The sequence below is a fragment of the Delphinus delphis genome, chromosome 4 (assembly GCF_949987515.2).
Source record: "Delphinus delphis chromosome 4, mDelDel1.2, whole genome shotgun sequence".
NCBI lineage: Eukaryota > Metazoa > Chordata > Mammalia > Artiodactyla > Delphinidae > Delphinus > Delphinus delphis.
In genome coordinates this window covers 122,304,288-122,442,308 of record NC_082686.1, presented here as the reverse complement: position 1 = coordinate 122,442,308, position 138,021 = coordinate 122,304,288, and the positions used below count along the sequence as shown (strand labels likewise).

The window sequence follows — 138,021 nt, the reverse complement described above, 5'->3', positions numbered from 1 at the left end:
TGATGAGTGGATTATGAGTGATGTTATTTTATTTCTACGTTATTTTCCCATTTAGCTCACCGAGCTTTCTCATTCAGATTCCTCATACCCAGCTCTGCACCCAAAGAACCCTTGATTCTTCTCAAGCCCAATCCAGCCAAGTTCCAAGCTGTCCAAGTCTACCTCTCACTCACTGGGCTCTGAAGCCACTCCTGTTCATTCTTCATCCCTGGGTCCAAGCTCACAGGGTTAGACATTCTTTACCTTAAGCTCCAAAGAATAGCTTCCTTGCCTGGAACTCAAGCAGTTTTAAAACATTGTCACAAAATTCTTTGACACTAGTCCTATTGAGTGGTGGGGTCTATGTCCTCTCCCCTTAAATACAGGCAGTCTTGTGATAGACTGTTTCAACCAATCCAGAGTGGTGAGAGTGACACTATGTGACTTATGAATCTGTGTCATAAAAGGCATTGCAGTTTCTAACTTGTTTTCTGGAATACTCATATTGAGTCCCTGTGTCAAGTCTGACTACCTTGAGGCTGCCATGTTGTGAGTTAACCTCCGATCCGTGGAAACACCATGTGTAGGTGCTGAGACCAACCATGAGGGTGAATGAGCTCTCAGCTGATCCCAGCTCTGTAGGGTTTCTCCCCACCTTCAAATATTTCCAGCTGAGGTCCAGACATGGTGAAGCAAAGTCAAGCTGTTTATATTGTGCCCTGTCTGAATTCTTTACAGGAGAATCTTTGAGCTTAATAAAATGGCTGTTTTAAAATGCACTGCCAAATTTGGGGGTAATTTGTTACACAGCAATAGCAGTCAAAACAGGAAACTTGAACCCAATTTGAGTCAGACTTCTGACAAAGAGCTGGTCAGCCTTTTTTTTCTTTTTTAACGGCCCAGGAACCAAATGCAGCCATTCTCCTCAGGTTGATATAATGCTTTTCCCAAGTGTTTCATCAGTCTAAGGAACCTGAAAGAGAAACTCTGCTTCTTATTACAGAGATGCCCAAGGAGGCCCTAGGAATTGTTAGAGACTCCTCTTAATATGTTATATCCTTTCCTTAATAAGGAAATATCCTTAATAAGTTGTTTCCTTCCTCTGTGAAACTTTTGGACCCTTGGAATTTAAGGGCTCATTTTCTTTGCCTCCCAGGTTCTAGAAATCTTATCATTTCCTAAAAAGCATGCATTATCCTGCCTCCTGGCCCTCCAATTTGGATTTAGCTGAAGATTTTAATTTCTGAGAATTTTCTTCAGGCTTGACCTAAGGTCACATATACCACAAATGTCAGAGATCTGAAGAGGAGATGAGGTAAAGGTAAAGAAAAAGAATAGAAATGGAAAGTACAGGAGAAAATTAGGAACTAAAAGAAATGTGAAAAGAATTATTCTTGGTTATTTACAGGGTGCCAGTATGTTACATGTATTATATTATTTCAATATAACATCAGTCCTAGTGATGAAGGTATTTTTATTATCCCCATAATAAATGGATGTACAGATTTTTCCCAGGGTGGCAGAGCTGATAGTCATATCCAGGAGTCTGACGTGAGATCCTGCCCTCTTAACCACTAGACCATACAGTCTAGAAATAGTCAAAACTATTTTCATAATAATATTAAAGTTTGACTTTTTTCACCCTTATTTTCTAATGAGTGTGCAGTGAATTTTCCATTGTGTATTGGGAACAGCTGCATAACTCAAAGACCCAATGTTTCTCAAATTTCCAATGCACAATGTTATAACATCACATGTGGGTCAAAGATCATTTCAAAGTGTAAAATAGACCAACGGATTTTAATGTAACAGGGTGCCAAACGTTCACTGACATGCTTTGAGGTTTCACTTTGCACCTAATCTTTCAGAAACTGCTACTTTTCAAATGTTCATGTGACGTCAAGGAAGAATGTGAAAAGTCAGTTACAATAATCCTGTCTTTTTAGACTACATATTTGTGTGAGACTAGATATTCTCCATATACTTCAACCAAAAAGCAAAAACATTACAACAGATTGAATGTAGAAGAAACTATGAGACTCTAGCTGTTTTCTATTAAGCCACATATTAAAGAAATTTACCGCTCTTCCTACTAAACTTTTTGTTATGGAAAATATAGTTTTTTTCATAAAAATATGTTACTATGTATAGTAGCTTTTTCACTTGTACTTTAAAATGAATAAATATTATTAAAAAGTTTGTTTTAATTTTGAATTGTTAAATATCAATGACGATAACCTACATAACCAAAAGGTCTTTGGGAGCTGTCTTAGGCAATTTGGGCTGCTATAACAAAATATCTTGGACTGGGTGGCTTAAATAGCAAGTATTTATTTCTCTTAATTTTGAAGGCTGAGAAATCCAAGATCAAAGTGTCAAGAGAATCCATGTTTGGTAAGCACCCTCTTCCTGGTTTTGCAGATTGATATCTTTTTGTTGTATCCTCACATGGCAGAGGTTAAGATAGGTCTTTTTAAAAAGTCACTAATACAATCATGGAGGTTCCATTCATGTGACTTCATCTAAACCTAATTACCTACCAAAGGCTCCACCTCCAAATGCTATCACATTAGGGATTAAGCCTTGGGGCATATGGACAAATAAATTCTGGGGAGACAAACAAACATTCAGTCCTTCAAGACCTTTAATAATTTTTAAGGGTGTAAGGTGTTCCTAAAATCAAAAAGTTTGAGAGTCTCTGGTCCTGAAATTGGGTGGATGGTTATGTGGAGCCAAAAAAGTGGGTCTTTTGATTTTATTATAATGGAATCTGTAGTGTCTACAAGCGCTTTAGCAAAGTGCAAAGAAAGATGTTGCAGGTATAGGAGAGAAGACCATTGATAAGGTCCAGTATGTGAGTGAGTTGAAGTGATTCATCCCAGAGCACAGGTGGAGGGACCCACCTGGGAGGGTCAGTGATGGCAATGAATGAACTTACATCTTTCATCGGAGCAATGGGAATAGGGAGAGAAGGTAGTTCAAAAACCTTCACACTGTTGGCTTCCACTTTTTCTATTAAGTAGAAGACAAAGGATTCTTTTGAGATTGCAACTGTGAGTTGAATCTTGAGGAAAGAAGTAAAGAACTCTACAAACTATTATGGAAATGGTAGAGAAAACTCCCTGGGAGCGTGTAGTCTTATGTCGGCAAATGATTAAAAATGAATTTTTGAATTCCTGAAACTTCCTATGGAAAAACAAATGTTTTGTTGTTGTTGAATTTGGTTCTTTCATATGTGCTTAGCTCATGTGAAGAATGAAAAATGAGGAAAAGGTTGTTATGAAAAAGATATGACAACATCTTGGAGTTAAACATCTTAGGTAAATCTTATTAAACTGCACAGCAAATCAATGGGTTTTTTTTCCTTTAGAAAAGTCACTACCCATCTTCTTTTTGCATGTCCTACTGTAGAGTAAAAGCAATGTGATTATTTCAAATTTAGTTTGTAGTTTAAAAGGGTAGGGCAAGAGTTACACTATTTGTAAGGTTGAAAATTCACACTTGATCAAAAATCTTTTCCTGGAACTAGCACGCAAAGTTCCCTAAAACAGAATTGCACTGACATAACTTTAAAAATACGTGGTGGGCTCTACCTTGTTTTTGTTACAACCCAAGATGACATGTCTATTTCTCAAGCAATTCTATGAAAGTATATTTAAAATGCTATATCAACTTAATTCATATTTCAGAATGCTGAAAAATGTTTTCGTGGGGGAAGTTGGTTCGGAGTTAGAGCCTGCAAGGCAGGTGGAAGGCCTTGGTATAACTCTGGGCCTGTCACGCGAAGCGGGCTGGGAGGTGAGAGAAGGCAATTTCCAGTGAGAACTCAGTGGAGAAGCAGAAGACCTTGAGGCACAAAAGGTGACCTTATTCATTATTATATCAATAGAATCATCCTACTTTTTACAGTCAGCTACATCCCTCTAGGAGAGGCTACATGTTTTATTGCTGAACTGCACAAGAGATTAGTGACACCAACGATGATGTCAAATTGTATCAGCAGAGCCTTGTGATGATTCAGGGAAATGTAAAACCTATGTCTCATGTCAATGACAACCTCTTCATGCTGTCATGGGACCAAAAACCCTTCTTCTCAAATGATGCATCAAAAAGCCGCATAGGGCTTCCCTCGTGGCGCAGTGGTTGAGAGTCCGCCTGTCAATGCAGGGGACACGGGTTCGTGCCCTGGTCCGGGAAGATCCCACATGCCGCGGAGCGGCTGGGCCCGTGAGCCATGGCCGCTGAGCCTGCGCGGCCGGAGCCTGTGCTCCGCAGCGGGAGAGGTCACAGCAGTGAGAGGCCCACTGCTGCAAAAAAAAAAAAAAAAAAAAAAAGCCACATAGATATCTTTCATAGATGGACATATGAAAGTCTCAGTAACAATTGACGAGAAAAGCACAATATCAACTTGGATTTTCTTGATGGTGACCAAGGGCCAAAGCCCAAATCTTCACCGTAGCCTTTAATACTCTGTTGTCTCCTCTGCCAGTATGAACCCTCCGCCCCGCCCACCGCCACTCCATTCTCCTTCTCTAGTCCATTTCTCCTCCCACACCCCTTGCTCATTACTAGTCAGCAATTTACATTTGCTCTCTTGCCTGTGATCCTCAGATTCCTAGAACACCCTCTCCCCAGCTCCTCCTTCAGCTCACCCTTCAGGTCCTTGTTTAAACATTTCCTCATCAGAATCTTCCCTGGCTACGTTAGCCTCCCACACTCACCCAATTCTAAGCACTTTGTGCTTCCCCCTTTCGAGACACTTATCACGCTTGTAATTCCTCTTTCCACCTTTGTCCTCTCTGATAGCTTGGAGGTTCCAGGAGGATTGCGAATACTTCTGTTGAGTTCAACACACTCTAGCCCCATCACTCAGGATGTCCACAATGCTCAAAACTTCACAAATGAATTAATATATTTGGCATTTAATAAAGCATCAAAATGGTTTTCATAAAAGATGTTTTCATCCAGACCTTTTGAACTACCTCTGTTGATTTAAAATACTGTTAGCACATTTTATTTCTTCAAGGGAAAGCAATAATAAAGCAGGGCAGTTTAGTTGGAAGCACAAATATGTTTCTATTGACAGATAAAACAAGCACAGACTATCTATAAAAACCTCTTTAAAACATTTCTCTCCAGATCACCTCATTCCTTTAGATCAAGTTTAAGTTGTATTGCAGTATAATTACATAGATATATCAAATGCACAAATCTTAACATGGTATCAAATATATAACCTATGTAAACAGTACACTAGTTAAGATATAGAGCATTTCCATCGCCATAGAATATTCTCTCATCTTGCTTTCCAGTCAATCCCCCTCCTACCCCAGCAACAACTACTGTTCTGATTTCTATTCCCAGCAACACAAAAGAAGGAGCAATCGATTCAGGCAGCCATATGAATGAATCTCGAAAATATTACGTTGACTGAAAGAAGCCAGACACAAAGAACCCACACTATGATTCCATTTCTGTGAATAACCAGATTTTAAAATGCTTTCTTCAACATAACTCTGGCTGCCGTCACGTACTGATAAGGATCTGCTCTGCACTAAGACGCATAGCAAGTCTTGGTCCTCAGGCTTCGGAGGCAGGCACATGGGAAACATTTTAAAAATACAAGAAAGATTGCTAATTCAAAAAGTCTTTCTTCAAATACTTCTATGCTTTCAAATTTCATCCAATACACCGTATTCATTTTTTGAAATTTCTAGCCCCATGATTGCAATGAATTATATTATTATATGTGTAATGATTGCTAGGGGCACACCAAGACCTACTTATCTATACAATAAGAAGACAAGCATATGTTTAAATAAATTCCCATGGCCCCAAATTAAACCTTACATATTTAGCCCCTCAAAATACATGCAACTTTTGTCCTTCAAAAATTCCATAATTCTATACACTGGAGAAACAACAAATATTTTATAGTAAACAGTTGATATGAAAATGAATGTCTTCTGAGGAAATCATCATGACATCGTGTTATTAATAAAGCCCAGTCAAGATTAGTAGACTTTATAAAGTACTGGCCTATATATTATTAAAATCAGAAAAAGTTTTTATCAACCAGGTATAGTTTTGTAAACTTGCCTATAAGCTGCCTCTTGTTTTTCCATTGACTTGGATTCCAATGAGAGAGGTACTCCTATAGAAAACATTTTTGGTTCTTATTGACATATTATTTCAAACCTGATAAATTATCACACTTGTTTTTAAATATTTTTTAAATGCCAGTTTTGAGATAAATTCTGATAAGTTTCACAATAAGTTAAAATGTAAGACTGCAAACTAACACTGTTTTTCATTTATAATAAAAGTTTAGAATATGGCAGAAAAAAAAAAAGTATGGTTCAACCAAACACCCCTCACAGGACTGAAAAAGTACATGTATCGCTCTTCCCAAAATGATACATGTTGACAGGCTTAATACCAGCTTCCTAGCATCTGACCAAAAAGATGTGGAGAAGTGGAGATTCATATATAATGATGCAAAAGAAAAGAGCAATTAAAGACAGGGAAGTGCAATTATGATAGTCTTTGGATCTGGGGTGGTTAAAATTATGTATGAAAAGTCAATGTCCTAAAACAAAAAAAAAGAAAAGTCAATGTCCTGTTTTACTATTCCGAGTATAGTAAGTAAAATAAAAATATATCAATTAGTGAAACCTGGGTTAGAAAAGGGGGCCAATGAATTAGATTTTTGCATGCGACAGAAAGGGAGAAAATAACAAATGTAGTCATTCATTCATCAGATATTTATGGCACGCCAGCAGTTTTCAAGGCTTTATGCCAGGACTGTGAGAAATACAAACATGAATCAGGCCCGGCTCTGCCCCAAAGGAGAATACAACCCATGTGTGAGGAAGTATGTGAACTTTGAGATAACAAGGGTGATGAAGGGATGCAGATGAAATACCAGGCAGGGCAGAGAGGGAGGGAGGACTTGCAGCTGCTGGGATCAGGGAAACCCTTTAGTGATAAGATGATTAACTGCTTCCCTTTTTCAATGGAATGTCCAGGCACCACTAAATTCATTCTTTAGTGACTGCATTCATCTTGATGATACAGTTTTCTAAGAACATACCTTTAATAATATGTTGATCACTTGGACTTTATGTACCCTTTAGTGATGATATTTTCTATCGGGCAAGATTAGGGTAGTCCCTCAGTTTTTGATAAATGAAAGTTTCAGAATTAGAAATATTAGAAATATTTATAGATCCATTTTCAAGTCTCATCTGCCTCCCTCTCACAAATTATTTTATTAAAATCAATAATTTTCCTTTAGGAAATGATTACAGAAATATAGTTATTTATAACCAACACAAAGAGATAATTATTTGCTGGGTGAGGCAGAGGGAAATATATTTTCCTATGCATTATTCACTGTATGTAAATGTATGTATATTTCTTATATAACCTTAATAATAATAAATATTAAGTTGCTGCTTTCTATGTGTTAGGAAATATACTAAAATTTTTCATGCTTTGCCCCTTTAATCCATCGACCACACCATGAGGTAGGTACTATTAATATTCTCATTTTACTGATGGGGAAGTTGAGACTTACTATAGCTAAGAAACAGAAACCTGGTTAAACATAGAAGATTAAACACATGCCTTTATGTCTACTTTCTCCAGAAATCCCACTAAAATGTAAGTAAAGGAATAAAATCCAAATGGGTAAACCCAAAAGGTGATATGAGTAGAATGGGAGTGGATGATGTCAGTAAATTATGGGCAGATGTAAAGCAGATAAATCCTTGTTAACTCTCTTAGCAGGGAGGAGGAAGCTGAAACCTGATTGCCTGCAGAACAGGGATTTCAACAAGAAACAAAACAGTTTTTTCTAGTGAAAGGCTCATAATTGGGAACTATCAAACTCCTTGGAATGTAAGTTTAAGTGGTAGAGCTACAAGCAAAAGGATTGGTTTAAGGTATGTATAGGAAGGTCTATGTAGATCCCCTATCCTAACAGGCATGGCCAGAAACCCATCCCTCCAGTGGATTCCCCCTTCCCTACCCTCCAGGAGCATGGAGATTTATTCTCTGCAGAATATGGAACAGAGAGGCATGGACACAGGGACCCAGATCCGCTGAAAATGATATAAAATACCACACTGAAAACAAGATAGTTAAATTTTTAAAAAATGGAATTATTAATTCCAGGAAAAGCAGAGAGAGTATAAAAAAGGAAACAAAACCAAAGTAAATTATCTAGCTTAACAGTGAATATTATTTACACGGCCATAATCATGCAAACCTTAGATATTAATCTAACTAAAATCATGACATACTTTGGAAGGTTTGGAGAAGAAGTGTGTGTGTGTGTGTGTGTGTGTGTGTGTGTGTGTGTGGTGAGTACTGAATCCCCAACTTCCTTGGTAGCCAGTCAACTAATAAATAATGAGATATGTTGACTGTCAACATTTACACATTCTTCCTAATGGAAGCTAACTTTGTTTAAGTTTCCAAAACAAACTCTCTTCGTGTGACTCACAGAAAGCCAACCCTATCCACAGCTCTAGGGAAAGATCCCCACTAGCTAAACAACCTTTTTCCCCCACCGTGATTGGTTTAAAGATGACCATGTGACCTAATTCTCACCAATGACATCAGGGGAAGTATTTTGATATGTATTTTGGCGGCGGGGGGGCAGCTTCTGGACATGAAAAAAGCAGCTTCTTTCCTTTTTCTGGCTATCTTCCTGTAAATGTAATGCCCAGAACCCCTGCATGCATGTTACTACCAGTCCAAGAACCAGAGTAGGGCATGTCAGGAATATCAGAAAAAATTAGGGCCAGAGGCTTAACACACTGTGCCTGGGGACCTCCCTACTTCTGGACACCTTTGGATATGCAATAGTAAATTTTCTTTAATTTCAGCCAGTTCAAGAGATTAAGAAACCCAGTCACAGGTACTAAGTGGTAGAACTAGGATTGGAATTCATGTTGTCCTGAGTCAAAGATTTGAGATAAACATAATGCCATATCAGCATTGCTGAATTATCTTTAGGGTATACCTTAAAAATTAAAATCAGGGCTTCCCTGGTGGCGCAGTGGTTGAGTCCGCCTGCCAATGCAGGGGACGCGGGTTCGTGCCCCGGTCCGGGAAGATCCCACATGCCACGGAGTGGCTGGGCCCATGAGCCATTGCCGCTGAGCCTGCGTGTCCAGAGCCTGTGCTCCGCAACGGGAGAGGCCACAACAGTGAGAGGCCCGTGCACCGCAAAAAAAAAAAAAAAAAAGTAAAATCAATTTTGTGACAGAGAAAGAAATGAAGGCATATGAAATTTAAGTTACATGCCCTATTAATCAAAAGTAAAGACTACATTAAAACCCTAATAACTTTCATTGCTTTATTTTTTGCAATAAAAAGGGCATTTTTTTTTGGTAACTGAAGTATCCAAATTAATTATTTCCTTGGTCTACATTATATCAATACTTCCCAAAAAGACTGATACTGAGAATTGACATGGCCAAAAAAAAAAAAAAGACCTGAAAGTACATAATATTTCATACTTCTATTATTCAACTATATACCAAAATCAATATACCTTATCCTTACAAACAACAAATGACAAATATATATTATCTTTAGAGGGTAATTCAAATTATTGTTTTATCTGGGACATTAAGATATACAAAATATGTAATATCCAAAAAAAAAGATGGTTAATATTTTTTCTTTAATAAATTTTAATTTATGTATATTATAGACTACAGAAATGCATAATATGATTTAGTTTACTATTTAGCACAATGATTTACACATGCATGAATAGCTGAACAACTGTGAACCTACTTTAAGGAAATCACGGGTGGAATAAGGAAGAAAAGGGATTTTTGCCTTTGTGATGGATTTGGGGCAATTTTTCTGTGTGGATGCTAGTTGTAACATTAATTTGTTTAAACATTAATTTGTTCATACAATAAATTATAATTACTGAAAAACTGTAGAATTCAAAAGCAAATATTAGAGTAATTGAATGCTAATATTTCTCATTTTGAGAGTTTTTTAAATTTTTAAGGAAAAAAACCCAATTCTTGTTTAAAAACTTGTTCTTTTTATTTTTTTGCGGTACGTGGGCCCCGCACTGTTGTGGCCTCTTCCGTTGCGGAGCACAGGCTCCGGACGCGCAGGCTCAGCGGCCATGGCCCACGAGCCTAGCTGCTCCGCGGCATGGGGGATCTTCCCGGACCGGGACATGAACCCGTATCCTCTGCATCGGCAGGTGGACTCTCAACCACTGCACCACCAGGGAAGCCCAAAACTTCTTCTTTAAATGATTATTTGCCTTTTATAGTCTATACCTAAAACAAAAAAATACCCATAATCCTGTGCACCTAAATAGTGTTTTCACTTTGGGCTAAAATTGGCCAAATAGTTATCTTTAAATTGTGATTTTTAAGAATCATATTAACCGTTGGGGAAAAAAGTAACACTAGAGCAGCAATTAAGAAAAACACTGTGATTGAAGTAAAATATAAATTAGAAGGCAGTCACCAAATGGCTACCTGCAGGGAGTTCACTGAACATTTCACATACAATATGAAGACGCTCAAAAGCCGTCAGCAAATGGGCTACATGATCATTATGGCTAGCTTCAAAAAGTATGAAGGGGCTCTGTGAATTATGATCTGTGTCTATAGTACAGAAAATTACATCTGAAGCAAACCATCCCTTTTGGAAACCTGTAATGGAAAATGCTCTAAAGAAGACAATAGTTATAATCCTGGGTGTTGCATTCAGACTGGGCACGGCATGCTCTTCCCTATTGCTACACCCTTTACAGTAAATTCTCCTTCAGTTCCATTGCCAAGATATTTCCTTAGTGTAGGTCACAAAATTCATTTTCCAGATTTTAGGAATGATGGATTAAAAATAATACTAGCACTTTTATGACACATTTCTAAATAATATTCATTTAGAATAACCTTTATGATTTTCTATTATTTTATCCTCTCTGTTCTTTTTATGATATCTAATACTAGAGTTACTTACATCTGTTTTATTGGGTGATGGATCTGTGTATTTTCTTAGTTAGGCTCTGCTTCATTTCAAATAAGCATTCTTGGAGATCTCACCAAGTGACATTATAATTCAGTTATTTAACACATAGTATTCTGTTAAATCAGACACTTGTAATCAACCTATGTTAAGTTCAATTCTATCAAAATCAGCTCTGCCAGGACAGAGATGACCAGAACAAGCAGACCAGCCAGTAATGGGGCAGGGGACATAAGGAAGCATCCAACAGCAGGTGGTAAGGTAGTACCAGCAGGAGGCCTGGAGGGGGTTCAGACGTGGGAGGCAGTTACAGAACTCTGTTCTCCGGAGATTTACGAGATGACAAGGAAAGATGTCTGTCTGAGATGAAGTAGGCTATCAGACAGTGACCCAAGATAAGGACTAAGATGCTTGAGCTAAGGTGCATAAGGGGGACTTCCCTGGTGGCACAGTGGTTAAGAATCTGCTTGCCAATGCAGGGGACACTGGTTCGAGCCCTGGTTCGGGAAGATCCCCCATCCTGTGGAAGAACTGAGCCTGTGCGCCACAACTACTGAAACCCGTGTGTCTAGAGCTCGTGCTCTGCAACAAGAGAAGCCACTGCAATGAGAAGCCCGAGCACCGCAACGAAGACCAAACGCAGCCAAAAATAAATAAATTAAAAAAAAAATAACAGGTGTGTAAGGAAGAGCTCAGTCACAGAGGAATAAGGTAACAATTTCATTATAGGAAACTGGGCAGAGTGTAGGATCCTAGTTGACTAAGGAAGACCCATCTCGGTGCTGAGCCCAGAAATAGTTGATTGTAGACTCCTTATATTCACAATACTTATGGAAAGGATTGGGTCTAGATTCTAGGGATAGGACAAGGAGCGAATCAAAGTTTAATGAGGCCTAAGGTTTATATCATTTTAGGGATCGTTAAGAAAAAAAAAGACAATAGAGTTACAAATATAAAATAAGGTAAAGAAGTGAGTACTTATTCAGGATAAGAAAAGAAGATCTAACCACTTAAAAATTTATGGGATTCTTGGGCTCGAGTCTTTTTTTCCTAAGATCTCCTTGGATAGTTTCTGAGAAATGCTTTCTTAGTAATAGTTCCTGATAACAAACTGGCTTCCTTCCCAACCCAGGATACTGTACAATCCCCAGCCACTCCCAACACTCACAGAGGCCTTTGCAAGTGAGGGACACTGACACTTAAACTTTATTAGCTTCATGGCAAATCTGCCTCTGGACAGAGATGATTCCAGAGAAAGGAGTTCAATGGTCCTGGGAAGCAGGAGAATGAGGGACCATAAGAGCAGAGAGCCATAAAAAAACATGAGAAACTACAGCTGAACAAGAAATTTTTGACACGAGGCTATGTAATTATGTTAATCATAATTAATGTTATTCTGGAGTTACCTATGTCAATAAATATGTCATAGCTTAAAACTTTGGTAAAATATGTTCGGAAGACTGGATGCAGAAGCCACAAATGTCTGCTGGTAACTCATGGCCTAGATAGTTCTATCCCAATCAGTGTGACTAGTCAGAAAACATCTGCTAGGATCATCTTTGGAACACTTGTATACTCTGGCTCTCTTTACTATCCTGGCCTCCTCTTCTAACTCTGAATCTGGCTGCGTATAGTTTTACATCTGACATCATTCTGCTAGTTACAAGGGTTTCACAATTCATATCTGCAGAGGGAAGATTCTATATAATCATGTTCAGATGACTAAAACATATAATGGAGGTTAAAAAAAAATGGTGCTTTGTCTAGATGTGCTGAATGAGAACCAGGGTTCATAAATAAAGGGTTCTTGAAACCAGAGGGAGGAGTAAAAACCTTCAGAAGATAACCAAGGCACATTTCCCCTGTGATAAATAATTGTTTTTGTTGGCTGAAGAAATCTATTTTGCTTACCATCTGTTAAGCAGTTCACTTTCTTTTCTCACACTGGTTTTGTTTGGATTTCCAACTCTTGAAAAAGTCACTTTGGAAATTGTTCTCTTCAAGTTGCAACTTAAAGAATTTAAAAAGAAAACAGCTGGGGCCACAAGCCTTTCATATATAGAGGGTACCTTCAGACTGGTGGCAACTTTCTCACCCTACAATTAGAAAGGTGGCCCCCTGACATGGGCAGGAGAGGTCTGATTTAGTTGAAGAGTCACAGAATGAAAGCTCTGTCTCATGGGACCCTCCACTCCCTCATCTCCAGTTTGGACCTTACATTCACTGTCCTTTCTGCTCCCATCTAAAGTTTGATAGGAAACTCGTGTCCCCAGTGCTAAAAATCAGTGACCTTTTCTCAGGCTTCTTCTTCCCATTTCCCAAGTCTCTCTTCAGTAGATGTTTTCCTGTTTGTCTGACTTTATCAGTCTCCTTTGCTGACTTCTCTCCTCCTCCACCCCCTATTGGGTCTGGCTTCCCCGAGTTTCAGCTCTTGGCTGTCTGGTTGTTTTTCCTTCTCATCTACTGCATTTAACCCCTCCCTCCTTCTCCACCCCCAGGGCTTTTATATGTGTTTTCAAGGCTTTACCTTTCATTCATTCAACAAATATTCATTGAATAAATATCTTGACTCCTTTTTTTCCCTCTTAACACCCACAATCAAACCATTAAGTTTTGTTGGCCCTACAATCAAAAATCTATTTCGAAACTGACTTGCTTTTACTGTTACCAACCAAGCTGAAACCACCATCGTCTCCTGGACCACTGCCTTAGACTCCAAATTGGCCTCCAGACTTTGCGGTTCATTTTCCCACCCATCTCCCTTGGTTTAGTCTCACTCAGCATCTGTGATCCTTTTCAAAACCTACGTTGAATCACGTCACTGCTCAGCTTGCAACCATCCAAATGGTGCTCTCTCTCTTTTCCAATTGCAGTAAGAACACTAAACATGAAATCTACCCTCTTAACAGATTTTTTAAGTGTACAATAGAGTAGTGTTATCTACAGAGACAATGCTGTGCAGCAGATCTTTGGAACTTATTCATTTTGAGAAACTGAAATTTCACCCCTGTTGGTTAGTAGTTCCGCTTCCCCCCTCCCCCTAGCCCCTGGCAACCACCATTCTATTCTTTGCTTCTAAGAAGTTGATTACTTTAGATATAAGTGGAATCATGCAGTATTTGTCCTTCTGTGAGTGGCTTCTTTCACTTAGCATAATGTCCTCAGGTCAAAGTTGATATCAGGCTCCACACAATCACACTGTGATTATCTGTTTACCTTTCCCATCCCTTGCTTGTTACCACCCAGGCTTCATAGCCTACTAAGCTTACGGTCACTGAACTCCTTTCCAACACTTCAGACTTGTTCTGGCCCCAGGGTCTTCGCACTTCCTGTTTTTCTTCCTGGACATAATTCCCCCATAGAGAATGACTACCTCTCTCCCTCACCACTTTCAGGTCTTTGCTCAAGGATCATCTTCTCAGTGACGGCTTCTCAGGACAGCCCATTTCAAAATTTCAGTATACCCTCTCCTTCTTAGTTAGCTTTCCTAATTTATTTTCTCTCTACAACTTATCACCATTGTGTGTTTATTATCTTTCTTTACGCAAGAGTAAAAGCTACATAAGGGAGGGACTTTGTTTTTTTCACTGATATATCTGTCTTACCAGCATCTAGAACAGTGCCTAGACGTAGTAGGCACACAGTGGGTGCATTTTGAATGAACAACTGAATGAATGAATACACGCTATTATGTGCCAGTACTGAGTATAATGATGAAGAAAAATTGGATCCTGCCCTTGATAAACAAACTGTCTAGTAAAAGACTGTCAAAAATGAAAGAGTTTTGTTTAAACTTAAAAGTTAGAAAGCATGGAGCAGGGATACTTAATCTATCTGGAGATAGGATGAGGTACTCAAGTTGGGCTTCCTGTAGGAGGTGGCACCTGAGCCTGACAGAAGTTGGCCCAATGAAAGGAAGAGGAGAGATTTGGAGAAGAGTTTTTTTGTTTTTTTTCCTTGAGAACATTTACCTTTAATTCTTTTTGTTAATTAATTTTTATTGGAGTATAGTTGCTTTACAATGTTGTGTTAGTTTGTGCTGCACAGCAAAGTGAATCAGTTATACATATACAGATATCTACTCCTTTTTAGATTCTTTTCCCATATAGGTCATTACAGAGTATTGAGTAGAGTTTCCTGTGCTATACAGTAGGTCCTTATTAGATATCTATTTTAGAAGAGCTTTTAAAATAGAGAGATAACATGAACAAAGGCATGGTGGCTAAGAAGATGCTGTTACTGCTTTTCTCATTTCTCCTCAAATCTCCTTACCATTTCTGAGCATGCCAACCTCACTTCTCATGGCTAAGACGTGCATCATTCTTGGGGAGCTACTATGCCTGTGAGCATAGCAGGCTGGGAATGTCTGAGAATGAATGAGTGCCCCCAGCCCTTAATCCATGACTGATGAGTGTTGGCATATATATATATATATATATATATATATATATATTCCTATTCTCCTGCCCCTTGGCTAGGATATTTCTGTGGGGCGTACTTTACATCAATTCTGTGGGATTGTGGTTACCTACTGTGGTAGATTTAATACTGTACCCATTATTGGCCAATTCCCTTTTCTGTGTCACTTCACCCTCAGCTACCTCTTTTCCTTGAAACTCCCAACAAACTGCTGGTGCTTGAAACTTGGCTCTGGGTTGGCCTCTGTAAGAACAAAGGGGAAGATGGTGATTACTTTCCAAACTTTAGAGAATAAAAATTACAGTCTTTGGTCTGCTTTGGGAGGTAATAAAGCAAACCAGATCGGCTATAGGGAGAGGTGAAGTGAAGGAACTTGAATTCTAGGTTAAGAGATCTGGTTTGCTTCCAAATTTTTTCTGAAATCTTTGAGTTTGGGGATAAAGTAATTGAAAGGTTATTTGAGTATGATGAATCTAGCTGTGGTACGTGGGGTCAGGGAGGGTGTACACAGAGGGTGATCAGTTAGGACACAGTTCAAACAGCACATTAGTGAGGTGGCAGTGAGAATGGAAAGGAATAGAGGAGAGGCAATGTGAGGGGGAAAAAATGACAGGATTTGGAGTCTAGCTCTGTGTTGTGGGGAGGGAGGTAGTGGGAGGAGAGAAGTAGAAAATGCCTGAGGCTCTGTGAGCTAAAGAGCAGCAGTATCATTAACAGAGATGAGGAAGCCATGAGTGGGATCTGGATTTCATGAGTTAAAGACATTTGGAGTTTGTGCCAGTGGAATGTCCAAGTAGAAATGTCCAGCAGACAGCTGGAAATATAAGAAGGGAGGAAGGATTTGGTTTCAGAATTGGGGCTCTTTCAGGCAGCGATAAATATGGCTGGCTATTTTGAAAAGCCCAAAGAAACACTTAACTTTTTTTTTTAATAGATCTTTATTGGAGTATAATTACTTCACAATACCGTGTTAGTTTCTGTTGCACAACAAATCCAATCACTTAACTTTATACAAGTCTTATAGTCCTGAACTTGTGACTCTCAGTAGAGAAGGAGGAATGTCATAGTAACCTGCAATTATTGGTGGACTTTGCAGTTGAAACACACACACCCTTGTGATGTGGAGAGGCTGTTAAGTATGCATGTGGGCAAGTGGGGGATTGGAAGGGCAGAAAGCTAGGCTCTAACCATGCAAGTTCTTGAAGATACTGGACAACCAGGGAAGTGAGAAGTCAAGTTCAAGGACTTTGGCAGGATTCAGGCACAGCAGACAGATTTGGAATTCTGGAGACTGAGATTTGGCCAAAAAGACCAGCCAATCCCAGCAGAGACCTCAGATTTAGAAGACTGATGCTCTTTGTTTTCTGCCTAGTTTCATGGAGTGGCACTGGCCAGACACAGAAGGATGTTATTAAGGAATCCCTTCCTTAGCCTTTTCTTCTTCAGGCTAAACAATCCTTATTTCATTCTCACGTGTCATACTTTCCATTTCTTTATTTGTTGCTCTTCTCTGAACTTTCTCCAATATCCCTCTTAAAATACGGAGACCAAACCTTACACACACCATGACAACTGGCTTAGGGCTGGGCACAGGAAATTCTTCTTCTTCTGAAGTGTCACACACAGGCAACATTTCTTTACAGGTTTTCCACCTGTTTTTAACGTGACCATTTAGTACTCATCTAGACATCATGCTAATTTCAGACAAAATGTGATCATAATGGAACGTCTTTTCCAATAATTTTCTGTTTTAACTTCAAAGGCTCAGAGTTGGAAAGGGTATTGGCTCAAATCAGCTCCACTCCCCTCCCCCGCCCCTGCATTTTAGGAAGATAGAGGTAGAACATTATCGAATATTGCCATACTAACAATATGATTTTTTTTCTCCCATAGGATAGCTCGTGTCATGAAATATACGAGGCAGATTGTCAGGCTTTGGCCTTAATTTGTGCTTTTGCCCCTGCTCATCCCAACAGATTAAACACTGGGCTAGCTAAAATGTGCTGAGAAGTAATACATTAAAAGGAATTTTCTCAGACATGAGTCAAAACTGGAAGCAGGGGAGGACGCGCCAGGGAGCTGAGAGATCGCTCGCTCTGACAGCATCTCTGGGAGTAATTTTCCATGTAGACTGAAGGAAGATCTTGTAAGGCAAAGCACCGGGTTACACATGCTGGACTCCGATTCCGCAGGATTTACAAGCCATTACTGGAGAGAGTCTAAGGCTCTCCTGGCACAGGCAGAGGAGGAAGAAATGTTCAATGGACAATAAAAACTTTCTGTTTATAGAGTAAACTAAAAACAGGGTCTTCCTTTTACAGGGTTTAGAAATTTGCCCCTGAGTTAACGGGGGTGCGGGATGTGTCTACATTTCCATCGTTCATTGTCGGGCGAGGTCCCATTCAACCAGGATTGCTGTGAATTTGACGTCGCTTCTGCTCTGGGGTAGCATCTAAATGTAGAGAAGAGCAGATTCGCACCCTTAGAGGCTACCGGGAAGCTCAGGGCGCTGGGGAAGCCGAGAGGAGGGAGCGGGGAGCGCCGCCCGTCAGCCAGACTCCCAGCGTCTCCTCCCCCTGTCTCGGGCCCACTCCCAAACTTAACTGCACGCTTCCGGGTTCCAGCCAGAAGCCCTGCGTGAGCCTCCACACGTAGCGGCAGACGGCTCCTTAAATAGGTCGGAGTTGAGCAAACAATCCCAGACGTGGGGCTGGGACAGGCGCGCAGGCAGGCGAGCGCAGGCAACCGCACGGTGCACTCAGCAGCGCGGCGGGTCAGCCGGCGGCCAATAGCCGGGGCGCGGCCCGCCCCGTCACCTCCCCCTCGGGGAGCCTATAAGTCGCCCGCGGCGCCGCAGGCGCCCGCCGCTCTGCGCCTTCCAGACCACCTGACTCCCGCCCCTCTCCACGCCGCTTGACCTGCCGGCTGCGGTTACCCTGCGCCCACTCTGCCCGGCCGCCTCCGCCCGCCTTCGTCGGCCCGGGGCGGATCAGGGGTCCCCACTCTCGCGAGAAGTGGGCCGCTGCAGGGTGTCAGGGGCGCCGGAGCCCGCGCGGGCCCTCGACGGGCCGAAGATGGGGCGGTGCGCGGTGCAGCCGCGGCTGCTGCTGCTGCTGCTGCTGGCGCTCGTCCTCCAGCCCTGGGATCCCTGCCTGGGTGCAGACTCGGGGAAGTCCTCCAGCATCCCCACAGGTGAGCACTCCCGCGGGCCGCCCTGTCCCGCGAGGCTCGGCCGGATGGGCAGTTCATTCATCCACCGGTCCTTCGCGTGGGGTCGGCCGGGTGAGTTGGTGGAGGGAGGCGCCCGTCCCTCCGAGGTCCACAGAGGTGATTTGGTGGGAGCCTGTCCTTCCGCAGGACCACCGAGGTGAGTGGGGGTGGGCTGTCCATCCTCCTCAGAACCGCCCAGGTCTTCCCCAGAACTGCGCTCGGGCTGTGCTGATCCCCGGGGGAATGTGGGCGCATCCGCCCTCGTGGGCTCTCGGAGTTCTCCGTAACCCGAGAGCGCACGAAGTTTTCTTCAGCACGAGTTGGGGTTTCCTTTTGGTCTTGCAGGTCGGTGGGCACCAACACCTTTCCTGCAACTTTGCTTTCTCCTCCTTTGCTGGAGTTGGCATGATTTATCTGTTTTGGACGAAGCAGTACTCCCTCTGTGACCTAAACACTGGGCTAGTGTACTTTCTGATTGATGGTGACACATTCCTTCCAGCGCCCCAGGAAGTAGCTGGTAACACCTACCTCCTGCCAGAAACAACGCTCAAAACCGTGGTTGTTTTCAGTAAGGCTGCTTGGCTACCCAATACCTCCAGGAGGTAGCTTTCCTCTTTGGGGATTATGGAGGGGAAGCTGTCCACAGCTTTTCCGCTTAGCCACCCTGTTCGTAAGCCTGGTGCCCTTCCTTGTTTTCAGAAGCTGGAACTGCAGCAAATAGTCAAGTTCATGTAAAATAAAACTTTTTACATTTAGCAAGATTAAAGGGAGCCTCACCACATGTTTGTCGAAACATACTTTGCTGCCATTTGCTGCACATGCGATATCCTTCGAGTGTTCCACTTTTGTGCTCTAACTCTGCGTTCTCTGAGATTAGATCTTGCATTTAAATGTCCTTCTGCTGTACCACTTTTGTTTAAAAATTAAAATCATTCTGTCATTTTTTTGGGGGGGGGGGAGAAAATAGGGCACTTTTCTTTTTGAACTTTACTTAAGCACAAGGACAGAAACTTCTATTTTAAGTTTACATCCAGAAGTTGACATTTGCTGTAGAACCCAGTCAAATCCATGTAAGCAATACTTTTGTTTTCATCTGAAACAAACCTTTCCTAGGGTTTGTTTCCTAGGGTTTGTTTCAGAAAACTTCAGTGGACTAAGTTGCCCATCTTTCTACATTCCTGCCAAACAGTACTTGCTTTGTTAGTTTGAGAAACTTCAGCATTTGGATAGATTTTTGTCAGTTACAGTATACTTTTCTTTCTCTCAGATATATGTGATGGCTTCAAATTGAGTTTCTCAACCCTTTGTGGTTTCTTTAAATTTGAACTGAATTTTTTTCATTATTTTAAAATTATCTTTTACTGTAACATCTAGAAAATAGACAAGAAAATGCCTTCAGCAAACCTGGAAAAGGAGACATTAAAAAAAAATTCCCAGAAAAATGACTTTCTTTGTTGAAACACCCAAGGAAACTTACTGGGAAATAAAATAACCTCTAAGGACTTTGCCACTTTTAGAGGGACCTCTTCAGCCTTTGTATATTTTATTTCACTTCATTATCAACACCCCTTATAGAAGACATCTCTTTGTGGCTGCGTTTAGGTTTACATTCAAAATTATCTTTCTTTCCTAATCTGACTTTTAAGTTTCATGGAGCTGGACAGTAAAGTTTTAATGGATTGTAACATCAGAGAAGGGAATTTCAGATATAAATGCTTTTCTCAGAAAATGACACGTAAAACCCACTGCTGACAACTGAGGACTGATTTTGGTGGTTGGGCATGGGGAATTCAGATATCATTTAAATGCAGAAAAATATTGATTTGTCATAGATGGAGCCAGCAGTAGTCAGTTTGATTATGAACTGTGTATAGGTAGATGTGATAAGCTATTAAATATAGATGGTACAGTGCTTGATAACATGGGGAGAATCATGGAATACGTTCCATTTTCTCTCTAAACTACTACAACTGAAAATTGCTAAATTGGAAACTTATCTATGTAAATATCAAGCAAACTTTAGAACTCTAAGTTGTTCCTTGCTTAATAGGAGGTCTTTAAGAAGAGTGCTTATCATCTCTAACCCGCTATTTTTGTCACCATGTCCCAGCTAAACATGAAGAAATAGATTAGACCAGGGTTTTGTGGCTGTGTTTACATTTTGAGCTAGATAATTATTTATTGTGGGAGACTATCCAGTGCATTTTACGATGTTTAGCAGCATCCTTGGCCTCTACCCACTAGAAGCCAGGAGGACCCTCCTCCAGGAGTGAAAATGAAATATGTCTCAAAATTAAAAATGGCCATATGTCTCCTGAGGGACAAAATTACCCAGGGTTGGAAATCACTGGATCAGACAAATCTATGTGTATTTGAGGCAATGTGGCGTTATAGTGTACTGGAATGATAATGGCTACTCTTTTTTCGAAACAAATATTTATAGTGATTTTTCCAGTTTTCCACTGTAGTAGGGAATGTGTTGTTTGAATCACATTACATTAATCAATTTTTGAAATATAGTTTTTCCTAGCTTTGATGCTGTGCGTTAACCAGAGTTGAGAACACTGCTTTTTGTTTTCTTTGCTGAGAGTTCTACTGTGTGCTGCATTCATTCCTTTTCGGTTGCCACTTTATTCTCAGCATGGAAAGACTCTAAATAAGAATTTGGTTAAAAACAATCATTTTCTCCTAGAATCATTTATAGGAATTTTGCCTTAAACTTTTATCTCCATGGGAGCTTTCGAGGCAAAACCCTCCTAACAAGCATCAACAAATCAAGTTCATACCCTGATTTATGTTTCCTACACTTTTTCCCTTCTCAATGAGAGAAGGTGTATTCCTGCCAAGAATTTGTAACTAAGTCTCCAGACCTAGATCAACATTTGGTGTGTTTTCTAAGGTACCTTGCCTATTCCATGATCTAAATTGGGCAGAAACCAAGTTTTGCACAAAAATGGAGGAAATGGTTTCAGATGTTTCTGTCAAGACCAGTATTTTTCAACCATGTTCATTTATAAACTCTTTAATTTACCCTGGCACATTCAAGGAGGAAAGGAAAGGTCTGTCCCTATCTGCTGATGCAAACTGACAATTTACGGGATGGAGAGGAAAAAACCAAGGTCCTGGAAAAACCTCGAGAAGAAGAGAGGGAGGCTTGTGCTTTGTGTACTTTGTGTGTCCTGGGCTGCAGCCACACAGAATGACCAGTCTCTGCCTTTTGTTCGTGTAAAAATAGACATACAAAACAATTCTAGAGAATGTGAGGACCAGAAATGAAAATTAAATTGAGATACCCTTCTCTACCCATCACATTGACTAAAGCATTAAAAAAATAAACTCTGATCATACCAACTGTTGTGAGGGTGAGAAGTCTCAGGAAGCACACCACCTTTGGAGAACAGTTTAGTAATGTCTAGTGGAATGGAGAATCCGCATACCCTGCCATCCTAGATACACATGTACAGGTCTCTCAAATTTCTACTTCTGTCTGTTCTCCTTGAAATTATATTCTTTGTTTATATCTAGCTCCTAAGAAATTCTTCTCCATCCTGCCTTTTGTTTGGCTCTCTTTCTAACTGCTTAATGCAGTTGGTTTATACGATCATGTCTGCTTTGTATGATAGATGTTCATGTTGAATAAATTATAAATTTTTTGGAGTAAAGGACTGAGTCTTATTCATTTTTGTGCCCCTCACAGTACCTTCCCTGTTCTTTTAACACAAAGAAGATTCTCAGTTTATGTTTGTTGAGTTTCTGGCCGCCTCGGAGAATTATGAAAAGTGGCATGCAGTCAATGAGATTTCTAGCTGCTCCTTTTCCTAATGTTTTAACTAAGTTCACTGAGTTTCCTTTCTCTACCAGGGTACCCATGCACTACCATGATCAAGGAACTTACCCATGAAACATCAGGCAAGGCTTTGTTTCTGAACAAGTTGTTGGCAACTCTTTTTTTTTCCCTTGGCTATGTTGGCTCTTCGTTTCTGCGTGAGGACTTTCTCTTATCGTGGTGAGCGGGGGTTACTGTTCGCTGCGGTGCGCAGGCTTCTCATTGCAGTGGCTTCTCTTGTTGCAGAGCACAGGCTCCAGGTGCGTGGGCTTTAGTAGTTGCAGCGTGTGGGCTCAGTAGTTGTGGCTCGCGGGCTCTAGAGCGCAGGCTCAGTAGTTGTGGTGCACGGCCTTAGTTGCTCCACGGCATGTGGGATCTTCCTGGTCTAGGGATCGAACCTGCGTCCCCTGCATTGGCAGGCATATTCTCAACCACTGTGCCACGAGGGAAGTCCAGTTGTTGGCAGTTCTTCTCCAGAAGTTACATTTTCTGCTCTACCTAGCTTTCTCAATATAAAATCATACCTTCAGAAATACTTTCACGTGGTTGGATACCATGATCCTTTTTTTATAGATGGTGAAATGGACATTTAGATGGTTTGTTACTTGAAGATCAGATAGCTGAAAGCAACACAAGAGGGACTTGTGCCCTTTCTTCAGGCCATGCTCTGTGTCTTCCCTGACCCCTTTATGCTTTTGGACTTTCAGTACCGATGGGAAAGAAATAGAGACTGGGCATCAGAGATCTAAAGAAGCAAAAGGGCTGCTTTGCTAAAGAGCACTAATTTTGTAGGTTTATATAAATGGAGGGGAAAGGGATAGGCAGGGGCTGAAGGAAAGCTTGGCCCCTGGTCAGGGATGACAAGCTACAGCCCACGGGCCAAATCCGGCAGACTATAAACAGCTACCTGTTTTTGTACAGCCAGTGAGCTAATGATGAGTTTTACATTTTTAAATGACTGAAAACTATAAATATATATATATATATATGTCTCGTGACATATGAAAGTTATATGAAATCCAGTATTCAGGGTCCGTAAAGTTTTATTGGCTCACAACCACATTCGTTCGTTAACATATCATCTGTGGCTGCTTTGGTGCTACAAGGCAGAGTTGATTAGTTGTCACAGAGGCTATATGTCCTGCAAAGTCTAAATTATTTGCTCTCTGGCCCTGTACAGAAACCCTTTGCCGACTTTGGCCTTAGGAGATGGTATTCCCTCTTAAGCCATGTCTCCTGCAGATCTGCTGCTCTCTTGGAAGGAGACACATTCTGGACAGTAGCAGCTGGCTCTGGGCACTTGAGAGAGCTGTTTTTCATTTTAGCCTTTGCCAGTGATTCCTGTGGCATTTTGAATTCAAACATAGAGCTTCTCTGTTACATCTTTTTAAACCTGGTGCTTGATGCTAACTAGACATGTACTTTGGTGTAAATAGTGTGCTTAGGATAAAAAATGGATTTATATATACTACCAAATGTAAAGTAGATCGCTAGTGGGAAGCAGCCGCATAGCACAGGGAGATCAGCTCGGTGCTTTGTGACCACCTAGAGGGGTGGGATAGGGAGGGTGGGAGGGAGGGAGATGCAAGAGGGAAGAGATATGGGGACATATGTATATGTATAACTGATTCACTTTGTTATAAAGCAGAAACTAACACACCATTGTAAAGCAATTATACTCCAATAAAGATGTTAAAAAACAAAAAGAATAAAACACCCTGGTGGCCGATTGTAAACGAGATGCATATTTCTTTTTCAGAGCTTGTGTGTGTTCTAGAAATTTGGTCTAGAAACTCCACTGTGAATCTGTGGCTTGATTCCTGGGAGGAAATGATTAGCACATTTATCAATGACTATTTTTATTCTTCTTCAACCTTTGCTGTAAAACTTAAGCTGAACTGAGAAATTGGTGCTTTTAAAATGACAGATCTTTTTCTTTTACATTTTACCCCTTTGCATTTGCTGCGATATGTTTGCCTCACTAAACTTAAATAACAACTCATTTTCAGAACTATTGAGATTTTAATTAGCCAAGAAATAGTTATCCAGAGTAGTAGAATTATAAACAGTGCATTATGATTTGTTGTCCTTATGCTACCTACTATCTTTTTAAAATTGAAATACACTTGATTTGCTACTTACTGCCTTACGGCGTATTATGTTGCAACTTTGTTTGGTAATGGTGCTACTGAATTTATCACTACGCTATTAACTGTGTCACAAGAAAGCTCCGTCAAAACATGCTGTTTATAATTAAAAAATACAGAAACTTTAAATACGTTTTAATGTTTCCCATTCAGGATAACTTTATTTAAAACAAAATTTAAAGAGTGAAGATATGTTATTTTTATACCCAGAGGAACGATTTCCATTACATATTTTCTTTTGTGTGTTAAAGGAGGCACATCAACTTCTGTTAATGATTTTGATTTAGTTTTTAAATATAAATCTCTTTATTAAAAAAATAAACTAATTCAGGTTAGTGCATTTACGTACTTAGTTACTAGATTGATTCATAAGTATTTTTCAGGCCTTGATTGTATTAGTAGCATACTGTAGCAGTTATGGGAAAATAACAATCATTTTTTATTCCAATTGAAATGTGGGTATATCTCCCCCCTTAAATTTATTTCTTAAAAAAAGATGTGATTATATGAGAAAATGCTTGATTTGCTAGTGTGGACATATACTTCGTTAACTGTTTATATTCTGCTGTAAAAATTTTGGTTTAAAGTTTAGTTTGTATAGGGTTGGAATTGCATTTTATGTAGTTAGGGAGAAAACTTTGAATAGTGAGTAGACTATCTTTGCTTTATAATGAAAATCTTCATTAGAAATGGAAAAAAACACTTTAATTTCATACAATTGGAGGAACATGCTTGTTGCTATTAATATATTCTGTGAAATTTTTAATACAAAAAGAGTTTTTGAGGACATACAGCTAAAATGAGGGGGCTAAATGGTCAGGGAAAGTGCTTCTAAAAAACATGGTTGAGTTTCCAAAATGGGCTAGGGTTATAATTAAATCTCATTTGTTATATTGATTTTAACATTGCTTTTATTACTTTGGATGTATAAGACATCCTGGTGTTATTACATTAACTGATCATCTGCTCATTTACTTTAGGGTTACATACTAAAATTTTTAAAAGGAATTCTATTTATTTTTCTAGTTACTGCTAATCTGTTTCAACATTTCTTCCAAAGAGAAAGAGAGAGGGGATTTTCCTCTGATTAAAATGCTGTGGTTCTGTTCTTCTAACGCTGTGGACATCACATGGTAAAGATTCTTATGGTAGGAAGGAACTTGCAAGCACATGTAATTTTTATCGCTCTCATCACCAGCCCTAGTCAGACCCAGACATTCAGAGGTACTGAGGAGACACTGAATATGCATCATGCCACCCAGCTTCACTGTCTGCAGGCACAGCAGCAAGTGGAAGAAGGACGTGAGGTCCAGGCAGTCTGGAGTTCCTGATTCTTGGACACTGTCCAGGAAAAGCCCCAGAAACTCTGCATCTCAGTTCCAGTGACCACAGAGCCCCAACACAGAGCCAGTGTCCCATCAGCAAGGCTCTTTCATTGACTAGTCTGTTTCACTGGTTTGAAGCTACAACTTTTATTGGGCCTTAGGGTGCTAATTACTTTTAGGTGCTACACACCTGGCTAGGAAGGGAGCCAGTTACTTTTGGATTTTTAAAATTCATTCTCAAAACTGGTTCTTTAAATATTTGATCCTTTTCTTCCTGGGTCTAGCAGTATACTAACACGAGCAGCTTTTTGCATGCCAAACAACAACAACAACAACAACAACAAAGCAAATGTAGAATTAAAATTTTTTTTTTTTGGAGGAAACTGGCTAACAGTTTGTAGGCAGATTAAAATGACCTCCCTAATTCAATTGCCTAGGGAAGTGTTACAGAGCCATCATGCAGAGGGCAAACTGGCTCTCTGATGGGATTTTCCAGTCATGCCCATGCCCGAGGCCCCTTGTCTTCCGAGGGCTCCTTGCTCTCCTGCGCTAACCTTGCAGACCTCTCTCCTGGCCTCCAGCTGGCATCACAACTGTGACCAGAGTGCCTTGGTCATCCAGAGCCTCTGAAATTCCTGTCGGCCACGTCTAGAGAGGGACAATTCTCCTTTTCTTCTTAGTTGAGTTTAAACAGGGGTGGAATTTTTTTAAACAGTGACTTTACTGGGTAACCAAGGGCAAAACAAAACAAAACCCCAAACTGGAAAAGCACCAAAGCAAAGCAATGAACAGACTTACAAATCAGAGACTCAGAGTTCTTACTCTACTGTGACTTTACTTAAAGACCTGCCTACCTGCACATCCTCGGGGATTCATAGGTTCTGCGTCTGTGCGCAGCTTTTCTTTCTCCTCTCTTCCGTCCTGCTTCTCTTCACCAGCTTCTTTTACACAGACAGCTCTTTCTTCTCCAGCATTGGAGTCCATGAAGTTCATAGATAGATAAGTGTTACTAGGTTGTGAAATAATAAAAAATATGTTTATTTTGATCTCAACAGCCGCCCCCCTCGCCCCATTCCTGCTAATATTTGGCCTTTGAGCCTTGCTCCTGACACAGAGCTCCTAAAACCCTTGTAATTTCCTGAGTGATAGGAGTGTCAGACACAGAGCTCCTCTATCCCTTGGAATTTCCTAGGTGATAGGAGCATCTTTTGTTCTAATGAGACAACTCTTGGTGGGCTCTTGGACGGAGTCTGGTCACTAGAAAGACCAAGCCGTGATTAGAAACTTGGAGCTTTCAGCCCTACCCCCGTATTCCACGGAGGGAGAGGGATTTGAAACTAAGTTAATAATCGACCACGCCTATGTGATGAAGCCTCTACAGAGATCCCTAAAGTTCAGGTTTTGGAGAGCTTCTGAGTCTTGGAATGCATCTACAAGCCAGGAAGGTAGTACACCCCAGCTCCAGAGGGGACAGAAACTCCTGCCCTGGGGACCCTTCTAGACCTTGACCTATGTATCTCTTCATCTTGCTGTTCATTTGTATCCTTTAAAATATTTTTGTAATAAATTGGCAATAGTAAGTCAGCTGTTTTCCTTGGTTCTGTCGGCCACTCTAGAAAATTATTGAACCTGAGAAGGGGGGGTCTTGGGAACTTCTGATTTGTAGCCAAGTCACACAGAAGTTGTGGGTAACCTGGGGACCTACTGCTTGCGATGGGCATCTGAAGTGGGGGCAGCCTTATGGGACTGAGCCCTTAACCTGTCGGGTCTGTGGTAATTCTGGTTAAATTGAACTGAATTGCAGAACACCCAGCTGATGTGGGAGAAAGGGTCTGTGTGGGGAAAAAACCCACACATGGGTGTCAGAAGTATTGTGTGTGTATATAGTAGAGGAGAACACCATAGTGTTTTCTCTAGGCATCGGTGGACGAGATATTTTTATAGTTTCGTAGGGACCTATCAGCCTAACCCTAGTCATTTATTTTCTTCCGTGGGTAAGTTTTGAATGCATTTTTGCTCACAGCTCTTCTGATAGTGCTTTGTTCTTGGTTTTGAGTAGTAATTTACATTGGCTTATATGAATCTAGACTCTTCAATAAATCTACACTTATTTAAATAACTTTAAAAATTCTCCCAGAATACACTTTTTCTAGAGGTAATTAGCAGTATTGTAACTTCTTAGATACAAATGCACGCTAAGAACAATTCCTACTGTGTAATATTCTGAAGTGTCACAATTAACATTTCAAAATTTAATTCTATGCGTGTTTATTGAATGGCTAGTCTGTGTTCCAAGTTGCCTTATGTGGAGGAAAAAGAGAAAAAACATGACAAACCAAAAATGTGTTAGGCTCAGTTCCTGTTCCACATTGAAATTCTAAGATTCTTACATAGAAAATAGTGCATATATAAAACTGAACAAATCGAAAGAGCACTTATGATGAAGCCTGCCTGGCCTGTGGGGAAGACGATAGACATCTGGGCGTCGGGAAACTTACATCTAAGTTTTAACCCTTCCACTCACTAACCTTGAGTCAATTACCTTGCCTCACCCGACTTCTTTGTAATTTATGATCTCTCTAGCTCTGTTATTTGATGTTCCTTGAATTCAGGATGTGTAGTGGAGACAAAGTGCTGCAGGAATCCGAAATGAGGTCTCAAGGAAATTTACTACTGATGATTTTGTTAGGCCAAAGAAAGCATAGATACAAAGTTGTTTTGTATTTTAATATTCTAGTTATTCTATCAGAAGCTGGACTTAGGCTTTGATTTTTTTTTCCTAATTAACTTTTGATTTAGAGGTAAGAAAATAGGGCCAAGAATAATTAAATTTACATTTAAAAATATTTCAAGTGTTTTAATATGAGAGGAGAAAACAATCTGGTGTTTATATGAAGCTATTTTCCATCTCCTGAGAGGAATCATATACTCTTCAGTACATTTAAATATTGTAAGTTTTTTTTTGTAAGCTGTTTTTAAAAATAACTGTATATTCCTGTTTCCACCTTGTTTAAGGCCTGTTGGTTAACAAAAATGATGCTGATAACTCTTTCGAAGTTAATTTTTTTAATGAAATGTGCTGTTTAAAAATTGGAAGCCCTCCTCCAGATTGTTCTGAAACACTTATCAAATCACCTAGATCTACTGTTTAGAGTCATTAAATATTTGTAAAATATGATTGCATTTAGTAAACTAGAAACATGGTAAAGAAAAAGAAAATCAGCTCATGGGAGAAAAGTTTTTGTGTGCATTGTGTGTGTGTATGCATAGTGTTTGCTACCCACAGAGATAACTGTTAAGCCTTGAGAGTGGAGTAGAAATTTGGGGTGCCTTTCGATCTGGACTTTTCTTGGATATATTTTTCGTTCATTGTCACAGTAACATTTATTCTGCATGTGTTTGCACCCCTGGAGTGAAACATATCTAGTAAATGGTATAGTCTTAGACCCAGGCCTTGGAAGAGGTGGTGGTGCTTTTCTCTTCGGACTATTTTTCCTACTGCTGCAGATGGATTTTATGTAAATTGAAGGAAGCAGTTCAAAGAAAACAATGGGATGGGAAAGAGGGTGGCTTAGTTTTGAAAACATACAGTTGTTAACTTTTTCCAGTATAAGATTACCAAGAAATCACAGAACCATTTAGTCTGGGTGTTGTTTTTGGAGATTAACTGTGATTTATTGAATAAGCAAGTAAACATTAGCAGATGTTTCTCCTGTAGCGTCGGTAAGGTTGAAGAAAAATCTGTTTCAATAAAATAATTACTTTTGTATTACTATAAAATAGTTGATACGTTTATGTCCCTCAAGTGTAAGCATGGGTTGTTTTCATAGGGTATATAATCCTAAATAGTCAAGCTCCTCTTCTCCATAGCAAGTCGCTGAATGGCTCTGTTACACGAGTGACAGCAGCATCACGGGTTGCAGTTACAGCGGGTTACAGTTTATGGCAGAGTGGGATTTTTTAAGGTTGAGGTAAGAGATAAACTAAGAAGCTTATTTTAAATCGTACACGTAAACTTAAGAAATGTCCACACTTGACAGTTCTATCTCCTTTTCTAAAACTGGATTTAAATTCTTCGTTGATGTAAGGTATGACTTTTTCTTAATAAGTGTCAGAATAGCCCACATTTGAATGAGTTTAAAGCATATCTGAATTGTAGAAGATTCTTTTGAAAAACGAGTCTTACTCAGTGTGAAGAGGTGATGGGAGGTAGAGGTGAAGTGGAGGAGAGGAGCTGAAATTGCTTGCAAGCCTGTTAGAAAATTATACAATATGTGATTCGAATGGGTTCAGGCAATTAATTCAGAAATACCTGAAAGCGCCACTGCCTCAAATGCTGGCAGAGGGCAAGTTTGCTTATGTAAAACTAGACACTCCCTAAGCAGAAATTTGGTTTGAATAGTTTCACATGAGGAATTTCTTTCCCTGGTTTGTGCTAACTGATAGTGTAGCATTTTGTTTTAACCATAATAAACTGTACGTCCCAGCCATTCTTGCCATGCAGTGACTCCCAGGCTGCAGGCCCGGGTGCATGGATACTGGTGGGACATGCACGCTGAGACAGTATGCAGTACTGGATTTGCTTTTCGTTTGGTTATGGGGAATTAGCCGGTTGCTGTGGTAATCAGCAGAGGTTCAGAAACCTAGACACTGTGACTCTATGATGCCAACCATGGATGTGTTCCATGGTGGAAGAGGTCACGTCACATTTCTTGGTGTTTCTGATAAATTAAGGTGCAAGTCCGTTGTGCTTTGAATTATCTGGAAAGCTGTATTGTTCCTGCTTTCATCCTGAATACATTATTAAGAATTTGAGCAAGATGCTACTTTGCTCTTGACACATTAGGGCAACTGCAAAGGCAGTACAGAAGGGGATGCTTGCTTTCTAGATATAGCCAGAGAGGGTTCACCATACAGGAAGGGGGCTAGACCCCTCTAAGTGCGAATTAAAGGTATGTATTGTATGAGCTTGCCTGTCTTACTGTGATACATGATTTATTTTAAGGCCAGATGTTCATAAACTGCTTGTGTGCTAATTATGAAAGATGCCCCGTGGAAGACAGTATAGGATAATGCTAAGGAGATGGGATTATGGAATCAGACAGCCTGCATTTAAATCCCATCTCTGCCACTTATTTGCTGATTGTCCTGGGAACAAGTTAGTTAACCTCTTTGAATCATAGTTTCTTTATAACAGTAATTGCCTCCTGGGTTTGACTTGAGGGTTAAATATGATAATGCCAGTAAAAGGCTTAGCACAGAGTCTGCAAACGGAAATTGCTCAATAAGTGCTACTAACTAAATTTGTCATTTAGTTAGAGTATAATTTTAAAGAGTAGAATTCCAGTTAGCATTATTCTAAAGTGGAGCATATAAGGTATGGAGTTAATTCTTGTGTTCTGATTGATAATGGAGAGGAAAGTGTGGGCTGTCAATGAATTCTAGAAAATAAGTTTTCACAAGTTAAGATATAAAGACAACTTTTTCCAGGGGAACCCAAAGGAAATAATAAGTTTAGTAGTGCAGGCTCTTCGGTGATGCTCTTTGATTGCTTATTCGAATTCAAAATTTTGAAGTCACTTTTCCTCATTCCTCTTATTTACTCTTAATATTCAGATATGTTGAGTTTTACCCATTATTTTTTCTCTCTCTCCGTTTTTTGTTTCATCTATAGTGGAAAGCATATATATATATATATATATGATTACATACCACAAACAGATAAGGCCTGTCTTTTTTTAAACATAGTCTTAAGACTGTTATCACACTCAATAGTAATTCCTTCATATCATCTAATACTTATTCAAGTTCACTTTTGCCCCCTGTTCTCAAAACTGACTTTTAACAGTTAGTTTATTTGATCAAGATCCATCAGTTTCTCCTAAACACCCCTTCAAGCTGTCATCACCGTAGTCTACGCTACTGATCTCTGGCAGCTTGAGGGTCAAATTCAGCCTGCTTATTGTTTTTCAGAAAACTTGAACTAAGTCCTGTGTTGTTTTTTTTTTTTTTTTTTGCAGTACGCGGGCCTCTCACCGCTGTGGCCTCTCCCGTTGTGGAGCACAGGCTCCGGACACGCAGGCTCAGCGGCCATGGCTCACAGGCCCGCCGCTCCGCGGCGTGTGTGATCTTCCCGGACCAGGGCACGAACCCGTGTCCCCTGCATCGGCAGGCGGGCTCTCAACCACTGCGCCACCAGGGAAAGCCCCTGTGTTTTTAACATTAGGAAAATTTACTGAAGAGTCTGGAATTTATTTCTCTTGGGGTGGGGTGGGGTGGGGAGGAGGCCTGGAGACCCTGGATTTGCCCTCCCACGTGGCAGCCACAGCTGGCTGTTGCTGAGTGGTGTTCCCCCTGTAGGTGGTACTTGTGTACTCCTGTTCGCCATACTCTCCCCGCACCGCCCCACCTCTTCACTGTTTATTGTGTGTTACAACTCCTGGTCTGGGCACACATCACAGAATAAGACAGTTATACTTGCTTCTTAAATTGTTAAATTATCTTGCCTCATCTTTCCATACTAATGTTTCTCGAGTCTAGTGGCTTTTAACTGGGAGTGGTTTTTTGCCCTCCATGGCATGTTTGGTAACATCTGGAGACCTTTTTGATTGTCGTGAGTGGTGGGTGCTCCTGGCATTCTATGGGTAGAGACCAGGGATGCTGCTAAAACATCTGACAATGCACAGCACAAGAATTATTTGGTCCCAAACGTCAGTAGAGCTAAGATTGAGAAACTCTGCTCTTGTCTGATGGCACATTTCCAATTTCACTGCCCTGTTTAGAAACTTTCTGTGCCTTCCCTATTTTCAAATGTATTTATCACTGTTTCCCAATTTTCACTTGATAATGCATACTGGACTCCTTATCCAGCCAAGATACCACAATTTTATCTTTTTTTTAGTAGTATCTGTTTTTCCAGTTTCTTCTCACTGTCAAAATCCTACTTAACATTTTTTTTAAAAAAAATTTAATTTTTTGGTCTCGCCGCGTGGCATGCAGGATCTTAGTTCCCCAACCAGGGATCGAGCCCATGCTCCCTACAGTGGAAGCATGAAGTCTTAACCACTGGACCACCGGGGAGGTCCCCCCTACTTAACATTTTTAAGTCCTCTGTTTTGCCCGTTCATGAAACTGTTTTTTTTATGACACTTTTCCACATTATTCTCTAAAAATCATCTTATTAGAACTGGAAACTTTCTTAAAGATGATCTTTAAACTTTCTTAAAGATGATCTTTCCCTCAATACTGTTTCTGCTTCTCCAAACCAAGAAACTGCATCTGGAGGTATTACATGGTATATGCAAGGTATCTCCTAGTTCTTTGTTTTTCCCCTCCATGCTGGACTCCTGCAACATTATTTGCTAGCTTATAATCTGTTACTTAATTAGGGATTTAGTATGTTATTTTCAGACTTTTCATGTGAATTAACTTCATATTCTCTGCTGGATTTTAAACCGCAATAGGACAGAGACAGTATCTCTTACTGTTGGTACCAAGTCTGTGATTTGCCGTGCCTCAGACCTTTCTTTGCCTGTAGGCCCTACAGAGGGGTAGTCAGATAACCCATGTCACCCCAGTCACAACTAACAAGGTGAGTGGGCACCCGTGTTTCTCCATTCCATTCAGGAAAGAGAGACCATTCTAGATATCTTGAGCAGAAGGGGATTATTTAACAAAAGTAATTATGGGTTTATGAAATTGTTGGAAAGGCTGGAAGAGGAGGCTTTAGGCTGAGCCTCCAGCATTGATTCCTAGAACAGCGGAGAGAGCTAACCAGGCTCGGAGGTTACGACCTCAGTCCCAACTGGGGGGAATCAGGAGGCCTCCATTAGAACTACAGCCACACGAGTATATGATGCTGTAAATGTAATTCCGGGATCAGGAAGCTTTCTCCATTGACTTCTTCTGCACCGGAAGCTGGTGACTGGACTCTAGAAAGCAGAATTCAACCACTGCCTCTGCTGCATATCTGTCTGTGTGTCTCCCTCCTGCCCTCCATCCCTCCCTCCACAAAGTGGAAGACTGGAACACTGAGGTGCCTTCCTGACCGTATTTACCAATGGAATCGGCCAGCAGTGTGGGAAGACCACCTGTCTTCCAAATTTCATAGGAATGCATCTGAAAAGGAGGGGCATGATTTTCATCGAGAAGCTTAGCTCCAAAGGAGTTGGGGAAATGTAGCTTTAATATTTATTTTTCCCATGACTTTCTTCAGTAATTGTTCTCCTTGCAGCTTGATAAATCATTCAATAATTTTGGACATTTATAAGTCTTTTTGACAGTAGGAATGCAAGTATGGGCTCAGCATTACGTGAAACACGTGCTCTGAATGTTAACATGGACTCTGTTATAAAGTTTAAAGATTATTGAATACTTGCCCAAATTTCAACAATTACTGAAGACAGTCATGGAAAAATGAAATAAAACCATAAAATAGAGGAATTTACCTCGCCTTGCCCTCCAGTATGTAGTGCAGCTTATCTCTAATTACCATTTTGTAGTGTTTGTTTGACTTTCAGCTATTTTTTTTCTTTTTTTTTTCAGCTATTTTAAAATTTTATTTTCTAGTCCTTTCATCTTATACAACACCCTATTAATTTCAGTAAGTACTTAGCTGGCTAAAGCGACTTTTCTGAGATGAAATGACTGGGGCTTACCCAAGGCTTCTGGAATTTGAGAAGGTCAAGAGATAATGGAAAAATTCTGGCTCATTTAGGAAGGAAGGATTTTATTTGACTCCACTTCTTAAGTATTCATGGAAGCAAAAGTACAAAACAAAACAAAACTCAAAACCTTTGTGGATCACCATAACTACACTTCATAATTATACATTTATTTTTAGTGATTTTTATTTGAAAGCTTGGTTTTCAGGTAACACTTCTTTTACCTTTGTAGTTTCTCTGCTCATAGCAGAAACTATAAATAAGCTTGTGGCTGAAACTTCTGCTGAGCAAATCTACAGAAGATTGTCTTGCATTAGACTTTGAATGTTGGTTTTCCTTAAAATTTCTTCGAGTTGGGACATGCAAATGTGTTTCATTTTATTTGACTTTTCTAGGTTCTTCCCAACTACACATTTATTTATTTTTAAATTACATTTGTTTTGCTTATTGTTTGTGATAATTCCAGGTGATAAATACATGCACCTCAATGTTAAAATGAATAAGCAGACAGAACTAGTTTGGAAATGGATGGATTTGGTTAATAATTACCTATATAGGTTTAATATGCTGCCATGGGAATTTTAGCTTTTGGTTTTGTGTGTGTGTGTGTTTAAATGAAACACCTCCAAAATTTTCACTTTTGTTTTGATGAAGATAAAAATAAACCTTTGGCGAATCTGGATTTATTTTGATGACATGTGCCCAATACTGTAACATGTGCCCAGTATGCAGTCAGTTTAACCTTCTCTCATAATGTTTTTATCTATAAATCATTCTGAAAGCTTTAGTAAGAAATGACAGATCTTTTGTAAGAAATGGTGAAACACCAGTAGGAATCCCTAAGAACTAGGATATAACAAACTTCATGAAAATGGTATAACTTCACTTAAAAATTTGCATTTTTGGTTACAATGAAAATAAGTGCTTATAACTGAAAATAAAGACACTTAAGGAGATTAAATTTGTTCTTGATCTCACTATCATTAGTAAACAATGTAAAATATTGTGATAGTATTTTTTTCCTGTTCATATGTCCTCATATATTTTCTTTATAAAATCAGGATACATACACATATTGACAAACATAAAGAGCTAATTTTTTATTCTATGTTATTCACAAAACACTATATTCTAAGTATTTTCCCATGGCTTTGAATAATCTTCAAGTCATGAATTTTAAGTAACATTTTGGTAACTGTCATGAGATTATACCATAGTTTTTAGAGCCACTATCCTGTTATTAGGTACATAACAATATTCAATATGTAACAGTATTGGATATATAGTTTGCAATTTTGTGCTAACAGAAGTAATATTGTAGGGATGTTCTCAAAAATGAGTTTTGGTTTCTGTTTTTACAGGATAGGTCCAAGAAACAAGACACTGAAATCAAAGGATATGAACTCTTATATCTCTTGTTCCACATCCTTGAGTCACTTTCCAGAAAGTTGTACGGATTGGCATCTCCCCTAACAGGGTACCAGATGGTCTGCAGTATGAAATTCTCAGCGGCATTAGTTTTTAAAGAATCTCTTCTAATTTTTACGGAAAAATAAGTTTTGCTTCTCTTTATTCTCCTTTTTAAATTTCTTAAATTTATGGTGACTTATTTCTTTCCTTGCCAAACTAGAAACTTTCATTCATTATTTTAGTCACTGCTATTTCTTCTATGAGCCGCGTATTCATACCAACGGAGTGTACATCTTAGTGGAACGAGAAGGGACAATAAATAGATGTATCTAGTGGATTCAAGTACTAAGAAGAAAAGTAAAATGAGATTAGAGGCAAGAATGCTGAGGTCAGAAATGCCATTTTAGGTACTGCTTTCAGGGAAGACTTTTCATACTGGTTACATTTGAGCACGGACCTGATGGGAGGGGATTTTGCTAGGAGAAGAGCGAGACTTACAGGCAGCAGGGATCACAAGGGCAAATGCCTTGAGTGTAGAATGTGCTTGATGTGTTCCTGGAACAGCACATTTTCCCACGTGCCTGCAGTGCGACAGGAAGGGGCTGGTGCTCCAAGAGGAGATCAGAATGATAGGACCAGATTGCTTAGGGACTTGGGGACTATGGTGCGGAGTTTGGATTTTATGGAGAACAAGAAGGAAACTGTTGAACTATTTTGAGTCAAAAAGACACAAGATCTGTGTGAATTAGAATAAGTTACCACCTGTGAATGGAGTGGGGCTGGATTTCAGCCCCATCTCCACTTTGACTTCTCTGTTGGGTGGCTGGGTGCAGTGCAACTGCACAGCTGTACACTGCGGCCCTCAAGGGACAGAATTGTAGATGTGTTGTCTTGGTTGGTGGCCATGTAGAGAAGATTGAAGTGGGCATGGGTGAATGAGGGGAGATCCCTTAGGAGGCCATTTCATTGTCCAGGGAGGAGATGATGGTGCCCAGTCCCAGAGGCTGGTCACAGAAAAGATGGGTATGTGAGGCTGGATTCTCTCCCGCTGGTAGAACTTGCAGATTGATTGATTGGATGGGGAATGTGAGAGGAACAGAGGAGTTAACACTTTACATGTTAAAAGTTTAAATTTGGGAATTCCTTGGTAGTCCAGTGGTTAAGACTACTCACTTCCACTGCAGGGGGCATGGGTTCGATCCCTGGTCGGGGAGCTAAGATCCCTGCAAGCTGCGCGGCACGGCCAAAAAGAAAAAAAAAAAGTTTAAATTTGCTGAAGCCTGCATCAATTAGGAATAACTCTACCAGCCATGCTTTATAGTCTCCCTCTTGGATTAAAACTTCCTTGTGAAGGATTTTGGTGACTATTTTAGAGTTATCTTAATAATCACCGTTATTAAATTTATAGTCTTTTTTGTGCCTCTGCTGTTGGTACCGAGGTGTTTATTCAGTAGAGTGTGAGTGCTGAGAAACAGGCCACCACAACAGAGACTTTGCAAGGGAAGAGTCCGAATGTTAAGCTCTAGGAAGAAGGCCAAAACAGCTGCTGTGATTCACTGAGCTGTGAGTTTGGAAACCAGCACTCTGCAAAACGGTCAAGTGCTGAAAAATTACAGAGCAGCTTGAAGCAGAATTTTAAGTTTACAGGAATTGTCATGTAACCAAAGCAGGTAAGATGGGAACAAATAGTGTGGGGGGAATGTAGCTTCATGACTATAGGCTTAATACTGCTGCAGTGCACCCCCGAGTAAGCTGTGGTTTGTACCAAGGCATCGGTGCATTTGATTTGGCAGGAGAGCAGAATGTGTTGACCATGGCCTTCTCTTATACTTTGATGCAGTCTATTAACCAAAAAGCTTTATTGTGAATTTAGTGTTTGTTGTTATTTTTTTATGCTTAAATTATGTTTAAAGACAAGCACTGGGAGATATATGTGACTGGAAAGTCCTCCCCTCTCCCTCTGCTGTCCTTTTAGTTCGGTGGGAAAATTAATCTTGTGAGATGAGAGGTTTGGGTTTTGTTGGCTTTTCACTGATTATACTTTGCATAAAAATGCAGCTACCCTGTACTTGGAAAAATGGTCCCTAGAGATTCTGATATGTGCCACTCTTAGTTTTCAGAAGCAGATGGAGGAAGAAACACAGGAAAAAGAGACTGAAAATGAATAGGCAAAGGGAGGATACTTAGGTTGCTTCCACGTCCTGGCTATTGTACATAGAGCTGCAGTGAACATCGTGGTACATGACTCTTTTTGAATTATGGTTTTCTCAGGGTATATGCCCAGTACTGGGATTGCTGGGTCGTATGGTAGTTCTATTTGTAGTTTTTTAAGGAACCTCCATACTGTTCTCCATAGTGGCTGTATCAATTTGCATTCCCACCAACAGTGCAAGAGTGTTCCCTTTTCTCCATACCCTCTCCAGCATTTATTGTTTCTAGATTTTTTAATGATGGCCATTCTGACCGGTGTGAGATGATAACTCATTGTAGTTTTGATTTGCATTTCTCTAATGATTAGTGATGTTGAGCATTCTTTCATGTGTTTGTTGGCAATCTGTATATCTTTGGAGAAATGTCTCTTTAGGTCTTCTGCCCATTTTTGGATTGGGTTGTTTGTTTTTTTGTTATTGAGCTGCATGAGCTGCTTGTAAATTTTGGAGATTAGTCCTTTGTCAGTTGCTTCATTTGCAAATATTTTCTCCCATTCTGAGGGTTGTCTTTTGGTCTTGTTCATGGTTTCCTTTGCTATGCAAAAGCTTTTAAGTTTCATTAGGTCCCATTTGTTTATTTTTGTTTTTATTTACATTTCTCTAGGAGGTGGGTCAAATGAATGGGTAAAGAAGATGTGGTACGTATATACAATGGAGTATTACTCAGCCATGAAAAGAAACGAAACTGAGTTATTTATAGTGAGGTGGATGGACCTAGAGTCTGTCATACAGAGTGAAGTAAGTCAGAAAGAGAAAAACAAATACTGTATGCTAACACATATATATGGAATCTAAGAAAAAAAAAAAAGGTCATGAAGAACCTAGGGATAAGCTGGGAATAAAGACACAGACCTACTAGAGAATGGACTTGAGGACACGGGGAGGGGGAAGGGTAAGCTGTGACAAAGTGAGAGAGTGGCATGGACATATATACACTACTAAACGTAAAATACATAGCTAGTGGGAAGCAGCCGCATAGCACAGGGAGATCAGCTTGGTGGTTTGTGACCATCTAGAGGGGTGGGGTAGGGAGGGTGGGAGGGAGGCTCAAGAGGGAGAGGATGTGGCGATATATGTATACATAGAGCTGATTCACTTTGTTGTACAACAGAAACTAACACAGTATTGTGAAGCAATTGTACTCCATTAAAGATGTTAAAAAAAAATAAAAAAAGGAAACAAAAAAGGGAGGAAAAAAATAGTAGAGGGAAGCATCAGGAGGGTGGTTTGGTACAGCTGCACAGTGAATTTGGCACTAAACCTTTTGGCTAATTGAATCAAACACGGAAACTTGTTGGATTATATAATTGTCTACTTAGTGGAAAAAGAAAACACTGTACACATATTGGTTTAGGTGACAAAAATCTGTTTAGAAAAAAATGGTTTCTTTTAATGAAGAACGTTAAATAACAGTAGATGGTAGCTTCAGTTGTGGTTAATTTACAGTTACTTTCAAAGGAATAAATATTTTCTTCCTCTTTTTGAAAAGTAGGGAAGGAATGGTGTTACATCGTAACTCGGTAATTGCTTTTCTGACAGGAACATTTGGTCAGTGACACAGTAAGGGACATTGTTACCAATCCTGTAACTCTCTAGGGGCAGTAGTAAGAGAACCCAGAATAGATGACAAAGAGGGGGCCTCTGAAATGTCGATATTGCTGGATAATATTGAATTCCACCCTCATATTCAAATAGCACATTTCTTCACCTGGAGTCATCTTTCCTTCAGGTCTCAGCTTTAATCTAGTTCCTCAGAGTTCTTCCCTAACCTTCCAATTTAAAACAACTTCCTCTGTTAAAATCTCTCACCTCATTCCTGTTTGAATTCATTTTTAACATTTACCACAATTTCCACTTGTACTTATTTATGCAGTTATTTACTTACTATCTGCCACCCCAGCCCTACCCCCCACTATATTGTAAGATCCACGAAGACAGCGATTGATTCTTCCAAAGCTATTTATTGAGTGCCTGCTACGCGTCAACTAGGAGTTGGGGATACATCTGCTCCTGAAGTTTAGATTATCCTCAATTTTAGTGTATGCTTTTTTTTTACGATCGTATCTCTAACATTTAGTACAGTGAGTGGTTCACAGAGAATGGTTAGTAACTAGTTGTTGAAAGAATGAAGGTAGAAGTTGTTGAGGATTATTTGCAGAGCTCAGAGGTAGAGTGGAGTCAAGGCTTAGATCTGTAGTTCGGGAATATAAACTTCTTCTGAGGCTGGGGGCTCCTTTTTCCTACCACAGGCTGAAATTTCCAGCTCCCCCTGCCTCTGTGGTGCTCCTTGGATGTGCAAGAGTTTCTCTCTGACCACGGTGCTCTCCCTCTCTGAAAGGGGAAATAAGAAGAACCCAGAGATTATGAATGATGAATTGGTCTGAGATGAGTTCTGGGCTCTTTAGGTGACTGTATTACACATGCAGGGTCCAAAATTACATCTTCTAAAGCATGAAGAGTATGGAGTTTTTGTCTAGAGGGTTCTCTTCTCGTCAAATACTACTTGTTTTATTTTGGCAGATGAATTTGTAGGTAGGGCGGGTGCATGTTTGTGTGTGTATTTTCTTCCCCTGAAGGAGTTTTGAATTTTTTCCGTACCACTCGAATAAATAGCAAAGCAACACAAATTTTCAGCAAATACCATGGAAGCCTGAGATATTTTTCACTACTTCAGCTTGAGAATGTTTTAGGGCAGCCTGACTTTTCTTTCAATATAAAGTAGAAGCCCCTTAGTGTTAGAACTTATTCTGTAAACTGCATCTGGGGAGTATATATAGTTTAAGCAGGCTGCAAGATAAATCTTTGAAGACTTCGTGTGGTAGTGATCATTTTATTATTGGTGGACACTTATAAAATACAGCAATTTTAATTTTAATATAGTTTGTACTTTTCTTTTTCTGGCCATGATTAATCTAAACCTCCAGCTGTTTCTTTATATTACTTATAATTAAAGATGGGAAAGCCATCTTTAATTTATTTAATATACAGTATGAACAAATGAATTTTCTACCTCTGTGTACATAATATAGTATAAAAATTATAAGGGGGAGGTAACTGGAGAAACGTGCTGTGTTACTGGTGGAAGCAGGCATTCTGACACTCAGACATCAAAATGGAGACCAAGAAATTAAAGATCTGAAACAGCAGGTGAAAAATAATGTCTGAGCCCCCTTATTATGGGGATAAATGGCTGTGGAGAATGAGATGCATTTTGGGGAATTACTGTATCACTGGAAAGTGCAGTAAGAAATGAACATGAAGCATCAGGAAGAGGTTATATTTGTTTGGAATTCTTTGCTTAATTATAGTATTTTATACGATGATTTCTATTAAAAAGTATTTAGAGAAAGATTAGACTACTGGGCATATACCCTGAGAAAACCATAACTCAAAAAGAGTCATGTACCACAATGTTCATTGCAGCACTATTTACCATAGCCAGGACATGGAAGCAACCTAAGCGTCCATTGATAGATGAATGGATAAAAAAGATGTGGTATGTATATACAATGGAATATTACTCAGCCATAAAAAGAAACGAAATTGAGTTATTTGTAGTGAGGTGGATGGACCTACAGTCTGTCATACAGAGTGAAGTAAGTCAGAAAGAGAAAAACAAATACCGTATGCTAACACATATATATATGGAATAAAAAAAATTGATTCTGAAGAACCTAGGGTCAGGACACGAATAAAGACAGACTCAGACATAGAGAATGGACTTGAGGACACAGGGAGGGGGAAGGGTAAGCTGGGATGAAGTGAGAGAGTGGCATGGACATATATACACTACCAAATGTAAAATAGCTAGTGGGAAGCAGCTGCATAGCACAGGGAGATCAGCTCAGTGCTTTGTGACCACCTAGAGGGGTGGGATAGGGAGGGTGGGAGGGAGATGCAAGAGGGAGGGGATATGGGGATATATGTATACGTATAGCTGACTCACTTTGTTATACAGCAGAAACTAACACACCATTGTAATTATACTCTAATAAAGATGTTAAAAAAGAAAAAAAGATAGAGACTTCACAGCTTAAATAAGTGGAATTCTCAATGACTAAAAATGCTAACAGAGAGTAATTTGTGAATTTGAGAAGTCTTCTCTATTCTGGTTTTAAGCTATGTTGTTTATTTCTGAAAAAATACACAGTGTCATTTAATCAAGACTCTTTGAGGCATATGAATATTTAACAGTATACCAGTTAATGACATTATTGTGAGTCTTCTTCTACTTTGAGAAATTTTGGAATTAAGAGGGAGTGAGGAATGTTGGAGAGGTACCCCTATGCTAAGAAGTACTGAATGCTTATCCCTGTTCATCAGAGCAGCTCTCTGATGAGTCATGCTAGGACCCCTTCAGCAGTGGGAATGTCTTTGATTCTGGTGTTTAGAGGTTTCTTGAGAGCTTGGACTTTTGAGGAGTCTTTGCAGCAACTGGCCCCATGTGACACTGGCCAAGCTTTCCAACTAGGGGATCTTCGTCCCTGATACACAGGGTCCCTGATTGAGCTGCTGACTCATTCAGATACACCCTGACCCAGTATACAGGAGCATCTCCCCCCAGTTGGATTTATACTGCTGAGATTAGATTGCATTCAAAAGGCAGCTATTTTATAAACATCTGCTTTAAATATGTATGTTGTTTATGACTACTTCATGACTTGCTGTGTTTTTGTTCTTCTTTTTGAGGAACCAGTGGGTGAGGTATTAATTGACTATGATTGTTCAGGAGATGGGGAAAGAGAGAGGGAGGGATCAACGTTTTCACAGTGACCTTCCTCTAACAGTGCTCTTTGCCAGCAGCTATTTCTTTCCCCAGTTGCTTTTCTACGTACATGTTCTAATCCCCTACGTACATGTTCTAATCGAATCTGACACTTCTTACTAATGACTTAAAGTGATGGCATTTATACAGGAATGTGCAAGCACGCCTTGCTTATTCTACAAAAATAGATTTTAAAAAAAGAGAAAACCTCTGCATTTCTGCCTAAAACTAGTGAAAATCTAAATAACTATTATGAAGTACAGAAAAGCTTTACATTTTAGGGTGAGCTCAGCCATGATCCTATTTTATGTATTAAAATAAACTACTTATTTTATGTTTAGGTTTTCAATAGTTGGGGTCCATAACTGCTCCAGGAGCAAACAAGTAACAAAAGAGGAGTTATAAGGACTGTATCTCCTTCGGGACAGGGAGTGTGGCATTTAGCTTTTTTATCATCTTGAAGGTCACAGTAACCGCCTTTGATTTAAACATTTTCTTACCATTTTACCCATGCAGCAGACTAATCTTTTAAGGTTAGTCTTCTTAAATAAATCTGGAGTCCTTCACATCTTTCTTTCACATCCCACATTTAATGTCAGTCAGTCTTGTTTAATCTATCAAAACATATCCAGACGGATCACTTTTTACCTTCTTTCCTGCTACTCCTTGGTGCATGTCCCCGTGGCCTAGATTATTTATTTGGTTGCGCCGGGTCCCAGTTGTAGCAAGTGGGCTCCTTATTTGCGGCATGTGGGCTTCTTAGTTGTGGCATGCGGGCTTCTTAGTTGTGGCAGGTGAACTCTCAGTTGCGGCAGGCATGCGGGATCCAGCTCCACGAGCAGGGATGGAACCTGGCCCCCTTGCATTGGATGTGCCAAGTCTCAACCGCTGTGCCACCAGGGAAGTGCCATGGCCTAGACTATTGTTGTAAATTTCCTCCCAGTCAGGCTTCCTAATTTTACCCTTGACCTCTTTCAGGCATAGCAACCAGAATGAATAAACTTTATTCAGATTTTGTCAGATTTAAACTTTAGTCAGATTTTGGAATGCAGTACTGTATTGCAGTTATGGGCACAGACTTTGGAGCCAGGCTGTCTGGGTTCTTATCTAGGTCCTGACATTTATGGTGTGTTTAATCTTGGGCAACATATTTAAATATAAAATTGGAATAGCTGTAGTGTATGGATTAAAAGAGTTAATAGTAACTACATGGTAGACACTATTATTAGTATTAGCATCAGCAGCAGCAACAGTGGTAGTTGTAATAGTAATAGTATTAGTATTTGAACAACTAGTATGGCATCCTTTGACTCAAAATCCTCTAAGAGCTTCCCATTGCATTCGGAGAAGAAGCCAAAATCTTTGCAATGACCTCCTAGGCCCTGCACAATCTAGTCACTCTGATTTCTGGATGCATCTCATTTTCTCCCTTGCTTAGCCTCCTCTGTATTCTGGTGCCTGTAGTGTACTCCCCTCTCTCCCCCAAGCACGTATGAGTCCTGAAACTGGCTCATTCAGATTCTTTGTATTTGTTCTTTCCACTTACGGGAAAGCATCCCCTCAGATACCTGCAGAGCTAACTCACTTCCTTCACTTCACATCACCCTGTCCGTGAAACTTGATTATGCTGTCCCAAATGCCAAACAATTCAAGACTCCCTATGCCCCTTCCTCCTTTCTCTTTAGCCGTGTAAGTTAGATGAAGTTATTTTTTGTTTTGGTTTTTGTCCCCCTGCATTAGAATGTAAACTCCATGATTTTTTATCTCTTGTGTCCACTCTGGAATCCCCAAACTCTCGAACAGTGTCTGGCATATAGTAGGCCTACAATAAATATTTTTTGAAGGAGTGAATGAAATTATGGCACCTTAACAATGATAATTCTCTGCTCAAACCCTTCTGTGGCATTCCTGTCCCTTACAGAGCTCGGTGGCCTTGGCCTTGGCCTCCATGGTCTGCCACATCTCGGCTGCCAGCTGGTCTCTCTCACTCCTAAATTATGATTTGCGATTAACCATTTCCTGTCGTTCTGGATACTGAAAACACTATTATTTCCTCCTCATTTCTGACTAGCTAAGTCTTACCCCATCTTTGAGGCCCCCTAAATTTTTTTTCTTCTATGGCACTACCCTCCCCCCAACTACTTTTGATTTCTTTCTTCATTGTTTAACCTATTCATTGGGCTGTTATCTAGAATTAGAGATACCGAAGTGTGTATGTTCACTGGCCTACCTAGGATGTAGTTCTTAGAATGTGATCCTTGTTCAGCCTTATCAGCATCTCCTGGTGTTGATGCCTGGTGCACAGAAATTATTTCTGAACCTCTCCTAAGACACAACAAATCAAAAATTCTGGGGGTGTGGTCCAGAAATGCATGTTTTAATAAGGCTTTGTGTATTTCTGATGCAAGCTGATGTTTGAGAGCTGCTGGACAAGGACATCAGCATGATGGACCAGATTGGGAGTGTCTGAATTAAGGAACCAGTTGAATCTTCAAAGTTCAGCAATCCCCAGAGATGGGAGGAAACTAAAATGGGTGTAGGAGGGCCAGAGGTAGAATGTTCCAAGAATGAAGTAAACAAAAACTTTTCTCTGAAAAAGAAACTAGGAAACATGTCTACAGGATAAAGGACAATCAGGGGAATGGAACTCTGTTAGTGAATGCTTATGTCCATGATTCAGATTTTCTTCTTGTGGAGTAAGTTTTGGACAGTAGCAGGTTAGCAGAGATCTTGGAGGTTGTGAGCATTAGCACTGGGCAAATCTTGAGAATGGTGAGCCATGCAGAGTCTGAGGCAGCACGTATGGCCTTTCCTGGTAAGCGTTTGGGGTGCCGGCTCTGAGACCGGAATATTTTGACAGGAGCTAAAATTGAGGAAGAAGGTACAAAACCAGATTCTAGTCGTCTATTGAAATAATATGTCATGATAGGTATCTGATCACTGATGGGAAAAGTGAAGGACAGACAACCCAGTTATTAAGGAAAGGAACCTGTCTCTGCAGAAGAGCTTGGCATGGAAGCACCTGAGGACTGAGAAGAGGTTGGTATGAATGCTGGGATGGAGGTTAAATGGCCTCGGGGGGTGGGTGTTTAGAGGCCTGGGGTGGGGGTGGGGCGGTTATCACAGAAACCATTAAAGTCAACAAGTAAGTGCCAACTATATGTTACATATCAAATTAAATATTTTACTTGAACACAGGTAATGTCCCAGTATACATCTTTCTATCTCTTTATTGCCTGAATGATAATGGATTGAAATCAAACACTTAAAATGACTGGCTCTTTATAAGGACTTATTTTAATCATATAATTAATTGTGTTTGCTATATGATACCAATCTTTTTGAATTTTTTTCCCCCAATTTCAAACTTGAATTAAACTGTACTTCAGGCACCGGGAGAATATAAACACATGTTCAGAAGGATCTTCGGCTTCCTGTTAAAACTGACCTATCATACACATTATAATGGGCACTGAACTTAGAAAAGTGAACATGTTCAGGGCTTTATATTGTCTTGCATGAGATAGGGTGAAAGGTCAATTGGGTAGATTTCTTCTGCTGCTGTCCTTCAAGAGTTCTGAGCCCCATGTTGAGGTGCATGCTAACCCACACACCACACCATCCCCACCCTATGGAATCAACCTAGATCTGGAATTGTGGTGCAGGGGTTCTGATGAACCATGACTGATGTGACTGAGGCCATTCTGGGAGGTTGGTTATCTCAAGATCCTGAGGTTGGTCAGCCACAGACTTGTTCAACAATGACTTGTCAGTGAGAATCACCCATGTATTCTTTCAACATATGACCTGGTTCAGAATTCAAGAAAGTCACTATTCAAAACTGAAAGAAGAAATATAAGAAGGGAGGAATATCAGGCACTTAGACAACAGGGAGCTGATTGGGTCAGAGATAATTCCATCTTAGGGGAGTTTTTGTCAGTGTGGCAGATGGGAGCAGGTAGAGAACCTTTTATGTGGGACTTCATATCCAATCAAAATAGTGTTATAAAGCCAGTTTTACTTACAGAAAAACAAATTACGGGACAGTATTATGTTCCTGTTACTTTTAGTGTTCTCAGCATTTGTATATTTTGAGACATTTTTTTGTTTTTTTTTTCTGTCTTTAAAAAATCATAGGTCACCTTGCAATCATAGTTGAAATAATTACTATTTCTCTTTAAAACATTGCAGGGAGCACGGGTTTGATCCCTGGTCGGGGAACTAAGATCCCGCGTGCTGAGCGGACTGAAATGAAATGAAATAAAATAAAATAAAATGAGAGGGCTATCTAGAAAAGAAATCTATCTATCTATCTATCTATCTACCTACCTATCTATGTATCTATCTACAAAATTCAGAATGGAACCCAAGGACTTCCTTGTTTGGAATAATATGAGAGAAAGCCTCAACAGGTTCAGCATTTCATTTATTCCACTTCAGCCACATGATAAAAGAAATAAATATGAAAACAATATATAAAAAACTGGAAGAAAATATGGAAGAGTTATTTTATAATTATAACATGTGGAAAGACTTTCTAAAGTATGACACAAACCTAGGAATGTAAGAGTTAATGGCTGATAAAAACAATATTGTAGGAAAATAAATTTTGCCTGGCAGAAATCATATGTCAAAACAAAGTCAAGGGCTTCCCTGGTGGCACAGTGGTTGAGAGTCCGCCTGCCAGTGCAGGGGACATGGGTTCGTGCCCCGGTCTGGGAAGATCCCACATGCTACAAAGCGGCTAGGCCCGAGAGCCATGGCCGCTGAGCCTGCGTGTCCCAAGCCTGTGCTCCACAACAGGAGAGGCCACAACAGTGAGAGGCCCACGTACCGGAAAAAAAAAAAAAAAAGAAAAAGTCAAATGATAATGGTGATAATGAATGGGAGGAAATTTTTGACTCAGAAATTCTATTTTGAATTTATCCTACAGATACAATCTTACATGTAAAAAATTACTTATGTACATCATTATCAATTGCAGAATTTTTTTAGTACAGTATTAGATTGGAAATAATTTAATATCTGCCACTAGCATGGTGGTAATTAAATTATGGTTCATCCATGTAATGGAATACTGTGCTGCTGGATTCCATTTGAAAATATCTCAAAGATATGTAACTTTTTTTTAAAAGATGCAAAAAAATATTTAACTACAAAAATAGCCAGAAAATTAACAAAATGGCAATAAGCACATGGCTATCAATAATTAACTTTAAATGGATTAAATTCTCCAATCCAAAGACATAAAGTGCCTGAATGAATTAAAAAAAAGGCCAAGACTCATCTATGTGCTGCCTACAAGAGGCTCATTTAGATGTAAGGAAACACACAGACTGAAAGTGAAGGGATAGAAAAAGATATTCCATGTAAATGGAAACCAACAGAAAGCTGGAGTAGCTATACTTAAATCAGACAATGTAGACTTTAAAATAAAGACTCTAATAAGAGAAAAGGTTCCCTTGTGCAGTGTTGGTGGGAATGTAAATTTGGTTCAGCCACTATGGAAAACATTATAGAAGTTCTTCAAAAAGTTAAAAATAGAACTATCATATGATCCAGCAATTCCACTTCTGTTTATTTATATGAAGAAAATGAAAATACTCATTCGAAAAGCTATGTGCACAGTCATGTTCATCACAGCAGTATTTACCATAGCCAAGATATTGAAGCAGCCTAAGTTTCCATTGATAGATGAACAGATAAAGAAATTGTGGTACATATATACAATGAAATATTATTACTCAGCCATAGAAAAGAATGAAATCCTCCCATTTGTGACAACATGGATAGACTTTGAGGGCATTGTGCTAAATGAAATAAGTTAGAGAAGGACAAATACTGTTTGCTCTCACATGTGGAATCTTAAAACATATATATATTTATACACACACACTATATATATATATATATACACACATACATATATACATATATATACACACACATATGTATGTACACATATATATATATGTTCATGGACACAGAGAACAGATTCATGATTGCCAAAAGTTGGGGAGTTGAGGGGTTGAAGAAATTGGTGAACTGGTTTTTTTTTAAGTGTAAATAAATTGAAAAAAGGAAAAAGAAGCAAAATGGGGTATAGATTATAAAGTGTTTGACATTGTATGCATTGACATCTCTTGACGCATCCATAAGAACAATCATTGGTATCTCCTGAGGGAAAGTCAGCTATATGTCTGGGAGAAAGGGCTGGGAAAGAATATCACTTCCCACTTTATCACCCAGTCCAAAAATTAAATTACAAAAAGTGGCTGCAGAAGGAAAAAGCAGTCATGTGTATATACAAATATATTGTTTTAATCTCTAACTTGGCATAGTGAATACTAGAATATTTCTTTTATTTTCTGGGATATCCTCCAAAAAATAAGACATTCCTCATATAAAGATGATAGTTTATGACATTTTATGACACAAAGTGAATAATGAAGCTTTCTTTTGGAGTCTTGTAGTAATTCCATAGGAGAAGGTATTTATAGTTGTAGATGTCACATCGTCTACATTTAATTTTATGTCCCTGAAATGTCTAATGTGCTGATTTGGTTTTATAGTAATCTTTTATATGGCAACTTCAACTTGTTGGACATTGTGGGGAACTAGCAAGTTGTGGGGGAGGATTCTGAACTGCCAGCAAAGATGCCATAAAACTCTCAAGCAGGTGAGGATGGGCTGCTGCTCAGATTAATTGTACTCATTTTATGCTACCTGGGTACAATGGAAAATGCCTCTTAAAATATATATAAGTATAATGTGTTCATGGCAATGTGGAGTGGGAGAAGCAAATGTTTCCGTGTACTTGAAGATGATGAGTTACAGTTACGACTTTTCATTTGTTTCCTTTCAGCCCCTGCACACTTTGTCAGGTCTGCTTTTAATTTTGCATCCCACATGGATTTATTTTCATTCCTTTAGGTTAAGCAGACTTCTTTAAAAAGATTTTTTTGTTTCCCATTATCGAGAAATAAAGGTCATCTTGGCTCAGGCACCTCACCCTTGCAGCTTTGTCTCACATGGACCACAAGTGCATCTCAGGATGTTCTCTGCCCTAGGACAACTGTTTTTTTGTGGTTTTTTTTTTTTTTTCCTTTCTTTTTCCATTTGTAGGTGAATTAGCAAGAGTATATGATCTCAGCCCCTGCTGTTTTGTTCTGGTAATTAACTTTATTATTGATGCCCTTTGCTGATGAGTCTGGGAAATACTTTCAGTGCCTATGCAAAATATGGAATAAAGAGCAGTAGATCAGATTGTAAATCGAACACAATAATTTGTTTGAACAAACCGTACAACCTTGGGACCAAATTTCTGGCAGGCGGGTCATACTCTCTGCTAAAGCATTTGGCCAGCAGATGGGTTATATCATCCCACTCAAAGGAGGTTCTCATTACTGGTACATCTTTCTATTTTGGAGGTTGCTGCAACCTTTTTTTAAAAAAATTAATTGATTTATTTTTGGCGGCATTGGGTCTTCACTGCATAGGGGCTTTCTTTAGTTGCCGCGAGCGGGGGTTACTCTTCGTTGCGGTGCACAGGCTTCTCATTGTGGTGGCTTCTCTTGTTGTGGAGCATGGGCTCTAGGTGCGCGGGCTTCAGTAGTTGTGACACGCAGGCTCAGCAGCTGTGGCTCGTGGGTTCTAGAGCGCAGGCTCAGTAGTTGTGGCGCACAGGCTTAGTTGTTCCGCGGCATGTGGGATCTTCCCGGACCAGGGCTCGAACCTGTGTCCCGTCCATTGACAGGTGGATTCTTAACGACTGCACCACCAGGGAAGTCCTGCTGCAACCTTTGAACCCTTGAAATTCAACAGATTGGAGTCAGCTCTGGCTGTGAAGAGGGCAGGTCCTTTTTCCTTTGACATTAAAATTACATTCAAGGTATGTGTCTCATAACTTTTGAAGGGATCAGTTGTGCTCTCCAAGTCATAAATTCTGGAAAATGGTCCTGTGCTATTTATTTTAATACTTGTAAAGATAGGAAATGCTGCTTTTCCAAGACAGAACATTCATTCTGAGTGCTTTTAACTGTACTTTGTATTTGCTACGACCTGAATGTTTGTGGCCGCCCAAAATTCATATATTGAAATCCTAACCCACAAAGGTGATGATATTAGAAGGTGGGGTCTTTGGCATATCCTTAAGTCATGAGGGTAGAGTCATCATGAATTGGGTTAGTGCTCTTATAAAAGAGGTTCCGAAGATACCCCATCCCCTTTCACCATGATAAAATTATGAAGGTGCTTATACTATGAAATATTCGATCCCATTTGTGAGAAGGATATTCATTAGAAGGTCTACTTAAGCAAATATCCAGAGACCAAAGCTTATTCTTATTTGCCCACTATAACAGTTCCCATGGATGAAAGTGTTTCATAAAATAGCCATAGTTTTTAGTCAACAGATTGGTAACTATAATGGTCTGAATGTTTGTGTCTCCCTAAAATTCATATGTTGAAATCCTAACATCTGAAGACGATGAAGTGGAGCCTATAGGAGACACTTAGGTCATGAGGGCAGAACCTTCATGAATGGGATCAGTGTTCTTATAAAAGAGACCCCACAGAGTCCCGGGCCCCTTCCACCATGTGAGGACACAGGGAGAAGGTGCTGGCTATGAGCCAAGAAAAAAGCCTTCACCAGAATGTTTTCTTTCAGGTGCTGTGATCTTGGACATCCGGCCTCCAGAACTGGGAGGAATAAATTTCTGCTGTTTATAAGCTACCACGTCTGTGGTGTTTTGTTATAGCAGCCTGAACAGAGTAAGACAGTATTGATAGAAAATTTGCCTCCTCTCCATTAATTCTTCCCCTAGCTAATTATCTCTTTGAAAATAAAACAGAGGAAATCCTTTTTTTTTTTCTCTTCAAATATGGTGAGGTAGAGAGGTGGTGAATCTTTTTTATCAGGTAGAAAAATTCTCACTTCCTCAATTATTCAATATGTGAAATGATTGCCAAACCTCTAACCATGCTGGTCAAACTCCATGTTTGTCAAAATTCTCCTTAATGTAGCATGCCAAACGTCCGATAATTTTTTGTACGTGAACTGCACAGGTTACAGTGGGATCGTCACCTCTTTCGTTAAGATTGTGTTTTTTTTTATTTGTTTGTTTCGGTCAGCAGTTCACACATTGGCTCATTTTTGAGTTTGTATTTGAGTAATGTTATGTGAAAATGAAACGCTTCTCAATCAGCGGAGGAGCAGGGTATGATTGTCTTATCTACCAAATATTTCCTTTATGGAGTCTATTTGGAGTCTTTGCTGCATGTCCCTAGCCTGGCCTCTGAGCCCAGAATGTAAAACTCAGCCATGTATCAGACATAATCAATTAGGCCCATAGTGTCTCTTTCAGATGAAGAAATGCTGCCTGTAGCTAGAAGCATAATGGGTCAGCTATCCCCAAGACAATGTTCAGGTTCAGCAATTCAGTAGGAGGACTCAGATGATGCAGTGTATCGTCATGTTGATAGCTATGACTTTTTACATTGAAAGAATACCAAGCAAAGGCAGCAAAGGGAAAAGGCACATAGGCAAAGTCCAGGGGAACCAGACACAGCTTCCAAGAGTCTTTTTCCAGTGGAGTCACAGAGGATTAGCTTAATTCCTCCAGCAACTAGTTGTGACAACACATGTGAAACGTTATTTGTTGGGAAAGCTCATTAGAGACTCAGTGCCTAAGGTTTTTATTCGGGGCTAGTCATAGAGGCAACCCCTATACCAGAATTCCGAACTCCTAGAAGGAAAGCTGGTGTTCAGCATAAATACCTTGTTTGTACAATTCAGATACAATGAGCTGTTCTTATCTGGGAATGGTGGGAATCCTCTCCAAATCCAGCTTTCCAGATGCCAGCCGAGGATCAATCCTGCAAACTAAGATTGAAGTCTTAGGCTTGCTATGTTATCTCTTTTCTGTACATTTAAACAGATTTTAATTTTAATTTTAAACAGATTCTAGCCTCTTGACCTCTTACCACCAAGTGAGGCCACATGAAACATTGGAAAGAAATGGACTTTGAGGAATACCCAAAGTTCCACTTCCAGCTTTGCTAGTAACTTGTTGGGTGACTTTGGCTAAGTCACCCTATTTAACCTTATTTTTTTCATCTATGAGTTGGATGTAATAAGGCAATCTACATAAGGATTTTGTTGGGAACAAATTATTTTATACACCCACACAGATAAAATATAACATCCCTTGTTCCTGAATCCACTCATTCAACAAATATTTATTAAGAATCTACTATATGCTAAACACTTTGATAGGTCCTGAGCAAAAAACATCCTGCCTTTCTGGAATTTACAGTCTAGTCGGAGAAAGAGACTTGACTCTTGAATAGTAATCATGCAAATTAATATGTAATTACAATTTGTCATAAGTGCTCCAAAAGAGAGGTAGAGGATGCAGTGAAAATGTATAATGGGCACTGACATACTTGAGTAGGTCAGGGAAGTTTCCCCCAAGGAAATGGCATATGTGTAAGAATCTCAATGAATTGAACAGGCAGTGGTTGCATCAAAAGATGAGAGGTGACATTAGATAAAGGTTTTGCATAGGCTCTTCTCCTCAGGGTGGGAGGGAGAAGGCATTGTTGGAGAACTGAAAAAAAAAAAAAGAACAACTGCAGTTGGAGCAGAGAGAGCAAAGGGCAGAGAGATGGTGGGTGAGATTAGAGAGGAGAGAGGTAGTCAAGGACCACATTAAGGTAAAGTAGCTTGGCCGCAGTGCTAATAGCAATGGAAAGTCATTTAAGGATGTTTAGCAATGGGGTGACATGATTAGATATCTAATTTTTTGGAAAAGATTAAGTCTGCTTTGTAGAGATATGATTGGAATGGGTATAGTGGGATTTAGGAGGGTATTGTGGAAACCTGGGCTAGTAGGAGGGTATTGTGGAAACTTGGGCTAGTGATGATCGTAATTTGAGTTAGCTTGCTTGGAGATGGAGAGAAATGAAAAGATTTGAGACGGTGTATCTGTAGTTACATGCTAAATTATTTTAGTGCACAGTTTAAATTGAACTCTTTTTACATAGATTTTTTTCCCGCATTACAGTTGCCTCCACCCCTTATCTGCGGCAGATAAATTCCAAGACCCCCAGTGGATGCCTGAAACTGTGGATAGTACCGAATCCTATATATACTCTGTTTTTTCCTATACATGCATATCTATGATAAAGTTTAATTGATAGATCAGGCACAGTAAGAAATTAACAACAATAACTAATAATAAAATAGACAGTTATAACAATATACTGTAATGAAAGTTATGTGAATGTGGTCTCTCTCAAAATATCTTATTGTATCAAGTTAATGCCTTTTTATCTTAATTAAGCACTTACCATGCACTGTGGCCATGACTTTGACAGTTTGAGGCAAGACAGCAAATCTAGCATGAACTTCTTTTTCTTTCTTCACAGTTTCACAGATAGATTTGTTCCTAGCGTAGATCTTAGTAACCTCAGCATATGCTTTCCTTTTCCTTATTAAATCAAGAAACTTTTCATTTAAAGGAAGCGCTTTACAGCTTTCTTTGGCTTATTTGAATTACCAGCATCACTACTCTTGTGCTTTGGGGCCATTATTAAGTAAAATAAGGGTGACTCGGACACAAGCAGTGTGATACTGTGACAGTGGATCTGATTACTGAGATGGCTACTAAATGACTAATGGACAGGATACACTGGACAGAGGGATGATTCACATCCCAGGCAGTACAGAACGGGATGGTAATTGATTTTACCATGCTACTCAGAATGACGTGCCATTTAAACAACTTATAAGTTATTTATTTTTGGAATTTTCCATTTAATATTTTCAGACCATGATTGACCCTGTGGGTAACAGAAACCTTGGGTAAGGGGACAGTACTGTACTGGCATCATAAAATCTTGAGAGTTGGAAGAGATATTTGGTTCTTGAATGAATAACTCTGGTAGAGAAAAAGATTGAGTTGCATAACTTGCTGAGATTTGCACATCAACTCCCTTACACATTTATCTGTTGAGTGGAAATAATAAGATACTGTCATTAGACCTATGTATGGACTTAAGTGTATCATCCACTTTACATATATTAACTCATTAATTCTCACAGCAAGGCTATCAGGTGCTATTATTACACACATAGATGAGAAACAGATGAGACACAGAGTTCAAGTAACTGACCAATTTCAAACAAGTAATAAATGGTAGGTCTGAGATTGGAACCCAAGAAGTTTGTTGTCAGATCCCTATGGCCAACCACAGTGGCAAACTATGACCCTCAGGCCAAATCTGGCCCATGGCTGTTTTTGTACAGCCAGCCAGAAAACTAAGGATTATTATTTTTTTGTTGTTTTGAAAAAGTTTTAAAGAAGAAAGAAAAAAGGAGAATCGTGACAGAGATTGTATGTAGACCACAAAGCCTAAAATATTTACTATGTGGCCTTTTACAGGGAAAGTTTGCTGGCCCCTATACTAACCATTCCTAGGAAAATGCGTTCCTTGAATAGAAAGTTGAGCACCACTGATCCTTTCAGATGAAGGACATGTCTTTCATTAAATGAGTTATTGCAGAGTAAAGTATATACTCAGAGCTCCTTCTGTGGTAGAATTATTTTTCTTGATTTTTGCAAATTTAAAATTAAGACTGGGTGTAGGGAAAGTTTCTTGGGAAGTAGGGAGAATTATCCCTCTGAGTGAGATCAAAGGCAGCTGGGCTGGCGCTGAGTTACTGAATGTGATGCCTGTTATTAAGACAATGAATTTCAGCTGGATTTATGGGCCGATTTTTTTTTTTTTTTTTTTTTTTTTTTTTTTTAAGCAGTTTGGAGATAGGATATATTAGCCCCAAAACTTCCTGTTTTAAAGCCATGATTTGTTTTTGGAAAGAAAAATTATATCAGCTCTAAAAATTGATGAATTCTGGTATTGTATCAACAACTATTTGGAGAAAAAAAAGACTAACAATGCCATTTTTCCTCCCCAGAGCTGTAATTTCATTAGTAAGAAAGAAAATAACAGGGTGTTTTTTGCCTTTCTAAATAAAAAAGATTTAGATTATTGGAGAAATTCTGTTATTCATGTAAATTTTCGTAGGGGGCTAAATATTAAGCTACTTAACAAATATTTATTAAACCTTACTATGGTGCTAGGTATTTTGAGGGACTTTGTAAATATGATTACAGAAGGTTTTTTTTTTTTTTTGCTATGATGTGATTTTCATTTGATAAATGGTTGTTGTAATAGACCACACTCTATAGATGATTTACATGTTTCTTGCTCATGCAAACTGTATTAACTGTTTTCTAACAGAGTCAGGCAGTGGCTCTAGAGTTTATGTTTGGTCACAGTTGGGCTTCCATTTGTCTTTTCTTTGACACCGTCTTAGACTGGTTTTGGTAGTGGTTGATGGGTACCCATTATTCAAGCCCATTTCTTCAATCATCTCACTTGATCCTTTTGGTTGTTGTGGGTGGATTGGGTAAGGTACTAATTATAGTTGTTTAAATTATAATATTGTCTGGTTAGAAAATTTCTGCTGTCTATTCTGTTTTTCCTTTTACTTAGATGATTCAGATTGTTGAAAAGAGTTTTATATTGAATATTTTTCTGATTGGAAGATTAGGGATTGTGCTTAAAGTTGAACTCCCTTTTTTTAATTTAGGGATTTCCAAACATATATAAATGGAACCCACTTTTAATAGTCATCATACGTGGGCAGTCTTATTTACTCTTTATCTTCCTCCTCCATTGTCTCCCATCTACCCCTAATAATTTTAAAACAAATCACAAACACTACTTCCTTTCATTGAGTAAATACTTTATTATTTGTCTCTAAATTATAAGAACTCTTTAAAAAATACCAATGCCATTAGCATGCTAAAAAATTAACAATAATTCTGTAATATTGACAAATACAAGTTAGTGTTCAGATTTTCCTCATTTTCTCATAAATACCCTTTTATAGTTGACTTTTCAGATCAGGACCCAAATAAAGGCCGTGATGTATGTTTGGTTGAATTGTCTCTTAATTCTGGCGATATACTATAATAGTTTCCCTTTCCTTTTTTTCTCTTTTGCCATTGATTCTGTAGGTCAGTTGTCTTCTGTCCTTATATTTCTGATAAATTTGTGGTATAAATTTTAGTGGAATCTAAAGTATGTGTCAAATGTAGGTTAAATTTTTGACACGCACACTTCGTAGATGGTGAACAAGTTGGACTGTTGAACTGGTTGGCAAGAACTTGTGAGTGGTGCATGCCAGCACTTTCTTCTTTTACTTCCCCCAGTTGAGTAAGATTTATTTCTCATCATAGTCACGATAGTGAATAGCAGGTAAGAAGAAACAGAAGTTTCTACGTAATGTTATTGAACAGGCCTGCCTTTGACAGAACTACTTATTTATTACTTGGTTTTGCTTTTTTGTAATTAGCAACAGTACTGAAGCAACAGGAGTCCTTATTTGGCATAGGCTTGCCAGACACAGTCAGACTACATATTTTTAGTTTTGCCTTCTGAGTCATTAGATTCCATAACATTTCTGTCTGCCCAAGGGTCTGGCCAACATTACTTCTTTTTTTTTTTTTTAATATCTTTATTGGAGTATAATTGCTTTACAATGCTGTGTTAGTTTGTGCTGTATAACAAAGTGAATCAGCTATATGTATACATATATTCCCATTACTTTTCCTATTAAGGATGATGAAATCCTTGCTGTTAATTTTGTACTGGAAATTATAAGTATAAAAATCCACCCAGGTAAAATCTATAAACTTTTTTTGTGTAGAAAAAGTTAAGAAAGAAAGCTATCTTGTCGTTTTATTATGCAGAAAAGAGACTTAAAAAGCATTCCTTTTACTCTTATGAAATAAAATCTTGTATTGTCTATTTCAAAATTTATTGTAAATGATAAATAGGTCAAGTTTTCTTAATTGTTAAGCCCTGTTTGAAACTTCACAAATGAAATTTTGTTTTTTAAAGAATAGTTAATTGAAAAAGTACTGTTAAAATATATTTGCTTCAGCCCTGACAGCTTTAATGAAAATGACTTTTAGTTTTCCTTAAATATCTATTTCTCATAATGGTGAAAGTTATGTGAGAAATACATATTTCTAGAAAAATATCTAAGAATGTTGATATTTATTTTCATGAAAATGTTTTCCTTTTTTTGGTTGACTTGTTTGAATTTCTTTCTTTATGTGTCTTACACTTATGTATATTTTGTTTAAAGTATTTTCAAAATTTGATGATTACCTTGGGTCATATTGATTCCTAGAATACATTAATGCTATATATTTCATTTTCAATGATTGTCTACTGTTTAAGGGATATTTAACACTGTCTGACTTTTTTCTTATTGATAACAATCAAGTGAGAGTCAAATGATATAACTCAGTGCCTAGAAAGTTAAAAAGATGTTAATTTTGTTTTCTTAGTCCTTTGGTCCTTCTATAGCCTAAGGTTAAAAAAAAATGCCCTGGCTGCTAACCTTTGGCATTTTCTGACGCACTTGTTTCTTTTATGCATTTTTCCAACATGTCTTTTCCTGATAAGCATTTTCCTTAATAGCTTCTATAGGTATTTTGAAATGACTACTTAAATCTATCTACTTCTGCTAAGAAGAGGTGTTTTGTTAGATTGAAAATAATAATTCATTATAAAATGGTGACTCAAAGCTGTATTTGCCAGGGAAGTGCTGATTTTAGTTTCTTTTATTCTTTAAAGAAAAAACAAAGCACTGAAGGTGGTGTAAATGTGGATTTTTATAGACTTCCCATATACAAACATTCATTGATAGGAGGAAAAATTAAGATTATCTTTCTAAATATTTGTTCCCAATTCATCATAATTTATTTTAAAAAATTAGGATCAGTCTCACGATTGGATCTCTTTTTGTACATGTGCTTTGAGGAATATAATGTGCTTCTGGACTCACTGATGTGTGTAATAAATCAGTGATGGTTTACAGGTGACAGTGAACCTTGTTGGTTAGATAACATTTAGGAGAGTTTGTCTTTACAGATAACAACTTTGTGCGTTTTATGCAAGTGTTTCCCTTAGTGTTGAAATCCTCTGTTGAGGGCATGCTTTACCTTAAAAATAAATGCACTTTTTTACCATTAAAATAATTCATTATTTGGCAGTCTGTCGTTTGGCAGTAATATAACCAATTTTAATTGCCTAGTTTTTCAACAGCTCTTTGTTTAGCCTCATGTAGATGAACAAACCAGAACATTCCCATAGGTTTAATGAGGTCTCTAATCACTGCAGTGATCTGTAAAGTGTGAGGAGTTAGCCTCTTGGTAAACTGTCTTATGTTATTCCCTCTGTCTTTGCAGATAAATTATTAGTCATAACTGTAGCAACAAAAGAAAGTGATGGATTCCATCGATTTATGCAGTCAGCCAAATACTTCAATTATACTGTGAAGGTATGATATATCTTTTAATTCATGGAGATCTTAGAATATGTGCCTGAAGTACATTTTTCATAACAACAACAATAACAACCACAACATGATCTGCAATCCCCAGAAGGATGATGAAATTGGGTTACATAATGGTGTCAGTTTACCTGTACTTGATTGTTTTAAAGATACGTTTTGGCCTTATTAATACTCTGCCACTCAGACAATAATTTCTTAATATTTGCTAATGCTTTGTGTAAACATGTTCTATAAAACAACAGAAAAATATATTTATACTTATATTTCTTTTGGGGGGTCATGTACAAGTACAACATAACTAAGATTTGACGGTAATTTTTTTCACTTACTTTGAAGAATTGTAATGGGTTTGTCTACCCTGAGAATTGGAAACATTACTGTGAAGGAGATACCTTTTCTGTTCCAGTATTGAGAGGTGCTTTTCCTGTTTTTTTATTTGTTTGTTTCAGAGGAATTTAATAACATTATAAAAGTATAAAAGGGTTTTAGAAGACTTATCTCCAGGGAAATAGCTCACTGATAAATGATCAGAGGAAACCTGGCATATTTGGTAGGACTAGTAAACTGAGCTGTGAAAGGCCTACCTTTAAAAAAAAAACAAACCAAAAAAACTTATTTATTTTCTAATAGAAATTAGGCTATGTCATCCAGGTCTTTTCCACATGCAGAGGAGAATAGGGAAATATCCCAGGTAGGAAAACAAATAAACTTTGTTCATTTACAAAACAAAACAGCAGAGCTTCCCTGGTGGCGCAGTGGTTGAGAGTCCGCCTGCCGATGCACGGGACATGGGTTCGTGCCCCGGTCCGGGAAGATCCCACATGCCGCGGAGCGGCTGGGCCCGTGAACCATGGCCGCTGAGCCTGCGCGTCCAGAGCCTGTGCTCCGCAACGGGAGAGGCCACAACAGTGAGAGGCCCGTGTACAGCAAAAAAATAAAAAAAAAACAAAAACAGCAAAGCAAAAAAAAAAAGGGAGAGAAAAATTGCTTTTTTGCCTAGGGAAAAACTGAGCTATTTCAGAAAACTGAGCTATTTCAGAATGTAATGCACAAAAAAGGTAATATTTGCTACCTAGCCACTGGAAGACTAGGTACAGATGTTAATACAGAATAACTATTAAAGAGGCTAACTTTGCTAGAAAAGAGATGTAGACGTTTAATGTAGGATAAATGAGAAATATGTTAGAGAAGTTTGTTAGAAGGGAAATATTGTAATATGCATTGATAGGGGGCAATAGGAAAGAAAAATCAGGGTAGAATAATGCTGAAATCCAATGAGGGGCATCTCAAGGGGAGAGTGTGGAATATTTTTTACATGTGAGGCACTGTGTTAGGACCTTCATATATGGTATGCTGTTGATTCTTTGTATAAACCATGTAAGGTAGGTATTACTTTACTTATTAGTGAGGAAAACTTGCTCCAGGGTACGCACCTGTAAGGCGTCAAATGTTGGACCCCAGCCCCGTTTGACTGACTCTGGAGTTTTGGATCCTCCTGCTGTCTTTCCGTTGTGAAATGCAGTGGTTCTCAAAATGTGGACCCAGACCACCAGCATCAGCATCATCTGGGAAATAGGAATGAGGATTCTTAGGCGCAACCTCACTTACTGAATCGCATACTCTGGGAGAAGGGACCAGCAGTCTGTGTTTTAATGAACCCTCCACGTGATTCGGATGCATACCAAAGTTTGACACACGGATGCTGTGGAAAGAAAACAGAGACTAGAGCTTAATCAACACAGTGCTGCACAGAGTAGGCGCTCAGGTGCACTTAGGCCCGGTATGACTGCAATATTGGAGAAGTCCAGAAGGGTTGTAGAACAGAAGTGTAACAAATCTTAGGGCCAGAGGAGGTCACTTAGGGCAAAAACAAATAATTCTATTAGAGTAGCCCCTGTATGAATCCAGATGCCCGCCACAGTTTGAGTTAACATTTATCCCTTCGGCATAAGTAGTGATGAAGTGCTCACTAGAGATTTGAGGCTGGGAACGCCACGAACTCTTGTATTTGGCTCGATGTTAAGTAAATTTGGAACTAATAATATTTATTTTCTAAATTAATTTGATCTTTTTCTTTTGTATTTATTCTTAATTTCATTCCCCCTGAGTTTCACAAATCTTTTAGTAGATCCTTATTTTGGGAACTTCAGACTTTGTTTTGGTGAAACTAAGATACAAGGTGTGTGTGTGTGGTGGCAGGGGGCGTAGACCTGCTTCCTGCTCCCTCCCAACCAGGTGAGTCAGCAGGCATGTGAGTCAGCAGGCATATGATTCAGGAGGCAGCTGCTGAGGCTAAACAAACAGAGCCGAGGATGGCTGCAGGCTTAGCTCTGAGTAATTGTGCTTAGGCGATTTCTTGTATTGATAAATTATTAAACTTTTGAGGATAACCTAAACTTAAGATTTTTAAGGTAAAGAAGGTGACGTTTGACTTGATGCCCTCTGTGTTTCCCTGGACAACCCAACTGGTTTCAGCAGGAAAATCACTTAAGGCCCCAGCCAGGAATCACTGAGCTTCCAGGGCTCCCAACGTTCATCAGACAGATTTCCAGCCAGATTGAAAAGTGTTACGGAAAGTTTCTTCATTTTCTTTTTCATTTCAGTCTGAATAAAGAGAAATAGGATGTGAGAAATACTTTCTAGGGTTTCCCCCACCAACCCCCAGCTTCCTTGGATTAGATTCCACTTTTGAAATGGTAAAATTAGGAATGGCATTCCACAGGGTAAATAATATTGAAGAATTATGACCTAACCTAGGCATCAAACTTTTTTCTGTTTAGCATCATGATTTAGTGTAACATTAAAAGAGTGATACTGTGTTATACTGTACAAGTTGCTGGTGACTTCCAGTTTTTATAATACTATCATAATCTGAGTTTTGCCCGGGGATGAAATGTTGATTTCATTTATAGGTCCTTGGTCAAGGAAAGGAGTGGAGAGGTGGTGATGGAATTAATACTATTGGAGGGGGCCAGAAAGTGAGATTGATGAAAGAAGTCATGGAACATTATGCCAGTGAAGAGGATCTGGTTGTCTTGTTTACTGAATGGTAAGAGAAAGAACCTGTGGCTTTCTAAGTCTGTATTAAATTATTTTAAAAGAGTTGAAATTCTTATTTGTAGATTATATATTAAATTATTTTATTCACATGGGATCATTGTTTTAAAAAGTAGATGTTACTCACAATTATAAAACCATGGTCTGACGTAGTTATGTAATATGATCAAAGTTGATGAGTTACCATAAACACCAATGGGAAAACAGGGCATGAGCTAAAATTTTTGTGAAATTCATGTTTTAATCCTCACTTGAGATGGAATAAAGATCATATTGAATTTTTCTATTGAGAGAGCAACTCACTGGATTCTGGTTGTCTGGGAGAAAATACATCATGTAAGTTATAAATGAGAAATAAAAAAGCCTATGTTTAATAATAAAGAAAAACCTTTCTCATCTGTAAATATCTTTTTGTCTACTAAATTTGGAGTGTTCGCTGTGTCTCCATCTTCTCACATGTTTTTAATAATGTCAAGTTGTCATGAACCATTATTGGTTGCCGCCTTCTTTCTTCCATTTTCTCTACATTCTTTTTTTTTTTAAAACATTTTTTTTTGGCCATGCGGAGTGTGGGATCTTATTTCCCTGACCAGGGATTGAACCCACATCCCCTGCCTTGGAAGCGTGGAGTCTTAACCACTGGACCACCAGGGAAGTCCCCCTTCGTTCCTTTTTATTTTTATTTTTTGGTCATTGGTCATCATTTTAAATCCCTTTGCATTTTCCTCTTTAACTTAGGAAAGTTATTTTATATCTCTCCCTCAATTTGAAAATCCAAAACCACAGATTATTACAGGTGAAAGTAAGAACAATGCTTTTATGCAAATGTTAAATAAAGGCAGAAATTTTGAAATGAAATGGACATACTGAAGTCCTGGTGCCACCAACACTTACAGGTTTTGAAAGGGTCCATGTACTTGCATCTTCAGAATTTCTCTACTGTCTCCTGGGAAAAAATAAAGTTCTGCTTATAGTTATTTATTCTTGCAACATGAGATGTGGTATAGATGGTGTTAGCTTGTGTACTGAGAATTTTTCTACAGAATCTATTATTATATATATTTTTTACCCTTAGAAAAAAGAGGAGGAAGTTGATAATAAACGGTTTAGATTAAATATTGAGTATGTTTGGGTTAAAATTACCATGGATTTTAAACAACTATTTTGGTCAGCTTGAACTTGCCACACCTATGTTTTGACTCTGACTTTGAGGCAAATTCTCCTTGTAGAAGTTACCACATATGAGCCAGTAATAGTTTTGGATTCCCAAACCTCTTTCTGCATTTTAGGAAGAACTCGTTTTCCTCTCCCTTTACTCTCCTATCAGACTGCCCCTCCCCGCTATCCCCCATCTAAGATTTAGGCTTCGAAGAAACTGGTTTAATAAGGGGCCAGTTTGTTTCTAATAAGAAAAGGGACACTGTGAGATATCTGAAGACTGCCTGAGGTTGCATTTGTTTATTTAGATGATACTTTAAGATCCAGTGTGACAGAAAAGACAACAATAAAATTTTAATGGAAGGTCCAGTGTGTGCCAGGCACTGTTAGTATTTGGGATTTATCAGTGAACCAAAGATTAAATTTCTTGACAACTCCCTCGGTGAGAACAGCCAGCTAACCGAAAACATGCAGGCCCAACTCAGCCAAGCCCTTGTCTAGGAAGAAGCGTTAACATTTTCTCTGTCATCCCCACCTGCCATATCTGTCCTCCTGGAGAAACCTAGGGATAATGAATAAGTAACCAAGATAAAGAAGGATGGACAACTGGTGCCACTTTAGAGCTCTTTTCTCTTCTTTTTTTTTTTTTTTTAAACAACACCCTTTTAAAAAAGTACTGTGTACAAGTAATCAATACAGTAGAAATTGTGGGTAATCCAAGGTCTAGGAGAAATGAATTAGACTGAAAATTATTTGAAATAGGAAAACCATTTTGCAACAATATTGCTAATCTCCTAATTAAGGTTACCTCTGGCTAAGGCTACAGTTCAGAATTTATTGTAATTTTAATAAATCAAACAAATTCCTACTTCTTAAATGATTTTTTTAAAGGACAGTTTAACTGTACTAATTAGTTTTATGGAAGCATAGGTTGCTACTATATGAAAAAATACCAAGATTTATGTACTTAATAGTTTAAATAGTATTTTTTTTTAAAAAAACAGCTTTGTTGAGGTAGAATTTATATACTGTGACACACTTATTTTAAGTGAAAAATTCAATAATTTTTATTAAATTTACAGAGTCATTTAGTTATCTTCACTATTCAATTTTAGAACATTTCCAATAACCCACAGTGATTCCTTGTGCTCATTTAGATAGGCTTTTGTGAATTAACTTGGAAGCAATCTTATAACATCGTTTCCATGGGAATATATATTGTAAACTGACTTCTGGATGAACTTTTAAAATTAGAGACTGGGTGTTTATAAATATGCTCTGTAAGTTAAGATTTATCATGTTTATTTCAGATAAAAATAAATATTTTGCAAGGGTTTGGGTTCTACTTAAAACAAAATGAAAACTGAAGCTCTCCATATGAGAAAGTACCACAGAATTTTTTTCAAGTTATTTCATACTGCAATGCGTGTGTGCGCATGTGCGTGTGCATATGTGTTTTATTGCAATTAAAAAAGTTTGTAAAGTTGACAATCTCCCTTTAATTAGAACAACCACCAGTAAATATAATGGATTTAATGACTTTCATGGACAAAGCGTGATGTGTTCTTTTGAAATAGGCTCATAAAGATTTGGGGGACAAATATTGTAACATGATAGCTGAAGATTCCCTATGGATTAAAATTATAATGATTTTATAATTCACCTGGGTCAAGGTAGCTGAACATTTTGAATTTATAATAAGGTACTTTGCATTACTTTTAGAATTACCTAGTAAAACATGTACTTCTTTTGGTCTAGTCACATTGAAGACATATGGTCAGACCTAATTATTATTACATAGTGGGCAGTTTTTTTTTTTCTTTTTTTTTTTAAGGATAATACGTAGGCCAATATATAACAAAAGGTGTTTAAGTTATTGTGAGTAAATTCGATACATACTGAGTATTCCCACAAACTTGTTCTGTGCTGGGTACAGTAAAACATAAACCAGCAGAGTCCAGACCTTGAAGTAAGTATGTTGTAGAACACTTTTGAGTATCAGATAAATAAAAAAAACTTTGGTCATTTGTTTTATTCGTTTTCTTTTAGGCTAAAGAAAATTCTTTAGAATAAAAGTAGTTAGAAATACAGTTGGTGTGATTATTTGAGTTTGAATTTGGACGGAGCAGAAATTTATATTTTTTTGGCGGCACTGAATGTAACACCATTAAATAGAATACAGATGTGCTTTGTTTTGAAAGACTCCCAATATATGAAATAATTGAAAGACGTATTTGGTGGTGGTTCTTGGCCTCACCAAAAGGAGTATTTCCTCTCTGAAAATACCTACCCAAGAATTTTGCTATATAGCAACTCCCCAGTTCATTAAAGTATAGCAACTCCCCAGTTCATTAAAGTATCTGTTTAAAGATGACTAGCTCTATGACTTTGAGGTAAGATAAGGGAATTGACTTTGTAATTTATAGGCTTTTGCTAACTAATGGTAGCAGTAAGGTAGACTGAATTTTTAAAAAACTAGAATGGTAGTCAATGTCACAATATAAAAATAAAGTTGATATTGAATTAAAATGAATGTAAAGTAGGGCTTCCCTGGTGGCGCAGTGGTTGAGAGTTCGCCTGCCGATACAGGGGACATGGATTCGTGCCCCGGTCCGGGAAGATCCCACATGCCGCGAAGCGGCTGGCCCCGTGAGCCATGGCCGCTGAGCCTGCGCATCCGGAGCCTGTGCCCCACGAGGCGACAACAGTGAGAGGCCCGCATACCGCAAAAAAAAAAAAAAAAATAATAAAATAAAATAAAAAATAAATAAATATAAAGTAAAGCTGATATTATAGTAGTTTTCTGGGTGGCTGTGTTCTGGGAGATTGATCCAGCAAATACTGGTTGAAAATTGAGGGATAGTCTTAGTTACAGAAATCTTTGCTGTTAGTGTATATGCCTCATCTCACTTTGATTGTATATTGCTAGCTTTTGTTCACTTTTCATGTTGAATTGTAATTGTTTTTATGCTTCAGACAGTGAAGCTTAGAGCTGTACCTGATTTACATATTGTCAGGGTAAATAGCAAGGAATCAATAAATACTAGGTAACAGTATATTGCATTAAAAGACGGAGAAACATCTTGAAAGAGGCAGAAATATGATGGATGTTTTGAGACTATTTTTAAAGATTTTTTTCTTCATTCATTTGGAGAAATAAAGTGACTTAAAGGCAGGAAAGCATCCACATTTTCTAAATCTCAAAGATAGAAATTATGTTAAAAATTGATTTTTGATTAGAAACAATGAAAATGCTGCTGCTGCTTCTTTTGATCTTTCCCATGTCAACCAATGTTTTTTTCTTTTAACTTCTAATTAAATATTAGAAGTGACATCAGTGAGCATATTTTTCACTTTGCATTCAGAATACACGTCTTGAGCAGAAGCTTTGACCCAGGTATTGAACTTAACACTATAGAAAAAGAGATCGACACAGATCCCACCCTCAAGGAATTCTCGTATTATACTAATTCTGCAAACAAAACTGAACCAATCAAATTTAGAAGAAAAATGTGTGTCTTCAAAAAAAACTTGAATGTTGGCATAATCTCTTTAGAATCATTTACTTTAGAAAATTGTGAAAGATTATGTTTTATTTGATCATTTTGCTAATTGTGAAAATATTTTTATGATTTTGTTGTTATTAAGAAGTATAATTTATATATATTAATTCTACAGGGGACCAGATCCCATCTTATTTTATTCTATGAAATAAACATTTTATACCTCTCATAATTTAGGTTACATTCCCAATATGCCTACATTTTGTATTGTCTTACATAGTTTATACAGAAGGCAGAGTGAAAATTTTCTAAAAGCAAAGCTTTTTAAGAATGATGGCGGGGTTTCCCTGGTGGCGCAGTGGTTGAGAGTCCGCCTGCCGATGCAGGGGCCGCGGGTTTGTGCCCCAGTCCGGGAAGATCCCACATGCCGCAGAGCAGCTGGGCCCGTGAGCCATGGCCGCTGAGCCTGCGCGTCCGGAGCCTGTGCTCTGCAACGGGAGAGGCCACAACGGTGAGAGGCCCGCATACCGCCAAAAAAAAAAAAAAAAGAATGATGGCTAAAATTTTAACTAACTATGGCAGATTTATTTGATGGACTTCTTTTTGGCAGTGAGGACAGCTTAAGTGTGCAGACACAAAGAACCTAGTCATTAGTGATGGACAACATTTCATTATATTAGCATGAAAGCAAGCCAGAACACATCAGAGTTTTCAGTTTCTACACTGCTTTTTAATTTCTTCCCTTTTTTTTGAAGGAAAGGTTGAAATCTTTAGCTGACACTTAGACATATGCAGTGCCTTAAGGCTTCTCCATGGTAGTGTGAAGTATGATTAGGAATTATGTAGGAAATGAGTGACATTTTTTCAAATTGTTCAAATGTTCTTATCAGTGTTTACTGAGTATATTGGTGGGTATGTTGAAATAAGGAAGAAGCAGATTGTATACAAAAGAAGCATTGGTTGTTTATATATATCTAGATAAATGGTAGTAATTTGTCTACTTTTTGTGTCTGTATGTGTGTGTGTGTATATATATATATAATTTTTCCCCCAAACCAGATTATCCTCTCCTTGAATCTTGTTTTTTTTGAGTAACCATATATTAAGCATCTGTTATTGTGTAAAATATGGTGCTAGCTGCTGTGGCTGGATCAGGGAGGTGACTGGGACAGAAATTTTGCCCCCTGGATACATTTTTCTATCCATAGGTTTGTATATGTTGTATCTGGCATGCTGTAGGTACATCATAATAAATGCTGGGGATTAAAAAAATGCTTCTTGATTTCTTCATTGATTCAATGAATGTTTATTGTGCACTAAATAGTTATCAGATTTGAAAGTTCTAGTGTTGCAGAGATAAGTTTAACTATCATTTAAAATTAGAGGGAGATTTTCATTTCACCATTTATTTTACAATAAAGAGACTGATCCAGAAACACCAAGTGATAAGGACAGGTAGCTAGCAGCTTGGGCAGTTTGAGGTCTTTGCTACATTCTCTCCTTGACTGCCCTCTCTGCTAGTGTTACTCCAGCACAAGGCTACTCTCAGGAAACTGTCTGGAGAAAATGACCCTCCACCTAGCCAGTGTCCTTATTTGGCTCCTACCTCTATCCAGCCTCAGTAAAAATTCTATATTCAGAAAATGAAATTATATACCATTTGGAGGAAAACTCCCCCAAGTAATAGTTTTTAAAACCCACTTTATCCGAACTAATTTCTTCCCTGTCCTTCAAAATTTCTGCAATAAATTTAATCATTTCCATTGTGATTTCATTGTAATCTATTCTGCAAGTTCAGTTGGGTGGACATTTCCAACTGTTTTTTCCTTTAGGTATGTGTGGGGGGAGAGTGGTTGCATAATATTGGTTTGTGGCATTAATTAGCTATGAAAATATAGATACGTGTTTAAGGTGAAGACATGAAGGACCTAGAGTCTGTCATACAGAGGGAAGTAAGTCAGAAAGAGAAAAACAAATACCGTATGCTAACACATATATATGGAATCTAAAAAAAAAAAAAAGGTTCTGAAGAACCTAGGGGCAGGACAGGAATAAAGATGCAGATGTAGAGAATGGACTTGAGGACACGGGGAGGGGAAGGGTAAGCTGGGACAAAGCGAGAGAGTGGCATGGACATATATACACTACCAAACGTAGAATAGATAGCTAGTAGGAAGCAGCCACATAGCACAGGGAGATCAGCTTGGTGCTTTGTGACCATCTAGAGGGTGGGATAGGGAGGGTGGGAGGGAGGGAGATGCAAGAGGGAGGGGATATGGGGATATAAGTATATGTATAGCTGATTCACTTTGTTATAAAGCAGAAACTAACACACCATTGAAAAGCAATTATACTCCAATAAAGATGTATAAAAAAATAAAGACAGAATTATCAGGTGTGTTGCTGCTTGCTTGCTTCAGTTTCATTAGCTTTTAAGCTTTTAAACACTAGCTGCTAATAGTTTGGGTGATTATAACTTTTGGCTTAAGTTTATATCAGTGGCGAGGAACAAATAAATACGCTTAAGGAACACTTCTGTTGCTTTCTTCTCTGGCTCCCCAGTAGGGGGAATATACAGATGAATAAAGTCGTGGATCTGAAGGAAGACCATGCAGTCTAGTATAAACAGGCAATCCCAGCATGAAGAGTAGAAGATAAAACATTCTGTGAAAAAGGAGAGGAAAAGAGCTGTGGAGGTTAAGAGGAAGGAAACGATCTTTTTACATTTATGCTGCTCAAGTAGAGGTTTGTAGAGGAGGTGACCTTTGAAATGGGCCTTGAGGGTGAGTGGTTTGGACATGATTGGGAAAAGACGTGTTAAGCAGACAAAACATCATGATTAAAGATGTGAGGACAGATCAAATAATTCAGTGTTTAGTTTAGTTTAGTTTAGTTTAATAATTCAGAACAGGTCATTTAACGGAACGTTATTAATGTGAGACTGATTCATTTAGATTTTATTTTACAGGCCAGGTTTGGTAAACTATGGACTGGCCCAGACTCTTTTTTGTAAATAGTTCTATTGGAGCACAGCTGTGCTCAATTATTTGCATATTGTCTGTGGCTGTTTTGTACCACAATGGCAGAGTTGAGTCATTCAGCAGAGACCATGTTGCCCTCAAAGCCTAAGGTATTTTCTGTGAAAGGCTAGATAGTAAATATTTGCTGAGTCCTGCTTTAGACCATAGCAGAGAACCACCGATTCAGTCAGGGGACTGGCACGGAATAGTTTTCAGGAGAGTTTGTCAGACAGTCCTTGTTAGAAGTGGGGAGGAAGGTGGGTGATGTGGAGGCTTGTAGGGTGTTTGAATTAATCTAGTCCAGTGACTTCTAGTGGGAGTAGAGAGGCTTTAAATTCTACATAGATTAAGTAGATGGAATCAGTGGGATCTGGAAGAAGATTTGATGAGAGAAGCCTTGGAAAGGGAGGAGGGAAGGCTGAGTGAAAGATTTTCAGCTTGGGTGACTGTATGGTTGCTGGTGCCACAGAAACAGGGAGCACAGAAGGACAAACACTTGTAAAAGTTTCAATGACCTGTTAGAGATAGAACACTGACGTGTCTGCTAGAGGACTCAATATGACCACATGAGGTTTCTACCTTATGGTTTTTGCAGGACCCAGGAATATTTACCACAGTTAGCTGTGGAAAGTTTTATTTTATTCTTCATATTTAAATGGACCGATTTACTATGAGAATTGTTTTTAAGACTGTTGTGCATTTTTTAGAAAGTTTGAGCTTTTGGGTTGTTGTGGCTAAAATAATTTTAAGTAGAAAACCTTTCTTGCTCTTTGAAAAGTTAAATTGGTTCAAAGAACTTTCCTGAAGTACTTAAACACAGAAACAACAGTGCTACTAGAAGAAAAGGGGAACATTTCAGCAACCTTCAATTTTTATTCAAAGTCAGATCCTCATTTGAATTACATGAAGATAATTTTTGCCTTTTACATTTTGCTTTATGGGAATTGCTTTTTGTTTATAAAGGTAGTGCCTGCTTATAAAATACTAAATTATAAGAGCACAAGTTGCTAACACTCCTTCTCAAGCTACTGAAGTCTGCTAATAGTTTGAGCTATACTGTGGAGATACTATATCCTTCGCTGGGATTACAAAGACAAAACAATCACTTTACCAACTGTGCATTTATAGCTTTGAATACATGATGCTACCTACAAAATATCTGAATCAATTTTGTCCAAGTCTCCAATCATGATTCTCTGACATAATGAACTCTCTTCATCCATCTCTCCAGACAATGTGTTGGTGTTCCTCTGCAACTTGCCAGGCAGTCTCTGCCTCAGAGGGTTTGCTTTGCTTGCCTCACCGCTCATGGCTCACTTACGCGTAAAACTGGTCTTATTTCCTAATCTTCAATATTAAAAAAAAATTATATCCGTGACTAGTAGTCTTGAGGAAAATATCTTTGTTAGGAGAGATAGGATTATCCTAGGAGACAAAAATCTAAAGTGATCATACTGATGAAATCAGTTGTACTTATAAGAAAAAAAGAAACTTGTGGTATTTATGTAAATATCATTTTGTGAAGTCAGATTAATTCAGTTTTGTAAATAAACAGGGAGGGAAGAGTTGGCTTGAGGTTTTAGTCAGAGCAAATTTATTCTGATTTAAAATTTATCTTAAAATGTATGTGTATTTGGCTAAAAATAAAGTTGTTTAGAACTACAGACTGGTGTAAACTTAAAAGTGAGTTTTTCTCCTACCTCTTGTTTCCTCAGTCCCTTTCCTATAGTAACAATAATGTTAATTTTGTTAACTGTTTTGAGAGATTATAATGTGTCAAGTATTGTTCTTACTTTTTTATTTTTAACAATAACTTGATGAGATAGGTACTACTTCCCCCCTCATTTTATACTTAAAGAAACTAAAACATAAAGAGTTTAAATTAGTAACTTGTCTGTGGTTACTCAGATAGCAAGTGACAGAGCTGGAATTAGAAACCCAACTGGCAGACTTCAAATTGTACGCACTGAGTCACTTTATGATTATGTTATTAATAGTATTAAAATTTTCCTGCCCATTGATCCTAGAAGAAAGAAAAAACTATATGCCAAAAAGTGTATCTATGTATACATATATCAATATGTGTTTTAATTTTGAAGTTATTTTTTTGTAACTGAAATAAAAAGCAATGATAAAATTTAAATTCTCTAGAACAATTTAAAATGAAAAAAATAGTCTATCTCTCTGACTCCAACTTTACGTTTACTATTTTTTAAAAAATTGGCTAGGCATAATTACTAAATTTAGTTGCACATTAGCAACATTTTAATCCTCTTTTTTTTAAAAAAAAAGATTGAGAAATGGACTATCTGGTGAGGGCGTGTATACTTGTGAAGTCTGGTTCTTTAAAGGGAAAAAAGAGACAGGAATCAGAGGGTAGGCAGCTTCCTTTTTAAAGCACAAGACCTGGAGACTGCAGGAACACACCAGTCCCACTCACACTCCGTTGGACAGACTTGGTCATGTGGCCACATGGCTTCAGAGTAATCTTTAGCCATGTGCCTGGTTATCATGAGGGATTCCATTATTAAAATAAAGGCATAGGCATGTCTTTGGGGGCATATGGGGGTCAGTTAGCATCTCTGCCATAAGTGTAAACTTACGCTATTCTCGCTAAGCTAATTTTTTAAAGTTTCATTGGATTTTTACTTTTATAGAGATGAGAAATAGTCTTTTATGTTGATAAAATAATTCACATATAGAAAGTTATTAAATGTTGGCTGATGCATTACGACTGTCCTAGCATATTAACAAACTCCTTGAGAGCAAGTCTGGCAAAGGCATGTGGAACAGCCTCCTTACTCCCCAATTCAGATATCACAGCAGTGCATTTGGACTCTTGGCTATTAGGAAGACCTGGTGCTGAATTAAAGAGCATTAGTGGGACTTACCTGGTGGTGCAGTGGATAAGACTCCACACTCCCAATGCAGGGGGCCCGGGGTTCGATCTCTGTTCAGGGAACTAGATCCCACATGCATGCCGCAACTAAGGAGCTGGTGAGCTGCAACTATGGAGCCTGCCTGCCACAACTAAGACCCGGCGCAACCAAATAAATAGTAAAAATTAAAAAAATAAATAAAATTTAAAAAAATAAAAAGCATTTGTTTACTCTTCTTGTTTGCCACCTGGGATGTCAAGTCATTAAATTATTATCTTTGGAAACCTTTGGTTTTGAGGTACTCTGATGTTAAAAAAAGTTGCAAAAGAAATTGTAGTTGTAGCAAGAATTATTCTAAGAATTATAATAATTTCATATTATAAGTCATTGTGATTCTGTGGATGAACTATGAGGAATAAAGTCCCCAGAAAAATCAGTGAAACTATAAATTTCATTTTTTACATATTTTTTCAAGTGTATTGAGCTTTAAAAAATGCACTTGTCCATATACTTTTATTTTCAGATTTCAGGCTAAATCGTGATTCAAATATAAATTTATATTGATGACATTTAGTAGGTAAACACATTTTGTCAAAGATAAAGAAATCTTCAGAAATTGTAATGGATGGGTACAAATTAGAAACATTAGGCAGTTACAATGGCAGCTTCTGTCAATGATTGTGTTTATATTATGTTATACAGCAAGTTAACTGATTTTTAACATTTCAACACTGTTTTAGAATTTTGATTTTGGAGAGTAAGTGATTATTGAAAAATATTAATGCTAAATAAAAAGCTGTCTTTTATTTGGATTTCATTTGCCAATGTAATGTAAACACTAGTAATTTAATACAATCCATATAGTTTAAGTTGAGGGAAGCTTGTTTGGTTTACTCTGTAAATAGTTGGTATTAATCCTGTGTTGGATTCTAAATTCTGACTTTTGTTAGAGACTGTTTCTTGGTTTATATGTCTAAATTCTGGCAACTATATTTTAAAACTTCTTTTTTCCCTCATCAAACAGCTTTAATGTTATATTTGCTGGTGGTCCAGAAGAAGTTCTAAAAAAGTTCCAAAAGTCAAACCACAAAGTGGTCTTTGCAGCAGATGGAATTCTGTGGCCGGATAAAAGACTAGCAGACAAGTATCCCATTGTGCACATTGGGAAACGCTACCTGAATTCGGGAGGTGGGTAAGGTGCTGGAAGAAAAGAGTAATGCAAGTCATAGTAAATTATAAATATTGATGAAACAACTTTTTTAAAAATATGTAACTGTAAGACATGAGGTTTGAAATAACCATTATCTTCTTTTCCGAAGGGAAAATTATATCAGTTTAAAATCCAGGGCTCCCTGGTGGCGCAGTGGTTGGGAGTCTGCCTGCCGATGTGGGGGACGCGGGCTCGTGCCCCGCTCCGGGAGGATCCCGCATGCCGCGGGGCGGTTGGGCCCGTGGGCCATGGCCGCGGGGCCTGCGCGTCCGGAGCCTGTGCTCCGTGACGGGAGAGGCCGCAGCAGTGAGAGGCCCGCGTGTCGCAAAAAAAAAAAAAAAAAAAAATCCACAGTGCATTTTATAGTTGACAAAGCATTTTTTCATCTATTATATCATATGATACTCCTAACAACACTAGGCGGTGTAAATGTTATTATTTCTGCATTTTAAGTGAGAAAACCCATGTCTCCCCGATTTAAGTGACTTTTCTTAGAGACATTTAGTTATTAAAGGAAAAACAACAGGGATCCATGTCTTCTGACTGTAATTTCATTAAGAATTTTCTGGCTCTAGAATAATGGGTTTAGTAAATTCCCTTACTTAGGAAAAAGTGCAAGTTATACTCATGTAGCTTTAAAAAATAGGCATTACTTAATTTTATCTATATTTTAAATATATTGGAGTAAATTATTTATCTTGAAATCCCTAGTCAAAAAAAAATTCAACATTGAGTGTCTAGGTGTACTTTAAGTACTGCATTAGCTATGCCACCATAGATTAAAGGAACAAACTATCACATTTCCCTCTTTCCTTCAAAAAATAAAATAAAATTTGACTTTGGACCTTATTATAACTCCAAAATGTTTTCCTTAGATTGTGAATAATATAAACACATGGCCAGAAGACATGGCTGTAGGATGGGGGACATGTCAAAGAAACAAGTTGGGTGGAAATTGCAAGCCATACTGGGAAAACAGATTTTGGGGTAATTTATATATAATAACTGATTGTATTCAGGTCAGTCCAAATAAGTGCTGCTTGAGATATCATCATGTCTGGAATCTAGACTTTGATCAGTTACTTTTGTCAATGAAACTTTCAGCAAGTAATTCCCTTTCTCTGAGATGCCACAGTTACAGCCGTACTCACCTGCCTTTTACTTTAGCAACCCATTTCCATATGGTACCTTGGAACTTTGTCAACCCAGATAAGTATCACATTTCTGAAACCTCAAATCCCAGTGTGTACTACCTAGTTTCAGCTCACTTTTTCTCTTCATCTCCATATGTTTTTAAAAAGTTCATAGTTTTGGGGATCTCCTGACCATTCTATTTTTCTCCTAATTTATCTACCACCTTTGGATTTTACTTCAATATTCAAGACAGAACCCAGGGTTTTTCATATTGGTCCCTTTGTCCTCAGTATTTTAGCATTCCTTCCTCTTAGATTTACAGTAGAGATGGCTGCCCACTCTTGACTTCTCTGAGCAATTGAATTGGGAGTGAGTACACCTTCCATCTCCAGCTGTCAGACCCTCAGTGACACATGGCTAACCTTTTAACTTATCCTAAGCCCTAGGTAGTTTAAGAGCCGCTTAGCTATGGAACTCTGAGATAAGTTTTACTTTGTATTTATTAGTTTTTCTAAACATGTAGAGCGAAATACATCATATGTAAATGTATCTAGATAACGATATATCTACTCCAGAATGTGAATCTCAAACAGATGCACAATACTGTGGAAACAGCAAAAAACTAGCGAGTGCCTTTGTGAGCAAGTTTAATTAAGGAGGTGTTTATATGTGGGAAAGTGATCATACAAGGACATCAAAACGTCATCCTTATGCCCTCTGTAGTCAAAATAATTAAAGAAATGCTAGAAAATCTAAGTATGTTCAATAAAAGTTTGTGTAAAGTTTGTGAATGATATATTGAGAGTTATTTAAGAGACATGAGTTTTGTTTGTGGGTACCTCATTTGGCTAAAAAAAATCTTTATCGTGGAGAGTAAACATGTTTCCTTATGAGGAAAATTGCATAATATTAGAAACTTAATTCTTTTGAAATGATATGACAGTTTCATAGAAAAATGTAAATCATACAATATATATCACATACTATGAAAATAGATGTAATTCCTTTTCACTTTTTAGGACACTTGGGATTTATGAAACAGATAAGGATACATAGTTTTTGAAAAACAGTCATATAAACCATTGGAAAATATCATGTGTTCCTTCTTGAATATGTTTTTTATCACAAAAGATTGGTTATAAGAATTAAGAAATACATCTTTTTCAGTGTTCTGGGATTTTTTTATTTGGCAAAAATGACACAAAAAAATGAGCCACCAGTGATTGATTTAGTCATGTTTTCATTTTGTCTTGTTTTCTCTAGTTAGCAATCATATTCCTTGACCTATTTCTTTTAATTCTTTTATTCCTATGAGGACATTTTAATTTTGAGGGTAACAAACTAGGTTTCCTTTCGATTCACAGGAATAAAATTGGTCCTTTTTAAAAAGCACTGCACATCAATGAAGCATAGCAGTTTGGCTGCATTTCTGAAATTCAGGGGAAGACTCAAACACAGGAAAAATGAGCCTGTTTTCCGTGTCTTTTACAGACAGCTGTTGTTGGCATATTTAAGGCTTATGCCCTAAGGCCAAGGTGAACAATCCAATTTTAGACTTCCTTTCTCCAGACCATGACACACAAAACCCAGCCAGAAAATGGTTTAGCAAACACACTACTGACTAGCTCAGTGAAGGAAAAATTCCCCAAATATCCTAGATATAAAATTTCTTTGGGATGTTTGCAGTCCGTGACATATCCAACATTCCTTTGATTGCGTACTAACATTAAAACCACTGTAGTAGAGTTGTTTTTTTTTTCCCAGAAACAGTGAATCCTTTACAAAGGATCTAGGAACAGCATTTTAGAAGGTCAGAAAGAAAATTCTTCTGTCTAATTCTAATTTTTTCCTAGTAACTCTTTTTTTCCAAGCATTCTAAAACATTAGTTCTCTCTCTTGTGTCAATTAATTTGGGGAATACGTTTATTCAAAGAGTCTTTGATTTTGCAATTGGTAGTAAAAACTTCCTCTCTTGTAGTTTATATATGGAAACAAAGGATACCCAATAACTCATATTTCTGTCATGGTGAGCTATGAAATTCAAAATTAAGGATTAGGACTAATAGCTTTACAAATCTGTGCGACTGGTCTATAAAATTAACATAGACATGAGTTTCGGTCTTTGAATTCTGAATCTTCTATTCTTTCTCTTTTGTATTGCAGGATTTATTGGTTATGCTCCATATATCAACCGTATAGTTCAACAGTGGAATCTCCAGGATAATGATGATGATCAGTTATTTTATACTAAAATTTACATTGATCCATTGAAGAGGGTAGGTAATAGCTCTCACTTTCAGTGTAACTTCCTTGTTGAAATGGCTACTGGTGCTCCAGCCATTGCATCCATATTCTGGGCAGTTAACAGGCAGAATAGTAAATAAAGGGCCATTTCAGTTGTGTCAATGCTCTCTAAGTAGCTTATCTAGAAGTCTTACAAAATACTTTCTCATACTTTTCTTTGACCAGAGCATATTTATTTGACCACATAAAATATGCAAAGGAGTTTTGTTCTTTATTTCAAGTACATGTGTCCTACTAAAAATCTGAATTCTCTTATTAACGGGAGAAATGTTGGGGACAATAGCAGCCTGCCGTAAACCCTAAGGACAATATTTCTGAGACTGGTTTAAATGAAACTTTGGAGAAAAGTAAAAACAAAGTTCTCTAATTTGATAATATTTTTAGTATATTCAACTAGTTTAAGTTAATGTTTCATAAGTTTACTATGTATAACCAGTACAGTTCTAAAATTTACTGAATTGTGTATTTCTAGGTGCTGTCATTAGGAAACATAAGTGTTTTTTTATGTATATTTTACAGTGAGTTTGCAACTGTAGCTGCTGCTTTTTCTTGGATAAATACTCCAGTTATCTATATATTTTCATTAGATACTTCTTAAGAAACTGTATTCTTTAAATGTTTGTTTTTCTTCTCTCCAGTTTTTTACTGTCTCTACGTGCCTGGCACTGCCAGCCTGAGGACTTGGTTTCTGATCCAAGAGCAGAAACCTACTCTTGGCATGAGTGCTAGCCCATGCAGCTTGATGCTTGTCTTTCTGAGTGTAATTCAACAGTGAAAGTGCTCTGAGTCTTATTTAATTGTTTTTGCTTTAGGATGCTTCCTCTGAAATATCACTGCTGGGTCTGTAATATTTTTTGTTGTGTAAATCCTATTTAAGTTTTTCTCTAAGCGTAAGATTTTATCTGGTTAGCATGTGTCTTAGTCTGCTTGGTTTACCATAACAAAATATCATAGACTGGATGGCTAAAATAACAGAAATTTATTTTCTCACCATTCTGGAGGCTAGAAGTCTGAGATCACGGTGCCTGAATGGTTGGTTTCTGGTGAGAGCTCTCTTCCTGGCTTATAGACGGCAGCCACCTTCTTGCTGAGAGACAAGAGAGACAGAGACAGAGGGAGGGTTAGGGCTTGAACATAGGAATTTTGAGGGAACACAAAAATTCAATCCATAACAGCGTGCAAAGACAATTTTAGGAGTATTATTATGACAGAGCAATGTAGCTGAAAAACTACATTGAGAATAGGATTTGTAAAGCAGATTAATCTTTATGATTAGGTTGATTAATTATAAACCTACTGTAGCAGTCAGAGAGGTTATGCTGCATAATAATAATCCCCAACCTCAACAGCTTAACATAACAGGGGTCTTTCTGAAGAAGGTTGCTATAATAATTTATGTATAGGATCTTTAAATTCCCTAAAAAAACAAACTATATTAACATGATAGTGTTGTTTGCTGTTTTTATTGTCATTTTTAATATTTTTTCTATTCTCATTTTTAGGAAGCTCTTAACATCACACTGGATCACAAATGCAAAATTTTCCAGACCTTAAATGGAGCTGTAGGTATGCTTCCTAAATACTGGGTTGCTCATGTGTGCAAATGAACACCTGTGTTTTCAACTGTCTGTCTTTTGTTACATTCATTTGGGGCTATGACTAAGATTGACGTGTAGGTATTGCAGCTTTTAAAAAACATTGTACTCAAGCTGAGCTTGATATAAATACGTTCAGTTAAAATCATTTCCTAAGAATAGTACAAAGAGATGCTTCTGCCCTTAGGTAACTTAGACTTTAGTATCTCACCATCTGGGGACTGTAGATATAGTTTTGAATTAATTACACTTTGTTATTACACGGTTTTCAGTATCAGCTCTTTACATTGTGAGTTTCTCAGGAGTATTAGAGTATTTTAACCTAGGTTAAAGGTAACTGGTAACGAGACATGTACACGGTGGAGTGAGTGTGTGTGTGTGTGTGTGTGTGTGTGTGTGTGTGCATGCCTATATGTGTTTTCCTGATAGACATGTATCTTGATAAAAATACATTAACACATTAAATTTAATTAATTGATACATTAAAAATAAACATACATTAATGCATTAATATTTCAGAAATTAAAAATACATTGCAGTTCAGTACAGTTCTTCAAGGCAGTTCATAAGTAAAAACATTCTTAGAATGGAAGGCATTTAGTTTGGAGTGCTCTGGAAATGTGAGGAAAGGAACTTGAAAACAAAACAAAAAACGTTTCTGCTCCCATGTGACTTTTATATTCCTGGAATTTATATTAGGCCTGATTTTCAAGAACTGGAAATACTATCAGTGATGGCCAGTTGTAGAAACCTAGCTTATGCCTGGCAGTTTTCTATTTGCCATACATATATTGTTATTATCTTTATAATAACCTAGAAAAGCAGGCAAGAATCCCATTTTATAGATGAATAAATTGAGACAGTAATTTAATTCATCTGGGATTATGTCACTCTCAAAAGGCAGAGGCAGTATTGCAAAGATGCTTTCCTTCCACCAAGACCCCTTGGTGTCTTAGCACCTCAGTTTGCCAGCACCAGGTTGGAGAAAGTCAGGTGCTCAGAATCCATGTGTGTGTCAGTGTTGTCCTTCATTTTGGATATCTGCTGACTTGGAGCAGGCCAAGTCTCCAAAAGTGTAGCACATGGAATAGCATGCATGAGAAATTTTATAACAAAAACAAGATGTATAGATAGATAGATAGATATACATGTATAAGTATATATGAATACATACACACACATTTTAAATTACTAAAATCTGTCTTTTTAACCCAGATGAAGTTGTTCTGAAATTTGAAAATGGCAAAGCCAGAGCTAAGAATGTGTTTTATGAAACATTACCAGTGGCAATTAATGGAAATGGACCCACCAAGGTGAGTCACAGTGACCATTCTCTGTTTCCTTATTTCTTGGAGATAGATTATGGAGCAATATATAGAATGACTTCTTCTCCTCCCCCTTTCCCTCCTTCCCCTCCTTCTTTAATATCTTTAAGAGGCTTGGTAAACAACAAGATCCTACTGTATAGCACAGGAACCTGTATTCAATATCCTGTGATAAACCATAATGGAAAAGAATATTTTAAAAAAAGAATGTTTATATGTGTATAACTGAGTCACTTTGCTGTACAGCAGAGATTGGTACAACATTGTAAATCAAGTACACTTCAATAAAAAAAAATTTTAAAATATCTTTAAGAGGTTTTATTTTGGTGCCGACAATTTACTAGTTTCATCTTTTACACAGTGTGTTATCTGGTTTCATTTAGATTAATCAAACTGATGATTTTTCCTCAGCAGCTGGATAACTTTCTATTCTATTTGTAGCACATTTCAGTTTAGTGTTTAATGTAATAGCTTCCTTGAGAGTGAGCCACATTTCCCTCATACAGAGTATCCTCTCTGAATAAGAAATGTTGAGGTTTGTAAGGGATCATTTGTTTCACCTGAGTCACCGTTGTCACAGTTAATAGCTCTCTTAACGTTGGGGTGTAACTGTAGGTCCAGAATGCTTCCTCTTGCACTTATTCTATAACAAGGTTGATGGATTATAGTTGACAAAGATATAATTTGTCTAATGAAATTTTATGTGCTTTTGGAACATGTATAATTGAGCTTGCTGACAGTGTTACTGACTGCAAAATTTGTAATAAGATTGTATCGCCGGAACCTAATTAAAATAGAAAATGAATTGTTATATATACATGTAAGTATATATACACGTATATACACACACATATATACACACAAACATACACATATATGTTTAGTAATACAGTGCTTAAAAACAATGTTCTGAGATAATAAGATGATGCCTGGCTTACTCATAAATACCTAGAAAAGAGATTACCAGATAAATTTGCATTGTGGGAAGAGAGGATGGGGAGATGGGGTCTGCTGTTTCAGTGGAGTGAGTAGCCTGAATTCCAATAAAAGCTATCTGCATGGGAAGACATTCAAGGAAAAGCCCACACTGGCAGCTTTTCCACCATAAAAATGGAGGAAGTAGATTCCCCTTCTCTAGTTAATCTTTCCACCTTGCTTTTCATCCCATTCCAGCCCTCCTACAGAGCCTTCCCAGTGGGCTCCTTTTTCTGTCTGGTAGCAGTTTTCCCAGCTCTAAGTCTCATCAGCATTTTAAAGACCCTCAAGCCTTTCTTATCCTAGAAACCCAGCCAACACAAACTGCAACATCCTTTTCAATCTACCTTGCCTCCCAGCCTGCCTGTCTTTTTCCCTCCCCTTCACAGCCACACTCTTTAAAGTAGAGACGACTCACTGCTACCATTATTCCTCTTCCCATCACCCCCAGGAATGGCTCCTGTCAAGGTCTGTTGTGACATCCTTGTTGAGTAGCAGACACTCATCAGCCCTCATTTCTCTTTCATCCAAAGATAACATTTGACGATGTTCATCTCATTTGGTCCAATTTGAAATACTTCCCTTTGCTTCCATGATGCTCTGCTGGTTTCTCTAATAATTTTCTGGCCTTTTCAGTCTCTCTCTTTCTCTTTCTTTTTTTAATATACATTTTTAAAATTTAACACTCTGTGTGTGTAGGGGGTTTCAGGGGTTGGGTGATCCTCTTCCTGCATTGTTGTTTTTTTTTTTTTTAACATCTTTATTTGACGTATAATTGCTTTACAATGGTGTGTTAGTTTCTGCTTTATAACAAAGTGAATCAGTTATACATATACATATGTTCCCATATCTCTTCCCTCTTGCGTCTCCCTCCCTCCCACCCTCCCTATCCCACCCCTCCAGGCGGTCACAAAGCACCAAGCTGATCTCCCTGTGCTATGCGGCTGCTTCCCACTAGCTATCTACCTTATGTTTGGTAGTGTATATATGTCCATGCCTCTCTCTCGCTTTGTCACAGCTCACCCTTCCCCCTCCGCATATCCTCAAGTCCGTTCTCTAGTAGGTCTCCTGCATTGTTTTAGTTAAGTGTTCTGCAGGTGTCTGTCTGAGACATCTTTCCTTTTGCCAGCTACATGCATTCTTAGGTAATCTGCTTCATTCCCAAGTCAGCAGCGCTGATTATTTTCAAATCCTTGCTGTAGCGTCTATCTTTCCTGAGCTGTGGGTGTGAATACCCAGTTGTTGGATTTATCTGTGTGTCATACAAGACCTGGAGGTCAGAACCTTCAGCTCTGCCTCTCCTTCCACCCACTTGATTAACCAGAACCTGGGTTTTGTTTTGACCGTATTTACCTCCCATTCCCAATCCAAAAGACATCCTTTCTAACTCCCATGCATGGTGGTTTGTCTAATTTGCTTAGAGTCAAGAGCAACCTCCTTAGTTCAGGCCACCTGCAACCTCCCACCAGTAGCAGTCACCCACTAGCAGTCTGGAACTCGACTATTCTGCTGAAGCAGAAACCCAGTTACATTACTCACGTGTGTTATGCCCTCTATAGACTTAGGTATGAAGTTCCACATTCTCAACTTGGTTATTTTTTTGTTTTTTTTTGTTTTTAATTTTGCTTCTGGTTTAGGGATCCCAAGTCTACCATCCTATCTACTCCCCCACTCCTGATACTGTAATATCTATACAGAATATCTCATTCTCAATTCTCTCCCTCAGCTCCTGCCATACTGAGTTAATTTGAACTTTGTAAATGTTTCATGTGTCCTCTGTCTGCAAGTCTTCTGTACATGCATTTCTCTCATTCTGGAGTTCTCTGACCTAATTCCCACTTGCTGTACCCATCTATTAGCGCTGTTCATCTTTTAGGTGTCAACTTTGCTTTAACTCCTTAAGTCTCCTGAATGCCTTTATAATATCTGGAACTTTGTCCATCACAGAACATAATACCACACGTTGAACAGGGATGGAACTGAACTTTTTTTTTTTTTTCCGTCTCTTACTGGGTCTTTAGCCTAGGAATTACAGAAATCATATCTATCCTGTTCACTTTTTGTTTTGCCAGGGTCCAGCACATGTGTAGCATATATTAGCCTTTCAATAAATTGTGATTGAATGTCAGAGTCTATAAATAATCTAATGACCTAGCATTATTCTTGGGAATGGTGAGGTAGATTTTCTTCTGTCAGGGCAAAATAGTCATAAAATTTCTGTGGGTTCCTGTAACTGTCCCTAGGCAGATAAATGGACTTTTACAACTGGACATCTATAACTAAATAGTGTGCTATTTCTCCTTGGTAATGTAATATTTTAATCAAATTTAAATGTCTTTAAAGAGGGTGCTTGGTCACAATTTAGTTATTGTGAGTGAGGCCTGATATTCAGTGATTCCATTGTTTTCACCAATTTTTTCCAAATTTCCAGGATAATGCTGATAGGAGTTTTACAAAGCGATTGAAAGACTTCTCATAAGAAAAGAAGCTCTAGTCCTCAGTCATTTAGAAAGACCTGTGTGTACTAAGAAATTTTAAGTCTTCCAAGAAACATTTTCAGTTTGGGCTATCACTGTTTCCGACATTTCAAGCAGTATGATGATCCTATTATATTTTCTGTGACATGATTTTATGATTCTATTTGACAATAAAAATGAAGTAATTTTTTATTGTAAAAATCAAGTTTGGTATAATATAAAATTTGAGAAAGGATTATATAAATAAGCATTCAACTAATGATAATACTTTAGGAATATGTTAAAGTTAAATAATATCATATTTTCCTCTGTGTTCCGGATAATGAGGAAAGAAAGCAGATTACTCATTTTAGATATACCCTTTTTATTTAACCATCATAAAAGATGAAAGGATTTTTATATGATATTTTGTAATTTAATTTAGTATTTTATTTACTAAGAGATGATTATAATGTCAGTAAGTCATAACCTTCATGTGAATGTTAATATTTAAGCCATTTTTTTCATTTAAAAGTATACATAGTCTGAAAAAAATATACATAATCTATAAATGATAAATTGTTTATAATGTGTTTATAGACAAAAGTATGTAAAGGTGAGTTTATTTCTTAGTTACTTTCTCTAAATCTCATGCTATTAGGAATAACAACTTTTAAATTATAAACAGTTTTAAAAATCACGTATAATCCCACTACCTTCTCATATTGTTTTCATTCATAGTTGCTTTCAGTATTTATGTCCTTGTGGTATATAGATATGAGTATTAATATTTTTCATTTGTTTTCATAATGGTGTATAAACAATTTTGTGCTTTTTAATTACCATTTTATTTGAAATACGTTTTTAATTCTACATAATTATTTTCATACTTGTCTAGATACAATGTAATATAAATCAGCTTTTAGATAGAAACCATGACTTCTGGTTTGAAATTTTACTTTTTATTCTTGAAACTTATTTACTGTTAGTAACACATCATAAGATTTGAATATTTGAATACCTAACTTTTTCTTTTAAATATCAGTCATTATGAGATTGGTAGGATTTTTTTTAACATCTTTATTGGAGTATAATTACTTTACAAGGGTGTGTTAGTTTTTGCTTTATAACAAAGTGAATCAGTTATACATATACACATATGTTCCCATATTTCTTCCCTCTTGCATCTCCCTCCCTCCCAGGCTTCCTATCCCACCCCTCTAGGTGGTAACAAACCACCAAACTGATCTCCCAGTGCTATGCAGCTGCTTCCCACTGGCTATCTATTTTACGTTTGGTGGTGTATATATGTCCATGCCACTCTCTCACTTTGTCACAGCTTACCCTTCCCCCTCCCCATATCCTCAAGTCCATTCTCTAGTAAGTCTGTGTCTTTATTCCCGTCTTACCCTTAGGTTCTTCATGACCTTTTTTTTTTTCTTCTTCTTAGATTCCATTATATATATGTTAGCATACGGTATTTGTTTTTCTCTTTCTGACTTACTTCACTCTGTATGACAGAATCTATGTCCATCCACCTCACTACAAATAACTCAATTTCGTTTCCTTTTATGCCTGAGTAATATTCCATTGTATATATGTGCCACATCTTCTTTATCCATTCATTCGATGATGGACACTTAGGTTGCTTCCATCTCCTGCTATTGTAAATAGAGCTGCAATGAACATTTTGGTACATGACTCTATTTGAATTACGGTTTTCTCAGGGTATATGCCAGGTAGTGGAATTGCTGGGTCATATGGTAGTTCTATTTGTAGTTTTTAAATATAATTTAATATAGATTTGTAGTTTTTAAATATAATTTAATATAGATCCATTGATCTATATTTCTGTTTTTGTGCCAGTACGAAACTGTCTTGATTACTGTAGCTTTGTAGTATAGTCTGAAGTCAGGGAACCTGATTCCTCCAGCTCCATTTTTCGTTCTCAAGATTGCTTTGGCTATTCAGGGTCTTTTGTGTTTCCATACAAATTGTGAAATTTTTTGTTCTAGTTCTGTGAAAAATACCAGTGGTAGTGTGATAGGGATTGCATTGAAGCTGTAGATGCTTTGGGTAGTAGAGCCATTTTCACAATGTTGATTCTTCCAATCCAAGAACATGGTATATCTCTCCATCTATTTGTATCATCTTTAATTTCTTTCATCAGTGTCTTATAATTTTCTGCATACAGGTCTTTTGTCTCCTTAGGTAGGTTTATTCCTAGATATTTTATTCTTTTTGTTGCAGTGGTAAATTGGAGTGTTTTCTTGATTTCACTTTCAGATTTTCCATCATTAGTGTATAGGAATGCCAGAGATTTCTGTGCATTAATTTTGTATCCTGCTACTTTACCAAATTCATTGATTAGCTCTAGTAGTTTTCTGGTAGCATCTTTGGGATTCTCTATGTATAGCATCATGTCATCGGCAAACAGTGACAGCTTTACTTCTTCTTTTCTGATTTGGATTCCTTTTATTTCTTTTTCTTCTTGATTGCTGTGGCTAAAACTTTCACAACTATGTTGAATAAGAGTGGTGAGGGGGGGAACCTTGTCTTGTTCCTGATCTTAGTGGAAATGCTTTCAGTTTTTCACCATTGAGGACGATGTTGGCTGTGGGTTTGTCACATATGGCCTTTATTATGTTGAGGAAAGTTCCCTCTATGCCTACTTTCTGCAGGGTTTTTATCATAAATCGGTGTTGAATTTTGTCGAAAGCTTTCTCTGCATCTATTGAGATGACCATATGGTTTTTATCCTTCAATTTGTTAATATGGTGTATCACATTGATTGATATGCATATATTGAAGAATCCTTGCATTCCTGGAATAAACCCCACTTGATCATGGTGTATAATCCTTTTAATGTGCTGTTGGATTCTGTTTCCTAGCATTTTGTTGAGGATTTTTGGATCTATGTTCATCAGTGATATTGGCCTGTAGTTTTCTTTCTTTATGACCTCCTTGTCTGGTTTTGATATCAGGGTGATGGTGGCCTCGTAGAATGAGTTTGGGAGTGTTCCTCCCTCTGCTATATTTCGGAAGAGTTTGAGAAGAATAGGTGTTAGCTCTTCTCTAAATGTTTGATAGAATTCACCTGTGAAGCCATCTGGTCCTGGGCTTTTGTTAGTTGGAAGATTTTTAATCACAGTTTCAATTTCAGTGCTTGTGATTGGTCTGTTCATATTTTATATTTCTTCCTGGTTCAGTCTTGGCAGGTTGTGCGTTTCTAAGAATTTGTCCATTTCTTCCAGGTTGTCCATTTTATTGGCATAGAGTTGCTTGTAGTAGTCTCTCATGATGTTTTGTATTTCTGCAGTGTCAGTTGTTACTTCCCCTTTTTCATTTCTAATTCTGTTGATTTGAGTCCTCTCCCTTTTTTTCTTGATGAGTCTGGCTAATGGTTTATCAATTTTGTTTACCTTCTCAAAGAACCAGATTTTAGTTTTATTGATCTTTCCAATCGTTTCCTTCATTTCTTTTTCATTTATTTCTGATCTGATCTTTATGATTTCTTTCCTTCTGCTAACGTTTGGGTTTTTTTGTTCTTCTTTCTCTAACTGCTTTAGGTGCAAGGTTAGGTTGTTCATTTGAGATGTTTCCTGTTTCTTAAGGTAGGATTGTATTGCTATACACTTCCCTCGTAGAACTGCTTTTGCTGCATCCTATAGGTTTTGGGTCGTCGTGTCTCCATTGTCATTTGTTTCTCAGTATTTTTTGATTTCCTCTTTGATTTCTTCAGTGATCACTTCGTTATTAAGTAGTGTATTGTTTAGCCTCCATATGTTTGTATTCTTTGCAGATCTTTTCCTGTAATTGATACCTAATCTCATAGCATTGTGGTCAGAAAAGATAGTTGAAACAATTTCAGTTTTCTTAAATTTACCAAGGCTTGACTTGTGACCCAAGATATGATCTCTCCTGGAGAATGTTCCATGAGCACTTGAGAAAAATGTGTATTCTATTGTTTTTGGATGGAATGTCCTATAAATATCAATTAAGTCCATCTTGTTTAATGTGTCATTTAAAGCTTGTGTTTCCTTATTTATTTTCATTTTGGATGATCTGTCCATGGGTGAAAGTGGGGTGTTAAAGTCCCCTACTATGTATATGTTACTGTCAATTTCCCCTTTTATAGCTGTTAGTATTTGCCTTAGATATTGAGGTTAGATATGTTGGGTGTGTAAATATTTGCAATTGTTATATCTTCTTCTTGGATTGATCCCTTGATCATTATGTAGTGTCCTTCTTTGTCTCTTGTAATAGTCTTTATTTTAAAGTCTATTTTGTCTGAGATGAGAATTGCTACTCCAGCTTTCTTTTGATTTGCATTTGCATGGAATATCTTTTTCCGTCCCCTCACTTTCAGTCAGTATGTGTCCCGATGTTTTAAGTGGGTCTCTTGTAGACAGCATATATATGGGTCTTGTTTGTGTATCCATTCAGCCAGTCTGTGTCTTTTGGTGGGAGCATTTAATCCATTTACATTTAAGGTAATTATCGATATGTATGTTCCTATTCCCATTTTCTTAATTGTTTTGGGTTTGTTATCCTAAGTCTTCTCCTTCTCTTGTGTTTCCTGCCTAGAGAAGATCCTTTAGTATTTGTTGTAAAGCTGGTTTGGTGGTGCTGAACTCTCTCAGCTTTTGCTTGTCTGTAAAGGTTTTAATTTCTCCATCAAATCTGAATGAGATCCTTGCTGGGTAGAGTAATCTTGGTTGTAGGTTTTTCTCCTTTATCACTTTAAATATGTCCTGCCACTCCCTTCTGGCTTGCAGAGTTTCTGCTGAAAGATCAGCTGTTAACCTCATGGGGATTCCCTTTTGTGTTATTCGTTGTTTTTCCCTTGCTGCTTTTAATATGTTTTCTTTGTATTTAATTTTTGATAGTTTGATTAATATGTGTCTTGGCGTGTTTCTCCTTGGATTTATCCTTATGGGACTCTTTGTGCTTCCTGGACTTGATTAACTTTTTCCTTTCCCTTATTAGGGAAGTTTTCAACTATAATCTCTTCAAATATTTTCTCAGTCCCTTTCTTTTTCTCTTCTTCTTCTGGGGCCCCTATAATTCGAATGTTGATGCATTTAATGTTGTTCCAGAGGTCTCTGAGAGTGTCCTCAGTTCTTTTTATTCTTTTTTCTTTATTCTACTCTGCAGTAGTTATTTCCACTATTTTATCTTCCAGGTCACTTATCCATTCTTCTGCCTCAGTTATTCTGCTATTGATCCCTTCTAGAGTATTTTTTATTTCATTTATTGTGTTGTTCATCATTGCTTGTTTCCTCTTTAGTTCTTCTAGGTCCTTGATAAATGTTTCTTGCATTTTCTCTATTCTATTTCCAAGATTTTGGATCATCTTTTTTATCATTATTCTGAATTCTTTTTCAGGTAGACTGCCTATTTCCTCTTCATTTGTTAGATCTGGTGGGTTTTTGCCTTGCTCCTTCATCTGCTGTGTGCTTCTCTGTCTTCTCATTTTGCTTATCTTACTGTGTTTGGGTTTTCCTTTTTGCAGGCTGCTGGTTCGTAGTTCCTGTTGTTTTTGGTGTCTGTCCCCAGTGCCTAATGTTGGTGCAGTGGGTTGTGTAGGCTTCCTGGTGGAGGGGACTAGTGCCTGTGTTCTGGTGGATGAGGCTGGATTTTGTCTTTCTGGTGGGCAGGTTCACGTCTGGTGGTGTGTTTTTTGGGTTGTCTGTGGACTTATTATGATTTTAGGCAGCCTCTCTGCTAATGGGTTGTGTTGTGTTCCTGTCTTCCTAGTTGTTTGGCATAGGGTGTCCAACAGTGTAGCTTGCTGGTCATTGACTGAAGCCAGGTGTTGGTGTTGAGATGGAGATCTCTGGGACATTTTCGCTGTTTGATATTACATGGAGCTGGGAGGTCTGTTGTGGACCAGTGTCCTGAACTTGGCTCTTCCACCTCAGAGGCACAGCACTGACTCCTGGCTGGAGCACCAAGAGGCTTTCATCCACACGGCTCAGAATAAAAGGGAGAAAAAGTAGAAAGAAAGAGGATAAAATAAAATAAAGTATCAAAATAAAAAATAATTATTAAGAAATAAATTTTTTTAAAAGTTAAAAAAAAAAAAGGAACAGACGGACAGAACCCTAGGACAAATGGTGAAAGCAAAGCTACACAGACAGAATCTCACACAGAAGCATACACATACACACTCAAAAAAGAGGACAAGGGGAAAAAATAATATATCTTGCTCTCAAAGTCCACCTCCTCAATTTGGGATGATTCGTTGTCTCTTCAGGTATTCCACATATGCAGGGTACATCTAGTTGATTGTGGAGCTTTAATCCGCTGCTTCTGAGGCTGTTGGGAGAGATTTCCCTTTCTCTTCTTTGTTCTCACAGCTCCCAGTGGCTCAGCTTTGGATTTGGCCCCACCTCTGCGTGTAGGTCGCCGGAGGGCTTCTGTTCTTCGCTCAGACAGGACAGGGTTAAAGGAGTAGCTGATTTGGGGGCTCTGGCTCACTCAGGCCCTGGGGAGGGAAGGGTACGGATGCGGGGCGAGCCTACGGCGGCAGAGGCCGGCATGATGTTGCACCAGCCTGAGGCGCACCGTGCGTTCTCCCGAGTGAGTTGTCCCTAGATTCCGGGACCCTGGCAGTGGCGGGCTGCACAGGCTCCTGGGAGGGGAGGTGTGTGGAGATTGACCTGTTCTCGCACACAGGCTTCTTGGTGGCGGCAGCAGCAGCCTTAGCGTCTCATGCCCATCTCTGGGGTCCGCGCTCTTAGCCGCGGCTCGCGCCTGTCTCTGGAGTTCCTTTAAGCAGCGCTCTTAATCCCCTCTTCTGGGGCACCAGGAAACAAAGAGGGAAGAAAAAGTCTCTTACCTCTTTGGCAGGTCCAGACTTTTTCCCTGGACTCCCTCCTTGCTAGCCGTGGTGCACTAACCCCTTCAGGCTGTGTTCTCGCTGCCAGTCCTCTATTGGTAGTATTTTCATACAAACACGTTAAATGTAAGAAGAGCACATCACCTAATTTGCACATGAAAACAAGTCATTTCTGAAACGAATTTGATTTACAATCTAAATAGGGATCATAATTTTGTGCATATAAACCTCAGTGCTTGGGTCACTATGACCTTGAATAATTGGATGAGTTGAAAAAAATAAAGAAAAAAGTAAGAAAGAAAAGATTCAGTTGGAAAAGTTTCTCTGCCAATGACATGACATCACCCTTGGAACCATTTTGATATTGTGAAAAAAGGATCAGGAAAGTACTACCACCTCGTAGCTGGGGACTGCCCATAACAGCCTAACTACATAAACAGTTTTCTGTACTTTCCAAAGCTGCCAGCATAAATGTCTGAGATTTTTAATGAAGAAAACAGACGTAAATGGAGGGTGGTGGTGATGGTAACCTCTGCCTGTGTGATGAGAGATCTAAAAGAGGGAGGTTTCCAGTCTTAATTATCTATGAAAATCAAATTTAGGTGAAAAGTAGAAAGTAGAAAAGTTATGATATAGTTTTAATTCTGAGAAAACTAAATGTAATGCCTTCTATGCTCTAACCTTTTAAAAAAGAGATTGATCATTTTCATATTCACACAGGGATCCTAAGAGACAGATCAATAATTCATGAAATAAATATTTATTTCTTATGAGATTTCTGAGATGAGGAAAGTGCCAATGTTTATATATAGATGGGAATTCTAGATATGTCCAACTCTGTGGGGGATTTTTTTTCTTTCTTTTAAAAAAATTCTTTCCCAGGATATATAAAACACTAGCCTTTAAAAAATTTCTCACTAGCCTTTTAAAAAATTCCTGTTAGAAATAATGTTTAATAGAGAATCCATTTTCGCATGGACCTTTTTATTTTCTTCAAAACCATAATATTATATAGAACATGAATGATTAAATTAATGTTTGCACTTTAGTTTGACAACAGTAAAATTTTTGTTTTTGTTATAGAGGCATATTCAGATGACCACATTGACTCTTGAAATGTCATTAATGAATGTCATAACTACATATTTCCTGCCTTGTATTGAATAATTTGTTTCCTGAATTATGTAGTTCAATAAGGATGTGAATGAGTTATCTTTTCCACGTCTTATGATTGTGCTGTACAGAATAATGGAACTGTCTACAATATCTGTAAAACACAAAGGTTTTCTCATTGTAATTAATACGGTACTTGTTTCAATAGCATTTGCTTCAGTTTTAGTACAATAGAAATATTTGGATAGAATACCAGATATTTGAGAGGAATCGGATAAAATGGTACTGGACTAATTTCCTCATCTATTCTATACCATAACATCTCTTTTAGGGTCTTAGGAAGCTAGAAAAAGGCAGTTGGCACTTCTGTACATTTTTGACCATCATATTTAATGTATAAACATTTTTTTGTTTTGAGTTCGTTTCGCATTTTCAGTGAAAAGTTAATGATTGTATAAACAGAGTGAGGATTTTAGGTGCTTCCTTTTAACAGTAATATAAAATTACAGCCAAAGCTAGTTTGCTTCAGCTTCATTGTGTTGAGGTGAGATAATTATAGTTTATGACAAGAAATAATAAAAAAATTAAAAACTATAACTGTTCCTACCACTACAGATATTAAAATTGCAGTAGAATGTGTAGTAATTTTTTAAAGAAGATTGGCAGAATTTTCCCTAAAATATTTACACTCTAGATATATTCAAGATTTTTTTTTTTGAGGGTTCAGAGCATCTCTCAGTGTGTTTACCTCTCTCTGTCATCCATCTTCCCTCACCTTCTCCTAAACCCAAAACATACACAAGGACTCAGATTTTACATGTAAAATGAATGCCAAAAGATGCTTAAGGAGAAGGGGAGATAAGTCACGAAGGAGATGCTCTGAGAGATCTGAAAGGAGTAAGTGGGGAAGCAATATTGTACTTTATTTTTTTTCCTTCCAGTCTTACAATTGATATACAGCACTGTATAAGTTTAAGGTGTATAGCATAATGATTTGACTTACATATATCATGAAATGATTACCACAATAAATTTAGTAAACATCCATTATTTCATATAGATACAAAATAAAAGAAAAAACAATTTTTCCTTGTAACGAGAACTCTTCGAATTTATTCTCTTAACAACTTTCATGTATAACCTACAGCAGTGTTAATTATATTTATCATGTACATTACATCCCTAGTACTTATTTATCTTATAGCTGAAGTTTTTACCTTTTGATCACCTTCATCTAGTTTCTCCTCCCCTGCCTCCTGCCTCTGGGAACTGCAAATCTGATCTCTTTTTCTGTGAGATTGTTTGTTCGCTTGTTTGTTTTTGAAGTATTGCCTAAAACACCATGTTAGTTCCTGGTGCACAACATAGCGATTTGATATTTCTATACATTACAAAATGATCACCACAATAAATCTAAGTATCATTTGTCACCATAAAAGGTATTACATTATTATGGACTATATTCTCCACGCTGTTCATTTCATGCCCATAGCTCATTTATTTTGTAACTGCAAGTTTGTACCTCTTAATCTCTCTCATCTAATTCTCTCACCTCACCACTCCCATCCCCTCTGGGAACCACCTGTTCATTCTCTGTTATGACTGTTATTTGTTATGTTTGATCATTTGTTTTGTTTTTTAGATTACACATGTAAGTGAAATTATATGGCATTTTTCTTTCACTGTCTGACTTATTTCACTTTGAATAAAACCCTCTAGATTCATCCATGTTGTTGCAAATGGCAAGATTTCTTTCTTTTTTATGGCTTAATAATATTCCATTTTCTATATGTATCACCATTTCTGTATATTAATACATTCATATATTGGTGGACATTTAGGTTGCTTCCATATCCTGGCTATTGTAAATAATGCTGTGAACATAGGAGTGCATGTATCTTTATGAGTTAGTGTTTTTGTTTACTTGGAAAAAATACCCAGAAGTGGAATTACTGGATTATTTTGAGGGACCTCCATACTATTTTCCGTAGTGGATGCACCAATTTACATTCCCGTCAACATTGCATGAGGGTTCCCCTTTTTCCACATCCTTGCCAACACTTATTTTTTTTTGATAATAGCCACTTTAATAGATGTGAGATGATATCTCATGTGTGGTTTTGATTTGCATTTCCCTGAGTGATTAATTATGTTGAGCATCTTTTCATGTGTTCGTTGGCCATTTGTGTGTCTTCTTTGGTGAAATATCTATTCAGGTCCTCTGCCCATATTTCATTGGGTTGTTTGGTTTTTTGATGTTGAGTTGTATGAGTTCTTTGTACGTTTTGGATATTAACCCCTTATTGGACATATCATTTGCAAATATCTTCTCCCATTCAGTGGGTGACCTTTTTGTTTTGTTGATAGTAGTTTCCTTCACTGTGCAAAAACTTTATAGTTTGATTTAGTCCCATTTGTTTATTTTGATTTTGTTTCCCTTGCCTGAGGAGACATATCCAAAAAATATTGCTAAGATCAGTGTTAAAGAGTATACTACCTATGTTTTCTTCTAGAAGTTTTGTGGTTTCAAGTCTTATATTTAGGTCTTTAATCTTTTGTGAGTTTATTGTTGTATATGGTATGAGAAAGCAGTTTGATTCTTTTACATGTAGCTATCCAGTTTTCCCAATACCATTTATTAAAGAGGCTGTCTTTTCTCATTGTATATTCTTGCCTTCTTTGTCATAGATTATTAACCATATAAGCATAGTTTTATTTCTGGGCTCTCTGTTTTGTTCCATTCATCTATGTATCTGTTATTGTGCCAATACTATACTGTTTTGATTACTGTACCTTTGTAGTACAGTTTGAAATCAGGGAGCATGATACTTCCAGTTTTGTTCTTCTTTTTTCAAGATTGCTTTGGCTATTTGGCACCTTCTGTGGTTCCATATAAATTTTAGGATTATTTGTCCTAGTTCTGTGAAAAATGTCATGGATATTTTGATAGGAATTGTGTTGAATGGAGATTGCTTTGGGTAGTATGGACATTTTCACAATATTAATTCTTCCAATCTGTGAGCATAGTTTATCTTTTCATTTATTTGTGTCTTCTTCAGTTTCTTTCACCAATGTCTTATAATTTCCAGAGTACAAATCTTTTACCTCCTTGGTTAAATCTATTCCTAGGTATTTTATTCTTCTCGATGCAATTGTAAATGAAATTGTTTTTTAAATTTCTCTTTCTGATAGATCATTATTACTATATAGGAATGCAACAGATTTCTGTATATTGTTTATATCTTGCAACTTTTCTGAATTCATTTAGTAGATCTAATAGTTTTTTTGTGGAGTATTTAGGGTTTTCTATATATAGTATGATGGCATCTTCAAACAGTGGCCCTTTTACTTCTTCCTTTCCAACTTGGATGACTTTTATTTCTTTCTCTTGCCTAATTTCTCTGGCAGTGATTTCCAAACTGTTGAATAAAAATGGGGAGAGTGGGCATCCTTGTCTTCTCCTGATCTTAGAGGAAATGCTTTCAGCTTTTCACCATTGAGTATGACAGTAGCTGTGGGTTTGTCATATGTGGCCTTTATGTTGAGGTATGTTTCCTCTATAACACTTTGTTGAGAGTTTTTGTTGTAAATGGGTGTTGAATTTTGTCAGAATTCTTTCTGCATCTATTGAGATGATTATATGATTTTTATCCTTCTTTTTGTTAATGAGGTGTATCACATTGAGTGATTTGCATATATTGAACCATTCTTGCATCCCTAGAGTAAATCTTACTTGATCATGAGGTATGATCCTTTTAATGTATTATTGCATTTGGTTTGCTGGTATTTTGTTGAAGATTTTTGCATCTATGTTCATCAGTAATAATCACCTATAATTTTCTTTTTGGTAGTGTCTTTGTTTGGTTTTGGTATTAGGGTAATGCTGGCCACATAGAATGACTTTGAAAGCATTCCTTCCTCTTCAGTTTTTTGAAATAGTTTGAGAAGAATAGGTATTAAGTCTTCTCTAAATGTTTGACAGAATTCACCTGTGAAGATGTCTGGTCATGGACTTTTATGTGTTGGGATTTTTTAGATGTTTGATTCAATTTCTAGTAATGAGTCTGTTTAGAGTTTTTATAACTTTCTGATCATTCTTGGAAGATTGTATAGGCATACTTCATTTTATTGCACTTTGTTTTATTGCACTTCACACATACGTTTTTTATAAATTGAAGGTTTGTAGCAACCATGTGTTGAGTAGTCTATCAGCACCATTTTTCCAACAGCATTTGCTCACTTCGTGTGTCTGTGTCACATTTTGGTAATTCTCATAATATTTCTAACTTTTTCATTATTGTTTTGTTTGTTATGGTGATCTGTGACCAGTTAGCGGTTATGGTGATAAGTGATCTTTGATATTACTATGTAATTGTTTTGGGGTGTCGTGAACCTCACCCATATAAAATGGCAAACTTAATCGAATATTGAAATGATGACGAATCATTTAGAATATTACATAAATGTAGTTTTAAAGCAACGGCATGGTTTGAGAGGTTTACTCCAGATTTGAAAAGAGTTCTGCTGTGGGTAAAGTGCTATTAAACAGCACTGCATGCTACAGAGAAATAATTTGTGAAAGGAAGAGTCAGTTGATGTGGCCAACTTCATTGTTGTCTTATTTTAAGACATTGCCACAGTCAGCCCACCCTCCAGCAGCCACCACTCTGATCAGTCAGCAGCATCAGCATTGAGGCAAGACCCACAACCAGCAAAAAGATTATGACTTACTGAAGGCTCAGATGATGGTTAGCAATTTTTAGCAATAAAGTATTTTTTCAGTAAGGTATGTACATTGTTTTTTTTAGACACAATGCTATTGCACACTTAATAGACTACACTATTGTGTAAACAAACCTGATATATGCACTGGGAAGCCAAAAAATTTCTGTGACTTGCTTTATTGCGACATACGTTTTACTATGGTAGTTTGGAACTAAACCCGTAATATCTCTGAGGTATGCCTGTATGTTTCTAGGAATTTATCCGTTTCTTCTAGGTTGGCCAGTTTGTTGGCATGTAATTGTTTGTAGTAATTTCTTATGGTCCTTTGTATTTCTGTGGTGTCCTTTTTAACTTCTCCTTCATTTCTGGTTTTACTGATTTGGGCTCTCTTTTTTTTCCTGAGTTAATCTGGCTAAAGGTTTGTTGATTTTGTATCATTTCAAAGAACCAGCTCTTAGTTTCATTGATTTTTTTTTCTTTTTTTATTATCTATTTCATTTATTTCCACTTTCATTATTATTATTTCCTTCCTTCTACTAACTTTGGGTTTTGTTTTTTCTTTTTCTAGTTCCTGTAAGTGTAAGGTTAGATTGTTTATTGTTTTCTGGTTTCCTCAGATAGGCCGGCCTGTATCACTGTATATTTTCCTCTGAGAACTACTTTTGCTGCATCCCACAGATTTTGGATCCTTGTTTTTCCATTTTCATTTGGAGATATTTTTTATTTCCTCATTGGTTTTTTCAGTCACCTATTGGTTGGTTACTAGTATATTGTTTAGCCTTCACATGTTTGTATTTTTTGCATTGTTTTCCCCTTGTGTTGGTTTCTAATCTCACGCCCTTGTGGTTGGAAAATATGCTTGATATGATTTCAGTCTTAAATTTATTGAGACTTGTTCTGTGGCCTAGTGCATCATCTGTCCTGGGAAGTGTTTCATGTGCACTTGAAAAGAAAGTATATTTTCCTGCTTTGGGATGGAATATTCTATACAGATCTATTAAGTCCATGTTCATTGCAGCACTATTTACAATAGCCAGGACATGGAAGCAACCTAAGTGTCCATTGACAGATGAATGGATAAAGAAGATGTGGCACATATATACAATGGCATATTACTCAGCCATAAAAGGAAGTGAAATTGAGTTATTTGTAGTGAGGTGGATGGACCTAGAGTCTGTCATACAGAGTGAAGTAAGTCAGAAAGAGAAAAACAAATACCATATGCTAACACATATATATGGAATCTAAAAAAAAATTGATTCTGAAGAACCTAGGGGCAGGACAGGAATAAAGACACAGATGTAGAGAATGGACTTGAGGACATGGGTGGGGGAAGGGTAAGCTGGGACGAAGTGAGAGAGTAGCACTGATATATATACACTACCAAATGTAAAATAGATAGCTAGTGGGAAGCAGCTGCATCGCACAGGGAGATCACCTCAGTGCATTGTGACCACTTAGAGGGGTGGGATAGGGAGAGTGGGAGGGAGACGCAAGAGGGAGGGGATTTGGGGATATATGTATACATACATTTCACTTTGTTATACAGCAGAAACTAACACAACATTGTAAAGCAATTATACTCCAATAAAAATGTTTAAAAAAAATTGAAAACATAAAAAAAAAGAAAGGTCCATATGGTCTAATGTGTCATTTAAGGCCAGTGTTTCCTTATTGGTTTTCTATCTGGATGATCTGTCCACTGATGTAAGTGAGGCATTAAGGTCTTCTACTATTATTGTGTTACTGTCAGTTCCTCCCTTTATGTTTGTTAGTATTTGCTTTATGTGCTTAGATACTCCTATGGGTGTGTGTATGTACATGTGTGTGTTGTTCTATCTTCTTGCTGGATTGATCCCTTCCTCATTATGTAATATCTTTGTCTCTTTTTACAGTCTTTGTTTTAAAGTCTATTTTGTCTGATATAAGGATTGCTATCACCAATCTCTTTTCATGTCTGTTTGTATGGTATGGAATACCCTTTTCCATCCCCTCACTTTTAGTCCATGTGTGACATTAGATGTGAAGTGAGTCTCTGGTAGGCAGCATGTATATGGATCTTGTTGTTTTTATCCATTCAGCCACTCTATTTTCTGGATTGCAACATTTAGTCCATTCACATTTAAAATAATTATTGATAAGTATGTACTTACTGCAGTTTTGTTAGCTGTATTCTGGTTATTTTTGTTGTTCTTCTGTGTTCCTTTCTTCTCTTGTGATTTGGTTACTTTCTTTACAGTTAATGTTTGTATTACTTCCTCTTTATTTTTGTGTATCTAATATCAATTGGTTTATGGTTACCATGAGGTTCTTATGTAACAACCTATGTATATAGCAGTCTATTTTAAGTTGATCATTGCTTAAGTTTGAGTGTATTCTAAAAACACTACAGTTTTATTCCCCTCTGCCATGTTTTATGTTTTTGAGGTCATATTTTACATCTAAAAAATTTTGTGTATCCTTAAATAATTATTGTAGATATATTTGATTTTACTAGTTTTTTATTTTAATCTTCATACTAGCTATATAGTTGGTTGATCCATTACCTTTACTTTGTATTTGCCTTTACTGGTGGCATTTTTCTCTTGCATAATTTTCATATTTCTGGTTATGTTCTTGTCTCTTCTGCTTAAAGAAGTCCTTTTAACGTTTCTTAAAAGGTTGGTTTAGTGGTGATGAACTCATTTACTTTTTGCTTGTCTGGTAAACTGTTTATCTCTCCTTCAATTCTGAACATTAACTTTGCCAGCTAGAGGTTCTTGGTTGTGTTTTTCCTTTAAATTCTTTGAATATGTCATGCCACTACCTTTTGGCCTGCAAGTTTTCTGCTGAAAAATCAGCTGATAACCTCACTGGTTTTACCTTGTATGTGTCAAGTTGTTTTTCTCTTGCTGCCCTTAATACTCTCTTTATCTTTAACTTCTGACATTTTAATGATAGTGTATATGTGAAGATCCCCTTGGGTTCACCTTTTAGGAATTCTCTGGGATTCATGGACTCAAATGTATTTCCTTCACCAGTTTAGGGGAATTTTCATCCATTGTTTCCTCAAACAGGTTTTCTCTCCCTTTCTTTCTCCTCTTTCTGGGACCCCTATAATGCAAATGTTAGAATGCTTATTGTTATTCCCGAGGGTCCTTAAACTATCCTCATTTTTGAAAATTCTTTTTTCTTTTTTGCTATTTTGATTGGGTGATTTCCATTACCCTGTCCTCCAGATTGCTGATCCTTTCTTCTGCATCATCTAATCTGCTGGTGGTTCCCTCTAGTTTCTGGTTTTTCTCTATTTCGTTTAGTTTTTTCTGAGGTTTTTGTCTTGTTCTTTCATTTGGAACATATTCCTTTGTTTCCTCACTTTACCTAATTCTCTGTGTTTGTTTCTGTGTATTAGGTAGATCAGCTATATCTCCTGGTCTTCAAAGAATGGCTTTGTATAGAAGGTGTTCTGTGGGGCCCAGTGGTGTGGTTCTTCCTGGTCACCAGAGCCAGGTGCTCCAGGAACATCCTCTGTGTGGGCTGTCTGCATCCTCCTGTTGTGGCTGGGCTGCAGTTGCTGTGGGTGCACTAGTGTATGGGGCTGGTCCCCAGTACAACTGGCTATAAGGCCTGGCCACAACAGTTGTGGGCACTCTGGTGTACTGGGTTGGCCAATGGGATGGGACCCTCTTTGGGGAGACATTGGTGCTGACCAAGGGCACCTGCTGGGACTGGCAGGGTGAAGGGCTGCTTTAGTGGGGCTCTGGTGCTGGATGAGGCTGCTTGTTGGGACTGGCAAGGTAGGGGGCCACTTTGGAGGAATGCTGGCTATGTCAGGTCCATTGGCAAACCGGAGTGGGGCAAATGGTACATTAAGTTTGATGGAGAGAGTCAGAAATGTCACCTGCTAGTGCCAGGTTGCTAGGTAGAAGGTGAGCCAAATAAAAACAAAACAAATAAAAACACTGGCACCTGCCAGCCCCTTTATACCCAGAGAAAGTTGCAACAGATCCCTGCCCCTCAAGCACATGCCCTAAAATTAGTAAATGAATTTCTTTCTTATATCACCCAGGTACTTTTCTAACTGCTGCCTCTGCACTGGGACTTGGAAAGAGTGACTCTGTGCATGTGCCCTTTAAGAGCAGAGTCTCAGTTTCCTACAGCCCTTCTGCTCTCCTGCACATAAACCCCAATGGTTTTAAAGCCAGATGTTATGTGGGCTCATCTTTCTGGTGCAGGTCTCCCAGGAAGGGGGGCCCAAGGTGGGGCTTGGACCCGTCGCTCCTTGGGGAAGACCTCTGGGGCTCTGATATCCCTCCCACTTGTGGGTTCCTTCACTGGGTACATGGGTTCTGATTAGACTGCTTCTCTGCCCTTCCTACCTGTCTCATTGTAGGTTTTTCTTTTTATCTTCAGTTGTGGAAAGTATTTTCTTCTAGTCTTCAGGTCATTCTCAGAGACGGTTCTCTATCTGTAGTTGTAATTTTGGTGTATCTCTGGGAGGAGGTGAGCCCAGGGTCTTCCTTCTCTGCTATCTTGTTCTACCCCCACTTTAGTTTATTATTGATATGATCTGTGACGTGGCTCTAATTAGGACTTGTTCTAGATCTGTTTTAATCTGCAGGCTTTCTTTTCTTCACGTTGGTGCCCTTGAATCACTGCCCAGAAGTCTGGGTTATAGTGGGTAACATAGTTTCCGAGAAGAGTTTAGTGCCTTTTGGTGATAAAGTGTATACAATATTTGTTTTGTGTGGTGATGGCTGGTAGGGGGTCACACTGGCACTGCCCCATTCACTGTACACACTGGCACTGCCCCATTCACTGTACACTGTATTAGTAGAATATTAAGGGGATACCTAATGCAGAAAACATGCTTTGAAGTTAGAGGTTTATAGAATGAAAGCACATTGATGGGAGAGGCTTACTTTTTTTCTTCTTTTTGAGAGGGGTCTTTTAATTAATTAATTATTTAATGGCTGCATTGGGTCCTTGTTGCTGCACGCAGGCTTCCTCTGGTTGCGGTGAGCGGGGGCTAGTCTTTGTTGCGCTGCACGGGCTTCTCATTGCGGTGACTTCTCTTGCTGTGGTTGTGGAACACGGGCTCTAGGTGTGCGGGCTCAGTAGTTGTGGCACGTGGGCTCAGTAGTTGTGGCTCTCAGGCTTAGTTGCTCTGCAGCATGTGGGATCTTCCCGGACCAGGGATCGAACCCCTGTCCCCTGCATTGGCGGGCGGATCCTTAACCACTGCACCACCAGGGAAGTCCAAGGTTTACTTTTGTTAATACAGTTTTCCTTCTTTTGCTAGATTCTCCTGAATTATTTTGGAAACTATGTACCTAATGCATGGACACAAGACAATGGCTGCACTCTTTGTGAAGTGGATACAGTTGACTTGTCTGCAGTAGATGTAAGTGGAATTGACTCTGTGTGAAACGTAGTAATAAAAAATAGTGAGGTGGATGGACCTACAGTCTGTCATACAGAGTGAAGTAAGTGAAAAAGAGAAAAATAAATACCAGATGCTAACACATATATATGGAATCTAAAAAAAAAAATGGCACTGATGAATCTAGTGGCAGGGCAGGAATATAGACATACAGAATGGACTTGAGGACACAGTGGGGGTAGGGGGAAGCTGGGGCGAAGTGAGAGTAGCATCGACATATATACACTACTGAATGTAAAATAGTTAGCTGGTGGGAAGAAGTAGCATAGCACAGGGAGATCAGCTTGGTTCTTTGAGATGACCTAGAGGGGTGGGATAGGGAGGGTGGGAGGGAGGCTCAAGAGGGAGGGGATATGGGGATATATATATATGCTTATGGCTTATTCACTTTGTTGTGCAACAGAAACTAACACAGTATTGCGAAGCAATTATACTCTAATAAAGATCTATTACAAAAAAAGTACATTGTCATGAAATACAATAATTTGTAAAAGAAAAAAAGCACATTATTTTATAGTATTGATAATATGGTAGATAATGGATTTAAAAAGCTAAAACATGATGACTCCGAAAGTTGCTGGATTTGTGTATTTCCAGCAAAACCAGTTAATAATTGACCCTAGCGAAAAGGGCTTGATTGTTAATATATACTAGCTTGCTATGGTTGGGTGCTCTTGTTTTATTTTAGTCTGGTAACTTGGTCAAAGTATTGAGGTACAATGCTTTGTTATTTATATGGACTAATTTTATCTGTGCTTGATTTTCAAATTTGATGATTTTAAAATAATACTATATGACTAAGGACTGTTTTAATATTTTATAGATAGTAACTTATATTAATTTCACAAATCCCTTAAGTAGGTAGTGCTGTTGACTGAGTTTTACAGATGAGAAAACTAAGGTATATATACGTTCAGTAACTTACTTAAGGCATGTGATTTTTTTTTTTAAGTGTTGGGGGTGGGATTTAAATTTAGGCAGTCTGGCTCCAGATCCTATAATCTTGATCACTGTGCAATTTCACCTGGATGTAATGTACATATTATATGCCAGACACAGTGCTACTTATACATGTGTTTCATAGAGAATTATAGCTATAGTTTAATGTTTATACGTTGAGAGTAAATGAGCAACTGAAAGTAATTATTATGTGTCTATTAAACATTTTATGTATCCTTCTCTCATCAACCAGAGCAGTTTTAGGATATCTTATAGTAACATTTTTCTTCCAAAAAATTTCTCTTGTAACTTGTGTATGAACAATTGAATTCTAGGGATGATTTTGTCATTAAGGCTGATTCTTTCCTTCATTCACCATAGGTTTATTGAGTATCTACAGCATTCCAGATAAGTATAGACAGAAATAAAATTCACCTTAAAATAGTTCTGGTGACTCCTGTACCCATGCAAATACAAAAATACTCTCACCGTAAAGCACTCAGACTCCTGAATTAAATAGTTTCTGTTCTATTCTGAAAAGGAGGATAAAGAGTAACTTGTCCACATTTAGGACCTTCTGAATAGAACCCTATTTTACTTGAAAATAAGACTTTTTGGCCAGTCTCTCAAATAACAGACTGCATGTTTCCTATCTGGAAAGAAAGCCAGGAACTTTCTGACTGAAGCTGCATCATGAAGATGTTTAAAAATTCATCCTGATCGTTTTTGCAAAGTCTTCTGGAGAGAGAGTTAAAGCTTTTTATCTGTTTAGTATCCTTTTACATAAACTTTCTGGTGCAAAGATTGAAAAATATTTATATTATAGTTTTTTATCTTTATTTTTTGCATATAGGTGAAAATCACCTAATTCTTAAGCTAAGTTTTTTGTCTTATAGACTGTTAGAAAGGAAAAGCATTTTATTATGCAAAATAAATTTCTTATGTGTTTTATATGTGTAGTAATTATGCAACAGGGATATAAAAATTAAAATGATGTGGGTAGTTAAGATCTAGGGCTACCATATACTTAGGTGTGGGCCGTAGGCAAGTTTCTCTATACGTAAAAATGATAATGGCTATCTCAGAGGATTGGTAGGAGGGTTAAATGAAATTATATAGATGTGTATATATAATGATATTTTATATGTATAAATTATATATATGAGGTGCTAAGCCTTGATAATAGCTAACTGTTGTACTCTTAGTATCATTAGTATATAAAAATGAGCTTAGATTGACAATGGAGATGTAGCATGTTGAAGCCCAGTTCTTTACCTACTAATTTATGTGTTCTGAGTTGCTTAACTCTTCTAAGTCCCATTTTCCTCATGTGTAAATTTGGGGTAATAAATAACTTCTAAGGTTATTACAAAATTTAAATGAAATGCATCACATCATTTGATAAGGGAGAATTGTCATCTAGTTTTTACTCATTTTCCCTGTTAAATTGAGAACTCCTAGAAGGTAGATATTTTGTCTTTAGTTGTTTGTATTTGTTTATTGATTTAGCAATAAATATTTGGGTGACTGAATGAATTGATAAGAAGGACAACAGTGTATGACTTGTACTTCAGTGCAAACAAATAATGTTATTATCCAGATAACAGAGGAATATGTGAGGTATCATGTGTGAAAAGATGGGGGAGAGGTACCTAATTCAGCACTTAACATATATGGTACTTTAAAATATCTTGGGCTTCCCTGGTGGCGCAGTGGTTGAGAGTCCGCCTGCCGATGCAGGGGACACGGGTTTGTGCCCCAGTCTGGGAAGAGCCCACATGCCGCGGAGCGGCTGGGCCCGTGAGCCATGGCCGCTGAGCCTGCGCGTCCGGAGCCTGTTCTCCGCAACGGGAGAGGCCACATCCATGAGGGGCCCGCGTACCAAAAAAAAAAAAAAAAAAAAGCTGTAATCTTTATTAAAAATTTTTTTCTTGCTCAGTAATGCACTGTATTTATTTATTTATTTTTTTACCTTTTGACCTCCTTCACCCATCTGTATGTAGTTTGTAATTTAAAAATCTATAATCTTTAACGTCAGGCTTTAAGACACTGATTAAAAAAGGCATTATAAAGAAATCTTTCATATGGTTCTGGTAATAACACTATTACATGGCATTTACTTACGTTTCTTTCTTCCTCAATCATTTGTAAGTTTTCCAAGCAAGGAATTTTCACTCCTTTTTAAAAACGTTTCTTATCACAAGGACGGACTAATAGTGGATATTTCAGAATTGTTCATGCAATGAATGAAAGAAACTATTCTCTGAAACATACCCAAACAGAAATTAAGAAAATGTTAAAAATCGATACAAGATAAAATACATTAGTGAAAGAAAGTAGCTTTCCTTATATATAATATAATGATGAAGCAAAATAAAGTACTATCAGTAAAATGAGATTAAAGGTTCAGGGATAGAAATAAAGTCTCAAGTCCTCTGTGATTGTTTTCTTTGAGCTACAAATTAACCACTAAACTTCCAAACCATGGAAAAAAACATGGAAGCACAATTAGCATTCTGGCTTCATAGATGAAGCTGTCAAATAGATTTAGATCTGAAGGAAGTTTCTTTTAGGACCATCTTAAAGGAAGCATTAAATAGTAAAGCAGGTAGTAACCTTAATTACAGTATCCCTATGTTATACAATAGTGAGTTTCCTCTTCAACCTAAATCATAATGTTAAGATGTGATTCAGTAAAATCACTTTGGTGGGGTCCACAAAAATGTATTAGAGAATTGTCATGGGGCAGTCAAATTTAGAAGGTTAAGTTGTACTGATATTCTAGTTTATGTTTTATGTTGTATTGATTAAAACTTGAATAGAATTTAAAGTAAAACCATGCTAATTCTAATTTGCGTTTATGTTTGCCACAAAACAAAGGTTCACCCCAATGTAACAATAGGTGTTTTTATTGAGCAACCAACCCCTTTCCTACCTCGATTTCTGGACATATTGTTGACACTGGATTACCCAAAAGAAGCAGTTAAACTCTTCATTCATAACAAAGTAAGTATTTGAGAAATGAATATTTTATGGGAAAACTGTTTTGATCTTATTTGGAACTATTTGTTATTATTTAGTCATGTCTAAAAAAATTTTTTAAATTTGAGTTAAATTCAGTGGGGGATTTTTGAAGTCATTACTACTCTGCGTATTTAGGACCTAAGGATTATAGAGTTTAGAAACTAGTATCATACTATTGGGATGAGACACGTGAAACTGTCAATTTTTTGTAGATCAAAAATGGTTGAATATCAGCCATTTTTATATGTTCAACCTTATAATGAAGAGATGTCAAAGGGCCTATAGTTCTGGTACTTTCTTTTATAGAACCGATCATTAAATTGTTTGCAGCTAATGATAATACCCAACATCAGAACTTGAAATATCTTCCATATACAGTATTGTTTTGATTAATTACACAATGGCATGCTCTTCCCCGAAAGATTTTGATGCTGTCATTTCCCTCAAAAATATTCAGAACCTCCCAAATACCTCCTACGTATAGTCTAAATTTAAAGACATTTTTCCTCAATATTTTTCAATTTTGCTTGTCTCTTCCCTGTTAAAACAGTTGGCATTTATTATCACCTAGAAAAGCTCAATAGCTGTGAAGTATGCTCTTTTCTCTCTTTTGTCCTAATACTTTTTGTTTAAGATTGTTCTTTCTTCCTGATGTACATATCGGCTAATCATTTGCCTTTTCCAGAGACTATTTTATATTTGCAGAAAACCACCTCAGATAAGTTTAAAGGGGTGGATGTATTGAGCATTGGCTTTGTAAAATGCATTGTAATACATGTACTTACATTAAAGTATTTTGTTTTTATGTATTGTGTCTTTTATTTATATTTTTCCTCCTTTCGTAGGACCTAAAACCTCTTGATAGCAGGAGTTATCTTCTTTTATTTAAAATTAACTCTATGCAGCTTTTGTATGATAAGTAGTTTTAACAAGCTGTGAAAAGCTTTCAAAAATACTTAGTGAAACTTGATACATAAAGAGCTCTGAAATGCTCTAATGATGGCGATAGGTAACCTTATCTAAATTTTAGCAGAGTTAGATCACCTTATTTAAATTTTAGCACAGTTGAATCACACTAATTTGATGACTTTTCATGTTGATTATTTTCTCATCATATTTTCTTATCAATAAAATTTTAACTTTCCCTTCTTTTTGTGAAAAACACAACTTTTTATGTGACCATTAATTTTCTCTCTGCTTAAAATAATATTGTAATATTTATTTTATAAAAAAGATTATAACAGATTAATCTGTTAGGTTTAATAGATATTTTTTATGGATATTTTACAAAACATGTCTAAGATTCTCAGGGCACAAGCCATTTTCCCCCTCAAGTCAGAAATATTTAATAGCACTCAGGATTTAAATATTAATGCAAGGACTAGGAGTAGATGTTAAAAGAATTTTCAAGTATATTTTTTTGAAAAAATTGATATGTATCTATTTTAGATTCTACATGTGATATTTAGATGATATTTCAATATAATATGCTTAATATAGTTATCACTTTGCCTGTAGTGAGTGAGTATGTGAATGGTGGAATTCACAAATTTTGAATGTGAAGTCATCCCTACATATGAATACTTCAGTCATCTTATTGTCTTTTTTCTCACTACTTTTCTTCCTTTTTAAACTAATTTTCAATTTTTAAAATATGTTACAGGAAGTTTATCATGAAAAGGACATCAAGGTGTTTTTTGATAAAGCTAAACATGAAATCACTACTATGAAAATTGTAGGACCGGAAGAAAATCTAAGTCAAGCCGAAGCCAGAAACATGGGAATGTATGTTTTAGCAAATTTAAATTCAACCAGTATCTACTAAAGAAACTTAAAAAAGACAGACAACTTTTCTTCAAAATTAGTGTCCTAAACTTGGATGTCTCAACTGTGTGTGTGCATGTGTGCCCACACATGAGCATACCTCTGCTGTTCGAACTATATCTATGTTTGTGTGTATTTATATCTAAAGGGCCATGAAAGTTATTTACGTTTTTCTTTTAATGGCTAAGAGTCAATATATTTATTCAAAATATTAACTGAACTTCAGATCAAGATTTAAATCCCCAGACAGATGAGTAGTGTGACTGATGTAGCAGTGATTTAAATATACATTATCTGAAGCTTTTGTGTGGCAGAAATGTGTGTTTCAGATATTCTAGTTACCTATTGATCTAAATAGTACTATAACCACAGAAGAAATATTTTAGGTCCTTTGTTTAGCCCCTTTAATACTTCAGACAGATTACTAATAAAATTCTGGTAATAGCGAAAACGATCACTTATTCAGTGAATGTGAATTGAATATGCCCATCAGTGGGTTAAAAGTTGGTGATGAAAAGGTAAGACTCAGTGATTTCTCAGCAGGAGACGTTCTTGTCTTGTGCTGTGGAAGCTTCAGGCCCAAAGTGATGGAAAGTGCCTATTATGGGGGTAAAGGGACAGGCAGGAAAACGGGCCTTAGAAAAACCAAACAGATGTTATTACTAATGGTTCCATAACTTCATCATTGGAGAGTACCTTGGGTCCACATTTAGAACTTATTTTCTCTATTTAAAAAATTTTTGTATGTGCTCTGTTGTATCTGGCTTTGCCTTAGCACAGTGTTTTTTAATTCACTCATGTCATTACAATTATCAGCAGCTCATTCCTTTTCATTGCTGACTAGTATTTTATCATATGAATATACTGCAAGTGGTTTACACACGCCCCTGGTAATAGACATCGGGCTGTGTCCAGTTTGGGGCCAGTATGAATAAGGCTGCTAATGAAGATTCTTTATTAGAAGTGTGAATATGTGTGTTGTGTGTGTGTGTGTGTGCGTGTGCGTACATATGCTTTAATACATTTTGGGAAAATACCAAGGAGTGGACTAACTAGGTCATAGGGTTAGGATAGATGTATGTTTATAAGAAACAGCTAAATAGTCCAAAATGGTTGTACATTTTTTAAAATTTTATTTATTTTTATTTTTGGGTGTGTTGGGTCTTCGTTTCTGTGCGAGGGCTTTCTCCAGTTGCGGCAAGCGGGGGCCGCTCTTCATCGCGGTGTACAGGCCTCTCACTATCGCGACCTCTCTTGTTGCGGAGCACAGGCTCCAGACGCGCAGCCTCAGTAGTTGTGGCTCACGGGCCCAGTTGCTCCGTGGCATGTGGGATCTGCCCAGACCAGGGCTCGAACCCGTGTCCCCTGCATTAGCAGGCAGATTCTCAACCACTGCGCCACCAGGGAAGCCCTGGTTGTACATTTTACACTTGTAACAGCAAGGTAATAGACCTCCATCTGCTCCACATGTTTGTCAACATTTGATATTGCCCATCTTTTTTATTTTAGCCACCCTACTGGGTATGAAAATGTATCTTACTGTGGTTAGGTATCTAAAGGTATCTAAGTCTTTTGTGCATTTTTGTTTACATTGAGTTATTTTGTTAGTTGTGTATTTGTAGGAATTCTTTATATATTTTGTATACAAAATCTATCTATCTAAACTCTATCTCTGTCTCTATAATGTTTTGTGAATATTTGTTCCATTCTATGGCTTGATTTTTTACTTTTTAAATACTGCCTTTTAATAAGAAGAAATTTTAATTTAATAAAATTCTATTTCGTCTTTTTCTTTTATGCTTTGTGCTTTGGGGTTTATTTTCTGTTTAAGAAATCTTTCTTATTCCAGTGTCATGAAGACATTCTTTGGAATTTTTCTTTCATAAGCTTTATCATTCTAGCATTTATGTTTTAAGATGTTTCAATCTGCAATTCATCTTGAATACATTTTTGTGTTTGGAGTGAAGTAGGGGTCAACTTTTATTCTTTGCAAATGAAATTCCAGTTGTTTCAATACTCCTTTTTAATTTAAGACTTTTCTTTTCCGACTTAATTGACTTGGCCTTGGTCAAAAATCAGATAAGTGAGTATTTATGAGTGATTGTGAGCTCTCACTTCTGTTTTGTTGCTCTAAGATCAGTGCTACACTTTATTACTAGGGATTTATATTAACCTTGAAATCATGTGGTATAAATTTTTAAATTTTTTTCCAAGATAATTTGAGCTGTTTTTAAAAAATTATTTAATTTTCATTTTTATTGAGGTATAATTGACATATAATGTTAGTTTGAGGTGTACAACACAGCTTCAATATTTGTATACATTGTGAAATAATCACCACAATAAGTCTAGTTACCATCTGTCACCGTGCATAGTTACAGTATTTTAAAAAAATTTCCTCTAATTTTTTTGCACAATTTTAACAAACTTTCCTGTCTGTTGTCCTGCTTGACAGTTGCTTAGAAACAAATGTGTCATGGAGTTAAACACTGACAGTAGCAGAAAGTGATAACTCGGATCAGCAGTGAGGGAGGAGAGCTCAGAAAGAGAGAGCTCCAAATGCAGAAACCGTAATACTTGGAAGCCTATCATGTATCACAAGTAGTTCATTCCTTCGTGTTCCTGATGATAACGCTCCAGGCTCTACCAAGAAAGCATACATCACAATCCGTGTCCTTGGATAAGAAGCAGGGCAGTGACCATCTTAGAAGGAATTCCACGCAAATCAAGTTTTAAAAGTATTAACACCTAAAGAGTTATATATACACCTGTATTTCCAAGATTCAATTAAAACTGAGTTGTTGGATATACAGGATCTTACACTGTGAATGTGTGTGTGTGTGTGTGTGTGTGTGCAGAAAACATTTTGATTTGTGAAAAAAAGTTGTTGATAAGTACATTGGTATAAATTATGTTCCCTTTTTAGAGAGAATTAAATGCTGAATTATAAATTGCCCTTCTGACTGGATGTTTTATGCCTTGAAGTATTTAGTGGCTTGAAAATATATTTCACTTGCCCTAAAATTTTTAGTTTCACTCTACCCATGAACATCTGTATTGATCAACTGACCATTTTGAAATTTAAGATAATATTTATCCTTTTGGGTATAGTCTTACTATTTTGATTAGAAAAGTATTTTAGAGAAACCTTATTTTGCTTATGAGCTTTATGTTAACATTTTTCAACCAGCAAATATTTATTTTATTTAATGCATATTTTATTTCTTTTTCAATCACAGGGATTTTTGCCGTCAGGATGAAAACTGTGATTATTACTTTAGTGTGGATGCAGATGTTGTTTTGACAAATCCAAGGACTTTAAAAATTTTGATTGAACAAAACAGGTACTATATATTATGCAATGTCAATTTATTTTTAAAATTATAATTATTTTCTGTATCTACGTGGACATGCTATAATTACTTGTCTGTGTTTAGCAAATTGAGGGAACTCACAAGAAATTATTTTCTACACCTTATAAACTTTCAATTCTAAGTAATTAGTTTTCTTTTAAAGAAGTCAAATAGAAAACAACCTGATGAAAATTTCAAAATATTCAATATTAGTTACAATCACAAATGTGATGTTTATCAATTATATTTGACCTATTTTTCTATTTAAAGCTAGATGAAATTGTGATCTATCTAAAAATAGAATTGTCTTATTTTCCACAGATATTTTCAAAGTAGAATTTCATAAAACTTCTGACCTAGAAAGTTATTACAGAGTTGGAAGTTCTTAGAATATGAAAGAAATTTCAGAGGTACATATTATTCCACAGCCTGATCTGTGATTTTGTTTAGTACTGAACTAATTATCTCTAGGCAATACCTGTTTTCATTTAACTGAATTGAAATGGGTAAAAGGCACCATCTATACCGGCTTATAATGATATTAATCTTCATTTATAACTACTACTGCTACTACTATTAATACTCTCACTAATACCCCACCTTTAGTGAGTGCTTATTAAGTGCCAGGTATTACTCTGTGTATGTTCACATATATTAACACAATTATTTCTCTTAACAAATAGAATGGTTAGCAATGAAATGTTAGAATTACTGTTTTCATTTTGCTGAATAAAATATGTAAGAAGTCTATTATACTCCACTAATCCATCGTTTGTGTAATTTGTCAATTTGAGAATTCAGTTATTATTTCAAAAGCTAAAACCTCTCAGTATTAATCTTCTAATTCCGTACTGAAAACATTGAGGCACACAGAAGATGGATTTTGATTTTCAATGTCTCTTTCCCTAGCTCTGTCAGGCAGCTAAGATTATAAATTACAAGATTTTTTTCTATTAAATATTTGATCTTGTTAGTTATCGACATTGAATTATCATTCATTCCTTAGATTAACATAATATGTAGATTCTAATTTATGTTTTTATTTCCAATATTGTAGGTATTCTAAACAAAACAAAATGTAAATGTATCTGGTTAACGTTTTATTCTAATAGGAAGCAGGAAAAATAAACTACAATTATTATTTTGCATGAAGTGTATTTACAGACTGTGTGTCATTTTTCCATAGGTAAGAGAAAGGGCACACCTGGTCTTCACAAGATTGGAGGGTTGTGAAATAGGTTTTTTTGTGGAAATAGTTGGTCTATAACCTTCCTCTTGGAGGAGTTGTGTGAGATTTTCTTCAAAATTATGTGACACCATTACAATTTACTTCATTTTAAAAATAATTCTAACAGAACTTCAGATTTTGTTACCTCATTTGGAAAATGTTGACACATTATAAATTAGATTTCCTTAAAAGAAATCTGGCATGTTTTGAATTTGTAACATATACTTGTCTTAAAGGGGCTGCTTTCCTGGTAGGTAGTGAGACAGCATGGTATAGCAGTCACCTTTTATTTTGTTTTCTAAAATAGTCAAAAGACCAGAAAAATGTTTAGTGTTGCCAGGGCTAGCACCCATTTTAAAAGTTTTAACCCATTTAACCCATTTTAACCCATTTTAAAAGTTTAAAAAAAAAAACGGAAACATACTTTAAAGTAATTCAAGGCTTAACTTTAGGAAAACTGGCCTACTTACAAATATCTCAGCCCATCTTCATACATTTTTTTATTCAGCAAATATTTATTGGATACCTTAATGCACCAGGGACTGTTACGTCTGCCTAATAACAATGAAAATATTTGATTTCATTTAGTATAATTTTCGAAATACTAAAATAACTAAATAATTAAGGTAGCTATACTTTTTGGATATAAGTACGATACTTTTAAAAGTTGTTTTTATACTTTCATTTGCATTTTCAATTACTTTTCCTTTCTCATTAGTCTTTTTTTTTTTTTTTTTTTTTTTTTTTTGCGGTACGCGGGCCTCTCACTGTTGTGGCCTCTCCCATTGCGGAGCACAGGCTCCGGACGCGCAGGCTCAGCGGCCATGGCTCACGGGCCCAGCCGCTCCGCGGCATGCGGGATCCTCCTGGACCGGGGCACAAACCCGTGTCCCCTGCATCGGCAGGCGGACTCTCAACCACTGCGCCACCAGGGAAGCCCTCATTAGTCTTTTTTAAAAAACATCATTGAAAGTCATCAATGTACTTATTTTTAAAGAAAGTGAGGGGAGGAAATTCCTCTCTTTTATTTTACATTTAGTTTTTTGGACTAACTACATGTGTGCTAAATGAACTTTATTGTTTTCTGTGTCATGTTAAGCCCAAAACACATAATTGTGTGGCAGTTAAAAAGTAAATAATTATCTGGATTTGTTTTTCTCTCTTCTCTTTAGAAAGATCATTGCTCCTCTTGTAACTCGTCATGGAAAGCTGTGGTCCAACTTCTGGGGGGCCTTGAGCCCTGATGGATACTATGCTCGATCTGAAGATTATGTGGATATTGTTCAAGGGAATAGAGTGTAAGTTACTTGATTTGATCTTTTAATGTAAAATACTTTTATCTAAAGATATGGTCTTGTTAATATTATATTGAATTTTCAAACATTTTTTATCTCTCTATGTTAAATGGAAATTTGAAGACCTGGAGACCACTTGGGATCCTGCAATACTAGTGTAAAACTAATATTTAAAAAATTGTTCTTAAAGCTGTAAATCTTCAAAGGCACAAACTCTCAGTTGTGGGAAATACTAAAAGGCAATGTATGATTACCATGGGTAGTCATCTTATGGTGGTTAGAAGAGGAATATTCTTTAAAGTTTGGAAAGGGAATTTAGTTTAGCTAATTTCTTTAGTGGCTAGGGTGAAGGTTGTTTGATAGCTTATAAAATTTTATAAATGAGCAAACAAAAACACCAACAATCAAACCTTCCAACATTTCCTTTTGCAAGAATTTTCTGTGTAATATAGCTAATATTCTGCTTTAAAGAGAAATTGCTTTGCCAGTATGATTTCCATTTCTAGAGTTTGAAAAGAATATACTTACTACAAAGTATGTGCATGACTGATATTTATTTCAGAGACAACAATTGATATTTTTTAAACTAAAAATTAATCACACCTGAAGTAGTTTTTTTGCTAAGGTAATATTAAGGAAGAATGTATCCTGTTTTTCATACAGATGGTGGACCAGAGTGACTGAGACATTAAGTGCTTTGCCTAATTTCTCAGATACATCAGCTCAATTAAAAAGGGTTAAAACACTTCTTGTTGAACAGTTGAGTGGTTAAGAGATGTTTTGCTTGTGAAAATAATAATAGGTGTAAAAGCAGTAATAGTCAATTTGAATGATGTAAACGATAAAGGCTTTTGTTAGCTGCAGTTAAGAAGCATGATAACTGAGAAAATACTATTAAGATCATATTCTGTTGTTTCAAAGTACGTTAATTGATTCTGGAATGATCAGGATAGACCACGTGCCCGATATTGTCTGTGGGTATAGCGGGAATAAGGCTTCACAGAAGTAGAAATAGAGAACTCATATTTCATTTGTTTTAAGCACTGGTGTTTTTCTGTCCAACCTCCTGTAATTGTTGTCTAAAGTGTAAGGAAAAGAATAAAATAGAGGTTTTTGATTTAGTTAATAGAAGAACATACCTTATGTATAAAAGCTACGTGAAAGAATGACATCTTGTGACGTGTGTGTGTGTGTGTGTGTGTTTTCCTTTAAAATTGAAACAATGCACACTCTACCATACCAGTGATTAATTTCTGAATTCAGCGGACACATTGTATATTTTTGATTGGCCATTTCCTTTGAGGCTCATCTGGTAAGACAAAATGATGTTACGTATATTGCTTTCAATTAACTACATTTCCTTGGTCAGGATCTTCCCTTTCTGTGCTCTAAAAGCAAAGGTATATCCCTTCAGGTGAACCTCTATTATATTGTTTTTATGAAATGAGTCATGTTCAGAATAAGGAGACAAGTGTGGGAAAGAATAAAGGACAAAATAAAGTGTCTCCCAACACTCAGGTACTTCTAGCTCTGTTTCTTTATATCTTCCTTTTTCAACAGACAATTGAGATAGCTTAATGAATTTCAAAAGGCTATATTTTAGGAGAATTTTAGGCTGTATTCAGTGATATGCTGGTAAATGTCTAACAACTAGTTCTTTGGGTTGGAGGATGCCCTGATTTGTAGTGTTAGCCCAGTTCTGTGTTCTGAATAGTTCTACCACGGCTGATTTCAGGCTTCCAATGTGAAGTCAGAAGGGAAGCCAAATGCTCTGGGGAGCCAGTGTGAGCTGGCTGCAGTATGCCACTGGCTGGATGTGCTATTTTTTGCTATCAGGCTGCTTAATCTTAAATGTACAACAGAATATTATACTCTGGCTGTATCAACAGAATGAGGGATGACAGCCAAAATGCCAAACATATCAATCTTAAAATGAAGTTTATGTAGGGAGATAGTGATTTATCTCATAGTATGTAGTGTTTACCAAGTAATCTCATGTATATATATGTGTACATATGTGTCAGATATCATTAAATGTTGTTTGCATTTGTGTGTAACTTGATTCAATAGCTTATATCTGCAAAATTTAAAAACATAGAAGGCATTTATTTTAAAAACATAAAACTTTGTATTTGTGGTACTTTGGAACGTCTTATCTTTACTTTCAGAGGGATATGGAATGTCCCATACATGGCTAACGTGTACTTAATTAAAGGAAAGACACTCCGATCAGAGATGAATGAAAGGAACTATTTTGTTCGTGATAAATTGGATCCCGATATGGCTCTTTGCCGAAATGCTAGAGAAATGGTAGGGTATACAATAATGGCTTGCTTGAATGTCTCTGTAAGATGGCTTGCTTTCCCAGTTGATGTGTCATTTGTTTTGGTGCCCTTTTTCTTTCTAATTTATAGTACTAGCCAATTTTTTTGGTTCTGTATTGAAATACTGGAAGCAATTATGGAGAATAATTTACCTGTGGAACATTTACCTATAGAAACAACTTGAAAAAAGTTAGGCTTGGTGCTTAGGTTAACTCATAAGCAACAGTAAGATTTTCAATAATAAACATAGATTTATTATGAATCAGCTTTGCATTTTTAAGAATTTGCCTTTACTTTCATTTGAAATTCAATAGTTAAAACCTGACCTAATTAAAGTTAACTATATGAAGCCTGGGTGAAATGATCAGTTACACATTTAAGAAAAACACACTTTTGTCCTGAAATCAATGTCCATAATTTTTCTATCATTATTAACCCCATACTCTCAAAAAGTAGGTTCCTTACCACTAATCTGGGAGAAGGATCGAAACATGTAGTCTATTTAATCTATGTGAAAAATTAATGATACATTGCTATTCTACAAATGTACTTTCTTGATAAAACTTAAGTGATTGCAGAAAATAGTTTGTTTTTCAAAATGTGTTAATACGTCTTAAAACATTTATAAAGTTTTCTGTTTTAAAATGGTTGGGTTATTTTATTCAAATTTATATAAAAAATGTGATTTTGGAAAAAATCAGGAAAGTTGGCAAGTACTTTTTTTCTGGTTTAATAAGGCATGTATTGTTTGAATATATTTGTTTTTCCTATAAACTTATGTCCATTGTTATATTGAATATACTCAGTACTTGTGATTGTAATTTGTGCTCATGTTTGGCTAATTTGACTCAACAGCGCATCCTGGAATGGCCATTCTTACACCTTTTTCCTTTCTCTTAATTTTGTATCTAATGAAAATTCTACTAAGGAATGAGCTTGGATTTATGTTTGACCAACAGAAAAAAAAAGGGCTGGAGTTGTTTCTTTGTGTGCGCTGTAAGCTTTGCTTGTTCTGCATGTTGTCTGTGAAGGACATTTCAGAATGTCAGCTTTTGATCAAAGGCTGCTATTTTTATTTACCTAAGAATACCTGAGAGAGTGGGTGTACAGGTCAACTTACCCAATCCTTCTCTTCATTTTAGACTTTACAAAGGGAAAAAGACTCCCCTACTCCGGAAACATTCCAAATGCTCAGGCCCCCAAAGGTGTTATTTTTATTTATTTTTACTTGTTTTGGTTTATTTAATTTTATTTATTTAATTAAAATACTAGATATTGTCTAGAAGTAAAGTTTAAGAGTCTTCTTTCCTTTTAGCTTGGTGTAAACGGTCGGTATTCGTTGGTTCTGAATCTGTATATGTATGTGTGTGCTTTGCATGTTGGGGTACACATTGTGATATTCACTTCTTAGTTCTTTGGGCTGATTTAGATTTTATGGTTGACAAATGAGAAAGTTAAATCCAAATCACTTTAACTAGTTTTTCCAGTTTTTGTTTTTTTAAGGGAGAGAAGAAGTAGGAGTAAGTATAAAGTACATCCTGATTAAAATGAGATTTGGGTACTTTTCACCATTTTTTTTTTATTACTAACTAACTCTTTTACTATTAAAACAGGTACAAAAAGAAACAACCTTACCTTAATGGTGTTTGCCACGTTTATTTGGTTTGGGGCAAGGACAGGAGACTGATTTTCTTTAGCTGCCTCATAATGCAGGAGTAATTTCTGTGTTCAGTCTCTAAATATCAGGACAATAAAAGTATGAAATAGACTGACAAAATAAAATTGATCTTTGAATTCTTGTTTAAAAATGTGATATCTTCTTTGAAAGGGAAAGAAGCCGAAAGAGGTACAATTAATTGCACTTTGGTGTCTCAAAAATATTTCTGCTTTCAAACAGGAATTCTTTTTCCTTGATGTCTACATTTAGGACCAATGAGAAAGGGACAAAAACAGTTATTCGTCTTTTTTTCAGTTGAGTGTCAGTGCTATCAATTAGTTTTGTGTGGTGTCTGAATTCATAATTAATGAAAATTTTATTTTTTATTTTAAATCATGCATGTTTTATATGAAAAATAAAAATGCATGTTCCTGAATGAGATATAAAAGTCGAAATTAATATCTTCTGTATATCTTTCCTATGGTTAAATTTATGTTCTTGTACATTCCTCCAAGATGATTAATACTATTATTTTTTGGCATATAGGGTGTGTTTATGTACATTTCTAATAGACATGAATTTGGAAGACTATTATCAACTGCCAATTATAATATTTCCCATTATAACAATGACCTCTGGCAGATTTTTGAAAATCCTGTGGTATGTATTTCATGCTCAGCTTCATTTATTACTTATTTTCCTATAACTCTAAATGGTTGTAAATCAGTTAGGTTAATAATATGAAAATATGGTAAGAGGCTTTAAAAAGGTATCTTTAATTATATTTTTTAAGGCATAATTATATTTCTTGACTAAGAACTTTCTTTTTAAAGACATGAGGTTTGGGGAAGGGAATTATCAGTTTCTTTCATTTCTCCCAATATCTCTGTTTATATATTCAAAAACTCCAACAAATTTTTAATCACAATTTCAGAGGAAAATGTTTACAAGTAGCTCATGTATGACAATATTACATTTTGACTTTCAGGAAAAGAATTCAAAAAGTTAGTTTGTGAAAATGGATTTTATTTTATCATTTTGTTTGTTTTTTATAACAATTTTGTGAATGTACACCAAAGATAGCTAGAGAAAATTGCAGAGTAAGTGGATTCAGCATATAAAGTCTTAAGTTGAGGAAATGATTTCCTTTTGAAGTCCAAAATTATTTCTTTTCTGAAAGATTTGAATCATGTAGACATTAATTCCTTTTTTGTCTTACTGGGTTGGTTTTCTTTAGTCAAGTTGGCACAATTATTCAAGGGAAAATACTCTCTCTAATCTCTGTAATACTACTATTTATGGTTTTCTCCTTCCCAATAGTGAAAGTTTTAAATTACAAAGACAGTCCACCTGATGAGAATTGTCTTTTATTTTGTAGTAGTTGACTTTTGGGAATAGTAAATTTAATGGTCTCTGGAACTCTGTTGAAGGAAAAAGAATATCTTTTGACTTTTTTGGGGTATTTTAAAAATACTTTTGTTTCATTTTAGCTGCGTATCTCCATCTTTCACAGGAGTAGAATTGAAAAGAGGCATTTTTTAAATGGTGAGGGTGGAATTACATATTTTACTTTGGCACTGAATCTCTTGGTATTTTGAGAGACAGAATTATTTGATTTCTTGGATAATAATTAGTTTCCTGAAAAAAATTTCCCAAGTTATATCCTGTAGATATTTGTGTGAGAATTCAAATCTTTAGAGATTTGAATATGCAATGAATATATCAGAAATAATAGGAACTGCTTTTCTTTCCATGCTTTGTTTTTGGTAAATTAGCCTGACTGACATGCCTCATGAGGGGTATCCCATAGCAAAATATTTAATGATTATCCCATTATCAGAACTTCTAAGAAATTAGTAAAGTCAGTTTGTTCCATGACATTTGAAAAGCAGTCTAAAATGAAAAGTTAATATTAATGCTTTAATGTAAAATCTTAGGAGCTTGTTTCTTTAACTTCAAAAATCTATAATGATGCCAGGAAAGGATACTTAAAAATATTTAAAGGTTCTGAAATGTTATGTATGATTATTTACTGCTAATTTTCCCCCATGTTTTGGAATCAGAGAACCAATTAATATTAAAGGGAATAATGAGATAATACAGTAATTTCATCCTTATAATTATATACTATATAAATTAAATTTGTTAAAGAATTTGAAGATAACTTTTATTCTTCCATATCAAAAATTTCTGAGTTACACATAAGCAGAGATATGCAAAACTAAGAATGGCAAATAAATTATCAGAGCCCTTCTGAATTGTGGCCTCAAAAGATATATTTCAGACAAATATTTTTGAAACGTATTTTGATTGGAATTATTTTGAGCCCGTATCTCAATTCTTTCCTGTTTGCTCACTTAATTTGTACTTTGCAAAGAGAAAATTAAGAATTTTGTTAAATGGTCTAAATATATATAAGAAAAGATCATTTTGGATATTGACTCATATTTTAATATATACTCTTTAAATATTGGGCTTTTAAATAAAACACTTGACCCAGGAAAAGGATTCCTTAGCTGATATTGACAAAAATTGATGTATCTTAGTGTGTGGCTTATGTGTCAGTGATTGGACTAAGAGAAGATTCAGGTTCATGAATTAGTATGAAGAGGAGCTATTTTTCAATATATGGTCTTATACCTTAATTTCAGTAACTAAAAGATATGAAATAGTAACCCCATGATCATTCTTTGATACACATCTAAAACTGAAGGCAGAAATTTTAAATACATTTAAAAAAATCAAAATTATTTTAGAGTAATTCACTATAAAATTATAAGTAAGGCCAAGTTGATTAATATTTTTACGAATTTTAGTAATTTTTACTGATTAAGTTTTACGAATATTTGTTGGTAGGATTATGTTCCTTATCTTTCACTTTTAAAACACACATATTTACCTACACCTATTTATATGCATAGAATATAGTATACAAATATAGTGACTATAAGATTACTCAAATTTTAAAATCCTGAGTTATAAAAGTCCGTAAATAAAAATTTTGCCATTCATAAAATGATGTGAACATACATAGAATCAGGCGAAGTTTAAAAAACATAAACTGTGGTTTCTGAAAATTCCTACTTTGTCTACTACATGTAGTCATTTATAAATTGCTTGAGCAATTTCTAAAGTGCATGTACTTTATATTTTCTATTAAAGTATTTATGAAAAGGTTTTTGCTTTAATCCGTGCAATTGATTTTTTTGTAGGACTGGAAGGAAAAGTATATAAACCGAGATTATTCGAAGATTTTCACTGAAAATATAGTTGAACAGGTTTGTATTAATAATTACTATGATATGTAGAGCATTTTTGCTATATTTTCCAGCAGGGAATATTATTAATGCAATACTGCTTTAGCAGCAGATGTTGTGAAAGTGGAGAAACTTTATCCTTTAGGTAAAATTCATATGACTTAATTACCAGTTTTACAGCCTTAAGGGTCATACAGTTGTAAACATGTAGAAAAATGAGAATTAACAATAATTTTAAGATCATGCCATTTTTTTAGCATACTCCCAAATGTTATAGCTATCTCAAAAATAAGGAATTCTTGGCAGATCTCTGGTGTAGGCCTCTTTCAATGAAAGTTTATCTTTGAAAGAAATTGAGCTCCAAACGTCTCTTCTCAGAGAGGTCTTTTAAAAAATGAACTCTGTTTGAGGTTAGTGTTCCAAGCTATTGCTAATACCTTATTTCAGAGAATGTAACATGTCTAAAATGTCTTTAATTCTGAGATGCTGTTATTTTGTGTACCATGAGAAAGGAAAAAACTACTGCCAATTAAACTATGATGCAATGTTTTCTAGTCACTTAGAATTTTTAATTTTATGCATATTGAAAGAGCTATTTTAGACTTATTAAGGTATATATGTTATAGAGCACTGTATACATAATAGCATTTCATTTCAATGAGTGGTAGTATAAATCATTTAAAAAGATGTTTCAAAAGGCAAGTCAACAGTGCCAACTAAATGTGTGCATGTGCACACACACAGATACACACAAAGTGAGGACAGAATGAATGCCTGACCAAGTGTACATGCCCTGTGGCATTAACAACATCACTATGGCTGCCTGGCCAACTGTGTCTCTAAGACACGTCTTGATTGCACAGATGTTAAAATGCAAACAAAATAAGTAAATAAATGAAAATTAAAGTCTTAGAAATTGTTTAAAAAAAACCAAAACCCAAACTAGTATTGTTTGTAACAGTACTGTCAGTAATGTTGGGCAAACTTCTTAAAAAGACATCTAAGTGAGATAAATATTGAATATTCTGTACTTTTGAAATGCCATTTCTTAGTAAAAAGACACAAAATGTTATTCTCTTAATGGTGATATCGTGTTTTATATATAGCCTTGTCCAGATGTTTTTTGGTTTCCTATATTTTCTGAAAAAGCCTGTGATGAATTGGTGGAAGAAATGGAGCATTATGGCCAGTGGTCTGGGGGAAAACATCATGTAAGTTGTCATTTCACACAAAGAACTAAAATGTGTATGTGGGGCAAGGAGGAGTGTAGATATTTAGAGAAGGTAGAGGAGGCTTGTCCTTTTTGTCTTACATCTCTGAGTCTTAGACCTAAATGAAGGGGCTACCCAAGGCTGTCAAGAGAACTCTTGTTTTTAGCCTAATTCTGGTACTAATTGTTTAATTTAACGTTTAATCTATCCAGGCCTCAGTTTCATCTCCAATTATACTGGATAGGCCTTAAGGGTCAGTGTCTCCTGGCAGGGGATGGTAAGGTAATGCCTATTGTGTGACACTGCTCTTCTCCAAGGTCACTTTTTATTCTCTGCATTTTTGCAGTGAGCTGTAGTGAAAATACCAAGACAAAGTTTCTGTGGTTGACTGCCAAAGCTATTTTTTTGTGTGTAGACATAGGAAGGAGGAATCTGTTTGAATGCCTTTGGTGTAATTCAGTTTTGCATTTACATTCAGAGTCAAAGACTTGGCTGAAAGCATTACTGTAGGTGGTTCAAGGTATTTCTTTTCCTCTGAGAACCCACAGATGCCAGTTCCTTCACAGTACTGAGGAATTTTCGTGGAATGTTCTGGAATATCACTGCCTCTGCTCAATTATATATTCCCCAGCTAGTTAGCTGATCAGGAAGATAGAAGTTCAAAGTATGAGGAAGAGCTTGAAGTCAGCATGTTGTAGGATAATGAAAAGCAATCATGGAAGGACTTTGGGTGCCACAAAATAAAAGTGAGGAACTTGGCAGGGAAAGTTTATTTTCAGTGACAGGTAATCCAAGTGGCAGACAGACAGAATCTATGCCCGTCACCAGCTAAGACTGCCTGAAGGTTCACTGTAAAAACACTCATTTTTTAGGGGACACGGGAAGGCTTTGGCAATCAATCTTATTTACTTTCTCATCATACCTCACATATCTATTAAATAAGTAGGAAAGCAGTCTTACTCTGTAATACTTTGCTTCATCATTGATACATTTGCAAAGCCATGTTATCTAAGTTATTTTGATAGTTTCGCAATTAAAGCAGATGGTACACCATAATTGAACTGTTATTTTTATTGTCTGTTACGATCTTGTGGTTGAAAAAATTCCAAGATAATGTAAGTGTGATTTGCACACAGACCACAGTTTATGATGTCATGAATACTCTTTTTAGGATAGCCGTATATCTGGTGGTTATGAAAATGTCCCAACTGATGATATCCACATGAAGCAAATTGGTCTGGAGAATGTATGGCTTCATTTTATCCGGGAATTTATTGCGCCTGTTACGCTGAAGGTCTTTGCAGGCTATTATACTAAGGTAATTATCCTCCCGTTCCTGCTGCCTACCTCCTACCAGTTTTTACACAAATGTGCTATTTTATATTGTTATTGATAAGCAAATCCATTGATTTACTTTGCTCTTTTAGGGATTTGCACTATTGAATTTCGTAGTAAAATACTCCCCTGAAAGACAACGCTCTCTTCGCCCTCATCATGACGCTTCTACATTTACCATCAACATTGCGCTCAATAATGTGGGAGAAGATTTTCAGGTAATTATGGCTTTTTTTTTTACATTTTTCAAAAGAAATATGTCATTATGAAAGGGCTTTGCCTTATTTTTTTTAGATTCTGCTTAGATATCATCATTTGAATTTTATCACTCATTAAAAATGAAACAAGTTGATACATTTATTGGTCTATCTTTTTTAGGGAGGTGGATGCAAATTTCTAAGGTACAATTGCTCTATTGAGTCACCAAGAAAAGGCTGGAGTTTCATGCATCCAGGGAGACTCACGCATTTGCATGAAGGACTTCCTGTTAAAAATGGAACAAGATACATCGCTGTGTCATTTATAGATCCCTAAGTTATTTACTTTTCATTGAATTCAGTTTTCTTTTGGAATGGATGCCTGGCATGAACATGTCTTTGAAGTTGTGCTTGAGACGATGAGAAGAATATTTAAATAACTTCCACAGAACAACTTCACTTTGGGCCAAACATTTGAAAAACTTTTTATAAAAAATTGATATTTCTTAATATCTGCTCTGAGCCTTAAAACACAGATTGAAGAAGAAGAAAAAGGAAAAAAAAATGTAAAAGCAAATATTTATTTCTATGCCTTATTGTCTCTGAGAATAATAACAACTTTCTGAATTTGTTTTTCAGTTGATAAAGTATTCAGGTACAGATGAACAAGTGACAAATGAGACTAATAATATTTTCTTATTAAAAGGCTGGGAAGAGTTTTATTTATCAACATGTAGACAAAATGGATATACATGAAAATTTCAAAAATTTTAATTTTTGAAATGCTGAAAAACTGGAGTTCTAACTGAATTTGTACGCAACTAATTGTGTAAGTGCTTTTTTGACTGCCTATATAGGTACCTTTTACAGTAGTTACTGAAGGAATACAAAGAACAATATTACACAGTGTTTTTCCTCAAGAAACTTAGTACAAAGTATAACTGAGGTACATATCCAGTGGAAAACATTTCTGTTTAGATTGTTAGACAGATTTTTTTACATTTGCAGTAGAAATCAAGCCTTATGTTCCTTCAGATGAATTTTCCAAGGTAGATTATATTAAGTAGATGTTAGATTTAGGACAGCTTTTGAGCCTTTCGATTTCTTAAAGTACATCAAGTATCAACTTAAGATCAGCAAGTGTCCTTAACTCAAAACAGGGTTTTTTTTTTTTTATTCTAGAAAATAATGAGGAAAAAGAAAATTTCATTGAGATTAGTAGTAACACTTTATGACTTTTTTTAAAAAACTCTTTTTACGTTTTTAAGTACTTGAATTTTATATCAGGAAGATAAAGTTGGTGAGCCTTTGTCCTTCCCTTTTGCCTTTTGTCTTCCTCCTAATTCTTTTCTTCAGGAGGGTGATTCACATTTTTGTCTTCCCAGCATAGTCTCCATTTTGTCATTCTTACTCTTTTTTTTTTGCGGTACGCGGGCCTCTCACTGTTGTGGCCTCTCCCGTTGCGGAGAACAGGCTCCAGACGCGCAGGCTCAGCGGCCATGGCTCACGGGACCAGCCGCTCCGCGGCATGTGGGATCCTACCGGACCAGGGCACCAACCCGTGTCCCCTGCACCAGCAGGCAGACTCTCAACCACTGCGCCACCAGGGAAGCCCCTATTCTTCTTACTCTTTTTATTACCTTCCTTTTATCCACTTCAAGAAATTCCCCAACACCAAAAAATTTGTGACTTGAGTTTTTACCATTACTCTGAGTGAGGTTTAAATATTCTTATTGTAGCTACTGTTTTTAATTTAAAGGTTAAACTTGAAAAAAAGTTTTAAGTCATGGTGCCAAATTTCATTTTTCTAACACCATGTGTTAGAAAATTATGAAAAATAAAATAATTTAAAATAAGTTTCTGTTCTCTTTATTATTGGTGATTTATCTTTAGAAGAGAATATATGGTGGAGTATACTGAAAGAATATCTGGATGCAATAGGCCGTGATTTTTAAATTTTGCTTGGTACATTTACTGATATCAGAACTTAATAAACATTCTAGTTATTGAATTCCAAATTGAATTGTAATATCTTCCATTTCAGACTGACTAGAGATTTCATCTAACTTATTTTACAAGTGAGAAAACAGAGACAAAAATATTTATTTGTTATATATTGATTTACTCAATGGTGTTTTTCAAGTCCTTACTGTGGGCCAGGCACTGGTCCAAGCACTGAAGGTATGGTGATGAATAAGATGTTATATTACTGGGAGATGGATTTAGGAAATAAGGAGTTGGGTTCTACCGCCTTTTTGTTCTTTATTGGCACTTAATATCCAAAGTAAACTCCTACTATCCATCAACTTGATTGAAGAGATATTTTAATAATTATTTGTGAATTATATTACTATACTTCAGGATGGTATTCTAAATATAAATACTGGTATGTCATGGATACCAACCATTCAGAACAGACTTTGGTTATAAAAAACAGTTCTACCAGTGCAAGCCAGCTTAATGTCCCTTGTGGTACACTTCAGAGGAAGGACATAACCAGATACTAGTTCTTTCCAGTAGTAGGTGGTGACTTACAGTAGCTGTTTTAATCTCATGCTATGTTGCCAGAAATTGGATCAAGGCAATCAGCTGAGCACATTTTCTACCTTTCCTCTTTTCCAGACTTCATGAAATGATATGAAATGTACTTTTAAATAGAACAATTTATCCTGAAGATTAAATCTAGTCCTACTGTTATCCTATCAACTATCATCATTATCTTATTACTCATCAAGTATTACTAAGTGCTGATCATAACATGGGCTGGGCACCGTATTAGAATAATTGGGGCCATTTATTGAGTCCCTACTGTAGGCCAGCTACTTTATGTAGGTTATCTATAATTGTCACAACAATCTCACAGTGCAAGTTTTATTATCCTCATTTTATGGAAGAAAACGAAATCTCAAGAAGATAAAATGACTTTCCTAAGGCCACACAATGGGCAAATTGCAGAAGCAGAGGTTGTCTGTAAACAAAGATCTGTCTGACTCCCAAAGGTCTGTCTTTTTCCACTAACTCCCAGTCTTTTTTTTTTTTTTTTTTGCGGTACGCGGGCCTCTCATGGCTGTGGCCTCTCCCGTTGCGGAGAACAGGCTCCAGACGCGCAGGCTCAGCGGCCATGGCTCACGGGCCCAGCTGCTCCGCGGCATGTGGGATCTTCCCGGACCGGGGCACGAACCCGTGTCCCCTGCATCGGCAGGCGGACTCTCAACCACTGTGCCACCAGGGAAGCCCAACTCGCAGTGTTTTGAAAACAAAACTGAATTGTAAGAATGGTCCTTGACTCTAATAGGATTATATCTGTGTAGGAGAAAGAGTTAAATTAATAAACAAAGACTATCAGATAAGGAAATACTATATAAAACGTGAACAATGAAAATGTGTGCATTTTGCAAGCAATGATTGCTATAAATGAACAGGAAGGAGGAGGGAGGACATCGGTGTTGATTGAAGTTCCCGGGGAGGTTTCATCAAACAAACAAAAAAAAGAACAATTCATAATTAATGAGCAAAAGTGCGACAAATTCCCTAAGTAGGTCAAAAATTTGAAAGCTGGAAATCAGGCAGGATTAGGTGGATAGGGAAAGCTATAGCTTGAAACATGTTCAGCTCTGGCAATCACTAATCTATTCTCTGTTTCTGTGAGTTCAGTTTTTTAAAATTCCACATATATGTGATGATACAGTATTTGTCTTTCTCTGTCCTATTTCACTTAGCACAATGCCCTTAAGCCTCATCCATGTTGTCACAAATGGCAATATTTCCTTCTACTTCATGGTTGAATAATACTCTAGTGTGTGTGCATGTGCGTGTGTGTGTGTGTGTGTGTGTGTGTGTATTTATATATATCATTTTTTCTTTATGCATTCATCCGTTGATAGACCCTTAGGTTGTTTCCACGTCTTGGCTGTTGTAAATAATGGTCCAGTGAACATGGGAATGTGAACAGCTTTTGGGGATAATGATTTAGTTTCCTTCAGATATATTTTCAGAAGTGGAATTGCTAGATCATATCATCACAATTTTTAAGTTATTGAGGAACCAAAATCTTTTACTATGGAAATACATCTGTGTATTAATTGTAAAGAAAAAAAAGTAGAAAGAAAAGAGAATGTAATTTAATTACAATAAATTGAAGTGTATTGATGTCAATAGTAACTATTGGTGTCTGCGGGTACATGTATGTGAGTGTGTGTGTATACATATATTACCAAAGGGCTTTAAATGCTAATGGTGGCATTTTTTCTCATTCTTAATGTGCATAGGAATCAATGTGAATATCTTCCCTTAATATGGATACTTTAGTAGTAGTCCAGTATATTAATTTTTTTCACTCTGCTTTATTTTTGAAAAACACTAGTAATTTACCTGTATTGGTAACTTACCTAAGAAATCAAGTACCCTTCTACAGAATAAACATATGAAAAACAGTTAACATACAATCTGAGTGGTCCATCCTAATGACAGAATCTCTTTATATTTTCCTTCACTCCTACTTTCCTGTCTGTCATATGCACTTCTTAATCTCCCTGTTTGCTAAGCCCTAAATAAAGCCCATCTTGTATGACATTTTTGGGGCATGTCATTCATTTGGAATATGGAGTGGTCTATACAACAGATCCCTTCAAGTTGCAGGAAAGCCAAACAAAATTTTCTGTCACAGTTAAGAGTCAGTCTCAGTAAATACCTCACTTTGACTAGATGTTGACTATTTCAGAAAATTAAAGTCTTTAAACTTGATGAAAGCAGCTTTTGTCAAACTGCACTGTTTATCTGTGTCTTTCAGAATAGCAAGCTACAGACTTCTTTTAGTGTAACTCTTTATTAAGAAAAAGCCATTGGGGAGAAACCGGGGAAATGTATAAAGCTCTTCAATGAAAGCAATGAATTTTGGATTAAATTTGAAGAGAAATACACTAAGAAATAACTAATGAAAAGAGAAGAAAACTGTACACACAGACATGCTTTTAAAATGCAGCGTACTATATTGCTAAATTATTCTAATAAAAAGAATTAGAAAATTGGAAAGATGGATATATATGCAAGGGATGTGTGGACTTTATAAATTTCAAATCTTCCAAACAGTTTCTTTTTAATTTTAAAGATAAACTTTAAATTATATTTTTGTTTTATTCTTAATATATTGAAATAAATTAGAAAATATTAATTTGGAAAAGTAGGTTCTTTGCTGATTCTTGAGGTACTGTATTTTTTTTTTGTGATAAATCAAGTAACAATGATTATTTTAGCATGCTATTCTATCTTTACTGAAAAATGGTTGACTTAAAAAAATCTGATTAAACTCTTGAAAATTAGAAAAGAATTTCTGCCTATTTAACAAGATAAAATAAGTAATCAACTTAAAGAATGGTTTTAACAAAAGAAATGGAAAACATCATGCATGCTATCAACAATTTAAGGAAAATCTTGTTCCTTTCAAATTATCTTCATCCCAAAGTAACTATTAGATTTCAAAAAGAGAATTCAGGGATGTAGAAGGAGAAAAACAAAATTCATGTAGATTTGTAATAAGTAATGAACTTCTCTGTGCTTAACTATAAAATAATTTAAAAAATAATTTTAAAAGACATTTTTCTTAACACTGATTTAAGTTCAGTTACTTTTCCTTTAGGAATGTAATCTGAAATGGCAGAAAAAATCCTTAAGGAAAGCACATAATGATATAAAATCCTGCACCTACTCAGGAGACTTAAAATTTGACAGAGCTTAACTTCCAGGTGAGAAATGGACAAATTAGAGCATAACTTTCTTCTGCTGATCATAAATGATTAGATAATTGATTAATTGAAAATGTGCATATTTAAAAAATGAGATTATTCTATTAAATTTTTTATTATTTTCATTTGTGATTACATAAATATACATTTTACAAATCTTGCCAAATTGTGACATCAGAGCCCCACCTTGTGGCCAGTGTAGATAACTAATAGAGTCTAAATTTTAAGCAAAAAGCAAGAGCCTTAAATTTTTTTTAAGGTTCATGCTTTCAAAATGTTTCTTAAAGGCTAACATAAATAAAAATGATATAAATTTGGGTGATTTTTTTCAGGAATTCCTTTTTTTATTTTTGTAGATACAACACAGTGTTTTAAAAGGAGGAATTGGGATACCTTATTCTGAAATAAGGGGTAGCTAGCATATTCCCAGTTAGTACTGATGAAGTTGTTTTCTATACTTTATGTAGTTTGGAAACTGCTAATCTGTTTTCACTAGGTAATACGGGCCAATGATAAAATCAGTTTAGAAATGGTCAGACTCAATTACAACTGATACAGTAATTGGTTTTGAGTAAACAAAATAACTTACATGACTTTAGAAAACTTCCATAGGGTTTGATTATAAAGAACAAATGTATTTTTAAAAATTCCTTTGTGGCAGGGAAAGGTAAATCACAATTTTTTTTTTCTCATAATCAGCACAGGGCTAGTAAAGTGCAGCAATGAAGACAGGTTCTCTTTTGGTTTTTTGAGGATTAAGGGAATTTGTTCCTGCTGAAGTTATTGAAGGGAGGTGTACTAGTTCTAAATTACTGTAGCTCTCACATATTCAGATGTTGCCCCACATCCTTCTTGATCATCTTTCCCTCCTTTGAGTTGCCTTGCAGCCTGGCTGCTTCAATGAATTCAGGTGCTGCTCATCTAAGTCTAGAGCAATTTCGTTGATTTTCATATTGTCCTAAGGTGGCTTTCCTTTTGATCTTCTGTGAGCCAAGAGGAGAGGAAATTTTAAAAGATACCTATGATCAAAACCTCAATGGTTTGGTGTCTGTGATAGCAAGTCTCCAAAGATGGTCCTCAATGACCCATGCCTCCCAGGATTCGTATCTCTGCACACTTCGCTCTCACCTTGAACCTGGGTGGGCCTTCTGTAACCAGTGGAGTGCAGTAGAAGTTACTCTGCATAACTTCCAAGTTGAGTCAGGAGAGACCCAGTGGCTTTGATCACCTAGAACATTCACTCGTAGGCACTTCTGGAATCCAGGTGCCATTCTGTGAAAAGCCCATGCCACATAAAAGCACTCCAGCCAACAGTGGAAGCTCAGTTACTACATCATCCGGCACCATGTGAGTGAATTATTTGGACATCAAGCTCTGTCGAACCTTCAGATGACTATTGTCCCCATGGTTGACTTCTGCCTGCAATCACATGTGAGTCCCCAAGCGAGAACCACCCAGCTGAGCCCAGTCAACCCACAGAGCCGTGAGAGAGGAAGATTACATTGTTTTGAGTCACTAAGTTCTGCATAGTTTATTACGCAGCAATAGAAACCAAAACAGGGGTAATTGCCCATACTTCCTCTCTAATTGGGCCTGCTTTCCTGAGCACTTAACGTACTGGATTGTTTATTTACCTTTCATTTTCCTCAATAAAGCCATGTTTCTTGAAGGAAGGGACTGGTCCTTATTCAGTCTTTTCAGTTTTAGAGAGAGCCTGGCATACAGTAGGCACTCATATGTGTGAATGAGTAATTGGGAGTTGATTTTATGTCTGAGATTTTGTTGTATTTGAATCAAAATGATCCCTGAGGGAAATAGGAGTTTTGAATTTAACAGACCAAAAATAAAAATAAATCTATGTGTTCTTTGGCTGTGCTGTGTGAGGTAAAGACTTGAGAAAGACTGTACAATCTGTTCCTGAATAAAAGAATATGCAGGCAGCACCAAGTTGGATAGAGTGATGTACTAAGATGTTATAAAAAGAAACCCATATCACTGTTATCCTCAATATCCTGTGAGAAAGGACCGAGACAGGGAATGGTCAGTTTATGAGTAAACTGCTTGGCGGGTTTAGTCTTTTATATTGAAAGACAAAAATAACCAATTTCTCCCGAGGGTGTCCTATGTCCAGAGACTTGACCCATGGTAAGATGGCCAAGTAAGATTTGGTGCAATCGCGCAAAGAAGAGAGAGCTCGTGATTGTAGACAGCCTTGGTTCCAGCCAATAGCCTGAGTTCCCTCAGTCTTTTGTTTCTTCAGCTCCAAAAGCACAGACACAATTTGAGCAATTTCATGGAGCTGCAAGATGTTCTCTCAGGTTATTTGTACAATGGGAAAGAAAGGTCACAGAGTCCCGCTTCCTTCCCGTGTCCGTGACAGATCACTAGTCACAGATCACTAGATCACTAGACTTTAAATAAATATTTTGAATTGAATGAATTTGGTTTTACACATCTTAAAACAGCTTTTAGTAAAATGCAAGGGCATTATATCCATATACTGACTAAAAAATCTATATTTTATCATCCCACTTTAAACTAAGAAATAGTTCTAAAGTAGAAAAATGTGAAAACGGTGGATTTCTAAATGCCAAGGAGAGTGTGTCCTTGAGGTGTATTCTCACAGGAACTACTGTTGTTACCATAGTTACAGATTACACTGCTCATTGGGTGTGGCTTGTTGATTTTAACCAAACAGGATTTTAACATCTGTTCAGTATGGTGCTAGAAGTGTGATCAATAATGGAATTAAAACTTTATAATTTCAAAAGTATGGACCTGAATGAATCTGTTCAAAAAATGAATTGTTTAGGAGAGCTGTAATGTGGATGATGTCAGAAAGAAAAAACAGAATTTAGAAACTTCTTGACTGCATGTCAGTAATAGTTTGAATAAAACAGACTAGGGAAAAAGTATTCTTATACAAATACAGAGGAGATATCTTTAACTGTTTAAAACTGGTAAAGGATTTGGCAGATCTGAGACGTTAAAAGGGTAACAGTGAATTCAAGTGTGTAAAGTGACAGATATGGGACAGAGCAATGAAATCAAGGAGTTATAATCAATCTAATTATAGTCCAAAGTGAGGATGTGAAAACTGGACATAAACCCCACCTAACTTGCCAATGATTAGAAAGGTTTCATCTCCTAATTTGGGGTGTTTGTTTTGGCCTTAAGATTTCAGATTCTATTTTGGGGAGGAAGCATGTTGTGTGCACTGTTTTTCAAACAGTTTCATCCTTCAGCAGACTTTCTTGTAAATATTTATTCCAATGTTTCCTTATTTTTTAAAGTCTAAAATGAGGACAGAAGGAGATGTGCAGAATGTGTACTTGTCCATGTCGCATGATTAATTGGAGCGCTCAGATGTTTGTAGCCCAGAATGTAAAGCTTCAATGATGGTTTACATTTGTAACAGTTACATGTAATTTTCCCTGAACATCCCTGTGCTTCCCAGATTTTCCACCCACTCATAGTTAAGTGGGGCCTTGTGACTGTTTTTTGGCCACTGGCCTGTGACCAGAAATAATGTGGATCACTCCCAAGGCCAAACATTTAAAAGCCCATTATAGCGATCCTTGAAGCATATATATACTGAGATGTCTGGATCCTGAGTCACTATTTGGAAGGGAGTTTCCATGAAGGGGTATCAGACCCACAAGAGCTATGTGTGAGAAAGAAATAAGTTTTACATGTTAAGCCACTGAGGTTTCCAGGCTTGCAAGATGGCTTATTTTTACCTAATATACCCATCACATGTTTGAGAAAAAGATACATATTTTAATTGAAGAAGATAGATTTAGGTATCTACTGGTTTTAAAATAATGAAAACCTAGAGTTAATTTAGGTTTTAGTGATTTAATTTGTATCATCTAACAATAGAATCTCAAGATTGGAGTGGTCTTAAAAGCTAGGTAGTCCAATCTCTGTCCTGCTTTCACCCTAAACAAATCCCTTTCAGGTTTCCCTGGTTGGTGATCATCCAGACTGTACTTGAAAACTTTATTTAGTGAATGTTTATTAGGCGTCTCTTAACATGCCTATCATTGTACCTGACATTAAAGATTTGATTTAGATTAATAGATAGGATTTATCATCTTTGCATTACAATCCAGTGATGATCAAGTCATTGAATCCTGACGTAGACACAGCAGAGCATTTTCTTAACTGTGTTAGAATCTGTCTTTTGTAACTTCGACTTAAAGTTTATACATGTACATTTGAAAACGATATGAAAAAAGTTAATGCCTTTTAACATGGGTGTCTCTTTCATATATTTAACTGCAGTAATCACAACTGTTTCCTCTCTCCCCCCAACCCCCTATGCCTCCTCCTTTCATCTTTTCCACACTTAAAATATCAGACTCTTCCCTAGTCTTTTATATTGAAAGACAAAAATAACCAATTTCTCCCGAGGGTATCCTATGTCCAGAGACTTGACCCATGGTAAGATGGCCAAGTAAGATTTGGTGCAATCGCGCAAAGAAGAGAGAGCTCGTGATTGTAGACAGCCTTGGTTCCAGACAATAGCCTGAGTTCCCTCAGTCTTTTGTTTCTTCAGCTCCAAAAGCACAGACACAATTTGAGAAATTTCATGGAGCTGCAAGATGTTCTCTCAGGTTATTTGTACAATGGGAAAGAAAGGTCACAGAGTCCAGCTTCTTTCCCGTGTCCGTGACAGATCACTAGACCTCTGCTTGAGGGTTTGCAGATTGCTCATCTGTGGTTGAAAAGCTCCTGTTAGCAGAATGCTTTTCCTTATATTGAGCTGATATCAGCTGCCCTTGCAACTTCTTCCTGTCGCCTCTTGTTCTGCTTTCTAAAGGAGCACAGACTAAGTTGAACGCCCTTTCTATGTGTTAGCAATGCAAATGGATTGTGGTTTTCCTAAATCTGCTCTCCAAGACAAACATTTCAGGATTCACAGCCATCTCATCATCCTGTCCTCTGTGGCTCTCTGCTTCTCTCTCCATTGTCAACATCGCACTTGACAGTGTGTCACCTAGAAACCTGGCTCCTGCAGTGATTCTGATTGCCTCCTTTGGTCTGGTCACTCTATTTCTAGATGTAAAGCCTAAGATTTTACCATCTTGTATAGGGGGTTATACCACAATGATTTAAAAGAAAACACCAGATTAGTGGTTTTCAAACCAGGTTGCACATTAAAATCACCTGGGGGAGCAGTTAAAAAATGCTGATGCTCACGTCCTAGTCCTGACCAAAGAAACCAGGATCTCCAGGAGTAAGGCCCAAATACAGCTATTTTTTAAAGTGCTTCAGTGATTTTAATGTGCAGTAATGCGTTTTGCTCTTAAATGAGGCTTCTCTCAACCTGTATGCAAATGCAATTTTTTATTTGAATGTAAAATATCGGACTTTTGCTCTGTTCCAGTTTAATTATCTCTGATAATAGGAGTCCCATAATTTCCAAATGCAATTTTGTGAGGTCAATCTTCAACAATCTTCAACAAAGCTAGAACACTGAAACTACTAAAATGTCCATAAGATGTTTAGAAAAGTTTGGAAAGGAATTTTAAGAAGTATAAGGATGAATTCATTTCAATTTAATATTTCTTATATTGTTGGGTTTATGCATAATTTGTACTGTATGTAAGAGCATCCTACATCATACTATGAATAAACTTGAATGATCATTGTTAGCAGATGACAGAGACCAGTATTTATGGGATACAAGAATGTTTTTCCAAATTCTAGGTCCTTCCAAACAAAACAAGCATTAATCCTCTGTGAGTTAGCTCTTTTCTATTGAAACACTAGGTTTCAAGGCATATCCAAATAAAATTTTTTTTTTACAATGGTGTGTTAGTTTCTGCTTTATAACAAAGTGTATCAGTTATACATATATATATGTTCCCATATCTCTTCCCTCTTACGTCTCCCTCCCTCCCACCCTCCCTATCCCACCCCTCTAGGTGGTCACAAACCACGGAGCTGATCTCCCTGTGCTATGCGGCTGCTTCCCACTAGCTATCTATTTTATGTTTGGTATAAACTACTTTTTATTCCTTTAACTTTTGATATCTTTTAGCTGTTAAAAGGAATGTCATTTTAGAAAGTTTGGCAGCAGAAAATGAGTCCGGCACATCTGAAATTAATCAGCGTTGAGTAAGAATTAAGAGGAACAACTGCAGTTATTTAAATTTGCATCTCTGGGTCAAGACTGCCCAAGCATTGCAGTAAAATGAATTAGAATTTCTTAAAAATCCATGTTATTGGCCCTTTATTTAAAAGGCCAGGAGCAGCCCTCACGTTGCATCCCCCATTGTTCTTGGTATATTGAGTACATTGTTGATAATGATCATGATGTACAGTTTTGAAAGCACCTAGTTCTTAGGCTAAGGCATCATGCATTGCTGTTCATAGTATTTTTCACATCCACTTAAAATGAGTTAGGGATAGTCCAGAGGAATAATGTTAATACCATCAAAATGAAGATACAAGAGGTCAGAAAACATTTAGAGGAAGTGGTGAGATATTTATTGTAATTGCACACACAACTTATTATTTCTCTCTGTAGAGCCAAGACAAAAGAAGAAACACAATAGGTTACTCTACAGAGGTCTCTTGATGTTGCCCAAAGACATTTTTCACTGCCCAGTTACTCACCTTTTTTTTTTTTTTCTATATCTGTATATATTAGACCTTCATCTAGAGATTCAGTCTTGCTTGCCCTCACCTCAGTTCTAATCCTGTCTGTGCTCAAGGGCTCCAAGTAGGTCAAGTAACGAGTTAACACTGATGCCTGTTTGGCTTTGACTTTTTCCTGTCAGATTTGTTAACCAAGTTTTATTTTGAGCCTGTGAAGAAATCATACCCTTCATTTATTAGAACTGGATTTGTCTTGTTCTTTTTTTTTTTTTTTTTTTGCTGTACGCGGGCCTCTCACTGCTGTGGCCTCTCCCATTGTGGAGCACAGGCTCCGGACACACAGGCTCAGTGGCCATGGCTCACGGGCCCAGCCGCTTGCGGCATGTGGGATCTTCCTGGACCGGGGCACGAACCTGCGTCCCTGCATCGGCAGGCGGACTCTCAACCACTGCGCCACCAGGGAAGCCCCTGTCTTGTTCGTTTTGTCTGAACACCTTCCTGGATACCTTGATTCTCATTGCTGTTACCCTGAGACTGGGATCCTGTCAAGGACTAGAGGTCAGTTTGTGCTTTACAAACATGCCAGTTAGCTATTGCCAAACAAAAGATTACATAACAAACCACTCCCACAGCACAGTGCCTTACAATTACAATAATTTAATTTCATGGATCTATGAGTTGCCTGGGCTCAGCTTAATGGGGTTTTCCCTGCTGTAAATCTCTCATTTCCCTTCCAGGCCCAATGGTCTCACCCCAGCATATTTCCCCCATGGCAATGACAGAGGGAAAGGCAAGTGGAAACATAGAAGGACTCTTGGAACTGGCACATCACCACTTCCATATTATTCTTTTGCTAAAGCAAGTCATATTGCTGAACCTAATCTGAAGGATAAAGAAATACACTTGGAACCCTTAGGAAGAGAAATATGGCTGAGAATGTGGAAGCAGGAAGGACTGTTGAAAGGTATGAAGTGTTATTTAAAACATTAAAAATTATTATCCCAATTAAAAAAAAATGTACAGTTGACCCCTTGAACAACACAGGAATTAGGGGCACCAACCCTCATGCAGTTGAAAATCCGAGCAAGACTTTATAGTCAGCCCTCTGTATCCCCTGTTCTGCATCCACGGATCGAACCAACCACAGATCACGTACTGCGCTAGTACATATTGAAAAAAAAATTCAGGAATAAGTGGACCCATGCAGTTCACACCCGTGTTGTTCAAGGGTCCACTGTATTACGAAATAACTATTATGCCATATGCTAGTAGGATGCTGTTTCATTTATCAATTCATTTCTTTCAATAAATATTTGAAGGCCCAGGGCAAAAGCGTCTAACCTGCCTTCTCTTCTGATTCATCACATAATGTCACATAATCCCCGGCAACTCACTTAAGGTTTTTTTTTTAACTTTTTTTTTTTTTTGCGGTACGGGGGCCTCTCACTGTTGTGGCCTCTCCCGTTGTGGAGCACAGGCTCCGGATGTGCAGGCTCAGCGGCCATGGCTCACGGGCCCAGCCGCTCTGCGGCATGCGGGATCCTCCCGGACCGGGGCACGAACCTGTGTCCCCTGCATCGGCAGGCAGACTCTCAACCACAGCGCCACCAGGGAAGCCCAAGGTTTTTTTTAAAACTTTTCTTTTTCTTGATGTACAGTTCTATAAGATTGAACATGGGTGTAAATTCTTGTACCAACCACCATAATCAGGATATAGAACAGAACATCACAGCAAAGCAATGGTTTTTTTTTTTTTTTTTTGCTCCTTTGTAGTTAAAACCTCCCCCTGCTCCTAATTGCTGACATCAGCTAATCTGTTCTTCCAAATAGTTTTGCCTTTTTTAGGTTGTCATATTATTGGACTCATACAGCATGTTACCTTTGGCCACTGGCTTC

The 138,021-nt window shown here is 37.1% G+C and overlaps 1 protein-coding gene across 1 annotated transcript; it reads left to right on the top strand.

Annotated features, from left to right (window-relative positions):
• Nucleotides 1–18,309: 18,309 nt before the first annotated feature.
• Nucleotides 18,310–125,681, top strand: PLOD2 (procollagen-lysine,2-oxoglutarate 5-dioxygenase 2). The gene is made up of 20 exons (XM_060011389.1): nucleotides 18,310–18,609; nucleotides 59,305–59,396; nucleotides 62,324–62,460; nucleotides 74,053–74,216; nucleotides 77,536–77,648; nucleotides 79,179–79,242; nucleotides 80,487–80,584; nucleotides 101,991–102,092; nucleotides 105,951–106,076; nucleotides 107,758–107,879; nucleotides 111,158–111,262; nucleotides 113,672–113,797; nucleotides 115,963–116,104; nucleotides 117,261–117,323; nucleotides 118,322–118,435; nucleotides 120,988–121,053; nucleotides 122,139–122,243; nucleotides 123,415–123,561; nucleotides 123,671–123,796; nucleotides 123,957–125,681. The coding sequence occupies exons 1-20, from the start codon at nucleotides 18,492–18,494 to the stop codon at nucleotides 124,110–124,112; spliced, it is 2,286 nt and encodes a 761-aa protein (XP_059867372.1). The 5' UTR covers nucleotides 18,310–18,491; the 3' UTR covers nucleotides 124,113–125,681.
• Nucleotides 125,682–138,021: the final 12,340 nt, after the last annotated feature.

What these genes read in the sequence shown, in the direction of transcription:
- PLOD2 (XM_060011389.1), top strand. Translation starts at nt 18,492, where the DNA reads ATGGGGCGGTGCGCGGTGCAGCCGCGGCTGCTGCTGCTGCTGCTGCTG. An exon ending in AACTCTTCATTCATAACAAA is followed by an intron (nt 106,077 to 107,757) that starts GTAAGTATTTGA and finishes AATATGTTACAG; the next exon opens with GAAGTTTATCATGAAAAGGA. An exon ending in AGATTTTTGAAAATCCTGTG is followed by an intron (nt 118,436 to 120,987) that starts GTATGTATTTCA and finishes ATTTTTTTGTAG; the next exon opens with GACTGGAAGGAAAAGTATAT.